Here is a 144,179-nt window from a genome sequence, read left to right as displayed (position 1 = left end):
CCTACGAACAACTCTTTAACCTGATGGTATGGGAGCACCTGTCGAACAACTGCTTCGTCGAGCTCAGGCAGCACCTCCTCGACAGTAAGCTGACTGACCCCCGGCAGCTCGCCGCCGAAGCTGACCGATGGGAAAGCACCCGAGTGGGCCGGAGGGGGCCACACGAACAGAACAGAAACAACCAAGGCCAGCACCGTCCTCGGGGAGGAGGAGGGGGCCAGGGGCGAGGGAGAGACGCCTTGCCCGCAACACCCGTGGCCAGCACCCCGGCTCCGGCCGGTCGGGGCAACCCCCCGTGGCGTCCTGGGGTCCGAGCCAACGTCACGTGCCACCGATGCCAGCGAGTCGGCCACTACGCCAATGACCCGAGCTGCCCGCAGAACCAAACACCCAAGCCCCGCCAGGTAGCTGCCGCCGCCCTGGGGGAAGAGCGATCATTGGAGGAACCAGAGGAGTATGAGCCGGCCCAGCAAGAGTGGGAACCGGCCGCCATGGTCCTGGCGTGCTTAGGGGGAAGAGACATGGTCCCGCGGGCTCCCCTACCCGCTAACACCAGGAAATACGGTCAGTGGGTGACCATTAATGGACAGCGAGCCGAGGCCTTGCGTGACACAGGCGCCAGTGTGACGGCCGTCCGCTGTCACCTGGTGAAGCCCGAGCAGATCCTGCCAAACATTCTCTGCCCCGTCCGCTCGGCAGACAACTCTGAAAGTATGTGTCAAATGGCCTGCGTCCCATTCGAATGGGGAGGGGTCTCCGGCCTGTTGAAGGTGACGGTCCGGGACGATGCCCCCGTGGACTGCCTCCTGGGGAATGACCTCGAGAGTTCCCCGTGGGCCACCGTTGAGAGAAGAGAGCACCTGGGGATGCTGGGCCTCCCGGACTGGGCCTGCATAAGCACCCGGTCCATGGCCGCCCGTGCCGTCCCTCGATCAGAAGAACCAGAATGGCCAGCACCTCCGCCCCCGGTCGCCCCAGTAGAAGACAACGACGAGGCCAGCCTCCCAGACCCGACGACCGAAGGGGACGTGCAACCCCAGGACCTTCCTGACCTGGCTCAGTGGCGTCAAGAAGGGGGGCCCACCCAAGAACAGTTCCGCCAGGAACAAAAGACCTGTCCCTCCCTCGAGGGACTCCGCCAACACGCCAGCGCCCAGAACGCAGGGGACTCCACCGGAACTCACTGGGTCTACTGGGATAACGACCTGCTATACAGCGAGCAAAGAATCGCCGAGCTGGGGGCCGGTCGAGTACTGGTGGTACCTCTCCGCTTCAGAGACTTTCTGCTCAACCTGGCCCACGATGTCCCCCTGGCTGGACACCTGGGCCAGGATAAAACGTACAACCGCCTAGTGACCCACTTTTTCTGGCCGAAAATGAGGAACGACGTCCTGAACCACTGCCGATCTTGCCCCACATGCCAAGCCAGCGGGAAGAGTGGTCGGAAGCTGAAAGCCCCTCTGCAACCCTTCCCTGTGGTCACCACCCCGTTCGAGAGGGTGGGGATAGACATCGTGGGGCCTCTGGACCCCCGCACGGCACAAGGACACAGGTTCATCTTAGTACTGGTGGACCATGCCACCCGCTACCCCGAGGCGGTGCCCCTACGGACCGTGACAGCTCCGGTGGTTGGCCGGGCCCTAATGGGGATCTTCTCCCGGGTAGGCTTCCCCCGAGAAGTCGTCAGCGACCGAGGCACGAACTTTATATCCAAATACATGAAGTCCCTCTGGCAACAATGCGGGGTCACCTACAGATTCACGACCCCCTATCACCCCCAAGGGAACGGACTAGTGGAGCGTTTTAACCGCACCCTCAAGGGGATGATTGGGGGATTGGAAGAGCCCCTCCGTCCCCAGTGGGATGTACTACTCCCGTGCCTCCTCTTCGCCTACCGAGAAGTTCCCCAGAAGTCCCTCGGTTTTAGCCCTTTCGAACTCCTGTACGGGCACCCTGTGCGAGGGCCCCTCAGCCTAGTAAAAGAAGGTTGGGAGATGGCCCCCCTGAAGACCCCTCCAGACGTCTTCAACTACATCCTGGCCCTACGCAATCAGACCCGGCACTTCAGAGGGATGGCCAAGGCGAACCTCGAGGCCAGCCAGGAGGACATGAAGAGGTGGTATGATCACAATGCCTCCTCCGTTGAGTTCGAGCCTGGGCAACAAGTATGGGTGATGTCCCCCACCGAACCATGTGCCTTGCAGGATAAGTGGACGGGGCCCTTCAAAGTGGTCGAGCGCAAAAGCCCCGTCACTTACCTCATCGACCTGGGGACCTCCCGGAACCCCCTCCGGGTCCTCCACACCAACCGACTCAAACCACACTTTGTGCGCTCAGAACTCAGCCTCCTGATGGCTACGGACAGTGGGGCAGAGGAAGACTCCGAACCCCTTCCGGATCTTCTGAAGACTCAGGAGAATGACGGCTCCGTGGACGGGGTCCGGCTATCTGACGCCCTCACTTCGGAGCAACGCCAGGGCTGCCGGAACCCTCCTGCTGCGGTTCGCTACACTGTTCTCCCTCACCCCCGGGGTCACCCCTTGGTGTTTGCACGACGTGGACACCGGGGACAGCCCCCCTGTCCGACACCGGGCCTACCGCGTACCAGATCGGGTACGGGCCTGCATACAGGAGGAAGTGGCCAAGATGCTCACAATCGGGGTCATCGAGCCCTCGGACAGTCCCTGGGCCAGTCCGGTGGTATTGGTTCCCAAAGCCGCTGCCCCCGGCACCGCACCTGAACTGAGATTCTGCGTCGACTACCGGGGCTTGAACGCTGTCACCCGGACCGACGCTCATCCGATTCCCCGAGCAGACGAGCTGATCGACCGGCTGGGGGCCGCCCGCTACCTTAGTATCTTCGACCTAACAGCGGGCTACTGGCAGATCGGCCTCACACCCAGGGCTCAGGAACGGTCAGCCTTCTCTACCCCCGATGGCCACTACCAATTCAAGGTCATGCCCTTCGGCATGAAAAATGCCCCGCCACGTTTCAACGCCTCGTGAACCAGGTCTTGGCGGGGCTCGAAGAGTTCAGCGCTGCCTATCTGGACGATATCGCTGTATACAGCCGCCACTGGCCCGACCACCTCCGTCACCTCCACGAGGTCCTACAGGCCCTCCAGCGGGCCGGCCTCACAATTAAGGCCGGCAAGTGCCAAATTGGCCAAGGGTCTGTGACCTACCTTGGGCACCAAGTGGGAAGCGGGCTGGTGGCCCCGCTACAACTTAAGATTGCTGCCATCCAGTCCTGGCAGCCCCCCGTCACCCAGACCGAGGTTCGAGCCTTCTTGGGGCTCACCGGCTACTACCGGCGGTTCGTGAAAGACTATGGCAGCATCGTGGGGCCCCTCACGGGTCTCACGTCCAAGAACCAGCCGAAGCGGATTAACTGGACCCCCGATTGTCAAGCGGCCTTCGAGAAACTGAAGGCCGCCCTGTGCACCGCCCCTGTGCTCCAGGCCCCCGATTACAGTCGGGAATTCGTAGTACAGACCGACGCCTCCGACCACGGCATCGGAGCCGTCCTTTCTCAGTTAAACCCCGAGGGTCATGACCAGCCGGTGGCCTTCATCAGTCGACGTCTCCTGGCCCGAGAACAGCGCTGGAGCACCATTGAGAGGGAGGCCTTCGCAGTGGTGTGTGCCCTCAAAAAGCTCCGGCCTTATCTCTTCGGTACCCACTTCCGGGTACAAACCGACCATCGACCCCTGCAGTGGCTGATGCAGATGCGGGGAGAGAACCCAAAATTCTTGCGCTGGTCCATTTCCCTGCAGGGAATGGACTTCACTGTGGAGCACCGGCCAGGCCAAGACCACGCCAACGCGGATGGCCTGTCCCGCTTTTTCCGCCTCGACGAAGAGAGTCCCCAAGGAGATGGGTGACTCTCCCCGCCTTCAGCTGGGGGGGACGCATGTTGGACAGGCCACACGAAGGGCTTGCTCCCTCCCCGCACGACAGGGCCCGAGCTCCGGCCCGCCAGGCATAACCCACGAAAAGCACCTGTACCCCGTCTCCCGACGGATCTTCTGCCCTCGGACCTCTACTCATCACGGGGCCCAGCCCCACCGGCTCCCCCGGCCGGTTCAAGCCGCCATCTTGGGCCCTGCACCACGAGGCCGCGTGGCCTCGCCCCGACCCTAACCCCGGGCCTGACCGGCCCCGACATCCCGGCACCACCATCCACCCGGGAGGTGAGCGGACCACTTGGCAGGTCAATGGGAGGACGAAGTGTCAAGAGCTCTTCCCCCGCCAGGTGCCGATCGCCTCCAGCTCCCCCAGGCGCTGGCTCCACCCCCTGCTGGGTGTCTGGACACCTTCATCCCGGGCCCTCCGACCTCCAAGTGCGAGGGTCCGGACATCAAAGAGCGCCTGCCCTATAACTGGGGCAGCTCCGGAGCAGGAAGGCAGTTGTATCCTGGAGTCGAGAGACACCGAGAGAACTCAGCCTTGACGGACTACTGGCGCTGCCGTAGCCCGCTCTTGTGAACCATCGTCCTGCCTGCTGGCGCTGCCGCGGCCTTCTACAACATCCATCCTCGTCGGGACCTGCTGGCGCTGCCGCGGCCCGTTGTAACGACCATCCTCACCGGGACCTGCTGGCGCTGCCGCGGACCGTACATCGACCATCTTTCCGGGACCTGCTGGTGCTACCGCGGACCGTGTACCGACCATCTCCACCGGGACCTGCTGGCGCTGCCGCGGCCCGTACCAACTAAGCTCGAGGATTGTGAGCTAATCATCATCTCATCCAAGCTACCTGACTGGTAGACAGACTGTCCCGCTACCCCTTACCCTGCCTTGAGAGACTTGAATCGAGGGGACCCCTGAGTCAAGACCTCCTTGTACCATTCAACCGTACCCTAAGAAGTGCTTATAAAGAACCCTGAACCTTATCCGTGTGTGGTATCCGTCTGTGGGGGGGAAAGTTACTTGTCTGTACGATCGCTGGAGACGGCTCTCCCCGGAGACCTCTCCCCCTGACCCCGGCCGACCCTCCCGGTCCGTCTATCCTTTCTAACAAGGGGTGGGTGCATATCACTACCAGCAGTGTCCAGACATATGAGGAGTGGGTGGATATCACTCCCAGCAGTGGACAGGCATATGGGGGTGGGTGCATATCACTACCAGCAGCGGACTGACATATGGGGGTGGGTGCATATCACTACCAGCAGTGGACAGACATATGGGGGTGGGTGCATATCACTACCAGCAGCGGACAGACATATGGGGGTGGGTGCATATCACTACCAGGAGTGTCCAGACATATGAGGGGTGGGTGCATATCACTACCAGCAGTGGACAGACATGTGAGGGGTGGGTGCATATGACTCTGAGCAGTGGACAGAGATATGGGGGTGGGTGCATATCACTACCAGCAGTGGACAGACATATGTGGGTGGGTGCATATCACTACAAGCAGTGTCCAGACATATGGGGGTGGGTGCATATCACTACCCGCAGTGTCCAGACATATGAGGGTTGGGTGCATATCACTCCCAGCAGTGTCCAGACATATGGGGGTGGGTGCATATCACTACCCGCAGTGTCCAGACATATGAGGGTTGGGTGCATATCACTACCAGCAGTGGACAGACATATGGGGGTGGGTGCATATCACTACCAGCAGTGGACAGACATATGGGGGTGGGTGCCTATCACTACCAGCAGTGTCCAGACATATGGGGGTAGGTGCATATCACTACCCGCAGTGTCCAGACATATGAGTGTTGGATGCATATCACAACCAGCAGTGGACAGACATATGGGGGTGGGTGCATATCACTACCAGCAGTGTCCAGACATATGAGGGGTGGGTGCAGAGGACTCCCAGCAGTGGACAGACAGATGGGGGTGGGTGCATATCACTACCAGCAGTGTCCAGACATATGAGGGGTGGGTGCATAAGACTCCCAGCAGTGTCCAGACATATGAGGGGTGGGTGCATATCACTACCCGCAGTGTCCAGACATATGAGGGTTGGGTGCATATCACTCCCAGCAGTGTCCAGACATATTGGGGTGGGTGCATATTACTACCAGCAGTATCCAGACATATGAGGGGTGGGTGCATATCACTACCAGCAGTGGACAGACAGATGGGGGGTGAGTGCATAGGACTCCCAGCAGTGGACAGAGATATGGGGGTGGGTGCATATCACTACCAGCAGTGGACAGACATATGGGGGTGGGTGCATATCACTACCAGCAGTGTCCAGACATATGAGGGGTGGGTGCATGTCACTACCAGCAGTGGACAGACATATGAGGGGTGGGTGCAGAGGACTCCCAGCAGTGGACAGACATATGGGGGTGGGTGCATATCACTACCAGCAGTGTACAGACATATGGGGGTGGGTGCATATCACTACCAGCAGTGTCCAGACATATGAGGGGTGGGTGCATGTCACTACCAGCAGTGGACAGACATATGAGGGGTGGGTGCAGAGGACTCCCAGCAGTGGACAGACATATGGGGGTGGGTGTATATCACTACCAGCAGTGTACAGACATATGAGGGGTGGGTGCATATCACTACCAGCAGTGGACAGACATATGGGGGTGGGTGCATATCACTACCAGCAGTGTCCAGACATATGAGGGGTGGGTGCATATGACTCCCATTAGTGTCCAGACATATGGGAGTGGGTACATATCACTACCAGCAGTGGACAGACATATGGGGGTGGGTGCATATGACTCCCAGCAGTGGACAGAGATATGAGGGGTGGGTGCATATCACTACCAGCAGTGGACAGACATATGGGGGTGGGTGCATATCACTACCAGCAGTGGACAGACAGATGGGGGTGGGTGCATATCACTACCAGCAGTGTCCAGACATATTAGGGGTGGGTGCATGACTCCCAGCAGTGTCCAGACATATGAGGGGTGGGTGCATATCACTACCAGCAGTGTCCAGACATATGAGGGGTGGGTGCATATCACTCCCAGCAGTGGACAGGCATATGGGGGTGGGTGCATATCACTACCAGCAGTGGACAGACATATGGGGGTGGGTGCATATCACTACCAGCAGGGGACAGACAGATGGGGGTGGGTGCATATCACTACCAGCAGCAGACAGACATATGGGGTGGGTGCATATCACTACCAGCAGTGTCCAGACATATGAGGGGTGGGTGCATATCACTACCAGCAGTGGACAGACATATGGGGGTGGGTGCATATCACTACCAGCAGTGGACAGACATATGGGGGTGGGTGCCTATCACTACCAGCAGTGTCCAGACATATGGGGGTAGGTGCATATCACTACCCGCAGTGTCCAGACATATGAGTGTTGGGTGCATATCACAACCAGCAGTGGACAGACATATGGGGGTGGGTGCATATCACTACCAGCAGTGGACAGACATATGTGGGTGGGTGCATATCACTACAAGCAGTGTCCAGACATATGGGGGTGGGTGCATATCACTACCCGCAGTGTCCAGACATATGAGGGTTGGGTGCATATCACTCCCAGCAGTGTCCAGACATATGGGGGTGGGTGCATATCACTACCCGCAGTGTCCAGACATATGAGGGTTGGGTGCATATAACTACCAGCAGTGGACAGATATATGGGGGTGGGTGCATATCACTACCAGCAGTGGACAGACATATGGGGGTGGGTGCCTATCACTACCAGCAGTGTCCAGACATATGGGGGTAGGTGCATATCACTACCCGCAGTGTCCAGACATATGAGGGGTGGGTGCATATCACTACCAGCAGTGGACAGACATATGAGGGGTGGGTGCATATGACTCCCAGCAGTGGACAGAGATATGGGGGTGGGTGCATATCACTACCAGTAGTGGACAGACGTATGAGGGGTGGGTGCATATGACTCCCAGCAGTGTCCAGACATCTGAGGGGTGGGTGCATATCACTACCAGCAGTGGACAGACATATGGGGGTGGGTGCATATCACTACCAACAGTGTCCAGACATATTGGGGTGGGTGCATATCACTACCAGCAGTATCCAGACATATGAGGGGTGGGTGCATATCACTACCAGCAGTGGACAGACAGATGGGGGTGGGTGCATATCACTACCAGCAGTGTCCAGACATATGAGGGGTGGGTGTATAAGACTCCCAGCAGTGTCCAGACATATGAGGGGTGGGTGCATATCACTACCAGCAGTGTCCAGACATATGAGGGATGGGTGCATATCACTCCCAGCAGTGGACAGGCATATGGGGGTGGGTGCATATCACTGCCAGCAGTGGACAGACATATGGGGGTGGGTGCATATCACTACCAGCAGTGGACAGACATATGGGGGTGGGTGCATATCACTACCAGCAGCGGGGAGACATATGGGGGTGGGTGCATATCACTACCAGCAGTGTCCAGACATATGAGGGGTGGGTGCATTTCACTGCCAGCAGTGGACAGACATGTGAGGGGGGTGCATATAACTCCGAGCAGTGGACAGAGATATGGGGGTGGGTGCATTTCACTACCTGCAGTGGACAGACATATGGGGGTGGGTGCATATCACTACCAGCAGTGTCCAGACATATGGGGGCGGGTGCATATCACTACCAGCAGTGTCCAGACATATGAGGGGTGGGTGCATATCACTACTAGCAGTGGACAGACATATGGGGGTGGGTGCATATCACTACCAGCAGTGTACAGACATATGAGGGGTTGGTGCATATGACTCCCTTTAGTGTCCAGACATATGGGGGTGGGTACATATCACTACCAGCAGTGGACAGACATATGGGGGTGGGTGCATATGACTCCCAGCAGTGGACAGACATATGAGGGGTGGGTGCATATCACTACCAGCAGTGGTCAGACAGATGGGGGTGGGTGCATATCACTACCAGCAGTGTCCAGACATATGAGGGGTGGGTGCATTAGACTCCCAGCAGTGTCCAGACATATGAGGGGTGGGTGCATATCACTACCAGCAGTGTCCAGACATATGAGTGGTGGGTGCATATCACTACCAGCAGTGGACAGACATATAGGGGTGGGTGCATATCACTACCAGCAGTGTCCAGACATATGAGGGGTGGGTGCATATCACTACCAGCAGTGGACAGACAGATGGGGGTGGGTGCATATCACTACCAGCAGTGTCCAGACATATGAGGGGTGGGTGCATAAGACTCCCAGCAGTGTCCAGACATATGGGGGTGGGTGCATATCACTACCCGCAGTGTCCAGACATATGAGGGTTGGGTGCATATCACTCCCAGCAGTGTCCAGACATATGGGGGTGGGTGCATATCACTACCCGCAGTGTCCAGACATATGAGGGTTGGGTGCATATCACTACCAGCAGTGGACAGACATATTGGGGTGGGTGCATATCACTACCAGCAGTGGACAGACATATGGGGGTGGGTGCCTATCACTACCAGCAGTGTCCAGACATATGAGGGGTGGGTGGATATCACTCCCAGCAGTGGACAGGCATATGGGGGTGGGTGCATATCACTACCAGCAGCGGACAGACATATGGGGGTGGGTGCATATCACTACCAGCAGTGGACAGACATATGGGGGTGGGTGCATATCACTACCAGCAGCGGACAGACATATGGGGGTGGGTGCATATCACTACCAGGAGTGTCCAGACATATGAGGGGTGGGTGCATATCACTACCAGCACTGGACAGACATGTGAGGGGTGGGTGCATATGACTCTGAGCAGTGGACAGAGATATGGGGGTGGGTGCATATCACTACCAGCAGTGGACAGACATATTTGGGTGGGTGCATATCACTACAAGCAGTGTCCAGACATATGGGGGTGGGTGCATATCACTACCCGCAGTGTCCAGACATATGAGGGTTGGGTGCATATCACTCCCAGCAGTGTCCAGACATATGGGGGTGGGTACATATCACTACCCGCAGTGTCCAGACATATGAGGGTTGCGTGCATATCACTACCCGCAGTGTCCAGACATATGAGTGTTGGGTGCATATCACAACCAGCAGTGGACAGACATATGGGGGTGAGTGCATATCACTACCAGCAGTGTCCAGACATATGAGGGGTGGGTGCAGAGGACTCCCAGCAGTGGACAGACATATGGGGGTGGGTGCATATCAATACCAGCAGTGTCCAGACATATGAAGGGTGGGTGCATATCACTACCAGAAGTGGACAGACATATGAGGGGTGGGTGCATATGACTCCCAGCAGTGGACAGAGATATGGGGGTGGGTGCATATCACTACCAGCAGTGGACAGACATATGGGGGTGGGTGCACATCACTACCAGCAGTGGACAGACATATGAGGGGTGGGTGCATATGACTCCCAGCAGTGTCCAGACATATGAGGGGTGGGTGCATATCACTACCAGCAGTGGACAGACATATGGGGGTGGGTGCATATCACTACCAGCAGTGTCCAGACATATGGGGGTGGGTGCATATCACTATCAGCAGTGTCCAGACATATGAGGGGTGGGTGCATATCACTACCAGCAGTGGACAGACATATGAGGGGTGGGTGAATAGGACTCCCAGCAGTGGACAGAGATATGGGGGTGGGTGCATATCACTACCAGCAGTGGACAGACATATGGGGGTGGGTGCATATCACTACCAGCAGTGTCCAGACGTATGAGGGGTGGGTGCATGTCACTACCAGCAGTGGACAGACATATGAGGGGTGGGTGCAGAGGACTCCCAGCAGTGGACAGACATATGGGGGTGGGTGCATATCACTACCAGCAGTGTACAGACATATGAGGGGTGGGTGCATATCACTACCAGCAGTGGACAGACATATGGGGGTGGGTGCATATCACTACCAGCAGTGTCCAGACATATGAGGGGTGGGTGCATATGACTCCCATTAGTGTCCAGACATATGGGGGTGGGTACATATCACTACCAGCAGTGGACAGACATATGGGGGTGGGTGCATATGACTCCCAGCATTGGACAGAGATATGAGGGGTGGGTGCATATCACTACCAGCAGTGGACAGACATATGGGGGTGGGTGCATATCACTACCAGCAGTGTCCAGACATATGAGGGGTGGGTGCATATGACTCCCATTAGTGTCCAGACATATGGGAGTGGGTACATATCACTACCAGCAGTGGACAGACATATGGGGGTGGGTGCATATGACTCCCAGCAGTGGACAGAGATATGAGGGGTGGGTGCATATCACTACCAGCAGTGGACAGACATATGGGGGTGGGTGCATATCACTACCAGCAGTGGACAGACAGATGGGGGTGGGTGCATATCACTACCAGCAGTGTCCAGACATATTAGGGGTGGGTGCATAAGACTCCCAGCAGTGTCCAGACATATGAGGGGTGGGTGCATATCACTACCAGCAGTGTCCAGACATATGAGGGGTGGGTGCATATCACTCCCAGCAGTGGACAGGCATATGGGGGTGGGTGCATATCACTACCAGCAGTGGACAGACATATGGGGGTGGGTGCACATCACTACCAGCAGGGGACAGACAGATGGGGGTGGGTGCATATCACTACCAGCAGCGGACAGACATATGGGGTGGGTGCATATCACTACCAGCAGTGTCCAGACATATGAGGGGTGGGTGCATATCACTACCAGCAGTGGACAGACATATGGGGGTGGGTGCATATCACTACCAGCAGTGGACAGACATATGGGGGTGGGTGCCTATCACTACCAGCAGTGTCCAGACATATGGGGGTAGGTGCATATCACTACCCGCAGTGTCCAGACATATGAGTGTTGGGTGCATATCACAACCAGCAGTGGACAGACATATGGGGGGGGTGCATATCACTACCAGCAGTTGACAGACATATGTGGGTGGGTGCATATCACTACAAGCAGTGTCCAGACATATGGGGGTGGGTGCATATCACTACCCGCAGTGTCCAGACATATGAGGGTTGGGTGCATATCACTCCCAGCAGTGTCCAGACATATGGGGGTGGGTGCATATCACTACCCGCAGTGTCCAGACATATGAGGGTTGGGTGCATATAACTACCAGCAGTGGACAGACATATGGGGGTGGGTGCATATCACTACCAGCAGTGGACAGACATATGGGGGTGGGTGCCTATCACTACCAGCAGTGTCCAGACATATGGGGGTAGGTGCATATCACTACCCGCAGTGTCCAGACATATGAGGGGTGGGTGCATATCACTACCAGCAGTGGACAGACATATGGGGGTGGGTGCATATCACTACCCGCAGTGTCCAGACATATGAGGGTTGGGTGCATATCACTCCCAGCAGTGTCCAGACATATGGGGGTGGGTGCATATCACTACCCGCAGTGTCCAGACATATGAGGGTTGGGTGCATATAACTACCAGCAGTGGACAGACATATGGGGGTGGGTGCATATCACTACCAGCAGTGGACAGACATATGGGGGTGGGTGCCTATCACTACCAGCAGTGTCCAGACATATGGGGGTAGGTGCATATCACTACCCGCAGTGTCCAGACATATGAGGGGTGGGTGCATATCACTACCAGCAGTGGACAGACATATGAGGGGTGGGTGCATATGACTCCCAGCAGTGGACAGAGATATGGGGGTGGGTGCATATCACTACCAGTAGTGGACAGACGTATGAGGGGTGGGTGCATATGACTCCCAGCAGTGTCCAGACATCTGAGGGGTGGGTGCATATCACTACCAGCAGTGGACAGACATATGGGGGTGGGTGCATATCACTACCAACAGTGTCCAGACATATTGGGGTGGGTGCATATCACTACCAGCAGTATCCAGACATATGAGGGGTGGGTGCATATCACTACCAGCAGTGGACAGACAGATGGGGGTGGGTGCATATCACTACCAGCAGTGTCCAGACATATGAGGGGTGGGTGTATAAGACTCCCAGCAGTGTCCAGACATATGAGGGGTGGGTGCATATCACTACCAGCAGTGTCCAGACATATGAGGGATGGGTGCATATCACTCCCAGCAGTGGACAGGCATATGGGGGTGGGTGCATATCACTGCCAGCAGTGGATAGACATATGGGGGTGGGTGCATATCACTACCAGCAGTGGACAGACATATGGGGGTGGGTGCATATCACTACCAGCAGCGGGGAGACATATGGGGGTGGGTGCATATCACTACCAGCAGTGTCCAGACATGTGAGGGGTGGGTGCATTTCACTGCCAGCAGTGGACAGACATGTGAGGGGGGTGCATATAACTCCGAGCAGTGGACAGAGATATGGGGGTGGGTGCATTTCACTACCTGCAGTGGACAGACATATGGGGGTGGGTGCATATCACTACCAGCAGTGTCCAGACATATGGGGGTGGGTGCATATCACTACCAGCAGTGTCCAGACATATGAGGGGTGGGTGCATATCACTACTAGCAGTGGACAGACATATGGGGGTGGGTGCATATCACTACCAGCAGTGTACAGACATATGAGGGGTTGGTGCATATGACTCCCTTTAGTGTCCAGACATATGGGGGTGGGTACATATCACTACCAGCAGTGGACAGACATATGGGGGTGGGTGCATATGACTCCCAGCAGTGGACAGACATATGAGGGGTGGGTGCATATCACTACCAGCAGTGGACAGACAGATGGGGGTGGGTGCATATCACTACCAGCAGTGTCCAGACATATGAGGGGTGGGTGCATTAGACTCCCAGCAGTGTCCAGACATATGAGGGGTGGGTGCATATCACTACCAGCAGTGTCCAGACATATGTGTGGTGGGTGCATATCACTACCAGCAGTGGACAGACATATAGGGGTGGGTGCATATCACTACCAGCAGTGTCCAGACATATGAGGGGTGGGTGCATATCACTACCAGCAGTGGACAGACAGATGGGGGTGGGTGCATATCACTACCAGCAGTGTCCAGACATATGAGGGGTGGGTGCATAAGACTCCCAGCAGTGTCCAGACATATGAGGGGTGGGTGCATATCACTACCAGCAGTGTCCAGACATATGAGGGGTGGGTGGATATCACTCCCAGCAGTGGACAGGCATATGGGGGTGGGTGCATATCACTACCAGCAGCGGACAGACATATGGGGGTGGGTGCATATCACTACCAGCAGTGAACAGACATATGGGGGTGGGTGCATATCACTACCAGCAGCGAACAGACATATGGGGGTGGGTGCATATCACTACCAGGAGTGTCCAGACATATGAGGGGTGGGTGCATATCACTACCAGCAGTGGACAGACATGTGAGGGGTGGGTGCATATGACTCTGAGCAGTGGACAGAGATATGGGGGTGGGTGCATATCACTACCAGCAGTGGACAGACATATGTGGGTGGGTGCATATCACCACAAGCAGTGTCCAGACATATGGGGGTGGGTGCATATCACTACCCGCAGTGTCCAGACATATGAGGGTTGGGTGCATATCACTCCCAGCAGTGTCCAGACATATGGGGGTGGGTACATATCACTACCCGCAGTGTCCAGACATATGAGGGTTGCGTGCATATCACTACCCGCAGTGTCCCGACATATGAGTGTTGGGTGCATATCACAACCAGCAGTGGACAGACATATGGGGGTGAGTGCATATCACTACCAGCAGTGTCCAGACATATGAGGGGTGGGTGCAGAGGACTCCCAGTAGTGGACAGACATATGGGGGTGGGTGCATATCAATACCAGCAGTGTCCAGACATATGAAGGGTGAGTGCATATCACTACCAGAAGTGGACAGACATATGAGGGGTGGGTGCATATGACTCCCAGCAGTGGACAGAGATATGGGGGTGGGTGCATATCACTACCAGCAGTGGACAGACATATGGGGGTGGGTGCACATCACTACCAGCAGTGGACAGACATATGAGGGGTGGATGCATATGACTCCCAGCAGTGTCCAGACATATGAGGGGTGGGTGCATATCACTACCAGCAGTGGACAGACATATGGGGGTGGGTGCATATCACTACCAGCAGTGTCCAGACATATGGGGGTGGGTGCATATCACTACCAGCAGTGTCCAGACATATGAGGGGTGGGTGCATATCACTACCAGCAGTGGACAGACATATGAGGGGTGGGTGCATAGGACTCCCAGCAGTGGACAGAGATATGGGGGTGGGTGCATATCACTACCAGCAGTGGACAGACATATGGGGGTGGGTGCATATCACTACCAGCAGTGTCCAGACGTATGAGGGGTGGGTGCATGTCACTACCAGCAGTGGACAGACATATGAGGGGTGGGTGCATATCACTACCAGCAGTGGACAGACATATGGGGGTGGGTGCATATCACTACCAGCAGTGTCCAGACATATGAGGGGTGGGTGCATATGACTCCCATTAGTGTCCAGACATATGGGGGTGGGTACATATCACTACCAGCAGTGGACAGACATAGGGGGGTGGGTGCATATGACTCCCAGCATTGGACAGAGATATGAGGGGTGGGTGCATATCACTACCAGCAGTGGACAGACATATAGGGGTGGGTGCATATCACTACCAGCAGTGTCCAGACATATGAGGGGTGGGTGCATATCACTACCAGCAGTGGACAGACAGATGGGGTGGGTGCATATCACTACCAGCAGTGTCCAGACATATTAGGGGTGGGTGTATAAGACTCCCAGCAGTGTCCAGACATATGAGGGGTGGGTGCATATCACTACCAGCAGTGTCCAGACATATGAGGGGTGGGTGCATATCACTCCCAGCAGTGGACAGGCATATGGGGGTGGGTGCATATCACTACCAGCAGTGGACAGACATATGGGGGTGGGTGCATATCACTACCAGCAGTGGACAGACAGATGGGGGTGGGTGCATATCACTACCAGCAGCGGACAGACATATGGGGGTGGGTGCATATCACTACCAGCAGTGTCCAGACATATGAGGGGTGGGTGCATATCACTACCAGCAGTGGACAGACACATGGGGGTGGGTGCATATCACTACCAGCAGTGGACAGACATATGAGGGGTGGGTGCATATGACTCCCAGCAGTGTCCAGACATATGAGGGGTGGGTGCATATCACTACCAGCAGTGGACAGACATATGGGGGTGGGTGCATATCACTACCAGCAGTGTCCAGACATATGGGGGTGGGTGCATATCACTACCAGCAGTGTCCAGACATATGAGGGGTGGGTGCATATCACTACCAGCAGTGGACAGACATATGAGGGGTGAGTGCATAGGACTCCCAGCAGTGGACAGAGATATGGGGGTGGGTGCATATCACTACCAGCAGTGGACAGACATATGGGGGTGGGTGCATATCACTACCAGCAGTGTCCAGACATGTGAGGGGTGGGTGCATGTCACTACCAGCAGTGGACAGACATATGAGGGGTGGGTGCAGAGGACTCCCAGCAGTGGACAGTTATATGGGGGTGGGTGCATATCACTACCAACAGTGTACAGACATATGAGGGGTGGGTGCATATCACTACCAGCAGTGGACAGACATATCGGGGTGGGTGCATATCACTACCAGCAGTGTCCAGACATATGAGGGGTGGGTGCATATGACTCCCATTAGTGTCCAGACATATGGGAGTGGGTACATATCACTACCAGCAGTGGACAGACATATGGGGGTGGGTGCATATGACTCCCAGCAGTGGACAGAGATATGAGGGGTGGGTGCATATCACTACCAGCAGTGGACAGACATATGGGGGTGGGTGCATATCACTACCAGCAGTGGACAGACAGATGGGGGTGGGTGCATATCACTACCAGCAGTGTCCAGACATATTAGGGGTGGGTGCATAAGACTCCCAGCAGTGTCCAGACATATGAGGGGTGGGTGCATATCACTACCAGCAGTGTCCAGACATATGAGGGGTGGGTGCATATCACTCCCAGCAGTGGACAGGCATATGGGGGTGGGTGCATATCACTACCAGCAGTGGACAGACATATGGGGGTGGGTGCATATCACTACCAGCAGGGGACAGACAGATGGGGGTGGGTGCATATCACTACCAGCAGCGGACAGACATATGGGGGTGGGTGCATATCACTACCAGCAGTGTCCAGACATATGAGGGGTGGGTGCATATCACTACCAGCAGTGGACAGACATATGGGGGTGGGTGCATATCACTACCAGCAGTGGACAGACATATGGGGGTGGGTGCCTATCACTACCAGCAGTGTCCAGACATATGGGGGTAGGTGCATATCACTACCCGCAGTGTCCAGACATATGAGTGTTGGGTGCATATCACAACCAGCAGTGGACAGACATATGGGGGTGGGTGCATATCACTACCAGCAGTGGACAGACATATGTGGGTGGGTGCATATCACTACAAGCAGTGTCCAGACATATGGGGGTGGGTGCATATCACTACCCGCAGTGTCCAGACATATGAGGGTTGGGTGCATATCACTCCCAGCAGTGTCCAGACATATGGGGGTGGGTGCATATCACTACCCGCAGTGTCCAGACATATGAGGGTTGGGTGCATATCACTACCAGCAGTGGACAGACATATGGGGGTGGGTGCATATCACTACCAGCAGTGGACAGACATATGGGGGTGGGTGCCTATCACTACCAGCAGTGTCCAGACATATGGGGGTAGGTGCATATCACTACCCGCAGTGTCCAGACATATGAGTGTTGGGTGCATATCACAACCAGTAGTGGACAGACATATGGGGGTGGGTGCATATCACTACCAGCAGTGTCCAGACATATGAGGGGTGGGTGCAGAGGACTCCCAGCAGTGGACAGACATATGGGGGTGGGTGCATATCACTACCAGCAGTGTCCAGACATATGAAGGGTGGGTGCATATCACTACCAGAAGTGGACAGACATATGAGGGGTGGGTGCATATGACTCCCAGCAGTGGACAGAGATATGGGGGTGGGTGCATATCACTACCAGCAGTGGACAGACATATGGGGGTAGGTGCATATCACTACCCGCAGTGTCCAGACATATGAGGGGTGGGTGCATATCACTACCAGCAGTGGACAGACATATGAGGGGTGGGTGCATATGACTCCCAGCAGTGGACAGAGATATGGGGGTGGGTGCATATCACTACCAGTAGTGGACAGACGTATGAGGGGTGGGTGCATATGACTCCCAGCAGTGTCCAGACATCTGAGGGGTGGGTGCATATCACTACCAGCAGTGGACAGACATATGGGGGTGGGTGCATATCACTACCAACAGTGTCCAGACATATTGGGGTGGGTGCATATCACTACCAGCAGTATCCAGACATATGAGGGGTGGGTGCATATCACTACCAGCAGTGGACAGACAGATGGGGGTGGGTGCATATCACTACCAGCAGTGTCCAGACATATGAGGGGTGGGTGTATAAGACTCCCAGCAGTGTCCAGACATATGAGGGGTGGGTGCATATCACTACCAGCAGTGTCCAGACATATGAGGGATGGGTGCATATCACTCCCAGCAGTGGACAGGCATATGGGGGTGGGTGCATATCACTGCCAGCAGTGGACAGACATATGGGGGTGGGTGCATATCACTACCAGCAGTGGACAGACATATGGGGGTGGGTGCATATCACTACCAGCAGCGGGGAGACATATGGGGGTGGGTGCATATCACTACCAGCAGTGTCCAGACATATGAGGGGTGGGTGCATTTCACTGCCAGCAGTGGACAGACATGTGAGGGGGGTGCATATAACTCCGAGCAGTGGACAGAGATATGGGGGTGGGTGCATTTCACTACCTGCAGTGGACAGACATATGGGGGTGGGTGCATATCACTACCAGCAGTGTCCAGACATATGGGGGCGGGTGCATATCACTACCAGCAGTGTCCAGACATATGAGGGGTGGGTGCATATCACTACTAGCAGTGGACAGACATATGGGGGTGGGTGCATATCACTACCAGCAGTGTACAGACATATGAGGGGTTGGTGCATATGACTCCCTTTAGTGTCCAGACATATGGGGGTGGGTACATATCACTACCAGCAGTGGACAGACATATGGGGGTGGGTGCATATGACTCCCAGCAGTGGACAGACATATGAGGGGTGGGTGCATATCACTACCAGCAGTGGTCAGACAGATGGGGGTGGGTGCATATCACTACCAGCAGTGTCCAGACATATGAGGGGTGGGTGCATTAGACTCCCAGCAGTGTCCAGACATATGAGGGGTGGGTGCATATCACTACCAGCAGTGTCCAGACATATGAGTGGTGGGTGCATATCACTACCAGCAGTGGACAGACATATAGGGGTGGGTGCATATCACTACCAGCAGTGTCCAGACATATGAGGGGTGGGTGCATATCACTACCAGCAGTGGACAGACAGATGGGGGTGGGTGCATATCACTACCAGCAGTGTCCAGACATATGAGGGGTGGGTGCATAAGACTCCCAGCAGTGTCCAGACATATGGGGGTGGGTGCATATCACTACCCGCAGTGTCCAGACATATGAGGGTTGGGTGCATATCACTCCCAGCAGTGTCCAGACATATGGGGGTGGGTGCATATCACTACCCGCAGTGTCCAGACATATGAGGGTTGGGTGCATATCACTACCAGCAGTGGACAGACATATGGGGGTGGGTGCATATCACTACCAGCAGTGGACAGACATATGGGGGTGGGTGCCTATCACTACCAGCAGTGTCCAGACATATGAGGGGTGGGTGGATATCACTCCCAGCAGTGGACAGGCATATGGGGGTGGGTGCATATCACTACCAGCAGCGGACAGACATATGGGGGTGGGTGCATATCACTACCAGCAGTGGACAGACATATGGGGGTGGGTGCATATCACTACCAGCAGCGGACAGACATATGGGGGTGGGTGCATATCACTACCAGGAGTGTCCAGACATATGAGGGGTGGGTGCATATCACTACCAGCAGTGGACAGACATGTGAGGGGTGGGTGCATATGACTCTGAGCAGTGGACAGAGATATGGGGTGGGTGCATATCACTACCAGCAGTGGACAGACATATTTGGGTGGGTGCATATCACTACAAGCAGTGTCCAGACATATGGGGGTGGGTGCATATCACTACCCGCAGTGTCCAGACATATGAGGGTTGGGTGCATATCACTCCCAGCAGTGTCCAGACATATGGGGGTGGGTACATATCACTACCCGCAGTGTCCAGACATATGAGGGTTGCGTGCATATCACTACCCGCAGTGTCCAGACATATGAGTGTTGGGTGCATATCACAACCAGCAGTGGACAGACATATGGGGGTGAGTGCATATCACTACCAGCAGTGTCCAGACATATGAGGGGTGGGTGCAGAGGACTCCCAGCAGTGGACAGACATATGGGGGTGGGTGCATATCAATACCAGCAGTGTCCAGACATATGAAGGGTGGGTGCATATCACTACCAGAAGTGGACAGACATATGAGGGGTGGGTGCATATGACTCCCAGCAGTGGACAGAGATATGGGGGTGGGTGCATATCACTACCAGCAGTGGACAGACATATGGGGGTGGGTGCACATCACTACCAGCAGTGGACAGACATATGAGGGGTGGGTGCATATGACTCCCAGCAGTGTCCAGACATATGAGGGGTGGGTGCATATCACTACCAGCAGTGGACAGACATATGGGGGTGGGTGCATATCACTACCAGCAGTGTCCAGACATATGGGGGTGGGTGCATATCACTACCAGCAGTGTCCAGACATATGAGGGGTGGGTGCATATCACTACCAGCAGTGGACAGACATATGAGGGGTGGGTGCATAGGACTCCCAGCAGTGGACAGAGATATGGGGGTGGGTGCATATCACTACCAGCAGTGGACAGACATATGGGGGTGGGTGCATATCACTACCAGCAGTGTCCAGACGTATGAGGGGTGGGTGCATGTCACTACCAGCAGTGGACAGACATATGAGGGGTGGGTGCAGAGGACTCCCAGCAGTGGACAGACATATGGGGGTGGGTGCATATCACTACCAGCAGTGTACAGACATATGAGGGGTGGGTGCATATCACTACCAGCAGTGGACAGACATATGGGGGTGGGTGCATATCACTACCAGCAGTGTCCAGACATATGAGGGGTGGGTGCATATGACTCCCATTAGTGTCCAGACATATGGGGGTGGGTACATATCACTACCAGCAGTGGACAGACATATGGGGGTGGGTGCATATGACTCCCAGCATTGGACAGAGATATGAGGGGTGGGTGCATATCACTACCAGCAGTGGACAGACATATGGGGGTGGGTGCATATCACTACCAGCAGTGTCCAGACATATGAGGGGTGGGTGCATATGACTCCCATTAGTGTCCAGACATATGGGAGTGGGTACATATCACTACCAGCAGTGGACAGACATATGGGGGTGGGTGCATATGACTCCCAGCAGTGGACAGAGATATGAGGGGTGGGTGCATATCACTACCAGCAGTGGACAGACATATGGGGGTGGGTGCATATCACTACCAGCAGTGGACAGACAGATGGGGGTGGGTGCATATCACTACCAGCAGTGTCCAGACATATTAGGGGTGGGTGCATAAGACTCCCAGCAGTGTCCAGACATATGAGGGGTGGGTGCATATCACTACCAGCAGTGTCCAGACATATGAGGGGTGGGTGCATATCACTCCCAGCAGTGGACAGGCATATGGGGGTGGGTGCATATCACTACCAGCAGTGGACAGACATATGGGGGTGGGTGCATATCACTACCAGCAGGGGACAGACAGATGGGGGTGGGTGCATATCACTACCAACAGCGGACAGACATATGGGGTGGGTGCATATCACTACCAGCAGTGTCCAGACATATGAGGGGTGGGTGCATATCACTACCAGCAGTGGACAGACATATGGGGGTGGGTGCATATCACTACCAGCAGTGGACAGACATATGGGGGTGGGTGCCTATCACTACCAGCAGTGTCCAGACATATGGGGGTAGGTGCATATCACTACCCGCAGTGTCCAGACATATGAGTGTTGGGTGCATATCACAACCAGCAGTGGACAGACATATGGGGGTGGGTGCATATCACTACCAGCAGTTGACAGACATATGTGGGTGGGTGCATATCACTACAAGCAGTGTCCAGACATATGGGGGTGGGTGCATATCACTACCCGCAGTGTCACGACATATGAGGGTTGGGTGCATATCACTCCCAGCAGTGTCCAGACATATGGGGGTGGGTGCATATCACTACCCGCAGTGTCCAGACATATGAGGGTTGGGTGCATATAACTACCAGCAGTGGACAGACATATGGGGGTGGGTGCATATCACTACCAGCAGTGGACAGACATATGGGGGTGGGTGCCTATCACTACCAGCAGTGTCCAGACATATGGGGGTAGGTGCATATCACTACCCGCAGTGTCCAGACATATGAGGGGTGGGTGCATATCACTACCAGCAGTGGACAGACATATGAGGGGTGGGTGCATATGACTCCCAGCAGTGGACAGAGATATGGGGGTGGGTGCATATCACTACCAGTAGTGGACAGACGTATGAGGGGTGGGTGCATATGACTCCCAGCAGTGTCCAGACATCTGAGGGGTGGGTGCATATCACTACCAGCAGTGGACAGACATATGGGGGTGGGTGCATATCACTACCAACAGTGTCCAGACATATTGGGGTGGGTGCATATCACTACCAGCAGTATCCAGACATATGAGGGGTGGGTGCATATCACTACCAGCAGTGGACAGACAGATGGGGGTGGGTGCATATCACTACCAGCAGTGTCCAGACATATGAGGGGTGGGTGTATAAGACTCCCAGCAGTGTCCAGACATATGAGGGGTGGGTGCATATCACTACCAGCAGTGTCCAGACATATGAGGGATGGGTGCATATCACTCCCAGCAGTGGACAGGCATATGGGGGTGGGTGCATATCACTGCCAGCAGTGGATAGACATATGGGGGTGGGTGCATATCACTACCAGCAGTGGACAGACATATGGGGGTGGGTGCATATCACTACCAGCAGCGGGGAGACATATGGGGGTGGGTGCATATCACTACCAGCAGTGTCCAGACATGTGAGGGGTGGGTGCATTTCACTGCCAGCAGTGGACAGACATGTGAGGGGGGTGCATATAACTCCGAGCAGTGGACAGAGATATGGGGGTGGGTGCATTTCACTACCTGCAGTGGACAGACATATGGGGGTGGGTGCATATCACTACCAGCAGTGTCCAGACATATGGGGGTGGGTGCATATCACTACCAGCAGTGTCCAGACATATGAGGGGTGGGTGCATATCACTACTAGCAGTGGACAGACATATGGGGGTGGGTGCATATCACTACCAGCAGTGTACAGACATATGAGGGGTTGGTGCATATGACTCCCTTTAGTGTCCAGACATATGGGGGTGGGTACATATCACTACCAGCAGTGGACAGACATATGGGGGTGGGTGCATATGACTCCCAGCAGTGGACAGACATATGAGGGGTGGGTGCATATCACTACCAGCAGTGGACAGACAGATGGGGGTGGGTGCATATCACTACCAGCAGTGTCCAGACATATGAGGGGTGGGTGCATTAGACTCCCAGCAGTGTCCAGACATATGAGGGGTGGGTGCATATCACTACCAGCAGTGTCCAGACATATGTGTGGTGGGTGCATATCACTACCAGCAGTGGACAGACATATAGGGGTGGGTGCATATCACTACCAGCAGTGTCCAGACATATGAGGGGTGGGTGCATATCACTACCAGCAGTGGACAGACAGATGGGGGTGGGTGCATATCACTACCAGCAGTGTCCAGACATATGAGGGGTGGGTGCATAAGACTCCCAGCAGTGTCCAGACATATGAGGGGTGGGTGCATATCACTACCAGCAGTGTCCAGACATATGAGGGGTGGGTGGATATCACTCCCAGCAGTGGACAGGCATATGGGGGTGGGTGCATATCACTACCAGCAGCGGACAGACATATGGGGGTGGGTGCATATCACTACCAGCAGTGGACAGACATATGGGGGTGGGTGCATATCACTACCAGCAGCGGACAGACATATGGGGGTGGGTGCATATCACTACCAGGAGTGTCCAGACATATGAGGGGTGGGTGCATATCACTACCAGCAGTGGACAGACATGTGAGGGGTGGGTGCATATGACTCTGAGCAGTGGACAGAGATATGGGGGTGGGTGCATATCACTACCAGCAGTGGACAGACATATGTGGGTGGGTGCATATCACCACAAGCAGTGTCCAGACATATGGGGGTGGGTGCATATCACTACCCGCAGTGTCCAGACATATGAGGGTTGGGTGCATATCACTCCCAGCAGTGTCCAGACATATGGGGGTGGGTACATATCACTACCCGCAGTGTCCAGACATATGAGGGTTGCGTGCATATCACTACCCGCAGTGTCCCGACATATGAGTGTTGGGTGCATATCACAACCAGCAGTGGACAGACATATGGGGGTGAGTGCATATCACTACCAGCAGTGTCCAGACATATGAGGGGTGGGTGCAGAGGACTCCCAGTAGTGGACAGACATATGGGGGTGGGTGCATATCAATACCAGCAGTGTCCAGACATATGAAGGGTGAGTGCATATCACTACCAGAAGTGGACAGACATATGAGGGGTGGGTGCATATGACTCCCAGCAGTGGACAGAGATATGGGGGTGGGTGCATATCACTACCAGCAGTGGACAGACATATGGGGGTGGGTGCACATCACTACCAGCAGTGGACAGACATATGAGGGGTGGATGCATATGACTCCCAGCAGTGTCCAGACATATGAGGGGTGGGTGCATATCACTACCAGCAGTGGACAGACATATGGGGGTGGGTGCATATCACTACCAGCAGTGTCCAGACATATGGGGGTGGGTGCATATCACTACCAGCAGTGTCCAGACATATGAGGGGTGGGTGCATATCACTACCAGCAGTGGACAGACATATGAGGGGTGGGTGCATAGGACTCCCAGCAGTGGACAGAGATATGGGGGTGGGTGCATATCACTACCAGCAGTGGACAGACATATGGGGGTGGGTGCATATCACTACCAGCAGTGTCCAGACGTATGAGGGGTGGGTGCATGTCACTACCAGCAGTGGACAGACATATGAGGGGTGGGTGCATATCACTACCAGCAGTGGACAGACATATGGGGGTGGGTGCATATCACTACCAGCAGTGTCCAGACATATGAGGGGTGGGTGCATATGACTCCCATTAGTGTCCAGACATATGGGGGTGGGTACATATCACTACCAGCAGTGGACAGACATAGGGGGGTGGGTGCATATGACTCCCAGCATTGGACAGAGATATGAGGGGTGGGTGCATATCACTACCAGCAGTGGACAGACATATAGGGGTGGGTGCATATCACTACCAGCAGTGTCCAGACATATGAGGGGTGGGTGCATATCACTACCAGCAGTGGACAGACAGATGGGGTGGGTGCATATCACTACCAGCAGTGTCCAGACATATTAGGGGTGGGTGCATAAGACTCCCAGCAGTGTCCAGACATATGAGGGGTGGGTGCATATCACTACCAGCAGTGTCCAGACATATGAGGGGTGGGTGCATATCACTCCCAGCAGTGGACAGGCATATGGGGGTGGGTGCATATCACTACCAGCAGTGGACAGACATATGGGGGTGGGTGCATATCACTACCAGCAGTGGACAGACAGATGGGGGTGGGTGCATATCACTACCAGCAGCGGACAGACATATGGGGGTGGGTGCATATCACTACCAGCAGTGTCCAGACATATGAGGGGTGGGTGCATATCACTACCAGCAGTGGACAGACACATGGGGGTGGGTGCATATCACTACCAGCAGTGGACAGACATATGAGGGGTGGGTGCATATGACTCCCAGCAGTGTCCAGACATATGAGGGGTGGGTGCATATCACTACCAGCAGTGGACAGACATATGGGGGTGGGTGCATATCACTACCAGCAGTGTCCAGACATATGGGGGTGGGTGCATATCACTACCAGCAGTGTCCAGACATATGAAGGGTGGGTGCATATCACTACCAGCAGTGGACAGACATATGAGGGGTGAGTGCATAGGACTCCCAGCAGTGGACAGAGATATGGGGGTGGGTGCATATCACTACCAGCAGTGGACAGACATATGGGGGTGGGTGCATATCACTACCAGCAGTGTCCAGACATGTGAGGGGTGGGTGCATGTCACTACCAGCAGTGGACAGACATATGAGGGGTGGGTGCAGAGGACTCCCAGCAGTGGACAGTTATATGGGGGTGGGTGCATATCACTACCAACAGTGTACAGACATATGAGGGGTGGGTGCATATCACTACCAGCAGTGGACAGACATATTGGGGTGGGTGCATATCACTACCAGCAGTGTCCAGACATATGAGGGGTGGGTGCATATGACTCCCATTAGTGTCCAGACATATGGGAGTGGGTACATATCACTACCAGCAGTGGACAGACATATGGGGGTGGGTGCATATGACTCCCAGCAGTGGACAGAGATATGAGGGGTGGGTGCATATCACTACCAGCAGTGGACAGACATATGGGGGTGGGTGCATATCACTACCAGCAGTGGACAGACAGATGGGGGTGGGTGCATATCACTACCAGCAGTGTCCAGACATATTAGGGGTGGGTGCATAAGACTCCCAGCAGTGTCCAGACATATGAGGGGTGGGTGCATATCACTACCAGCAGTGTCCAGGCATATGAGGGGTGGGTGCATATCACTCCCAGCAGTGGACAGGCATATGGGGGTGGGTGCATATCACTACCAGCAGTGGACAGACATATGGGGGTGGGTGCATATCACTACCAGCAGGGGACAGACAGATGGGGTGGGTGCATATCACTACCAGCAGCGGACAGACATATGGGGGTGGGTGCATATCACTACCAGCAGTGTCCAGACATATGAGGGGTGGGTGCATATCACTACCAGCAGTGGACAGACATATGGGGGTGGGTGCATATCACTACCAGCAGTGGACAGACATATGGGGGTGGGTGCCTATCACTACCAGCAGTGTCCAGACATATGGGGGTAGGTGCATATCACTACCCGCAGTGTCCAGACATATGAGTGTTGGGTGCATATCACAACCAGCAGTGGACAGACATATGGGGGTGGGTGCATATCACTACCAGCAGTGGACAGACATATGTGGGTGGGTGCATATCACTACAAGCAGTGTCCAGACATATGGGGGTGGGTGCATATCACTACCCGCAGTGTCCAGACATATGAGGGTTGGGTGCATATCACTCCCAGCAGTGTCCAGACATATGGGGGTGGGTGCATATCACTACCCGCAGTGTCCAGACATATGAGGGTTGGGTGCATATCACTACCAGCAGTGGACAGACATATGGGGGTGGGTGCATATCACTACCAGCAGTGGACAGACATATGGGGGTGGGTGCCTATCACTACCAGCAGTGTCCAGACATATGGGGGTAGGTGCATATCACTACCCGCAGTGTCCAGACATATGAGTGTTGGGTGCATATCACAACCAGTAGTGGACAGACATATGGGGGTGGGTGCATATCACTACCAGCAGTGTCCAGACATATGAGGGGTGGGTGCAGAGGACTCCCAGCAGTGGACAGACATATGGGGGTGGGTGCATATCACTACCAGCAGTGTCCAGACATATGAAGGGTGGGTGCATATCACTACCAGAAGTGGACAGACATATGAGGGGTGGGTGCATATGACTCCCAGCAGTGGACAGAGATATGGGGGTGGGTGCATATCACTACCAGCAGTGGACAGACATATGGGGGTGGGTGCACATCACTACCAGAAGTGGACAGACATATGAGGGGTGGGTGCATATGACTCCCAGCAGTGTCCAGACATATGAGGGGTGGGTGCATATCACTACCAGCAGTGGACAGACATATGGGGGTGGGTGCATATCACTACCAGCAGTGTCCAGACATATGGGGGTGGGTGCATATCACTACCAGCAGTGTCCAGACATATGAGGGGTGGGTGCATATCACTACCAGCAGTGGACAGACATATGAGGGGTGGGTGCATAGGACTCCCAGCAGTGGACAGAGATATGGGGGTGGGTGCATATCACTACCAGCAGTGGACAGACATATGGGGGTGGGTGCATATCACTACCAGCAGTGTCCAGACATATGAGGGGTGGGTGCATGTCACTACCAGCAGTGGACAGACATATGAGGGGTGGGTGCAGAGGACTCCCAGCAGTGGACAGACATATGGGGGTGGGTGCATATCACTGCCAGCAGTGTACAGACATATGAGGGGTGGGTGCATATCACTACCAGCAGTGTCCAGACATATGAGGGGTGGGTGCATATCACTCCCAGCAGTGGACAGGCATATGGGGGTGGGTGCATATCACTACCAGCAGTGGACAGACATATGGGGGTGGGTGCATATCACTACCAGCAGTGGACTGACAGATGGGGGTGGGTGCATATCACTACCAGCAGTGTCCAGACATATGAGGGGTGGGTGCATATCACTACCAGCAGTGGACAGACACATGGGGGTGGGTGCATATCACTACCAGCAGTGGACAGACATATGAGGGGTGGGTGCATATGACTCCCAGCAGTGTCCAGACATATGAGGGGTGGGTGCATATCACTACCAGCAGTGGACAGACATATGGGGGTGGGTGCATATCACTGCCAGCAGTGTCCAGACATATGGGGGTGGGTGCATATCACTACCAGCAGTGTCCAGACATATGAGGGGTGGGTGCATATCACTACCAGCAGTGGCCAGACATATGAGGGGTGGGTGCATAGGACTCCCAGCAGTGGACAGAGATATGGGGGTGGGTGCATATCACTACCAGCAGTGGACAGACATATGGGGGTGGGTGCATATCACTACCAGCAGTGTCCAGACATATGAGGGGTGGGTGCATGTCACTACCAGCAGTGGACAGACATATGAGGGGTGGGTGCAGAGGACTCCCAGCAGTGGACAGACATATGGGGGTGGGTGCATATCACTACCAGCAGTGTACAGACATATGAGGGGTGGGTACATATCCTTCCTGCTCTGGAGCTGCCCTAGTTATAGGTCTGGCGCCCTTTGATGTCCGGACCCTCGCACTTGGAGGTCGGGGGGTCCGGGATGAGGGAGTCCAGACACCCAGCAGGGGGGTGGAGCCAGCGCCCGGGGGAGCTGGAGGGCGATCGGCACCTGGCGGGGGAGAGCCATCGACACTTCTTTCTCCCATTGACCTGCCAAGTGGTCCGTTCACCTCCTGGGTGGATGGTGGTGCCGGGATGTCGGGGCCGGGCCAGGCCCAGGGTTAGGGTCGAGCTGAGGCCACTCGGCCTCGTGGTGCAGTGTCCAAGATGGCGGCTGAACCGGCCGGGGGAGCCGGTAGTGGTTCGGCCCCACGATACATGGATGTCCGGGGGCAGGAGTTCCGTCGGGAGACGGGGTGCGGGTGTCTCTTGTGGGTAACACCTGGGAGTCCGGGGCTTGGGCCCTGTCATGCGGGGAGGGAGCAAGCCCTTCATGTGGCCTGTCCAACATGCGTCCCCCCCAGCTGAAGGCGGGGAGAGTCACCCATCCTCTTGGGGACTCTCCTCGTCGAGGCGGAAAAAGCGTGACAGGCCATCTGCGTTGGCGTGGTCTTGGCCCGGTCGATGTTCCACAGTGAAGTCCATCCCCTGCAGGGAGATGGACCAGCGCAATAGTTTTGGGTTTTCCCCCCGCATCTGCATTAGCCACTGCAGGGGTCGATGATCGGTTTGCACCCGGAAGTGGGTACCGAAGAGATAGGGCCGGAGCTTTTTGAGGGCCAACACCACGGCGAAGGCCTCCCTCTCGATTATGCTCCAGCGCTGTTCTCGGGCCAGGAGGCGTCTGCTGATGAAGGCCACCGGCTGGTCAAGACCCTTGGGGTTCAGCTGGGAGAGAACCGCCCCGATGCCATGGTTGGAGGCATCCGTTTGCACAATGAATTCCCGACTGTAATCGGGGGCCTGGAGCACAGGGGCGGTGCACAGGGCGGCTTTCAGCTTCTCGAAAGGCCGCTTGACAGTCGGGGGTCCAGTTAATCTTCTTCGGGTGGTTTTTGGACGTGAGACCCGTGAGGGGCCCCACAATGCTGCCATAGTCCCTCACGAACCGCCGGTAGTAGCCGGTGAGTCCCAAGAAGGCTCGAACCTCGGTCTGCGTGACTGGGGGTTGCCAGGACTGGATGGCAGCGATTTTGAGTTGCAGAGGGGCCACCAGACCGCTTCCCACCTGGTGTCCGTGGTAGGTCACGGACCCCTGACCAATTTGGCACTTGCCGGCCTTGATTGTGAGGCCGGCCCGCTGGAGGGCTTGCAGGACCTCTCGGAGGTGGTGGAGTTGGTCGGACCAGTGGCGGCTGTACACAGCGATATCGTCCAGGTAGGCGGCGCTGAACTCTTCGAGCCCCGCCAAGACCTGGTTCACTAGTCGCTGAAAAGTAGCTGGGGCATTCTTCATGCCGAAGGGCATGACCTTGAAGTGGTAGTGGCCATCGGGGGTAGAAAAGGCGGACCGTTCTTGGGCTCGGGGTGTGAGACCGATCTGCCAGTAGCCCGCTGTCAGGTCGAAGATGCTGAGGTAGCGGGCAGCCCCCATGCGGTCGATCAATTCATCCGCTCGGGGGATGGGACGAGCGTCGGTCCTGGTGACAGCATTCAAGCCCCGATAGTCGACGCAGAATCGGAGTTCAGGAGTGGTGCCGGGGGCAGCGGCTTTGGGGACCAGCACGACCGGGCTGGCCCAGGGGCTGTCTGAGGGCTCGATGACCCCGAGCGTGAGCATCTTGGACACTTCCTCTTGGATGCAGGCCCGCACCCGATCTGGTACGCGGTATGCCCGGTGTCTGATAGGGGGACTGTCCCCAGTGTCCACGTCGTGCAAGCACCAGGGGGTGACCCCTGGGGTGAGGGAAAACAGAGTAGCAAACTGCAGCAGGAGGTCCCGGCAGCCTTGGCGCTGCTCTGGGGTGAGGGCATCGGAGAGCCGGACCCCGTCCACGGAACCGTCTTTCTCCTGAGTCTTCAGGAGATCAGGGAGAGGCTCGGAGTCTTCTTCCGCCCCACTGTCTGTAGCCATCAGGAGGCTGAGTTCCGAGCGCACAAAGTGGGGTTTGAGTCTGTTGGTGTGGAGGACCCGGAGGGGGTTCCGGGGAGACTCCATATCGATGAGATAGGTGACGGGGCTCCTGCGTTCGACCACTTTGAAGGGCCCCGTCCACTTGTCCTGCAAGGCACATGGTTCGGTGGGGGACATCACCCACACTTGTTGACCAGGTTCGAATTCGACGGAGGAGGCATTTTGATCGTACCATTTTTTCATGTCCTCCTGACTGGCCTCAAGATTCGCTTTTGCCATTTCCCTGAATCGCCGGGTCTGATTGCGTAGTGCCAGGAGGTACTTGAAGACGTCTGGAGGGGTCTTTAGGGGGGCCATCTCCCAACCTTCTTTGACTAGGCTGAGGGGCCCTCGCACAGGGTGCCCGTACAAGAGTTCAAAAGGGCTAAAACCGAGGGACTTCTGGGGAACTTCTCGATAGGCGAAGAGGAGGCACGGAAGTAGTACATCCCACTGGCGACGGAGGGGCTCTTCCAATCCCCCAATCATTCCCTTGAGCGTGCGGTTGAATCGCTCGACTAGTCCGTTTCCTTGAGGATGATAGGGGGTCGTGAATCGGTAGGTGACCCCGCACTGTTGCCAGAGGGACTTCATATATTTCGAGATAAAGTTTGTGCCTCGGTCGCTGACGACTTCTCGGGGGAAGCCCACCCGGGAGAAGATCCCCATTAAGGCCCGGCCGACCACCGGAGCTGTTACAGTTCGCAGGGGCACAGCCTCGGGGTAGCGGGTGGCGTGGTCCACCAGTACCAGGATGAACCGATGTCCTTGTGCTGTGCGGGGGTCCAGGGGCCCCACAATGTCTATTCCCACCCTCTCGAACGGGGTGGTGACAACTGGGAAGGGTTGCAGAGGTGCTTTGAGCTTGCGGCCGCTCTTGCCGCTGGCCTGGCACGTGGGGCAGGACCGGCAGTGGTTGAGGACGTCGTTTCGCATCCTCGGCCAGAAAAAGTGGGTCACCAGGCGACTGTAGGTTTTGTCCTGGCCCAGGTGTCCAGCCAGAGGGACATCGTGGGCCAAATTTAGCAGGAAGTCTCTGAAACGGAGGGGCACCACCAGCACTCGACTGGCCCCTAGCTCCGCGATTCTCTGTTCACTGTATAACAGGTCATTATCCCAATAGACCCAATGGGCTCCGGTGGAGTCCCCTGCGCTCTGGGCGATGGCTTGCTGGCGGAGTCCCTCGAGGGAGGGACAGGTCTTCTGCTCCTGGCGAAACTGTTCCTGGGTGGGCCCCCCTTCTTGACGCCACTGAGCCAGGCCGGGAAGGTCCTGGGGCTGGGCGACCCCTTCGGGGTTTTGCTCTGGGGGGTCGGTATAGTCGGTGTCCTCTACTGGAGCGATCGGGGGAGGAGGTGCAGGCCATTCTGGTTCTTCTGGTTGGGGGATGGCACGGGCGGCCATGGACCGGGTGGTTACGCACGCCCAGTCCGGGAGGCCCAGCATCCCCAGGTGCTCTCTTCTTTCGACGGCGGCCCACGGGGAACTCTCAAGATCATTCCCCAGGAGACAGTCCACGGGGGCATCATCCCGGACCGTCACCTTCAACATGCCGGAGACCCCTCCCCATTCGAAGGGGACGCAGGCCATCCGACATAGACTCTCGGAATTGTCGGCTGAGCGGACGGGGCAGAGAATGTTCGGCAGGATCTGCTCTGGTTTTACCAGGTGACAGCGGACGGCCGTCACACTGGCCCCTGTGTCACGTAGGGCTTCGGCCCGGCGCCCATTAATGTTCACCCACTGGCTATATTTTCTGGTGTTGGCGGGTAGGGGGGCCCGCGGGACCATGTCTTTTCCCCCTAGGCACGCTAGAACCATGGCGGCCGGTTCCCACTCTTGTTGTGCCTGCTCGTATTCTTCTTGTTCTTCGGAGATTTGTTCTCCCCCCAGGGCGGCGGCAGCTACCTGGCGGGGTTTTGGAGTTTGGTTCTGTGGACAGTTCGGGTCATTGGCGTAGTGGCCGACTCCCTGGCATCGGTGACACGTGACGTTGGCTCGGAACCCCGGGCGCATCGGGGGGTTCCCCCGGCTGGCCGGGGGCGGGGTGCTGGCAGCGGGAGCGGCCGGGACGGTGTCTCTCCCTCGCCCCTGGCCTCCTCCTCCTCCTCGGGGACGGTGCTGACCGTGGTTGTTCCGGTTCTGCTCGTGTGGCCCTCTCCGGCCCACTCGGGTGCTTTCCCACCGGTCAGCTTCGGCGTCGAGTTGCCGTGGGTCAGTCAATTTACTGTCGAGGAGGTGCTGCCTGAGCTCGACGAAGCAGTTGTTAGACAGGTGCTCCCACACCATGAGATTAAAAAGTTGCTCGTAGGTCGTTACGTGGCTTCCCTTGATCCAACCCTCGAAGGCTCGGCTGAAATAGTTGACATATTCCACCCACGTTGTACCCGGGATCCGGGTGCAGTCCCGAAACCTCTGGCGGTACATTTCGGGTGTGAGCCCATATCGGGTGAGGAGGGCAGCCTTCATGTGGTCATAGGATGACATCTGATGGTCTGGGAGCTGCAGTAGGGCATAGCGGCCTTCGTTGACGAACCTCCGCCATAGGCCGGCTCCCCAGTCACTTCGATCGATCCGGTGGGAGGTCATGGCGATCTCGTAGGCCTTGAACCACTGTTGTATGTCGTCCTCTCGGACATACTCTCGGACAACATCCTTGGGGATGTGGACTTTCTTTTCTGTCGCTCCCGGGGTGCGCGGTCGCTCGGGCACCTCCGGTTCTTTGTTCTGCTTCCGTAGTTCTATTTCTGCCAGTTTGCGCTCGTGTTCGTATGTTAGTCTTTTTTCTTCGAGCTCTCTCTGCCTCTGTTTTTCTTCCCGTTCTTCTCGGAGCCGCAGATGTTCTAGGTTCAGTTTTTGTTCGGCTAATTTTAGTTCACCGTCCATTTTGAGTCGTGCCATTTCTAACTCATGTACTCTGTTTTTTTCTCTTTCTTGGATCTCTTCCTGCGAGAGGCCCGTTCCTCGCTCCTCGGGAGCCGTGGCGTTTCTCTCCGATGCTGCACCATTTTGGTCTGGGGATCTGGCGACCCCGGTTTCTGCCCACGACTCAATGGCGTGCTTAAAATCGTCTTTGGTACTCAGGCCGGTGGTAGCAATGCCTAGTTCCATGCAGAATTGTTTCAATTCACGATGGCTATACTCTTCCAATTTATCCATCTGGAATTTCTCGGTGGATCCGCTCTCTTTGGTTGACATCGTGGTTTTGTCGTGGGGTGAGCTACTCTCTGTACGATTACGCATTGATTCGGATCGCGCCGCTGGCCACCAATGTTAGACGGGCCGGGAGGGTCGGCCGAGGACAAGGGGAGAGGTCTCCGGGGAGAGCCGTCTCCAGCGGTCGTACAGATGAGTAACTTCCCCCCCACAGATATACAACACACAAGGATAGGATTTAACGTTCTTTATAAGCGATTTCTTAAGGTACGATGGAATGGTACAAGGAGGTCTGGACTCAGGGGTCCCCTCGATTCTAGTCTCTTGGTTTGGGAAAGGGGGTAGCGGGACAGTCTGGTTACCAATCTGGTAGCTGAGAGGGTATGGTGGATAGCTCACAATCCTCGAACTCGGTGTTCTAGCTTGGACGGGCCGCGGCAGCGCCAGCAGGTCCCGGTGAAGGTGGTCGTTACACGGTCCGCGGCAGCGCCAGCAGGTCCCGGTGAAGGTGGTCGTTACACGGTCCGCGGCAGCGCCAGCAGGTCCCGATGAAGGTGTTGTTACAACGGTCCGCGGCAGCGCCAGCAGGTCCCGACGAGGATGGAGGATGCAGAAGGCCGCGGCAGCGCCAGCAGGCAGGACGATAGTTCACAAGGCAGGGCTACGGCAGCGCCGGTAGTCCGTCAAGGCTGAGTTCTTCTCGGTGTCTCTCGACTCCAGGATACAACTGCCTTCCTGCTCTGGAGCTGCCCTAGTTATAGGTCTGGCGCCCTTTGATGTCCGGACCCTCGCACTTGGAGGTCGGGGGGTCCGGGATGAGGGAGTCCAGACACCCAGCAGGGGGGTGGAGCCAGCACCCGGGGGAGCTGGAGGGCGATCGGCACCTGGCGGGGGAGAGCCATCGACACTTCTTTCTCCCATTGACCTGCCAAGTGGTCCGTTCACCTCCTGGGTGGATGGTGGTGCCGGGATGTCGGGGCCGGGCCAGGCCCAGGGTTAGGGTCGAGCTGAGGCCACTCGGCCTCGTGGTGCAGTGTCCAAGATGGCGGCTGAACCGGCCGGGGGAGCCGGTAGTGGTTCGGCCCCATGATACATGGATGTCCGGGGGCAGGAGTTCCGTCGGGAGACGGGGTGCGGGTTGCTCTTGTGGGTAACACCTGGGAGTCCGGGGCTTGGGCCCTGTCATGCGGGGAGGGAGCAAGCCCTTCATGTGGCCTGTCCAACAGTGCATATCACTACCAGCAGCGGACAGACATATGGGGGTGGGTGCATATCACTACCAGCAGTGTCCAGACATATGAGGGGTGGGTGCATATCACTACCAGCAGTGGACAGACACATAGGGGTGGGTGCATATCACTACCAGCAGTGGACAGACATATGAGGGGTGGGTGCATATGACTCCCAGCAGTGTCCAGGCATATGAGGGGTGGGTGCATATCACTACCAGCAGTGGACAGACATATGGGGGTGGGTGCATATCACTACCAGCAGTGTCCAGACATATGGGGGTGGGTGCATATCACTACCAGCAGTGTCCAGGCATATGAGGGTTGGGTGCATATCACTACCAGCAGTGGACAGACAAATGGGGGTGGGTGCATATCACTACCAGCAGTGTCCAGACATATGGGGGTAGGTGCATATCACTACCAGCAGTGTCCAGACATATGAGGGGTGCATGCATATCACTACCAGCAGTGGACAGACATATGGGGGTGGGTGCATATCACTACCAGCAGTGTCCAGACATATGAGGGGTGGGTGCATATGACTCCCATTAGTGTCCAGACATATGGGGGTGGGTACCCATCACTACCAGCAGTGGACAGACATATAGGGGTGGGTGCATATGACTCCCAGCAGTGGACAGAGATATGAGGGGTGGGTGCATATCACTACCAGCAGTGGACAGACATATGGGGGTGGGTGCATATCACTACCAGCAGTGTCCAGCCATATGGGGGTAGGTGCATATCACTACCAGCAGTGTCCAGACATATGAGGGGTGCGTGCATATCACTACCAGCAGTGGACAGACATATGGGGGTGGGTGCATATCACTACCAGCAGAGTCCAGACATATCAGGGGTGGGTGCATATGACTCCCATTAGTGTCCAGACATATGGGGGTGGGTACCTATCACTACCAGCAGTGGACAGACATATGGGGGTGGGTGCATATGACTCCCAGCAGTGGACACAGATATGAGGGGTGGGTGCATATCACTACCAGCAGTGGACAGGCATATGGGGGTGGGTGCATATCACTACCAGCAGTGGACAGACATATGGGGGTGGGTGCATATCACTACCAGCAGTGTCCAGACATATGGGGGTGGGTGCATATCACTACCAGCAGTGTCCAGACATATGAGGGTTGGATGTATATCACTACCAGCAGTGGACAGACATATGGTGGTGGGTGCATTTCACTACCAGCAGTGTCCAGACATATGAGGGGTGGGTGCAGAGGACTCCCAGCAGTGGACAGACATATGGGGTGGGTGCATATCACTACCAGCAGTGTCCAGACATATCAGGGGTGGGTGCATATCACTACCAGCAGTGGATAGACATATGAGGGGTGGGTGCATAGGACTCCCAGCAGTGGACAGAGATATGGGGGTGGGTGCATATCACTACCAGCAGTGGACAGACATATGGGGGTGGGTGCATATCACTACCAGCAGTATCCAGACATATGAGGGGTGGGTGCATGTCACTACCAGCAGTGGACAGACATTGGAGGGGTGGGAGCAGAAGACTCCCAGCAGTGGACAGACATATGGGGGTGGGTGCATTTCACTACCAGCAGTGTCCAGACATATGAGGGGTGGGTGCATGTCACTACCAGCAGTGGACAGACATATGAGGGGTGGGTGCATATGACTCCCAGCAGTAGACAGAAATATGGGGGTGGGTGCATATCACTACCAGCAGTGGACAGACATATGGGGGTGGGTGCACATCACTACCAGCAGTGGACAGACATATGAGGGGTGGGTGCATATGACTCCCAGCAGTGTCCAGACATATGAGGGGTGGGTGCATATCACTACCAGCAGTGGACAGACATATGGGTTTGGTGCATATCACTACCAGCAGTGGACAGACATATGAGGGTTGGGTGCATATCACTACCAGCAGTGGACAGACATATGGGGGTGGGTGCATATCACTACCAGCAGTGTCCAGACATATGAAGGGTGGGTGCAGAGGACTCCCAGCAGTGGACAGACATATGGGTGTGGGTGCATATCACTACCAGCAGTGTCCAGACATATGAGGGGTGGGTGCATATCACTACCAGCAGTGGACAGACATATGAGGGGTGGGTGCATATGACTCCCAACAGTGTCCAGACATATGAGGGGTGGGTGCATATCACTACCAGCAGTGGACAGACATATGGGTGTTGGTGCATATCACTACCAGCAGTGTCCAGACATATGAGGGATGGGTGCATATCACTCCCAGCAATGGACAGGCATATGGGGGTGGGTGCATATCACTACCAGCAGTGGACAGACATATGGGGGTGGGTGCATATCACTACCAGCAGTGGACAGACATATGGGGGTGGGTGCATATCACTACCAGCAGCGGAGAGACATATGGGGGTGGGTGCATATCACTACCAGCAGTGTCCAGACATATGAGGGGTGGGTGCATATCACTGCCAGCAGTGGACAGACATGTGAGGGGTGGGTGCATATGACTCCGAGCAGTGGACAGAGATATGGGGGTGGGTGCATTTCACTACCTGCAGTGGACAGACATATGGGGGTGGGTGCATATCACTACCAGCAGTGTCCAGACATATGGGGGTGGGTGCATATCACTACCAGCAGTGTCCAGACATATGAGGGGTGGGTGCATATCACTACTAGCAGTGGACAGACATATGGGGGTGGGTGCATATCACTACCAGCAGTGTCCAGACATATGAGGGGTTGGTGCATATGACTCCCATTAGTGTCCAGACATATGGGGGTGGGTACATATCACTACCAGCAGTGGACAGACATATGGGGGTGGGTGCATATGACTCCCAGCAGTGGACAGAGATATGGGGGTGGGTGCATATCACTATCAGCAGTGGACAGACATATGGGGGTGGATGCATATCACTACCAGCAGTGGACAGACATATGAGGGGTGGGTGCATATGACTCCCAGCAGTGTCCAGACATATGAGGGGTGGGTGCATGTCACTACCAGCAGTGGACAGACATATGAGGGGTGGGTGCATATGACTCCCAGCAGTGGACAGATATATGGGGGTTGGTGCATATCACTACCAGCAGTGGACAGACATATGGGGGTGGGTGCACATCACTACCAGCAGAGGACAGACATATGAGGGGTGGGTGCATATGACTCCCAGCAGTGTCCAGACATATGAGGGGTGGGTGCATATCACTACCAGCAGTGGACAGACATATGGGTTGGGTGCATATCACTACCAGCAGTGGACAGACATATGAGGGTTGGGTGCATATCACTACCAGCAGTGGACAGACATATGCAGGTGGGTGCATATCACTACCAGCAGTGTCCAGACATATGAGGGGTAGGTGCAGAGGACTCCCAGCAGTGGACAGACATATGGGTGTGGGTGCATATCACTACCAGCAGTGTCCAGACGTATGAGGGGTGGGTGCATATCACTACCAGCAGTGGACAGACACATGAGGGGTGGGTGCATATGACTCCCAGCAGTGGACAGAGATATGGGGGTGGGTGCATATCACTATCAGCAGTGGACAGACATATGGGGGTGGGTGCATATCACTACCAGCAGTGGACAGACATATGAGGGGTGGGTGCATATGACTCCCAGCAGTGTCCAGACATATGAGGGGCGGGTGCATATCACTACTAGCAGTTTCCAGACATATGAGGGGTGGGTGCATATAACTACCAGCAGTGTCCAGATATATGATGGGTGGGTACATATGACTCCCAGCAGTGTCCAGACATATGAGGGGTGGGTGCATATCACTTCCAGCAGTGTCCAGACATATGAGGGGTGGGTGCCTATCACTACCAGCAGTGGACAGACATATGAAGGGGTGGGTGCATATCACTACCAGCAGTGGACAGAGATATGGGGGTGGGTGCAGAGAACTCCCAGCAGTGGACAGAGATATGGGGGGGGTGCATATCACTACCAGCAGTGTCCAGACATATGAGGGGTGGATGCAGAGGACCCCCAGCAGTGGACAGACATATGGGGGTGGGTGCATATCAATACCAGCAGTATCCAGACATATGAGGGGTGGGTGCATATCACTACCAGCAGTGGACAGACATATGAGGGGTGGGTGCATATGACTCCCAGCAGTGGACAGAGATATGGGGGTGGGTGCATATCACTACCAGCAGTAGACAGATGTATGAGGGGTGGGTGCATATGATTCCCAGCGGTGTCCAGACATCTGAGGGGTGGGTGCATATCACTACCAGCAGTGGACAGACATATGGGGGTGGGTGCATATCACTACCAGCAGTGGACAGACATATGGGGGTGGGTGCATTTCACTACCAGCAGTGTCCAGACATATGAGGGGTGGGTGCATATCACTACCAGCAGTGGACAGACACATGGGGGTGGGTGCATATCACTACCAGCAGTGGACAGACATATGAGGGGTGGGTGCATATGACTCCCAGCAGTGTCCAGACATATGAGGGGTGGGTGCATATCACTACCAGCAGTGGACAGACATATGGGGGTGGGTGCATATCACTACCAGCAGTGTCCAGACATATGAGGGGTGGGTGCATGTCACTACCAGCAGTGGAAAGACATATGAGGGGTGGGTGCAGAGGACTCCCAGCAGTGGACAGACATATGGGGGTGGGTGCATATCACTACCAGCAGTGTACAGACATATGAGGGGTGGGTGCATATCACTACCAGCAGTGGACAGACATATGGGGGTGGGTGCATATCACTACCAGCAGTGTCCAGACATATGAGGGGTGGGTGCATATGACTCCCATTAGTGTCCAGACATATGGGGGTGGGTACATATCACTACCAGCAGTGGCCAGACATATGGGGGTGGGTGCATATGACTCCCAGCAGGGGACAGAGATATGAGGGGTGGGTGCATATCACTACCAGCAGTGGACAGACATATGGGGGTGGGTGCATATCACTACCAGCAGTGGACAAACAGATGGGGGTGGGTGCATATCACTACCAGCAGTGTCCAGACATATTATGGGTGGGTGCATAAGACTCCCAGCAGTGTCCAGACATATGAGGGGTGGGTGCATATCACTACCAGCAGTGCCCAGACATATGAGGGGTGGGTGCATATCACTCCCAGCAGTGGACAGGCATATGGGGGTGGGTGCATATCACTACCAGCAGTGGACAGACATATGGGGGTGAGTGCATATCACTACCAGCAGTGGACAGACAGATGGGGGTGGGTGCATATCACTACCAGCAGCGGACAGACATATGGGGGTGGGTGCATATCACTACCAGCAGTGTCCAGACATATGAGGGGTGGGTGCATATCACTACCAGCAGTGGACAGACACATGGGGGTGGGTGCATATCACTACCTGCAGTGGACAGACATATGAGGGATGGGTGCATATGACTCCCAGCAGTGTCCAGGCATATGGGGGTGGGTACCCATCACTACCAGCAGTGGACAGACATATGGGGGTGGGTGCATATGACTCCCAGCAGTGGACAGAGATATGAGGGGTGGGTGCATATCACTACCAGCAGTGGACAGACATATGGGGGTGGGTGCATATCACTACCAGCAGTGTTCAGCCATATGGGGGTAGGTGCATATCACTATCAGCAGTGTCCAGACATATGAGGGGTGCGTGCATATCACTACCAGCAGTGGACAGACATATGGGGGTGGGTGCATATCACTACCAGCAGTGTCCAGACATATGAGGGGTGGGTGCATATGACTCCCATTAGTGTCCAGACATATGGGGGTGGGTACCTATCACTACCAGCAGTGGACAGACATATGGGGGTGGGTGCATATGACTCCCAGCAGTGGACAGAGATATGAGGGGTGGGTGCATATCACTACCAGCAGTGGACAGGCATATGGGGGTGGGTGCATATCACTACCAGCAGTGGACAGACATATGGGGGTGGGTGCATATCACTACCAGCAGTGTCCAGACATATGGGGGTGGGTGCATATCACTACCAGCAGTGTCCAGACATATGAGGGTTGGGTGTATATCACTACCAGCAGTGGACAGACATATGGTGGTGGGTGCATTTCACTACCAGCAGTGTCCAGACATATGAGGGGTGGGTGCAGAGGACTCCCAGCAGTGGACAGACGTATGGGGGTGGGTGCATATCACTACCAGCAGTGTCCAGACATATGAGGGGTGGGTGCATATCACTACCAGCAGTGGATAGACATATGAGGGGTGGGTGCATCGGACTCCCAGCAGTGGACAGAGATATGGGGGGGGGTGCATATCTGTTAGACGGCGACCTCAGAGGAGCCCGGGAAGGGAGTCCTGACTACCCTGAGACCCACCCTCAAGTATCGTAGCCGGGCACTGGCGGGAGACTCCTCAGGAGGAGAAGTCTCGTAGCGAGGATCGTACTTCGGGCACCACACGACACAGAAACAACACACCGTGCGTTCTCAGGAACCAATCTTTATCAAATAGGTTAGCACTGCAAATATGTACAAGGAGAGCGCGGGCTCAATGAGTCTCGGAAGGGATAGGGGGTAGCGGGACAGTCTTTGGCACAAAAGTTCAAGGTAAGGATGTACCCGGCGCACAGCTCACAATCCTCGAGCTGGGGGGTAGGCTGGTTGTCGTGGGGTCCGGCGGGACCAGTGGAGTCTGTGGAAGCCGCGAGTCACTCAGCGGGCTCAGGTACAAGTTCGGAGGTCTTACGATCTTCAGGGAGCCGCGAGTCACTCAGCAGGGCTCAGGTACAAGTTCGGAGGTCTTACGATCTTCGGGGAGCCGCGAGTCACTCAGCAGGGCCAGGTACAAGTTCGGAGGTCTTACAATCTTCAGGGAGCCGCGAGTCACTCAGCAGGGCTCAGGTACAAGTTCGGAGGTCTTACGATCTTCGGGGAGCCGCGAGTCACTCAGCAGGGCTCAGGTAGTTCTAAGTTCCAGGAGCCGCGACCGCGTCAGCAGGCTCTCGTTGTTCCAGCGTCGAATCTCTCGGACAGTCCCAGAGCACCCCTGGTTATAGGTCGACCCCTCTTTGATGTCCGGAGTCTGTGCAGGCAGGGGTCTTGTCACCTGGGGGTCGCTTCTCGGGGGTTTCCTGCCATTGTCTTTTGATCCTTTCAGGGCCGGGTCGGGAGGAGTCCCAGACACCCAGCAGGCGTGGAGCCAGCCTTCAGGGAGGCCGGAGGGCCGATCGAAACCCATCGTCCCAGGGGAGTTCAGAGGTGCGATAGAAACTGCTCCTCCCTCTCTCACCCCTGGAAGCGTGATGTCCTCCAGCCGGAGTGGCGCCTCTAGGCCCGGGTCGCGCTGGGGCCGAGCGGCCATCTTGGTGCATGAAGTGGGCACGCGGGCCCGGGGTGGCCGAAAGGAGAGAGGCCATGGACGAGGGTGTCCGGGTTGAGTGCGTGTGTTCTGGTGGAAAGGCTTGGTGAGGCCGGGGGATTGGGGCCGCCGGCACCAGGTTAGGTGGTGTGGGGACCAGTAGAGCCATGTTACGAGGCCGGGTCCAACACGCGTCCCCCCCAGCTGAAAGCCGGAGAGAACTGCCCATCATCTTGGGGGGTTCTCTTCGCTGAGGCGGAAGAACCGGGAGAGGCCATCGGCGTTGGCGTGGTCCGTCCCAGGACGGTGTTCCACGGTGAAATCCATCCCCTGAAGGGAGATTGACCACCGCAGTAGCTTGGGGTTTTCTCCCCGCATCTGCATAAGCCATCGCAAGGGCCGATGATCGGTTTGGACTTTGAAATGGGTGCCGAACAGGTAAGGGCGTAGTTTCTTGAGTGCCCAGACCACGGCAAAGGCTTCGCGCTCAATGGTACTCCATCGCTGTTCTCTGGGTAACAGCCGCCGACTGAGGAAGGCGACGGGCTGGTCCAGGCCTTGGTCACTCATCTGGGACAGGACGGCCCCAATGCCATGCTCGGAGGCATCGGTCTGGACTACAAACTCCTTGGAGTAGTCGGGAGCCTGGAGGACGGGGGCCGTGCACATGGCCTTCTTTAGGGCATCGAACGCCTCCTGGCAGGCGGTTGTCCACTGAACCTTTTTTGGCTGTTTTTTGGATGTGAGTTCTGTGAGGGGGCCGACAAGGCTGCCATACCCCTTGATGAATCTGCGGTAGTAGCCAGTGAGGCCCAGAAAGGCTCGGACCTCCGTTTGGGTGGTGGGGGGTTCCCAGGCCACGATGGCGTCGATTTTTGGTTGTAGAGGGGCGACCTGGCCACTCCCGACCTGGTGCCCCAGGTAGACTACTGATCCTTGTCCAATTTGGCACTTGCTGGCTTTTACTGTCAGGCCTGCCTGGTGCAGGGCGGTTAGCACCCTCCGGAGGTGCTGGAGGTGGTCACTCCATCCGGAACTGAAAACGGCGATGTCGTCCAGATATGCCGCGCTGAACTGTTCTAGCCCGGCCAGGACTCTGTTTACCAGTCGCTGGAAGGTGGCCGGGGCATTTTTCATGCCGAAGGGCATTACGCGGAAGCGGTAATGCCCATCTGGGGTGGAGAAGGCAGACCGCTCCTTGGCCCCCTCGGTGAGCGCAATCTGCCAGTATCCGCAGGTGAGGTCGAAGGTGCTGAGGAACCGTGCTGCCCCGAGTCGGTCAATGAGCTCGTCGGCTCGTGGGATGGGGTGGGCATCGGCTCGGGTGACGTCATTGAGCCCCCGGTAGTCCACACAGAACCGGAGCTCGGGGGCGACACCGGGGGCCGCTGCCTTCGGGACCAGGACCACGGGGCTGGCCCAGGGACTGTCAGATGGCTCGATCACTCCCATGGTCAACATCTTTGAGACTTCAGCTTGAATGCAGGACCGGACCCGGTCGGGGACCCGGTAGGCTCGGTGTCTCACCGGCGGGCTGTCCCCGGTGTCCACGTCATGGACACACCAGTCGGTGACTCGGGGGATCAGGGAGAAGAGGTCGGCAAATTGTCCTAGTAGCTGGCGGCAGTCCTCTTGCTGCTGGGTAGTGAGAGCTGGGGAGAGATTCACTCCCTCCACGGAGCCATCCTGCTCCTTGACACACAGGAGGTCCGGGAGGGGATCGGACTCATCTTCGGCCCCGTCATCGGTGGCCAACAGGAGGCTTAGTTCTGTCCGCACAAAGTGAGGCTTGAGGCGGTTCACGTGAAGGACCCGGAGGGGATCCCGGGGCGACTGGACGTCCACCAAGTATGTGACTGGGCTCTTCCGCTCAATCACTTTGTAGGGCCCGGTCCACCTGTCCTGGAGGGCGCCTGGCTTCACGGGAGCCATGACCCATACTTGTTGGCCCGGCTGGAACTCGACCAGAGTGGCATTCTGGTCGTACCAGCGCTTCATCTCTTCTTGGCTTGTCTCTAGGTTGGCCTCGGCCAGTGCTCGGAACTTCCTGGTCTGGTTCCGGAGGGTCAGAACATAGTGGAACACATCTCGTGGGGTGGTCTGGGGTGCCGCCTCCCACCCTTCCTTAACCAAGCTGAGGGGACCCCGGACGGGGTGTCCATAGAGCAACTCAAACGGGCTGAACCCTAGGGACTTCTGGGGGACCTCTCGGTAAGCGAACAAGAGGCAGGGGAGCAGGACGTCCCACTTACGCCGGAGGGGCTCTTCTAGGCCGGTGATCATCCCTTTCAGAGTCCGGTTAAACCTCTCTACTAGGCCGTTCCCCTGGGGATGGTACGGGGTAGTGAATTTGTAGGACACTCCACATTGTTGCCACAGGGACGTCATGTACCTCGAGATAAAATTAGTGCCGCGATCGCTCACGACCTCGCGGGGGAACCCTACCCGGGAAAAGATCCCCATCAGGGCCCGGCCCACTACGGGGGCCGTGACGGTGCGTAGGGGGATCGCCTCAGGGTATCGGGTGGCGTGATCCACCAGGACCAGGATGAAACGGTGACCTTGGGAGGTGGGGGGGGTCCAGGGGCCCCACGATGTCGATCCCGACTCGTTCAAAGGGGGACTGACGACCGGGAAGGGTTGGAGGGGAGCCTTGCGCTTCCCCCCACTCTTCCCGCTAGCTTGGCACGTGGGACAGGACTTGCAGTGGGCTTCTACGGCTGCTCTCATCTTAGGCCAGTAAAAATGGGTCACGAGACGGCTGTAGGTCTTGTCTTGACCCAGGTGGCCGGCCAGTGGGACGTCGTGGGCTAAGCCCAGGAGGAAGTCTCGGAAGCGGAGGGGTACCACCAGCACCCGCCCGGATCCCAGCTCCACCGACTTCTGCTCACTATACAAAATGCTATTTTCCCAATAAATTCGGTGCGTGCCAGTTTGGTCGCCTGCGGCTTGGCCCTCGGCCTGGCGCCGCAGTCCGATCAGGGAAGGACAGGTGGCTTGCTCCCGGCAAAACTCCTCCCGGGTGGGTCCACCCTCGTGGCGCCATTGGGCCAACTCAGGTAGATCGCCTAACTCAGGGACCGGGGCGGTGTCGGACAGGGAGGGCTCGTCGCTGGCGACGGGCCCCTCCGATGGGGGGACGGGAGGACCCTCGGGGGTTACTGCTCTGACTTCTTCGGTCGGGGCGTCTTCGACTTCTCCCAGGGGGGTGAGTCGGGCTGACATAGATCGGGTGGTGGCGCACACCCACTCGGGGAGCCCCATCATCCCTAGGTGGGCCTTGCGTTCGACGTGCTTCCAGGGCGAACTCTCCAGGTCGTTCCCTAGGAGGCAGTCGACCGGCTGGGAGGTTCTTACGGCCACCCTCAGTTTACCTATTACTCCACCCCACTCAAACGGCACCAGAGCTACCTGACACATACTCTCTCTATTATCGGCGGAAATGACTGGGCAAAAGACGTTGGGGAGGATCTGCTCCTCGGGGACTAAGTGCCTGAGGACACCGGTGATGCTGGCCCCGGTGTCCCGCAGGGCCTCTATTTGGTGGCCATTGATCTTAACGAGCTGCCCGTATTTCTTCGTGTTGGAGGGCAGGAGGCTACCAGGGACCATCTCCCTATCTCCCAGGGATACTAGGGCCATGGCTGCGGGTTCCCATTCCCCGGCTTCCTCAACCTCCTCCCCCAGAGCTACGTTGGCTATCTGTCTTGCAGGGGTGTTTTGGGTGGCCATGGGGCACTCTGGGTCATTGGCGTAGTGCCCGGGCTTCTGGCAACGGAAACAAGTGACGGTTACCCTGTGTCCCCGTCTCCCGGGGGGTCCGGTTACTGGTGGGGGGGGCGCTGGGAAAGGTGGAGATTGGGTCTTCGGAGGACTAGGCTGGGACTCTCTCTGGCCTCCCTGGTTCCCCCCTCCTCTCTGGCGGGGTGGTCCCTGACTGGCTCGGGGGTATTCTCCTACCATGCCCCGGGTGACCCGGGTGTTGGTCCAGCGGTCTGCTTCCACCGCCAGCTTCCTGGGATCGGTGAGTTTGCTGTCGAGCAGATGCTGGCGTAGTTCCACAAAGCAGTTCGCAGCCAGGTGTTCCCACAATAGGAGGTCGGTGAGTTCCTCAAGAGTGGTGACTTTGCTGCCCTTGACCCACCCATCGAAGGCCCGACTAAAAAAGTTTACATATTCTACCCAGGTGGTGCCCGGGATTTTCCTGCAGTCCCGGAATCGTTGACGGTACATCTCGGGGGTGAGACCGTACCTTGTGAGTAGAGCCTCTTTCATGTGGCTGTAGGAGGTCTGCAGAGAGAGGGGTAGGTCGAGCAGGGTGTCTCTTCCTTCGCTCAGAAATCGTCCCCACAACCCTGCCCCCCAGTCCTTCTGCGGGACCCGATGGGAGGTCATGGCGACCTCGTAGGCCCTGAACCATTGCTGAATGTCATCGTTTTTATAATATTCCTTGACCACATCTTTGGGGATGTGGACCTTCTGCTCCGCTGGGGAGGTCGCCTCTCGGTTTCCCGGGGGCCTCCCTTCCTCACTTCTGGCCTTGAGTTCGATTTCCTTCAAGCTGCGTTCGTGCTCCAGTTGGAGCTTCCTTCCTTCGTGTTCCCGTTGGAGCTTCTTCTCTTCTAGCTCGCCTTGCACGCGCATTTGCTCTACTGCTAGCTTTTTCTCTGCTAACTTTAATTCGCCTTCGATTTTGAGCTTAGCTAACTCGAGTTTGTGATTGCGGCTTCTCTCTCTGTCCGCGAGTTCCTCCGGGGATAGGCCCCCTTCTGGTACGATGTTTCGCACCTGATTGTTGCTGCTTTCGCCTTGGGGAGGTTCGGCCTCGTCGGGGCGCTCCCCCGTGTTTTCCGGGCGGGAGGCCCCGGTATCCACCCAGGCTTTCAGTGCTTTCTGCAAATCTTCCTTGGTGTTGAGACCGGTGGTAGCGATTCTAAGTTCTTTGCAGAATTGCTTTAGTTCTTTGTGTGTGTATTCTTCTAGTTGTTCCACCTGGAACACCCTGTTGGCGTTTATTTCTGCGGGGATCACGGTGTTTCCTTCTGCCATCTTTGTTGGTAGTGCGTCCGTCGTTCACAGTACGATCTCTCGGTGATGGGCCCGAATCCCGTCGCTTGCCACCAATGTTAGACGGCGACCTCAGAGGAGCCCGGGAAGGGAGTCCTGACTACCCTGAGACCCACCCTCAAGTATCGTAGCCGGGCACTGGCGGGAGACTCCTCAGGAGGAGAAGTCTCGTAGCGAGGATCGTACTTCGGGCACCACATGACACAGAAACAACACACCGTGCGTTCTCAGGAACCAATCTTTATCAAATAGGTTAGCACTGCAAATATGTACAAGGAGAGCGCGGGCTCAATGAGTCTCGGAAGGGATAGGGGGTAGCGGGACAGTCTTTGGCACAAAAGTTCAAGGTAAGGATGTACCCGGCGCACAGCTCACAATCCTCGAGCTGGGGGGTAGGCTGGTTGTCGTGGGGTCCGGCGGGACCAGTGGAGTCTGTGGAAGCCGCGAGTCACTCAGCGGGCTCAGGTACAAGTTCGGAGGTCTTACGATCTTCAGGGAGCCGCGAGTCACTCAGCAGGGCTCAGGTACAAGTTCGGAGGTCTTACGATCTTCGGGGAGCCGCGAGTCACTCAGCAGGGCTCAGGTACAAGTTCGGAGGTCTTACAATCTTCAGGGAGCCGCGAGTCACTCAGCAGGGCTCAGGTACAAGTTCGGAGGTCTTACGATCTTCGGGGAGCCGCGAGTCACTCAGCAGGGCTCAGGTAGTTCTAAGTTCCAGGAGCCGCGACCGCGTCAGCAGGCTCTCGTTGTTCCAGCGTCGAATCTCTCGGACAGTCCCAGAGCACCCCTGGTTATAGGTCGACCCCTCTTTGATGTCCGGAGTCTGTGCAGGCAGGGGTCTTGTCACCTGGGGGTCGCTTCTCGGGGGTTTCCTGCCATTGTCTTTTGATCCTTTCAGGGCCGGGTCGGGAGGAGTCCCAGACACCCAGCAGGCGTGGAGCCAGCCTTCAGGGAGGCCGGAGGGCCGATCGAAACCCATCGTCCCAGGGGAGTTCAGAGGTGCGATAGAAACTGCTCCTCCCTCTCTCACCCCTGGAAGCGTGATGTCCTCCAGCCGGAGTGGCGCCTCTAGGCCCGGGTTGCGCTGGGGCCGGGCGGCCATCTTGGTGCATGAAGTGGGCACGCGGGCCCGGGGTGGCCGAAAGGAGAGAGGCCATGGACGAGGGTGTCCGGGTTGAGTGCGTGTGTTCTGGTGGAAAGGCTTGGTGAGGCCGGGGGATTGGGGCCGCCGGCACCAGGTTAGGTGGTGTGGGGACCAGTAGAGCCATGTTACGAGGCCGGGTCCAACAATATCACTACCAGCAGTGGACAGACATATGGGGGTGGGTGTATGTCACTACCAGCAGTGGACAGACATTTGAGGGGTGGGTGCAGAAGACTCCCAGCAGTGGACAGACATATTGGGGTGGGTGCATTTCACTACCAGCAGTGTCCAGACATATGAGGGGTGGGTGCATGTCACTACCAGCAGTGGACAGACATATGAGGGGTGGGTGCATATGACTCCCAGCAGTAGACAGAAATATGGGGGTGGGTGCATATCACTACCAGCAGTGGACAGACATATGGGGGTGGGTGCACATCACTACCAGCATTGGACAGACATATGAGGGGTGGGTGCATATGACTCCCAGCAGTGTCCAGACATATGAGGAGTGGGTGCATATCACTACCAGCAGTGGACAGACATATGGGTTGGGTGCATATCACTACCAGCAGTGGACAGACATATGAGGGTTGGGTGCATATCACTACCAGCAGTGGACAGACATATGGGGGTGGGTGCATATCACTACCAGCAGTGTCCAGACATATGAAGGGTGGGTGCATATGACTCCCAGCAGTGGACAGAGATATGGGGGTGGGTGCATATCACTATCAGCAGTGGACAGACATATGGGGGTGGGTGCATATGACTCCCAGCAGTGTCCAGACATATGAGGGGTGGGTGCATATCACTACCAGCAGTGGACAGACATATGGGGGTTGGTGCATATCACTACAAGCAGTGTCCAGACATATGAGGGATGGGTGCATATCACTCCTAGCAATGGACAGGCATATGGGGGTGGGTGCATATCACTACCAGCAGTGGACAGACATATGGGGGTGGGTGCATATCACTACCAGCAGTGGACAGACATATGGGGGTGGGTGCATATCACTACCAGCAGCGGAGAGACATATGGGGGTGGGTGCATATCACTACCAGCAGTGTCCAGACATATGAGGGGTGGGTGCATATCACTGCCAGCAGTGGACAGACATGTGAGGGGTGGGTGCATATGACTCCGAGCAGTGGACAGAGATATGGGGGTGGGTGCATTTCACTACCTGCAGTGGACAGACATATGGGGGTGGGTGCATATCACTACCAGCAGTGTCCAGACATATGGGGGTGGGTGCATATCACTACCAGCAGTGTCCAGACATATGAGGGGTGGGTGCATATCACTACTAGCAGTGGACAGACATATGGGGGTGGGTGCATATCACTACCAGCAGTGTCCAGACATATGAGGGGTTGGTGCATATGACTCCCATTAGTGTCCAGACATATGGGGGTGGGTACATAGCACTACCAGCAGTGGACAGACATATGGGGTGGGTGCATATGACTCCCAGCAGTGGACAGAGATATGGGGGTGGGTACCCATCACTACCAGCAGTGGACAGACATATGGGGGTGGGTGCATATGACCCCCAGCAGTGGACAGAGATATGAGGGGTGGGTGCATATCACTACCAGCAGTGGACAGACATATGGGGGTGGGTGCATATCACTACCAGCAGTGTCCAGCCATATGGGGGTAGGTGCATATCACTACCAGCAGTGTCCAGACATATGAGGGGTGCGTGCATATCACTACCAGCAGTGGACAGACATATGGGGGTGGGTGCATATGACTCCCAGCAGTGTCCAGACATATGAGGGGTGGGTGCATATGACTCCCATTAGTGTCCAGACATATGGGGGTGGGTACCTATCACTACCAGCAGTGGACAGACATATGGGGGTGGGTGCATATGACTACCAGCAGTGGACAGACGTATGGGGTGGGTGCATATTACTACCAGCAGTGTCCAGACATATGAGGGGTGGGTGCAGAGGACTCCCAGCAGTGGACAGACATATGGGTGTGGGTGCATATCACTACCAGCAGTGTCCAGACATATGAGGGGTGGGTGCATATCACTACCAGCAGTGGACAGACATATGAGGGGTGGGTGCATATGAATCCCAGCAGTGGACAGAGATATGGGGGTGGGTGCATATCACTATCAGCAGTGGACAGACATATGGGGGTGGGTGCATATCACTACCAGCAGTGGACAGACATATGAGGGGTGGGTGCATATGACTCCCAGCAGTGTCCAGACATATGAGGGGCGGGTGCATATCACTACTAGCAGTGTCCAGACATATGAGGGGTGGGTGCAAATCACTACCAGCAGCGGACAGACATATGGGGGTGGGTGCATATAACTACCAGCAGTGTCCAGATATATGATGGGTGGGTACATATGACTCCCAGCAGTGTCCAGACATATGAGGGGTGGGTGCATATCACTTCCAGCAGTGTCCAGACATATGAGGGGTGGGTGCATATCACTACCAGCAGTGGACAGACATATGAAGGGGTGGGTGCATATCACTACCAGCAGTGGACAGAGATATGGGGGTGGGTGCAGAGAACTCCCAGCAGTGGACAGAGATACGGGGGGGTGCATATCACTACCAGCAGTGTCCAGACATATGAGGGGTGGATGCAGAGGACCCCCAGCAGTGGACAGACATATGGGGGTGGGTGCATATCACTACCAGCAGTATCCAGACATATGAGGGGTGGGTGCCTATCACTACCAGCAGTGGACAGACATATGAGGGGTGGGTGCATATGACTCCCAGCAGTGGACAGAGATATGGGGGTGGGTGCATATCACTACCAGCAGTGGACAGACGTATGAGGGGTGGGTGCATATGATTCCCAGCGGTGTCCAGACATCTGAGGGGTGGGTGCATATCACTACCAGCAGTGGACAGACATATGGGGGTGGGTGCATATCACTACCAGCAGCGGACAGACATATGGGGGTGGGTGCATATCACTACCAGCAGTGTCCAGACATATGAGGGGTGGGTGCATATCACTACCAGCAGTGGACAGACACATGGGGGTGGGTGCATATCACTACCAGCAGTGGACAGACATATGAGGGGTGGGTGCATATGACTCCCAGCAGTGTCCAGACATATGAGGGGTGGGTGCATATCACTACCAGCAGTGGACAGACATATGGGGGTGGGTGCATATCACTACCAGCAGTGTCCAGACATATGAGGGGTGGGTGCATGTCACTACCAGCAGTGGACAGACATATGAGGGGTGGGTGCAGAGGACTCCCAGCAGTGGACAAACATATGGGGGTGGGTGCATATCACTACCAGCAGTGTACAGACATATGAGGGGTGGGTGCATATCACTACCAGCAGTGGACAGACATATGGGGGTGGGTGCATATCACTACCAGCAGTGTCCAGACATATGAGGGGTGGGTGCATATGACTCCCATTAGTGTCCAGACATATGGGGGTGGGTACATATCACTACCAGCAGTGGCCAGACATATGGGGGTGGGTGCATATGACTCCCAGCAGTGGACAGAGATATGAGGGGTGGGTGCATATCACTATCAGCAGTGGACAGACATATGGGGGTGGGTGCATATCACTACCAGCAGTGGACAGACAGATGGGGGTGGGTGCATATCACTACCAGCAGTGTCCAGACATATTAGGGGTGGGTGCATAAGACTCCCAGCAGTGTCCAGACATATGAGGGGTGGGTGCATATCACTACCAGCAGTGTCCAGACATATGAGGGGTGGGTGCATATCACTCCCAGCAGTGGACAGGCATATGGGGTGGGTGCATATGACTACCAGCTGTGGACAGACATATGGGGGTGGGTGCATATCACTACCAGCAGTGGACAGACAGATGGGGGTGGGTGCATATCACTACCAGCAGCGGACAGACATATGGGGGTGGGTGCATATCACTACCAGCAGTGTCCAGACATATGAGGGGTGGGTGCATATCACTACCAGCAGTGGACAGACACATGGGGGTGGGTGCATATCACTACCTGCAGTGGACAGACATATGAGGGGTGGGTGCATATGACTCCCAGCAATGTCCAGGCATATGAGGGGTGGGTGCATATCACTACCAGCAGTGGACAGACATATGGGGGTGGGTGCATATCACTACCAGCAGTGTCCAGACATATGGGGGTGGGTGCATATCACTACCAGCAGTGTCCAGGTATATGAGGGTTGGGTGCATATCACTACCAGCAGTGGACAGACATATGGGGGTGGGTGCATATCACTACCAGCAGTGTCCAGACATATGGGGGTAGGTGCATATCACTACCAGCAGTGTCCAGACATATGAGGGGTGCGTGCATATCACTACCAGCAGTGGACAGACATATGGGGGTGGGTGCATATCACTACCAGCAGTGTCCAGACATATGAGGGGTGGGTGCATATGACTCCCATTAGTGTCCAGACATATAGGGGTGGGTGCATATCACTACCAGCAGTGGACAGATATATTGGGGTGGGTGCATATGACTCCCAGCAGTGGACAGAGATATGAGGGGTGGGTGCATATCACTACCAGCAGTGGACAGACATATGGGGGTCGGTGCATATCACTACCAGCAGTGTCCAGCCATATGGGGGTAGGTGCATATCACTACCAGTAGTGTCCAGACATATGAGGGGTGCGTGCATATCACTACCAGCAATGGACAGACATATGGGGGTGGGTGCATATCACTACCAGCAGTGTCCAGACATATGAGGGGTGGGTGCATATGACTCCCATTAGTGTCCAGACATATGGGGGTGGGTACCTATCACTACCAGCAGTGGACAGACATATGGGGGTGGGTGCATATGACTCCCAGCAGTGGACAGAGATATGAGGGGTGGGTGCATATCACTACCAGCAGTGGACAGGCATATGGGGGTGGGTGCATATCACTACCAGCAGTGGACAGACATATGGGGGTGGGTGCATATCACTACCATCAGTGTCCAGACATATGGGGGTAGGTGCATATCACTACCAGCAGTGTCCAGACATATGAGGGTTGGGTGTATATCACTACCAGCAGTGGACAGACATATGGTGGTGGGTGCATTTCACTACCAGCAGTGTCCAGACATACGAGGGGTGGGTGCAGAGGACTCTCAGCAGTGGACAGACATATGGGGGTGGGTGCATATCACTACCAGCAGTGTCCAGACATATGAGGGGTGGGTGCATATCACTACCAGCAGTGGATAGACATATGAGGGGTGGGTGCATAGGACTCCCAGCAGTGAACAGAGATATGGGGGTGGGTGCATATCACTACCAGCAGTGGACAGACATATGGGGGTGGGTGCATATCACTACCAGCAGTGTCCAGACATATGAGGGGTGGGTGCATGTCACTACCAGCAGTGGACAGACATATGAGGGGTGGGTGCAGAAGACTCCCAGCAGTGGACAGACATATGGGGGTGGGTGCATTTCACTACCAGCAGTGTCCAGACATATGAGGGGTGGGTGCATGTCACTACCAGCAGTGGACAGACATATGAGGGGTGGGTGCATATGACTCCCAGCAGTGGACAGAGATATGGGGGTGGGTGCATATCACTACCAGCAGTGGACAGACGTATGAGGGGTGGGTGCATATGATTCCCAGCGGTGTCCAGACATATGAGGGGTGGGTGCATATCCCTACCAGCAGTGGACAGACATATGGGGGTGGGTGCATATCACTACCAGCAGCGGAGAGACATATGGGGGTGGGTGCATATCACTACCAGCAGTGTCCAGACATATGAGGGGTGGGTGCATATCACTACCAGAAGTGGACAGACACATGGGGGTGGGTGCATATCACTACCAGCAGTGGACAGACATATGAGGGGTGGGTGCATATGACTCCCAGCAGTGTCCAGACATATGAGGGGTGGGTGCATATCACTACCAGCAGTGGACAGACATATGGGGGTGGGTGCATATCACTACCAGCAGTGTCCAGACATATGAGGGGTGGGTGCATGTCACTACTAGCAGTGGACAGACATATGGGGGTGGGTGCATATCACTACCAGCAGTGTCCAGACATATGAGGGGTTGGTGCATATGACTCCCATTAGTGTCCAGACATGTGGGGGTGGGTACATATCACTACCAGCAGTGGACAGACATATGGGGGTGGGTGCATATGACTCCCAGCAGTGGACAGAGATATGGGGGTGGGTGCATATCACTATCAGCAGTGGACAGACATATGGGGGTGGGTGCATATCACTACCAGCAGTGGACAGACATATGAGGGGTGGGTGCATATGACTCCCAGCAGTGTCCAGACATATGAGGGGTGGGTGCATGTCACTACCAGCAGTGGACAGACATATGAGGGGTGGGTGCATATGACTCCCAGCAGTGGACAGAAATATGGGGGTTGGTGCATATCACTACCAGCAGTGGACAGACATATGGGGGTGGGTGCACATCACTACCAGCAGTGTCCAGACATATGAGGGGTGGGTGCATATCACTACCAGCAGTGGACAGACATATGGGTTGGGTGCATATCACTACCAGCAGTGGACAGACATATGAGGGTTGGGTGCATATCACTAACAGCAGTGGACAGACATATGGGGGTGGGTGCATATCACTACCAGCAGTGTCCATACATATGAGGGGTGGGTGCAGAGGACTCCCAGCAGTGGACAGACATATGGGTGTGGGTGCATATCACTACCAGCAGTGTCCAGACATATGAGGGGTGGGTGCATATCACTACCAGCAGTGGACTGACTTATGAGGGGTGGGTGCATATGACTCCCAGCAGTGGACAGAGATATGGGGGTGGGTGCATATCACTATCAGCAGTGGACAGACATATGGGGGTGGGTGCATATCACTACCAGCAGTGGACAGACATATGAGGGGTGGGTGCATATGACTCCCAGCAGTGTCCAGACATATGAGGGGTGGGTGCATATCACTACCAGCAGTGGACAGACATATGGGGGTGGGTGCATATCACTACCAGCAGTGTCCAGACATATGGGGTGGGTGCATATCACTACCAGTAGTGTCCAGACATATGAGGGTTGGTGCATATCACTACCAGCAGTGGACAGACATATAGGGGCGGGTGCATATCACTACAAGCAGTGTCCAGACAAATGAGGGGTGGGTGCATATCACTACCAGCAGCGGACAGACATATGGGGGTGGGTGCATATAACTACCAGCAGTGTCCAGATATATGATGGGTGGGTACATATGGCTCCCAGCAGTGTCCAGACATATGAGGGGTGGGTGCATATCACTTCCAGCAGTGTCCAGACATATGAGGGGTGGGTGCATATCACTACCAGCAGTGGACAGACATATGAAGGGGTGGGTGCATATCACTACCAGCAGTGGACAGAGATATGGGGGTGGGTGCAGAGAACTCCCAGCAGTGGACAAAGATATGGGGGGGTGCATATCACTACCAGCAGTGTCCAGACATATGAGGGGTGGATGCAGAGGACCCCCAGCAGTGGACAGACATATGGGGGTGGGTGCATATCACTACCAGCAGTGGACAGACGTATGAGGGGTGGGTGCATATGACTCCCAGCGGTGTCCAGACATCTGAGGGGTGGGTGCATATCACTACCAGCAGTGGACAGACATATGGGGGTGGGTGCATATCATTACCAACAGTGTCCAGACATATGGGGGTGGGTGCATATCACTACCAGCAGTATCCAGACATATGAGGGGTGGGTGCATATCACTACCAGCAGTGGGCAGACAGATGGGGGTGGGTGCATATCACTACCAGCAGTGTCCAGACATATGAGGGGTGGGTGTATAAGACTCCCAGCAGTGTCCAGACATATGAGGGGTGGGTGCATATCACTACCAGCAGTGTCCAGACATATGAGGGATGGGTGCATATCACTCCCAGCAGTGGACAGGCATATGGGGGTGGGTGCATATCACTACCAGCAGTGGACAGACATATGGGGGTGGGTGCATATTACTACCAGCTGTGGACAGACATATGGGGGTGGGTGCATATCACTACCAGCAGCGGAGAGACATATGGGGGTGGGTGCATATCACTACCAGCAGTGTCCAGACATATGAGGGGTGGGTGCATATCACTGCCAGCAGTGGACAGACATGTGAGGGGTGGGTGCATATGACTCCGAGCAGTGGACAGAGATATGGGGGTGGGTGCATTTCACTACCTGCAGTGGACAGACATATGGGGGTGGGTGCATATCACTACCAGCAGTGTCCAGACATATGGGGGTGGGTGCATATCACTACCAGCAGTGTCCAGACATATGAGGGGTGGGTGCATATCACTACTAGCAGTGGACAGACATATGGGGGTGGGTGCATATCACTACCAGCAGTGTCCAGACATATGAGGGGTTGGTGCATATGACTCCCATTAGTGTCCAGACATATGGGGGTGGGTACATATCACTACCAGCAGTGGACAGACATATGGGGGTGGGTGCATATGACTCCCAGCAGTGGACAGAGAAATGAGGGGTGGGTGCATATCACTACCAGCAGTGGACAGACATATAGGGGTGGGTGCATATCACTACCAGCAGTGTCCAGACATATGAGGGGTGGGTGCATATCACTACCAGCAGTGGACAGACAGATGGGGGTGGGTGCATATCACTACCAGCAGTGTCCAGACATATGAGGGGTGGGTGCATAAGACTCCCAGCAGTGTCCAGACATATGAGGGGTGGGTGCATATAACTACCAGCAGTGTCCAGACATATGAGGGGTGGGTGGATATCACTCCCAGCAGTGGACAGGCATATGGGGGTGGGTGCATATCACTACCAGCAGCGGACAGACATATGGGGGTGGGTGCATATCACTACCAGCAGTGGACAGACATATGGGGGTGGGTGCATATCACTACCAGCAGCGGACAAACATATGGGGGTGGGTGCATATCACTACCAGGAGTGTCCAGACATATGAGGGGTGGGTGCATATCACTACCAGCAGTGGACAGATATGTGAGGGGTCGGTGCATATGACTCTGAGCAGTGGACAGAGATATGGGGGTGGGTGCATATCACTACCAGCAGTGGACAGACATATGTGGGTGGGTGCATATCACTACAAGCAGTGTCCAGACATATGGGGGTGGGTGCATATCACTACCCGCAGTGTCCAGACATATGAGGGTTGGGTGCATATCACTCCCAGCAGCGTCCAGACATATGGGGGTGGGTGCATATCACTACCCGCAGTGTCCAGACATATGAGGGTTGGGTGCATATCACTACCAGCAGTGGACAGACATATGGGGGTGGGTGCATATCACTACCAGCAGTGGACAGACATATGGGGGTGGGTGCCTATCACTACCAGCAGTGTCCAGACATATGGGGGTAGGTGCATATCACTACCCGCAGTGTCCAGACATATGAGTGTTGGGTGCATATCACAACCAGCAGTGGACAGACATATGGGGGTGGGTGCATATCACTACCAGCAGTGTCCAGACATATGAGGGGTGGGTGCAGAGGACTCCCAGCAGTGGACAAACATATGGGGGTGGGTGCATATCACTACCAGCAGTGTCCAGACATATGAAGGGTGGGTGCATATCACTACCAGCAGTGGACAGACATATGAGGGGTGGGTGCATATGACTCCCAGCAGTGGACAGAGATATGGGGGTGGGTGCATATCACTACCAGCAGTGGACAGACATATGGGGGTGGGTGCACATCACTACCAGCAGTGGACAGACATATGAGGGGTGGGTGCATATGACTCCCAGCAGTGTCCAGACATATGAGGGGTGGGTGCATATCACTACCAGCAGTGGACAGACATATGGGGGTGGGTGCATATCACTACCAGCAGTGGACAGACATATGGGGGTGGGTGCATATCACTAACAGCAGTGGACAGACATATGGAGGTGGGTGCATATCACTACCAGCAGCGGAGAGACATATGGGGGTGGGTGCATATCACTACCAGCAGTGTCCAGACATATGAGGGGTGGGTGCATATCACTGCCAGCAGTGGACAGACATGTGAGGGGTGGGTGCATATGACTCCGAGCAGTGGACAGAGATATGGGGGTGGGTGCATTTCACTACCTGCAGTGGACAGACATATGGGGGTGGGTGCATATCACTACCAGCAGTGTCCAGACATATGGGGGTGGGTGCATATCACTACCAGCAGTGTCCAGACATATGAGGGGTGGGTGCATATCACTGCTAGCAGTGGACAGACATATGGGGATGGGTGCATATCACTACCAGCAGTGTCCAGACATATGAGGGGTTGGTGCATATGACTCCCAGCAGTGTCCAGACATGTGGGGGTGGGTACATATCACTACCAGCAGTGGACAGACATATGGGGGTGGGTGCATATGACTCCCAGCAGTGGACAGAGATATGGGGGTGGGTGCATATCACTATCAGCAGTGGACAGACATATGGGGGTGGGTGCATATCACTACCAGCAGTGGACAGACATATGAGGGGTGGGTGCATATGACTCCCAGCAGTGTCCAGACATATGAGGGGTGGGTGCATGTCACTACCAGCAGTGGACAGACATATGAGGGGTGGGTGCATATGACTCCCAGCAGTGGACAGAAATATGGGGGTTGGTGCATATCACTACCAGCAGTGGACAGACATATGGGGGTGGGTGCACATCACTACCAGCAGAGGACAGACATATGAGGGGTGGGTGCATATGACTCCCAGCAGTGTCCAGACATATGAGGGGTGGGTGCATATCACTACCAGCAGTGGACAGACATATGGGTTGGGTGCATATCACTACCAGCAGTGGACAGACATATGAGGGTTGGGTGCATATCACTAACAGCAGTGGACAGACATATGGGGGTGGGTGCATATCACTACCAGCAGTGTCCATACATATGAGGGGTGGGTGCAGAGGACTCCCAGCAGTGGACAGACATATGGGTGTGGGTGCATATCACTACCAGCAGTGTCCAGACATATGAGGGGTGGGTGCATATCACTACCAGCAGTGGACTGACATATGAGGGGTGGGTGCATATGACTCCCAGCAGTGGACAGAGATATGGGGGTGGGTGCATATCACTATCAGCAGTGGACAGACATATGGGGGTGGGTGCATATCACTACCAGCAGTGGACAGACATATGAGGGGTGGGTGCATATGACTCCCAGCAGTGTCCAGACATATGAGGGGTGGGTGCATATCACTACCAGCAGTGGACAGACATATGGGGGTGGGTGCATATCACTACCAGCAGTGTCCAGACATATGGGGTGGGTGCATATCACTACCAGTAGTGTCCAGACATATGAGGGTTGGTGCATATCACTACCAGCAGTGGACAGACATATGGGGGCGGGTGCATATCACTACAAGCAGTGTCCAGACATATGAGGGGTGGGTGCATATCACTACCAGCAGCGGACAGACATATGGGGGTGGGTGCATATAACTACCAGCAGTGTCCAGATATATGATGGGTGGGTACATATGGCTCCCAGCAGTGTCCAGACATATGAGGGGTGGGTGCATATCACTTCCAGCAGTGTCCAGACATATGAGGGGTGGGTGCATATCACTACCAGCAGTGGACAGACATATGAAGGGGTGGGTGCATATCACTACCAGCAGTGGACAGAGATATGGGGGTGGGTGCAGAGAACTCCCAGCAGTGGACAGAGATATGGGGGGGGTGCATATCACTACCAGCAGTGTCCAGACATATGAGGGGTGGATGCAGAGGACCCCCAGCAGTGGACAGACATATGGGGGTGGGTGCATATCACTACCAGCAGTGGACAGACGTATGAGGGGTGGGTGCATATGACTCCCAGCGGTGTCCAGACATCTGAGGGGTGGGTGCATATCACTACCAGCAGTGGACAGACATATGGGGGTGGGTGCATATCATTACCAACAGTGTCCAGACATATGGGGGTGGGGGCATATCACTACCAGCAGTATCCAGACATATGAGGGGTGGGTGCATATCACTACCAGCAGTGGGCAGACAGATGGGGGTGGGTGCATATCACTACCAGCAGTGTCCAGACATATGAGGGGTGGGTGTATAAGACTCCCAGCAGTGTCCAGACATATGAGGGGTGGGTGCATATCACTACCAGCAGTGTCCAGACATATGAGGGATGGGTGCATATCACTCCCAGCAGTGGACAGGCATATGGGGGTGGGTGCATATCACTACCAGCAGTGGACAGACATATGGGGGTGGGTGCATATTACTACCAGCAGTGGACAGACATATGGGGGTGGGTGCATATCACTACCAGCAGCGGAGAGACATATGGGGGTGGGTGCATATCACTACCAGCAGTGTCCAGACATATGAGGGGTGGGTGCATATCACTGCCAGCAGTGGACAGACATGTGAGGGGTGGGTGCATATGACTCCGAGCAGTGGACAGAGATATGGGGGTGGGTGCATTTCACTACCTGCAGTGGACAGACATATGGGGGTGGGTGCATATCACTACCAGCAGTGTCCAGACATATGGGGGTGGGTGCATATCACTACCAGCAGTGTCCAGACATATGAGGGGTGGGTGCATATCACTACTAGCAGTGGACAGACATATGGGGGTGGGTGCATATCACTACCAGCAGTGTCCAGACATATGAGGGGTTGGTGCATATGACTCCCATTAGTGTCCAGACATATGGGGGTGGGTACATATCACTACCAGCAGTGGACAGACATATGGGGATGGGTGCATATGACTCCCAGCAGTGGACAGAGAAATGAGGGGTGGGTGCATATCACTACCAGCAGTGGACAGACATATAGGGGTGGGTGCATATCACTACCAGCAGTGTCCAGACATATGAGGGGTGGGTGCATATCACTACCAGCAGTGTCCAGACATATGAGGGGTGGGTGCATAAGACTCCCAGCAGTGTCCAGACATATGAGGGGTGGGTGCATATCACTACCAGCAGTGTCCAGACATATGAGGGGTGGGTGGATATCACTCCCAGCAGTGGACAGGCATATGGGGGTGGGTGCATATCACTACCAGCAGCGGACAGACATATGGGGGTGGGTGCATATCACTACCAGCAGTGGACAGACATATGGGGGTGGGTGCATATCACTACCAGCAGCGGACAAACATATGGGGGTGGGTGCATATCACTACCAGGAGTGTCCAGACATATGAGGGGTGGGTGCATATCACTACCAGCAGTGGACAGATATGTGAGGGGTCGGTGCATATGACTCTGAGCAGTGGACAGAGATATGGGGGTGGGTGCATATCACTACCAGCAGTGGACAGACATATGTGGGTGGGTGCATATCACTACAAGCAGTGTCCAGACATATGGGGGTGGGTGCATATCACTACCCGCAGTGTCCAGACATATGAGGGTTGGGTGCATATCACTCCCAGCAGCGTCCAGACATATGAGGGTTGGGTGCATATCACTACCAGCAGTGGACAGACATATGGGGGTGGGTGCATATCACTACCAGCAGTGGACAGACATATGGGGGTGGGTGCCTATCACTACCAGCAGTGTCCAGACATATGGGGGTAGGTGCATATCACTACCCGCAGTGTCCAGACATATGAGTGTTGGGTGCATATCACAACCAGCAGTGGACAGACATATGGGGGTGGGTGCATATCACTACCAGCAGTGTCCAGACATATGAGGGGTGGGTGCAGAGGACTCCCAGCAGTGGACAAACATATGGGGGTGGGTGCATATCACTACCAGCAGTGTCCAGACATATGAAGGGTGGGTGCATATCACTACCAGCAGTGGACAGACATATGAGGGGTGGGTGCATATGACTCCCAGCAGTGGACAGAGATATGGGGGTGGGTGCATATCACTACCAGCAGTGGACAGACATATGGGGGTGGGTGCACATCACTACCAGCAGTGGACAGACATATGAGGGGTGGGTGCATATGACTCCCAGCAGTGTCCAGACATATGACGGGTGGGTGCATATCACTACCAGCAGTGGACAGACATATGGGGGTGGGTGCATATCACTACCAGCAGTGTCCAGACATATGGGGGTGGGTGCATATCACTACCAGCAGTGTCCAGACATATGAGGGGTGGGTGCATATCACTACCAGCAGTGGACAGACATATGAGGGGTGGGTGCATAGGACTCCCAGCAGTGGACAGAGATATGGGGGTGGGTCATATCACTACCAGCAGTGGACAGACATATGGGGGTGGGTGCATATCACTACCAGCAGTGTCCAGACAAATGAGGGGTGGGTGCATGTCACTACCAGCAGTGGACAGACATATGAGGAGTGGGTGCAGAGGACTCCCAGCAGTGGACAGACATATGGGGGTGGGTGCATATCACTACCAGCAGTGTACAGACATATGAGGGGTGGGTGCATATCACTACCAGCAGTGGACAGACATATGGGGGTGGGTGCATATCACTACCAGCAGTGTCCAGACATATGAGGGGTGGGTGCATATGACTCCCATTAGTGTCCAGACATATGGGGGTGGGTACATATCACTACCAGCAGCGGAGAGACATATGGGGGGTGGGTGCATATCACTACCAGCAGTGTCCAGACATATGAGGGGTGGGTGCATATCACTGCCAGCAGTGGACAGACATGTGAGGGGTGGGTGCATATGACTCCGAGCAGTGGACAGAGATATGGGGGTGGGTGCATTTCACTAACTGCAGTGGACAGACATATGGGGGTGGGTGCATATCACTACCAGCAGTGTCCAGACATATGGGGGTGGGTGCATATCACTACCAACAGTGTCCAGACATATGAGGGGTGGGTGCATATCACTACTAGCAGTGAACAGACATATGGGGGTGGGTGCATATCACTACCAGCAGTGTCCAGACATATGAGGGGTTGGTTCATATGACTCCCATTAGTGTCCAGACATATGGGGGTGGGTACATATCACTACCAGCAGTGGACAGACATATGGGGGTGGGTGCATATGACTCCCAGCAGTGGACAGAGAAATGAGGGGTGGGTGCATATCACTACCAGCAGTGGACAGACATATAGGGGTGGGTGCATATCACTACCAGCAGTGTCCAGACATATGAGGGGTGGGTGCATATCACTGCCAGCAGTGGACAGACAGATGGGGGTGGGTGCATATCACTACCAGCAGTGTCCAGACATATGAGGGGTGGGTGCATAAGACTCCCAGCAGTGTCCAGACATATGAGGGGTGGGTGCATATCACTACCAGCAGTGTCCAGACATATGAGGGGTGGGTGGATATCACTCCCAGCAGTGGACAGGCATATGGGGGTGGGTGCATATCACTACCAGCAGCAGACAGACATATGGGGGTGGGTGCATATCACTACCAGCAGTGGACAGACATATGGGGGTGGGTGCATATCACTACCAGCAGCGGACAGACATATGGGGGTGGGTGCATATCACTACCAGGAGTGTCCAGACATATGAGGGGTGGGTGCATATCACTACCAGCAGTGGACAGACATGTGAGGGGTGGGTGCATATGACTCTGAGCAGTGGACAGAGATATGGGGGTGGGTGCATATCACTACCAGCAGTGGACAGACATATGTGGGTGGGTGCATATCACTACAAGCAGTGTCCAGACATATGGGGGTGGGTGCATATCACTACCCGCAGTGTCCAGACATATGAGGGTTGGGTGCATATCACTCCCAGCAGCGTCCAGACATATGGGGGTGGGTGCATATCACTACCCGCAGTGTCCAGACATATGAGGGTTGGGTGCATATCACTACCAGCAGTGGACAGACATATGGGGGTGGGTGCATATCACTACCAGCAGTGGACAGACATATGGGGGTGGGTGCCTATCACTACCAGCAGTGTCCAGACATATGGGGGTAGGTGCATATCACTACCCGCAGTGTCCAGACATATGAGTGTTGGGTGCATATCACAACCAGCAGTGGACAGACATATGGGGTGGGTGCATCTCACTACCAGCAGTGTCCAGACATATGAGGGGTGGGTGCAGAGGACTCCCAGCAGTGGACAGACATATGGGGGTGGGTGCATATCACTACCAGCAGTGTCCAGACATATGAAGGGTGGGTGCATATCACTACCAGCAGTGGACAGACATATGAGGGGTAGGTGCATATGACTCCCAGCAGTGGACAGAGATATGGGGGTGGGTGCATATCACTACCAGCAGTGGACAGACATATGGGGGTGGGTGCACATCACTACCAGCAGTGGACAGACATATGAGGGTAGGTGCATATGACTCCCAGCAGTGTCCAGACATATGAGGGGTGGGTGCATATCACTACCAGCAGTGGACAGACATATGGGGGTGGGCGCATCTCACTACCAGCAGTGTCCAGACATATGGGGGTGGGTGCATATCACTACCAGCAGTGTCCAGACATATGAGGGGTGGGTGCATATCACTACCAGCAGTGGACAGACATATGAGGGGTGGGTGCATAGGACTCCCAGCAGTGGACAGAGATATGGGGGTGGGTGCATATCACTACCAGCAGTGGACAGACATATGGGGGTGGGTGCATATCACTACCAGCAGTGTCCAGACATATGAGGGGTGGGTGCATGTCACTACCAGCAGTGGACAGACATATGAGGGGTGGGTGCAGAGGACTCCCAGCAGTGGACAGACATATGGGGGTGGGTGCATATCACTACCAGCAGTGTACAGACATATGAGGGGTGGGTGCATATCACTACCAGCAGTGGTCAGACATATGGGGGTGGGTGCATATCACTACCAGCAGTGTCCAGACATATGAGGGGTGGGTGCATATGACTCCCATTAGTGTCCAGACATATGGGGGTGGGTACATATCACTACCAGCAGTGGACAGACATATGGGGGTGGGTGCATATGACTCCCAGCAGTGGACAGAGATATGAGGGGTGGGTGCATATCACTACCAGCAGTGGACAGACATATAGGGGTGGGTGCATATCACTACCAGCAGTGTCCAGACATATGAGGGGTGGGTGCATATCACTACCAGCAGTGGACAGACAGATGGGGGTGGGTGCATATCACTACCAGCAGTGTCCAGACATATTAGGGGTGGGTGCATAAGACTCCCAGCAGTGTCCAGACATATGAGGGGTGGGTGCTGTTGGACCCGGCCTCGTGGCATGGTCCTTACCCCCGTGGATTGTGCCCGTTCCCCGTCCCGGCCTTCACGGGCCACCCTTCTGAACTGCACCGAGGCCCTTTCCCCTGAGCGGCACGAGGTCGCATACCCCTCGTGGCTCCGCCATCTTGTTGGCACCCACGTGACTCTGTGCACCAGCCAGCGCGACCCCGCTCAACCCGGCCTCGACCCCAGCGAAGGCCCGACATCGAGGCACCACGAACTGGCCAGGGGGTGCCGCAGGAACCATTCATCTCCCCCGGCGGAGGACAGTATCAATGGGACCCCCAACTGTCCTCCCCTCTCGAGGTGTGATCGCCCTGCAACTCCCTTGGGCCTGGCGCCTCTCCTGCTGGGCGTCTGGCAACCTCCACCCGGCCTCTCCGCCCCCACCGGGCACCTGGGTCCGGACATCAAAGGGCTCCAGACCTATATCTGGGGCGACCCCGCCACAGATCGGCAGTTGTATCCCGGAGTCGAGAGCCCTGCTGATTGAATCGCGGCTGACCCTACGGAGAAGAACTCTTGTCGGAACCATCACGAGCCCTGCTGACTGCGTCGCGGCTCCTTCTTGTGAACACTTTGAAGCCACCTGGAACATCGGAGCCCTGCTGACGCTGTCGCGGCCCAACCTCGCTGAAACCTCCCTCGGAGCCCTGCTGACGACATCGCGGCTCGAGCTGATCAGAAACCATCTTGAGAGCCCTGCTGATTGGATCGCGGCTCTCCACGAACTGTCAGCTAGAGCCCTGCTGACGCCGTCGCGGCTCGACCCCTCCGAGATCCGGAGGTCCTCCAGCTTGAGGATAAGAACTGGGCCCCAGGTACCCTCGTACCGCACTCCTGCCGAGGACTGTCCCGCTACCCCTACCCTTCCAAAGAGACACTGAGACTTTTGGTGGATCCCTCGATCCCTTCATGTAAATATTGACCTCGTACCCTTTCTATTGCTGATAAAGAATTGCTTGTCTTGAGACAACCTCCTTGAGTCCTGTGTGGTGGTGTTACTGTGCTAGTACGTGATAGGAGAAGGATCTCTCAGGAGACTTCTCGGCAGCGCTCGGCTACTTCATACAGTGTGAGGGCCCCCCTTGGTGGTCTCGCCGACTCCTCGGGGTCCGCCTTCCAACATTTGGTGGCCAGCGACGGGATCCGAGCCGAACGCATTACGTACCAGCCAGTACCCACTAGCTACCCATCCAAACGTACAGTAATCATGAGCAGCCAGGAAAACAACGCGACAATGGAGTTCCAGCCCGAACGGCTGGAAGAATATACGCACAAAGAGTTAAAACAGTTCTGCAAAGACAAAGGCATTGCAACCACCGGCCTAAGTACCAAAGAGGACATGCAGAAAGCTCTGAGGACATGGCTGGAGGCCGGGGCAGGCCCCCCCCAGGAAGAAGGTCCCTTACCCCTGACTGAGACCTCATCAACCGCACGGACTCCGGCAACCGGAGGAAGAAAGAGCCTAGAAACCGGCCTCTCCGAAGAAGAAATACGAGAGCGGGAGAAGGTCCGGAACCACGAGCTAGAGCTCGCACGACTGCGGCTGGACGGCGAACTCCAGCTGGCGGAAAAGAAACTGGCCCTGGAACAGCTACGGCTTCAAGAGGAGATAGAGGAGAAGAGGCGACACCGGGAGTTGGAGGAAAAGAAACTGACCCTTGAGCACGAGCGCAGTCTCAAGGAGCTCGAAATCAAGGCCAAGAACGGAGGGACCAACGCCCCCAGTACTAGAGACACTCTACCGCCTGCCGAGACCAAGGTACATATCCCGAAAGAGGTCTCAAGGAGTACTACAAGAATGACGACATCCAACAATGGTTCAAGGCCTACGAGGTGGCCATGACCTCTCATCGAGTGCCCCGAAAAGACTGGGGCGCGGGCCTGTGGGGGCGGTTCCTGAGTGAGGGTCGAGACACACTGCTCCAGCTGCCGGAGGAGGTGATGACCTCCTACGATCACATGAAGGAGGCTCTGCTCACCCGCTACGGGCTAACCGCAGAAATGTACCGCCAGCGGTTCAGAGACTGCAAGAAAATCCCGGGCACCACCTGGGTGGAATATGTGGACTTTTTCAGTCGGGCCCTCGAAGGGTGGATCAGAGGTAGCAAAGTAACCACCTATGGGCAGCTGGTCGACCTCATCGTGTGGGAACATCTCTCCAACAATTGCTTCGTGGAACTGAGACAGCACCTCCTCGACAGCAAAATGACCGACCCGCGAAAACTCGCCGTCAATGCCGATCGATGGGTCAACTCCCGGGTCCCCCGGAACTCAATGGGGGAGTACCAGAGGAACCCCACCGGACCCCCCCGCCAACGCGGTGGAGGGGGAGGGCCGAACAGGAACCGAGACCCTCCCGCCGGGGCCCCCAGGAGTCCCCCTCGAGGGCCACCGCAGCAACAACTCTCCCCGAGCCTAGCCCGAAGGGGGGCGCCCCCGGTCAGATCCGGATAACGGCCACCAGTAACGTGCTACGGCTGCCAACAAATCGGACACTATGCCAGCGATCCGGTCTGCCCCCTGAACCGAAGGAACGGGGCCTGTCGGGCCCCCGCCCCGACAGCTGGCGGCTGCCGCCCTGGGAGAAGGAGAAGAGGAAGAGGAGACCCTCGACCGAGGGACCACTGAATGGGAGCCGGCAGCCATGTCCCTGGTCTGCCTGGGTAGCCGAGAAATGGTACCCTGCACCCCCATCCCAAGCAACACCCAGAAGTACCGGCAGCAGGTCACGGTCAATGGACAACGGGCCGAAGCCCTTCGTGACACCGGCGCCAGTGTCACCGCTGTCCGCTGCCACCTGGTGACCCCCGAACAGATCCTACCGAATGTGCTGTGTCCCGTCCGGACGGCCGACAACAGCGAAAGCCTGTGCCAGATGGCCCTGGTCCCCTTCGAGTGGGGAGGGGTGACGGGCCTGCTGAAGGTGACGGTACGCGACGACGCCCCCGTCGACTGCCTCCTGGGGAACGACTTGGAGAGTTCCCCCTGGGCTCAAGTAGAGCGACGAGAGCACCTCCGCATGCTGGGACTATCTGACTGTGCCATCACCCGGTCCATGACCGCCCGGGCCCCCCGCTCATCCTCGGCCTCCGGGGCCGCCCAGCCCGAGGGGCTCGCACCACCTCCCGCCAGCAGCGAGGGGGAGGCGGACACCGACCCTGGACCTAGTGAATCCTCCCCCGAAGAGATGGCTTCCCCGTGCGCCCTACCAGAGCTGACACAATGGCGACACGAAGGGGGCCCCACCCGGGAGCAGTTCCAACAAGAGCAGCAGTCCTGCCCCACTCTCGAAGGGGTCCGCCAACAAGCGTCCGCCCAAACCAACGGGGACCAGACCGGCACCCACTGGGTCTACTGGGCCGAGGGCCTGCTATACAGTGAGCAGAAAGTGGCAGAACTCGGGGCCAGCCGAGTGTTGGTGGTCCCCCTCCGCTTCCGGGAGTTCCTGCTCAACCTGGCACATGATGTGCCCCTCGCCGGACACTTGGGGCAAGACAAAACGTACAGCCGTTTGGTGACCCACTTCTACTGGCCTCGGATGCGGAGAGACGTGGACAACCACTGCCGGTCCTGCCAGATCTGCCAAGCCAGCGGGAAGACGGGGGGTCGGGTCAAGGCCCCCCTCCAACCCTTTCCAGCCGTCAGCACCCCGTTCGAACGGGTCGGAATCGATATCGTGGGGCCCCTGGACCCCCAGACCGCCCTGGGCCACCGCTTCATCCTGGTCCTCGTGGACCACGCCACCAGGTACCCGGAGGCGGTCCCGCTAAGAACTGTAACAGCCCCCGTGGTAGGCCGGGCCCTAAGGGGGATCTTCTCCCGAGTGGGATTTCCCCGCGAAGTGGTGAGCGACAGAGCCACGAACTTTATTTCCAGATACATGCGGTCCCTGTGGCAGCAGTGCGGGGTCACATACAAGTTCACGACCCCCTATCACCCTCAGGGGAATGGACTGGTTGAGCGGTTCAACAGAACATTAAAGGGAATGATCCAGGGCCTAGAAGAGCCCCTCAGGCGGAGATGGGATGTCCTGCTGCCGTGCCTCCTGTTTGCCTATCGGGAGGTCCCGCAGAAGTCCCTGGGGTTCAGCCCGTTTTAACTATTGTACGGACACCCGGTCCGCGGACCGCTCAGCCTGGTCAAAGAGAGCTGGGAGACGAAGCCCCAAGGCACCCCTCCTGACGTCTACCGATACCTCCTGACCCTCCGAAACCAGACCCGCAAGTTCCGAGCCCTGGCCGAAGCCAACCTCGAGGCCAGCCAGGAGGACATGAAGCGGTGGTACGATCGGAACTCCTCTACCATAGAATTCGAGCCAGGTCAGAAGGTATGGGTCATGGCCCCGGTTGAACCCGGCGCCCTCCAGGACAAGTGGACCGGGCCCTTCAAGGTAGTGGAGAAGAAAAGTCCCGTCACCTACCTGGTCGACCTGGAGTCCCCCCAGAACCCCCTCCGGGTCCTACATGCTAACAGGCTAAAACCCCACTTTGCCCGGACCGAACTGAGCCTGCTACTGGCGACCGACGAGGGGGGCGAGGACGACTCCGAGCCCCTGCCCGACCTCTTGCAGTCCAACGTCCATGATGGAACAATCGAGGGTGTCCAACTCGCCTCTTCCCTGACTCCGGAACAGCGCAACGACTGCCAGCAACTGCTGCAGGACTACGCAGCCCTCTTCTCCCTCACCCCGGGGGTGACCCACTGGTGCGTCCACGACGTCGACACCGGGGAGAGCCCCCCCGTGCGACACAGAGCCTACCGGGTACCCGACCGAGTGCGGGCATGCATCCAGGCCGAAGTAACGAAGATGCTGGCCCTGGGGGTCATCGAACCCTCCGACAGCCCGTGGGCCAGTCCTGTCGTCCTGGTGCCAAAGGCCGCAGCTCCCGGCCACCCCCCGGAGTTGCGATTCTGCGTGGAATACCGAGCCCTGAATGCACTGACCAAGACGGACGCCCACCCTATACCCAGGGCCGACGAACTCATTGACCGCTTAGGGGCCGCTCGCTACTTGAGCACGCTGGACCTCACCGCCGGGTACTGGCAGATCCAGCTCACCCCCGGCGCCCAAGAAAGGTCCGCCTTTTCGACCCCGGATGGGCATTACCACTTTCGGGTGATGCCCTTCGGAATGAAGAACGCCCCGGCCACTTTTCAAAGACTGGTGAACAAGGTTTTGGCCGGGCTTGAGGCCTTCAGCGCGGCCTACCTAGATGACATTGCCGTGTACAGCAACCACTGGGCAGAGCACCTCCTTCACATTAAAGCCGTCCTGGCCGCCCTCCAGCGGGCCGGGCTCACAATCAAGGCCAGCAAATGCCAGATCGGCCACGGATCCGTGACCTATCTGGGCCATCAAGTGGGGAGCGGGCAGGTGGCCCCTCTCCAACCGAAAATAGATGCCACCCAGGCCTGGGAACCCCCCACTACCCAGACCGCTGCCCGGGCCTTCCTGGGTCTCACCGGATACTACCGGCGGTGTTGGACAGGCCACACGAAGGGCTTGCTCCCTCCCCGCACGACAGGGCCCGAGCTCCGGCCCACCAGGCATAACCCACGAAAAGCACCTGTACCCCGTCTCACGACGGATCTTCTGCCCTCGGACCTCTACTCATCACGGGGCCCAGCCCCACCGGCTCCCCCGGCCGGTTCAATCCGCCATCTTGGGCCCTGCACCACGAGGCCGCGTGGCCTAGCCCCGACCCTAACCCCGGGCCTGGCCGGCCCCGACATCCCGGCACCACCATCCACCCGGGAGGTGAGCGGACCACTCGGCAGGTCAATGGGAGGACGAAGTGTCAAGAGCTCTTCCCCCGCCAGGTGCCGATCGCCTCCAGCTCCCCCAGGCGCTGGCTCCACCCCCTGCTGGGTGTCTGGACACCTTCATCCCGGGCCCTCCGACCTCCAAGTGCGAGGGTCCGGACATCAAAGGGCGGCTGCCCTATAACTGGGGCAACTCCGGAGCAGGAAGGCAGTTGTATCCTGGAGTCGAGAGACACCGAGAGAACTCAGCCTTGACGGACTACTGGCGCTGCTGTAGCCCGCTCTTGTGAACCATCGTCCTGCCTGCTGGCGCTGCCGCGGCCTTCTACAACATCCATCCTCGTCGGGACCTGCTGGCGCTGCCGCGGCCCGTTGTAACGACCATCCTCACCGGGACCTGCTGGCGCTGCCGCGGACCGTACCTCGACCATCTCCACTGGGACCTGCTGGCGCTGCCGCGGACCGTACCTCGACCATCTCCACTGGGACCTGCTGGCGCTGCCGCGGACCGTGTACCGACCATCTCCACCGGGACCTGCTGGCGCTGCCGCGGGCCGTACCAACTAAGCTCGAGGATTGTGAGCTAATCATCATCTCATCCAAACTACCTGACTGGTAGACAGACTGTCCCGCTACCCCTTACCCTGCTTTGAGAGACTTGAATCGAGGGGACCCCTGAGTCCAGACCTCCTTGTACCATTCAACCGTACCCTAAGAAGTGCTTATAAAGAACCCTGAACCTTATCCGTGTGTGGTATCTGTCTGTGGGGGGGGAAGTTACTTGTCTGTACGATCGCTGGAGACGGCTCTCCCTGGAGACCTCTCCTCCTGACCCCGGCCGACCCTCCCGGTCCGTCTTCCCTTTCTAACATTGGTGGCCAGCGGCGCGATCCGAATCAACGCGTAATCGTACAGAGAGTAGCTCACCCCACGACAAAAACACAATGTCAGCCAAAGATAGCAACTCCACCGAGAAATTCCAAATGGATAAAATAGAAGAATACAACCACCGCGAACTGAGACAATTCTGCATAGAACTTGGCATTGCTACCACCGGCCTGAGTACCAAGGATGATCTAAAACACGCCCTAGAGTCGTGGACAGAAACTGGGGTCGCCGGACCCTCCGACCAAAGCAGCATCACACCAGAGGGGAACGCCACGGCTCCCGAGGAGCGGGGAACGGGCCTCTCGCAGGAGGAGATCCGAGAAAGAGAAAGAACCAGATTGCACGAGTTGGAAATGGCACGACTCAAGATGGATGGGGAACTCAAGTTAGCTGAACAGAAACTCAACCTCGAGCACATGCGGCTCCGAGATGAACGAGAAGAGAAGCAGAGACAGAGAGAGCTGGAGGAGAAAAAAATAACGCTCGAGCACGAGCGCCAACTAGCGGAAATAGAACTTCGGAAACAGAATAAGGAACTGGGGGTGCCTGAGCGACCACACACCCCGGGGCCAATCGAGAAAAAAGTCCACATCCCCAAGGATGTTGTCCGCGAGTATGTCCGAGAAGGCGACATACAACAGTGGTTTAAAGCCTACGAGATCGCCATGACCTCCCACCGGATCGACCGGAGTGATTGGGGAGCCGGACTTTGGGGGAGGTTTATCAACGAGGGTCGCGATGCCCTACTGCAGCTCCCAGATCCCCAAATGTCGTCCTACGACCACATGAAGGCTGCCCTCCTCACCCGCTACGGCCTCACACCCGAGATGTACCGCCAGAGGTTCAGAGATTGCACCCGGATCCCAGGTACAACTTGGGTAGAATACGTGAACTATTTCAGCCGTGCCTTCGAGGGTTGGATAAAGGGGAGCCAGGTCACCACCTACGAACAACTCTTTAACCTGATGGTATGGGAGCACCTGTCAAACAACTGCTTCGTCGAGCTCAGGCAGCACCTCCTCGACAGTAAGCTGACTGACCCCCGGCAGCTCGCCGCCGAAGCTGACCGATGGGAAAGCACCCGAGTGGGCCGGAGGGGGCCACACGAACAGAACAGAAACAACCAAGGCCAGCACCGTCCTCGGGGAGGAGGAGGGGCCAGGGGCGAGGGAGAGACGCCTTGCCCGCAACACCCGTGGCCAGCACCCCGGCTCCGGCCGGTCGGGGCAACCCCCCGTGGCGTCCTGGGGTCCGAGCCAACGTCACGTGCCACCGATGCCAGCGAGTCGGCCACTACGCCAATGACCCGAGCTGCCCGCAGAACCAAACACCCAAGCCCCGTCAGGTAGCTGCCGCCGCCCTGGGGGAAGAGCGATCATTGGAGGAACCAGAGGAGTATGAGCCGGCCCAGCAAGAGTGGGAACCGGCCGCCATGGTCCTGGCGTGCTTAGGGGGAAGAGACATGGTCCCGCGGGCTCCCCTACCCGCTAACACCAGGAAATACGGTCAGTGGGTGACCATTAATGGACAACGAGCCGAGGCCTTGCGTGACACAGGCGCCAGTGTGACGGCCGTCCGCTGTCACCTGGTGAAGCCCGAGCAGATCCTGCCGAACATTCTCTGCCCCGTCCGCTCGGCAGACAACTCTGAAAGTATGTGTCAAATGGCCTGCGTCCCATTCGAATGGGGAGGGGTCTCCGGCCTGTTGAAGGTGACGGTCCGGGACGATGCCCCCGTGGACTGCCTCCTGGGGAATGACCTCGAGAGTTCCCCGTGGGCCACCGTTGAGAGAAGAGAGCACCTGGGGATGCTGGGCCTCCCGGACTGGGCCTGCATAACCACCCGGTCCATGGCCGCCCGTGCCGTCCCTCGAACAGAAGAACCAGAATGGCCAGCACCCCCGCCCCCAGTCGCCCCAGTAGAAGACAACGACGAGGCCAGCCTCCCAGACTCGACGACTGAAGGGGACACGCAACCCCAGGACCTTCCTGACCTGGCTCAGTGGCGTCAAGAAGGGGGGCCCACCCAAGAACAGTTCCGCCAGGAACAAAAGACCTGTCCCTCCCTCGAGGGACTCCGCCAACAAGCCAGCGCCCAGAACACAGGGGACTCCACCGGAACTCACTGGGTCTACTGGGATAACGACCTGCTATACAGCGAGCAAAGAATCGCCGAGCTGGGGACCGGTCGAGTACTGGTGGTACCTCTCCGCTTCAGAGACTTTCTGCTCAACCTGGCCCACGATGTCCCCCTGGCTGGACACCTGGGCCAGGATAAAACGTACAGCCGCCTAGTGACCCACTTTTTCTGGCCGAAAATGAGGAACGACGTCCTGAACCACTGCCGATCTTGCCCCACATGCCAAGCCAGCGGGAAGAGTGGTCGGAAGCTGAAAGCCCCTCTGCAACCCTTCCCTGTGGTCACCACCCCGTTCGAAAGGGTGGGGATAGACATCGTGGGGCCTCTGGACCCCCGCACGGCACAAGGACACAGGTTCATCTTAGTACTGGTGGACCATGCCACCCGCTACCCCGAGGCGGTGCCCCTACGGACCGTGACAGCTCCGGTGGTTGGCCGGGCCCTAATGGGGATCTTCTCCCGGGTAGGCTTCCCCCGAGAAGTCGTCAGCGACCGAGGCACGAACTTTATATCCAAATACATGAAGTCCCTCTGGCAACAATGCGGGGTCACCTACAGATTCACGACCCCCTATCACCCCCAAGGGAACGGACTAGTGGAGCGTTTTAACCGCACCCTCAAGGGGATGATTGGGGGATTGGAAGAGCCCCTCCGTCGCCAGTGGGATGTACTACTCCCGTGCCTCCTCTTCGCTTACCGAGAAGTTCCCCAGAAGTCCCTCGGTTTTAGCCCTTTCGAACTCCTGTACGGGCACCCTGTGCGAGGGCCCCTCAGCCTAGTAAAAGAAGGTTGGGAGATGGCCCCCCTAAAGACCCCTCCAGACGTCTTCAAATACCTCCTGGCCCTACGCAACCAGACCCGGCGCTTCAGAGAGATGGCCAAGGCGAACCTCGAGGCCAGCCAGGAGGACATGAAGAAGTGGTATGATCACAATGCCTCCTCCGTTGAGTTCGAGCCTGGACAACAAGTATGGGTGATGTCCCCCACCGAACCATGTGCCTTGCAAGATAAGTGGACGGGGCCCTTCAAAGTGGTCGAGCGCAAAAGCCCCGTCACTTACCTCATCGACCTGGGGACCTCCCGGAACCCCCTTCGGGTCCTCCACACCAACCGACTCAAACCACACTTTGTGCGCTCAGAACTCAGCCTCCTGATGGCTACGGACAGTGGGGCAGAGGAGGACTTCGAGCCCCTCCCGGATCTTCTGAAGACTCAGGAGAATGACGGCTCCGTGGACGGGGTCCGGCTCTCTGACACCCTCACTTCGGAGCAACGCCAGGGCTGCCGGAACCTCCTGCTGCAGTTTGCTACCCTGTTCTCCCTCACCCCCGGGGTCACCCCTTGGTGTTTGCACGACGTGGACACCGGGGACAGTCCCCCTGTCCGACACCGGGCCTAAAGCGTACCAGATCGGGTACGGGCCTGCATACAGGAGGAGGTGGCCAAGATGCTCACAATCGGGGTCATCGAGCCCTCGGACAGTCCCTGGGCCAGTCCGGTTGTATTGGTCCCCAAAGCCGCTGCCCCCGGCACCGCACCTGAACTGAGATTCTGCGTCGACTACCGGGGCTTGAACGCTGTCACCCGGACCGACGCTCATCCGATCCCCCGAGCAGACGAGCTGATCGACCGGCTGGGGGCCGCCCGCTACCTCAGTATCTTCGACCTAACGGCGGGCTACTGGCAGATCGGCCTCACACCCAGGGCTCAGGAACGGTCAGCCTTCTCTACCCCCGATGGCCACTACCAATTCAAGGTCATGCCCTTCGGCATGAAGAATGCCCCCGCCACGTTTCAACGCCTCGTGAACCAGGTCTTGGCGGGGCTCGAAGAGTTCAGCGCTGCCTACCTGGACGATATCGCTGTATACAGCCGCCACTGGCCCGACCACCTCCGTCACCTCCAAGAGGTCCTACAGGCCCTCCAGCGGGCCGGCCTCACAATTAAGGCCGGCAAGTGCCAAATTGGCCAAGGGTCTGTGACCTACCTTGGGCACCAAGTGGGAAGCGGGCTGGTGGCCCCGCTACAGCTTAAGATTGCTACCATCCAGTCCTGGCAGCCCCCCGTCACCCAGACCGAGGTCCGAGCCTTCTTGGGGCTCACCGGCTACTACCGGCGGTTCGTGAAGGACTACGGCAGCATCGTGGGGCCCCTCACGGGTCTCACGTCCAAGAACCAACCAAAGCGGATTAACTGGACCCCCGATTGTCAAGCGGCCTTCGAGAAGCTGAAGGCCGCCCTGTGCACCGCCCCTGTGCTCCAGGCCCCCGATTACAGTCGGGAATTCGTGGTACAGACCGACGCCTCCGACCACGGCATCGGAGCCGTTCTTTCTCAGTTAAACCCCGAAGGTCATGACCAGCCGGTGGCCTTCATCAGTCGACGTCTCCTGGCCCGAGAACAGCGCTGGAGCACCATCGAGAGGGAGGCCTTCGCAGTGGTGTGGGCCCTCAAAAAGCTCCGGCCCTATCTCTTCGGTACCCATTTCCGGGTACAAACCGACCATCGACCCCTGCAGTGGCTGATGCAGATGCGGGGGGAGAACCCAAAACTCTTGCGCTGGTCCATTTCCCTGCAGGGAATGGACTTCACTGTGGAGCACCGACCAGGCCAAGACCACGCCAACGCGGATGGCCTGTCCCGCTTTTTCCGCCTCGACGAAGAGAGTCCCCAAGGAGATGGGTGACTCTCCCCGCCTTCAGCTGGGGGGGACGCATGTTGGACAGGCCACACGAAGGGCTTGCTCCCTCCCCGCACGACAGGGCCCGAGCTCCGGCCCACCAGGCATAACCCACGAAAAGCACCTGTACCCCGTCTCACGACGGATCTTCTGCCCTCGGACCTCTACTCATCACGGGGCCCAGCCCCACCGGCTCCCCCGGCCGGTTCAAGCCGCCATCTTGGGCCCTGCACCACGAGGCCACGTGGCCTAGCCCCGACCCTAACCCCGGGCCTGGCCGGCCCCGACATCCCGGCACCACCATCCACCCGGGAGGTGAGCAGACCACTCGGCAGGTCAATGGGAGGACGAAGTGTCAAGAGCTCTTCCCCCGCCAGGTGCCGATCGCCTCCAGCTCCCCCAGGCGCTGGCTCCACCCCCTGCTGGGTGTCTGGACACCTTCATCCCGGGCCCTCCGACCTCCAAGTGCGAGGGTCCGGACATCAAAGGGCGGCTGCCCTATAACTGGGGCAACTCCGGAGCAGGAAGGCAGTTGTATCCTGGAGTCGAGAGACACCGAGAGAACTCAGCCTTGACGGACTACTGGCGCTGCCGTAGCCCGCTCTTGTGAACCATCGTCCTGCCTGCTGGCGCTGCCGCGGCCTTCTACAACATCCATCCTCGTCGGGACCTGCTGGCGCTGCCGCGGCCCGTTGTAACGACCATCCTCACCGGGACCTGCTGGCGCTGCCGCGGACCGTACCTCGACCATCTCCACTGGGACCTGCTGGCGCTGCCGCGGACCGTACCTCGACCATCTCCACTGGGACCTGCTGGCGCTGCCGCGGACCGTGTACCGACCATCTCCACCGGGACCTGCTGGCGCTGCCGCGGCCCGTACCAACTAAGCTCGAGGATTGTGAGCTAATCATCATCTCATCCAAACTACCTGACTGGTAGACAGACTGTCCCGCTACCCCTTACCCTGCTTTGAGAGACTTGAATCGAGGGGACCCCTGAGTCCAGACCTCCTTGTACCATTCAACCGTACCCTAAGAAGTGCTTATAAAGAACCCTGAACCTTATCCGTGTGTGGTATCTGTCTGTGGGGGGGGGAAGTTACTTGTCTGTACGATCGCTGGAGACGGCTCTCCCTGGAGACCTCTCCTCCTGACCCCGGCCGACCCTCCCGGTCCGTCTACCCTTTCTAACAGGCGGTTTATCCGGGACTATGGGAGCATTGTTGGCCCCCTCACAGAGCTAACGTCCAAAAAGCAGCCCAAGAAGGTGCACTGGACACCCCGCTGCCAAGCAGCCTTCGACACCCTAAAGACCGCAATGTGTACTGCCCCGGTGCTACAGGCCCCTGACTACAATAAGGAGTTCGTGGTGCAGACGGACGCCTCCGAGTATGGGATCGGGGCCGTCCTGTCCCAGGCCGATGAAAAGGGGCTCGACCGACCAGTCGCCTTCATCAGCCGACGGCTACTGCCCTGGGAGCAACGATGGAGCACCATCGAGCGCGAGGCCTTCGCTGTGGTGTGGGCCCTTAAGAAACTCCGGCCCTACCTCTTCGGTACCCACTTCCGGGTCCAGACCGACCACCGGCCCCTGCGGTGGTTAATGCAAATGCGGGGCGAGAACCCCAAGCTGCTGCGGTGGTCCATCTCGCTACAAGGGATGGACTTTGACGTTGAACACCGGCCCGGCAATGACCACGCCAACGCTGACGGCCTGTCCCGCTTCTTCCGCCTTGACGAGGAGAATCCCCAAGGAGATGGGTGACTCTCCATGCCTTCGGCTGGGGGGGACGCCTGTTGGACCCGGCCTCGTGGCATGGTCCTTACCCCCGTGGATTGTGCCCGTTCCCCGCCCCGGCCTTCACGGGCCACCCTTCTGAACTGCACCGAGGCCCTTTCCCCTGAGCGGCACGAGGTCGCATACCCCTCGTGGCTCCGCCATCTTGTTGGCACCCACGTGACTCTGTGCACCAGCCAGCGCGACCCCGCTCAACCCGGCCTCGACCCCAGCGAAGCCCCGACATCGAGGCACCACGAACTGGCCAGGGGGTGCCGCAGGAACCATTCATCGCCCCCGGCGGAGGACAGTATCGATGGGACCCCCAACTGTCCTCCCCTCTCGAGGTGTGATCGCCTTGCAACTCCCTTGGGCCTGGCGCCTCTCCTGCTGGGCGTCTGGCCACCTCCACCCGGCCTCTCCGCCCCCACCGGGTGCCTGGGTCCGGACATCAAAGGGCTCCAGACCTATATCTGGGGCGACCCCGCCACAGATCGGCAGTTGTATCCCGGAGTCGAGAGCCCTGCTGATTGAATCGCGGCTGACCCTACGGAGAAGAACTCTTGTCGGAACCATCACGAGCCCTGCTGACTGCATCGCGGCTCCTTCTTGTGAACACTTTGAAGCCACCTGGAACATCGGAGCCCTGCTGACGCTGTCGCGGCCCAACCTCGCTGAAACCTCCCTCGGAGCCCTGCTGACGACGTCGCGGCTCGAGCTGAGCAGAAACCATCTTGAGAGCCCTGCTGATTGGATCGCGGCTCTCCACGAACTGTCCGCCAGAGCCCTGCTGACGCCGTCGCGGCTCGACCCCTCCGAGATCCGGAGGTCCTCCAGCTTGAGGATAAGAACTGAGCCCCAGGTACCCTCGTACCGCACTCCTGCCGAGGACTGTCCCGCTACCCCTACCCTTCCAAAGAGACACTGAGACTTTTGGTGGATCCCTCGATCCCTTTGTGTAAATATTGACCTCGTACCCTTTCTATTGCTGATAAAGAATTGCTTGTCTTGAGACAACCTCCTTGAGTCCTGTGTGGTGGTGTTACTGTGCTAGTACGTGATAGGAGAAGGATCTCTCAGGAGACTTCTCGGCAGCGCTCGGCTACTTCATACAGTGTGAGGGCCCCCCTTGGTGGTCTCGCCAACTCCTCGGGGTCCGCCTTCCAACAGGTGCATATCACTACCAGCAGTGTCCAGACATATGAGGGGTGGGTGCATATCACTCCCAGCAGTGGACAGGCATATGGGGGTAGGTGCATATCACTACCAGCAGTGGACAGACATATGGGGGTGGGTGCATATCACTACCAGCAGTGGACAGACAGATGGGGGTGGGTGCATATCACTACCAGCAGCGGACAGACATATGGGGGTGGGTGCATATCACTACCAGCAGTGTCCAGACATATGAGGGGTGGGTGCATATCACTACCAGCAGTGGACAGACACATGGGGGTGGGTGCATATCACTACCAGCAGTGGACAGACATATGAGGGGTGGGTGCATATGACTCCCAGCAGTGTCCAGACATATGAGGGGTGGGTGCATATCACTACCAGCAGTGGACAGACATATGGGGGTGGGTGCATATCACTACCAGCAGTGTCCAGACATATGGGGGTGGGTGCATATCACTACCAGCAGTGTCCAGACATATGAGGGGTGGGTGCATATCACTACCAGCAGTGGACAGACATATAAGGGGTGGGTGCATAGGACTCCCAGCAGTGGACAGAGATATTGGGGTGGGTGCATATCACTACCAGCAGTGGACAGACATATGGGGGTGGGTGCATATCACTACCAGCAGTGTCCAGACATATGAGGGGTGGGTGCATGTCACTACCAGCAGTGGACAGACATATGAGGGGTGAGTGCAGAGGACTCCCAGCAGTGGACAGACATATGGGGGTGGGTGCATATCACTACCAGCAGTGTACAGACATATGAGGGGTGGGTGCATATCACTACCAGCAGTGGACTGACATGTGGGGGTGGGTGCATATCACTACCAGCAGTGTCCAGACATATGAGGGGTGGGTGCATATGACTCCCATTAGTGTCCAGACATATGGGGGTGGGTACATATCACTATCAGCAGTGGACAGACATATGGGGTGGGTGCATATGACTCCCAGCAGTGGACAGAGATATGAAGGGTGGGTGCATATCACTACCAGCAGTGGACAGACATATGGGGGTGGGTGCATATCACTACCAGCAGTGGACAGACAGATGGGGGTGGGTGCATATCACTACCAGCAGTGTCCAGACATATTAGGGGTGGGTGCATAAGACTCCCAGCAGTGTCCAGACATATGAGGGGTGGGTGCATATCACTACCAGCAGTGTCCAGACATATGAGGGGTGGGTGCATATCACTCCCAGCAGTGGACAGGCATATGGGGGTGGGTGCATATCACTACCAGCAGTGGACAGACATATGGGGGTGGGTGCATATCACTACCAGCAGTGGACAGACAGATGGGGGTGGGTGCATATCACTACCAGCAGCGGACAGACATATGGGGGTGGGTGCATATCACTACCAGCAGTGTCCAGACATATAAGGGGTGGGTGCATATCACCACCAGCAGTGGACAGACACATGGGGGTGGGTGCATATCACTACCAGCAGTGGACAGACATATGAGGGGTGGGTGCATATGACTCCCAGCAGTGTCCAGGCATATGAGGGGTGGGTGCATATCACTACCAGCAGTGGACAGACATATGGGGGTGGGTGCATATCACTACCAGCAGTGTCCAGACATATGGGGGTGGGTGCATATCACTACCAGCAGTGTCCAGGCATATGTGGGTTGGGTGCATATCACTACCAGCAGTGGACAGACATATGGGGGTGGGTGCATATCACTACCAGCAGTGTCCAGACATATGGGGGTAGGTGAATATCACTACCAGCAGTGTCCAGACATATGAGGGGTGCGTGCATATCACTACCAGCAGTGGACAGACATATGGGGGTGGGTGCATATCACTACCAGCAGTGTCCAGACATATGAGGGGTGGGTGCATATGACTCCCATTAGTGTCCAGACATATGGGGGTGGGTACCCATCACTACCAGCAGTGGACAGACATATGGGGGTGGGTGCATATGACTCCCAGCAGTGGACAGAGATATGAGGGGTGGGTGCATATCACTACCAGCAGTGGACAGACATATGCGGGTGGGTGCATATCACTACCAGCAGTGTCGAGCCATATGGGGGTAGGTGCATATCACTACCAGCAGTGTCCAGACATATGAGGGGTGCGTGCATATCACTACCAGCAGTGGACAGACATATGGGGGTGGGTGCATATAACTACCAGCAGTGTCCAGACATATGAGGGGTGGGTGCATATGACTCCCATTAGTGTCCAGACATATGGGGGTGGGTACCTATCACTACAAGCAGTGGACAGACATATGGGGGTGGGTGCATATGACTCCCAGCAGTGGACAGAGATATGAGGGGTGGGTGCATATCACTACCAGCAGTGGACAGGCATATGGGGGTGGGTGCATATCACTACCAGCAGTGGACAGACATATGGGGGTGGGTGCATATCACTACCAGCAGTGTCCAGACATATGGGGGTGGGTGCATATCACTACCAGCAGTGTCCAGACATATGAGGGTTGGGTGTATATCACTACCAGCAGTGGACAGACATATGGTGGTGGGTGCATTTCACTACCAGCAGTGTCCAGACATATGAGGGGTGGGTGCAGAGGACTCCCAGCAGTGGACAGACATATGGGGGTGGGTGCATATCACTACCAGCAGTGTCCAGACATATGACGGGTGGGTGCATATCACTACCAGCAGTGGATAGACATATGAGGGGTGGGTGCATGGGACTCCCAGCAGTGGACAGAGATATGGGGGTGGGTGCATATCAATACCAGCAGTGGACAGACATATGGGGGTGGGTGCATATCACTACCAGCAGTGTCCAGACATATGAGGGGTGGGTGCTTGTCACTACCAGCAGTGGACAGACATATGAGGGGTGGGTGCAGAAGACTCCCAGCAGTGGACAGACATATGGGGGTGGGTGCATTTCACTACCAGCAGTGTCCAGACATATGAGGGGTGGGTGCATGTCACTACCAGCAGTGGACAGACATATGAGGGGTGGGTGCATATGACTCCCAGCAGTGGACAGAAATATGGGGGTGGGTGCATATCACTACCAGCAGTGGACAGACATATGGGGGTGGGTGCACATCACTACCAGCAGTGGACAGACATATGAGGGGTGGGTGCATATGACTCCCAGCAGTGTCCAGACATATGAGGGGTGGGTGCATATCACTACCAGCAGTGGACAGACATATGGGTTGGGTGCATATCACTACCAGCAGTGGACAGACATATGAGGGTTGGGTGCATATCACTACCAGCAGTGGACAGACATATGGGGGTGGGTGCATATCACTACCAGCAGTGTCCAGACATATGAAGGGTGGGTGCAGAGGACTCCCAGCAGTGGACAGACATATGGGTGTGGGTGCATATCACTACCAGCAGTGTCCAGACATATGAGGGGTGGGTGCATATCACTACCAGCAGTGGACAGACATATGAGGGGTGGGTGCATATGACTCCCAGCAGTGGACAGAGATATGGGGGTGGGTGCATATCACTATCAGCAGTGGACAGACATCTGGGGGTGGGTGCATATCACTACCAGCAGTGGACAGACATATGAGGGGTGGGTGCATATGACTCCCAGCAGTGTCCAGACATATGAGGGGTGGGTGCATATCACTACCAGCAGTGGACAGACATATGGGGGTGGGTGCATATCACTACCAGCAGTGTCCAGACATATGGGGGTGGGTGCATATCACTACCAGTAGTGTCCAGACATATGAGGGTTGGTGCATATCACTACCAGCAGTGGACAGACATATGGGGGCGGGTGCATATCACTACTAGCAGTGTCCAGACATATGAGGGGTGGGTGCATATCACTACCAGCAGCGGACAGACATATGGGGGTGGGTGCATATAACTACCAGCAGTGTCCAGATATATGATGGGTGGGTACATATGACTCCCAGCAGTGTCCAGACATATGAGGGTGGGTGCATATCACTTCCAGCAGTGTCCAGACATATGAGGGGTGGGAGCAAATCACTACCAGCAGTGGACAGACATATGAAGGGATGGGTGCATATCCCTACCAGCAGTGGACAGAGATATGGGGGTGGGTGCAGAGAAGTCCCAGCAGTGGACAGAGATATGGGGGGGTGCATATCACTACCAGCAGTGTCCAGACATATGAGGGGTGGGTGCAGAGGACCCCCAGCAGTGGACAGACATATGGGGGTGGGTGCATATCACTACCAGCAGTATCCAGACATATGAGGGGTGGGTGCATATCACTACCAGCAGTGGACAGACATATGAGGGGTGGGTGCATATGACTCCCAGCAGTGGACAGAGATATGGGGGTGGGTGCATATTACTACCAGCAGTGGACAGACATATGAGGGGTGGGTGCATATGACTCCCAGCAGTGGACAGAGATATGGGGGTGGGTGCATATCACTACCAGCAGTGTCCAGACATATGAGGGGTGGGTGCAGAGGACTCCCAGCAGTGGACAGACATATGGGGGTGGGTGCATATCACTACCAGCAGTGTCGAGACATATGAGGGGTGGGTGCATATCACTACCAGCAGTGGACAGACATATGGGGGTGGGTGCATATCACTACCAGCAGTGTCCAGACATATGAGGGGTGGGTGCAGAGGACTCCCAGCAGTAGACAGACATATGGGTGTGGGTGCATATCACTACCAGCAGTGTCCAGACATATGAGGGGTGGGTGCATATGACTCCCAGCAGTGGACAGAGATATGGGGGTGGGTGCATATCACTACCAGCAGTGGACAGACATATGGGGGTGGGTGCACATCACTACCAGCAGTGGACAGACATATGAGGGGTGGGTGCATATGACTCCCAACAGTGTCCAGACATATGGGGGTGGGTGCATATCACAGCCAGCAGTGTCCAGACATATGAGGGTTGGGTGCATATCACTACCAGCAGTGGACAGACATATGGTGGTGGGTGCATATCACTACCAGCTGTGTCCAGACATATGAGGGGTGGGTGCAGAGGACTCCCAGCAGTGGACAGACATATGGGGGTGGGTGCATATCACTACAAGCAGTGTCCAGACATATGAGGGGTGGGTGCATATCACTAACAGCAGTGGACAGACATATGAGGGGTGGGTGCATAGGACTCCCAGCAGTGGACAGAGATATGGGGGTGGGTGCATATCACTACCAGCAGTGGACAGACATATGGGGGTGGGTGCATATCACTACCAGCAGTGTCCAGACATATGAGGGGTGGGTGCATATCACTACCAGCAGTGGACAGACATATGAGGGGTGGGTGCATATGACTCCCAGCATTGGACAGAGATATGGGGGTGGGTGCATATCACTACCAGCAGTGGACAGACATATGGGGGTGGGTGCACGGGTGCATATCACTACCAGCAGTGGACAGACATATGGGGGTGGGTGCATATCACTACAAGCAGTGTCCAGACATATGAGGGGTGGGTGCATATCACTAACAGCAGTGGACAGACATATGAGGGGTGGGTGCAGAGGACTCCCAGCAGTAGACAGACATATGGGTGTGGGTGCATATCACTACCAGCAGTGTCCAGACATATGAGGGGTGGGTGCATATCACTACCAGCAGTGGACAGACATATGAGGGGTGGGTGCATATGACTCCCAGCAGTGGACAGAGATATGGGGGTGGGTGCATATCACTACCAGCAGTGGACAGACATATGGGGGTGGGTGCACATCACTACCAGCAGTGGACAGACATATGAGGGGTGGGTGCATATGACTCCCAACAGTGTCCAGACATATGAGGGGTGGGTGCATATCACTACCAGCAGTGGACAGACATATGGGGGTGGGTGCATATCACTAACAGCAGTGTCCAGACATATGAGGGTTGGGTGCAGAGAACTCCCAGCAGTGGACAGAGATATGGGGGGTGCATATCACTACCAGCAGTGTCCAGACATATGAGGGGTGGGTTCAGAGGACTCCCAGCAGTGGACAGACATATGGGTGTGGGTGCATATCACTACCAGCAGTGGACAGACATATGGGGGTGGGTGCATATCACTACCAACAGTGTCTAGACATATGGGGGTGGGTTTATATCACTACCAGCAGTATCCAGACATATGAGGGGTGGGTGCATATCACTACCAGCAGTGGACAGACAGATGGGGGTGGGTGCATATCACTAACAGCAGTGTCCAGACATATGAGGGGTGGGTGTATAAGACTCCCAGCAGTGTCCAGACATATGGGGGTGGGTGCATATCACTACCAGTAGTGGACAGATGTTGGAAAGGTGCCCGCCGGAAGGGGGTTCGATACACGTCTTGCCCACCCCTTCGACCCACCTCTCCCAAGTAAGCCGAACCAGGCGCGCACACCCAGATCTGCACTGTGAACAGAGGGATACCACACGTATTCTTTGTAGGACGATAAGTTCTTTTATCGATGATTTCAGGGATCTTTATGACCCAAAAGGCAAATAGTACAGCAGTGGTACAACGTACCACGAATCAGTCGTGGGGAATGGGGGAAGCGGGACAGTCTTTCAAGATAGTGTCTCTGCGAAATACCCTGCGGAAGCTCACAATCCTCGAGCTGGAGGGTGTCGTGTCTCTGGGCGATCTCTTATCGAGTCGTCCTCAAGGGGAGCGCCGCGAGTCTCTCAGCAGGCACAGGTGGTCGGAGTTCAGGAGCCGCGATTCCGTCCGCAGGGCTCAGATGGTTCAATAGCTGGGGGGCCGCGAGTCACTCAGCAGGCCTAGGTGGATCAGTGTTCGGGAGCCGCGACCTCGTCCGCAGGGCTCAGATGGTTCAATAGCAAGAGGCCGCGAGTCACTCAGCAGGCCCAGGTGACTTCAGCGTTCAGGAGCCGCGACAGCGTCAGCAGGCTCAGATGGTTCCAGGTCTTCTCTGTCCTTCTTCCTCCGGCACCCCTTGTTATACTCCGCTGGTTCTTTGAAGTCCGGAGTGCTCGCAGGGGGGGGACTGGGGTGACGGAGGGGGGTCGGCGGGATTTCCTGCCGCTCACTTCTTTGGTCTTTTCAGGTGGGTCTGGGAGGGACCCCAGACGCTCGGTAGGGGAGGCGCCTGCTCCCCAGGGGCCTGGTGGCCGATTGAGTCCTCCCGGGGAAGGCGACCCGAGGTGTGACTGGGCTGGCGCCTCTGGGTCTGGCTCGAGGGTTCCCGCTCCCTCGGTTGGGCATGCGTGGTAGGATGTTGAGTCTGTCAGGTCTCTGGCCGGCCCGTGGATCGGGGGTGGCTGGGGCGGCCGGAGTCGGGGATGTCGTGTCTTGAGGGGGGTTGCAGGTTGGCGGGATGATGGAGAGGGCAACGCCATGAGGCCGGTCTCACACGCGTCCCCCCCAGCTGAAAGGCGTGGAGAACTACCCATCCACTGGGGGGTTCTCCTCGCCGAAGCGGAAGAACCGGGACAGGCCGTCGGCGTTGGCATGATCCGTCCCGAGGCGATGTTCGACAGTGAAATCCATCCCTTGGAGAGAGATGGACCATCGTAGTAGCTTGGGGTTCTCCCCCCTCATCCGCATTAGCCACTGCAAGGGCCGGTGGTCCGTCTGTACTCGAAAATGGGTTCCGAACAAGTAGGGCCGCAGTTTCTTGAGGGCCCAGACTACGGCAAAGGCCTCTCGCTCTATAGTGCTCCAACGCTGCTCTCTCGGCAGCAGCCTTCGGCTGATGAAGGCTATGGGCTGGTCAATGCCCTTGTCGTCGAACTGCGAGAGCACGGCCCCGATGCCATGTTCGGATGCGTCGGTCTGGACCACGAACTCTCAGGAGTAGTCGGGGGCATTGAGTACGGGAGCGGTGCACATGGCGGTTTTCAAGGCGTCGAACGCCTGCTGGCACTGGGGGGTCCACTGCACCTTCTGCGGAAGCTTTTTGGAGGTCAACTCTGTGAGGGGCCCTGCGATACTACCATAATTTTTAATGAACCTCCGGTAGTACCCCGTAAGGCCCAGGAAGGCCCGAACCTCTGTCTGCGTGGTGGGGGGCTCCCAGGACTTGATGGCATCGATCTTCGGCTGGAGAGGGGCGACCTGGCCGCTGCCCACCTGATGCCCCAGGTAGACCACGGAGCCTTGTCCGAGCTGGCATTTGCTGGCTTTCACTGTCAGGCCCGCTTGGCGCAGGGCCATTAGTACTTGTCGGAGGTGCTGGAGATGCTCGTGCCATTGAGAGCTGAATACGACGATGTCGTCAAGGTACGCTGCGCTGAACTCCTCGAGTCCGGCCAGGACCTTGTTCACCAACCGCTGGAACGTGGCTGGGGCGTTTTTCATCCCGAACGGCATGACCCTGAAGCGGTAGTGGCCATCTGGCGTGGAGAAGGCAGAGCGCTCCTTCGCCCCTTCCGTGAGAGCGATCTGCCAGTACCCGCAGGTCAGGTCGAAAGTGCTGAGGAACTGGGCGGCCCCCAGGCGGTCGATGAGCTCGTCGGCTCGGGGAATAGGGTGAGCGTCTGCGCGGGTGACCGCATTGAGCCCCCGATAGTCTACACAGAATCTTAGTTCGGGGGCGACCCCTGGGAGGCAGCCTTCGGGACCAGAACCACCGGGCTGGCCCAGGGGCTGTCGGAGGGCTCGATGACCCCTAGGTTGAGCATTTTCTGTACCTCGGTCTTGATGCAGGTGCGGACCCGGTCAGGCACCCGGTAGGCTCGGTGTCTCACAGGCGGGCAGTCGCCGGTGTCCACGTCGTGGACACACCAGCCGGTCACCCTTGGAATGAGGGAGAAAAGGTCTGCGAATTGTCCGAGCAGCTGGCGGCAGTCGTCGGTCTGCTGGGGAGTGAGGGTGTCCGACAGTTTCACACCCTCCACGGAACCGTCCAGTTCTTTTGTGCACAGGAGATCGGGCAGGGGTTCAGTGTCCTCCTCTGCCCCCTCATCGGTGGCCAGTAGCAAACTCAGTTCTGTCCTTACGAAGTGGGGCTTGAGACGGTTTACGTGGAGGACCCGGAGGGGGTTCCGTGGGGATTGTACGTCGACCAGATACGTGACTTGGCTCTTCCGTTCGACCACCTTGAATGGACCAGTCCATTTGTCTTGTAGGGCGCAGGGTCTCACCGGAGCCATGACCCAAACCTGCTGGCCCGGCTGGAACTCGACCAAGGTTGCGTTCTGGTCGTACCAGCGCTTCATTTCTTCTTGGATGGCCTCGAGGTTAGCCTCTGCAAGTTCCCTAAACTTCCTCGTCTGGTTGCGGAGCGCCAGGATGTAGCGGAACACATCTGGGGGTGTCCCCCGGGGGCTTGTCTCCCAGCCCTCTTTGACCAGGCTTAGGGGCCCTCGAACGGGATGTCCGTACAGCAGTTCAAAGGGGCTGAACCCCAGAGACTTTTGGGGAACCTCCCGGTACGCGAACAGGAGGCAAGGGAGGAGGACGTCCCATTTCCGGCGCAGGGGCTCTTCGAGGCCCAGGATCATTCCCTTCAGAGTTCGGTTGAAGCGTTCCACCAGGCCGTTGCCCTGGGGGTGGTAGGGGGTCGTGAATTTATACGTGACTCCGCACTGCTGCCACAGGGACTTCATGTAGCGGGATATAAAGTTTGTGCCGCGATCACTCACAACCTCGTGGGGAAATCCGACCCGGGAGAAGATCCCCATGAGAGCCCGGCCCACCACGGGAGCCGTCACGGTGCGGAGGGGGATGGCCTCGGGGTAGCGGGTGGCATGGTCCACCAGGACGAGGATGAATCTGTGGCCCTGGGCGGTCTTCGGATCCAGGGGTCCCACGATGTCGATGCCGACCCGCTCGAACGGGGTACTTACAACGGGGAACGGTTGTAAGGGAGCTTTGCGTTTTCCGCCACTCTTCCCACTGCCCTGGCACGTGAGGCAGGACTTGCAGTGTGTTTCTACATTCGCTCGCATCTTGGGCCAATAGAAGTGGGTCACCAATCGCTGGTATGTCTTGTCTTGGCCTAAGTGTCCTGCCAAGGGTACATCGTGGGCCAGGCCCAGGAGGAGGCTCCGGAACCGCAGGGGTACCACCAGTACTCATGCTGCGCCTAGCTCGGCGGACTTTTGCTCGCTGTAGAGGAGGCCATTGTCCCAATAAACCCAATGGGTTCCGGTTTGATCACCGGCGACCTGGGCTTCGGCTTGTTGTCTAAGTCCCTCGAGGGAGGGGCAAGTGGTCTGTTCCTGGCAGAACTCTTCGCGGGAGGGCCCCCCTTCGCAGTGCCACTGGGCCAACTCGGGCAGTTCTTCGGGTTCCATCGAGGCCTCTGGGGCGGAAGGTTCCGGTCCTTCCCCTGGGTTAGTGTCTCCTTCTTCCTCGGAAGGAGGGTTGTCTGCTTCTGGTAAGGGGTCCCTGGTCTCGGGGAAAGTGTTCGGTAAGAGGGCTTCACCGCCCTTGGAGGGGGCCACTCGTGCGGTCATGGAGCGTGTGGTGGCGCAGACCCATTCCGGTAGGCCCATCATCTCTAGGTGGGCTCTTCGTTCTACCTGCCCCCACGGGGAATTTTCCAGGTCGTTGCCCAGGAGGCAGTCTACGGGCTGCGAGGTCCGGACCGCTACCTTCAGTTTTCCGGAGACCCCTCCCCACTCGAAGGGCACCAGGGCCATCTGGCAGAGGCTCTCAGAATTGTCGGAGGATACGACCGGACAGAGGGCCCCGGCTAGGATCTGGTCTTCGGAAATTAGGCTGTGGTGGACCGCGGTGACACTCGCCCCGGTGTCGCGAAGGCCCTCGACTCGGTGGCCGTTGATAGTCACCTGCTGTCGGTATTTCTCTGTGTTGGCGGGCAAGGGTGTCCCGGGGACCATTTCTCGATCACCAAGGGAGACCAGGGCCATGGCCGCCGGTTCCCATTCCTCGGAGTCTTCCATTTCTTCCCCCAGAGCCACGGAGGCCATCTGCCGGGTCGTGGGGTTGGTCGTTGTGGTTCGCTGATACTGGGGACACTGGGGGTCATTGGCGTAGTGTCCGGGCTGCTGGCAGCGGAAGCAGGTGATCCTAGCTCGTGGACCTGGTCGTCCTGGGGCTCCGGTGCTGGCTGGAGACTGGGCCGAACCCGCCGCTGGTGGGTTGCTGGGGGGGCTGGTGGAGGACCCCCCGGCAAAGTCTCTTGGTCGGCCGTGGTTCCCTCCGCCCCTCTGGCGGGGGGGACCCTGACTGTTGCGGCCGTAGTCCCCCACGGGGCCCCGGATGGCCCGGGTGTTCACCCAACGATCAGCCTCAGCGGCCAGCTTCCGAGGGTCGGTGAGTTTACTGTCTAGGAGATGCTGGCGCAGTTCTATAAAGCAATTGGCCGCTAAATGTTCCCAGGCGATCAGATCGAACAGTTCTTCGAAGGTGGAGACCTTGCTGCCCTTGATCCACCCGTCCAGAGCTCGGCTGTAAAAGTTCACGTATTCGACCCACGTGGTGCCCGGTATCTTTTTGCAATCTCGGAACCGTTGTCGGTACATTTCGGGGGTGAGTCCGTACCGGCCCACGAGGGCTTCCTTCATGTGGCTGTAGGAGTTCATGACCGCGGAGGGCAGATCGAGCAGAGTGTCCCTTCCTTCGCTTAAGGACCGGCCCCATAGGCCAGCCCCCCAATCCTTCTGCGGGACTCGGTGAGAGGTCATGGCGACTTCGTAGGCTTTAAACCACTGCTGGATATCATCGTTCTTATAATACTCCTTGACCACATCCTTGGGGATGTGAACTTTGGTTTCCCCGGCGGGAGCGGGCTGGGGATTCCCGGGCGGCTGTGACTTTTCGTGTCTAGCCCGCCACTCAATTTCCTTCAGGCCGCGTTCATGTTCTAGCTGGAGTTTCTTTTCGTCGTGCTCCCTTTGGAGTCTCTTCTCTTCGAGTTCCCCTTGTAGCCGTAACTGCTCGACGGCTAACTTCTTCTCTGCCAGTTTTATCTCTCCCTCGATTTTTAGTTTTGCCAGTTCCAGTTCGTGGTTGCGGCTTCTCTCTCGGTCCGCTAGTTCCTCGGAGGACAGGTTCCCCTCTGGTCCGTTGTTTCTCGCCGGGGTGCTTGTTTGTTCATGGGTAGAGTCTCTTTCCGTTTGGGTCGGGGGCGCCCCCGTCTCGACCCAGGCTTTCAGTACTTTCTGGTAGTCTTCCTTTGTGCTCAGTCCGGTGGTAGCGATGCCAAGGTCTTTGCAAAACTGTTTTAGTTCTCTATGCGTGTAATAGTCCAATTGATCTTCTCGGAACGGTGAGCTTATTTCGGTACCTGTGGCACCCAGGGAGGTTTCTCCTTCCATTTCTGTTTGGTAGTGCGTCAGTCGTTTACTGCACGCTCTCCTTCGGTGTCGGCTCGGATCCCGTCGTCTGCCACCAAATGTTGGAAAGGCGCCCGCCGGAAGGGGGTTCGATACACGTCTTGCTCACCCCTTCGACCCACCTCTCCCAAGTAAGCCGAACCAGGCGCGCACACCCTGATCTGCACTGTGAACAGAGGGATACCACACGTATTCTTTGTAGGACGATAAGTTCTTTTATCGATGATTTCAGGGATCTTTATGACCCAAAAGGCAAATAGTACAGCAGTGGTACAACGTACCACGAATCAGTCGTGGGGAATGGGGGAAGCGGGACAGTCTTTCAAGATAGTGTCTCTGCGAAATACCCTGCGGAAGCTCACAATCCTCGAGCGGGAGGGTGACGTGTCTCTGGGCGATCTCTTATCGAGTCGTCCTCAAGGGGAGCGCCGCGAGTCTCTCAGCAGGCACAGGTGGTCGGAGTTCAGGAGCCGCGATTCCGTCCGCAGGGCTCAGATGGTTCAATAGCTGGGGGGCCGCGAGTCACTCAGCAGGCCTAGGTGGATCAGTGTTCGGGAGCCGCGACCTCGTCCGCAGGGCTCAGATGGTTCAATAGCAAGAGGCCGTGAGTCACTCAGCAGGCCCAGGTGACTTCAGCGTTCAGGAGCCGCGACAGCGTCAGCAGGCTCAGATGGTTCCAGGTCTTCTCTGTCCTTGTTCCTCCGGCACCCCTTGTTATACTCCGCTGGTTCTTTGAAGTCCGGAGTGCTCGCAGGGGAGGGACTGGGGTGACGGAGGGGGGTCGGCGGGATTTACTGCCGCTCACTTCTTTGGTCTTTTCAGGTGGGTCTGGGAGGGACCCCAGACGCTCGGTAGGGGAGGCGCCTGCTCCCCAGGGGCCTGGTGGCCGATTGAGTCCTCCCGGGGAAGGCGACCCGAGGTGTGACTGGGCTGGCGCCTCTGGGTCTGGCTCGAGGGTTCCCGCTCCCTCGGTTGGGCATGCGTGGTAGGATGTTGAGTCTGTCAGGTCTCTGGCCGGCCCGTGGATCGGGGGTGGCTGGGGCGGCCGGAGTCGGGGATGTCATGTCTTGAGGGGGGTTGCAGGTTGGCGGGATGATGGAGAGGGCAACGCCGTGAGGCCGGTCTCACAACAGACATATGGGGGTGGGTGCATATCACTACCAGCAGTGGACAGACATATGGGGGTGGGTGCATATCACTACCAGCAGCGGATAGACATATGGGGGTGGGTGCATATCACTACCAGCAGTGTCCAGACATATGAGGGGTGGGTGCATATCACTGCCAGCAGTGGACAGACATGTGAGGGGTGGGTGCATATGACTCCGAGCAGTGGACAGAGATATGGTGGTGGGTGCATTTCACTACCTGCAGTGGACAGACATATGGGGGTGGGTGCATATCACTACCAGCAGTGTCCAGACATATGGGGGTGGGTGCATATCACTACCAGCAGTGTCCAGACATATGAGGGGTGGGTGCATATCACTCCCAGCAGTGGACAGGCATATGGGGGTGGGTGCATATCACTACCAGCAGTGGACAGACATATGGGGGTGGGTGCATATCACTACCAGCAGTGGACAGACAGATGGGGGTGGGTGCATATCACTACCAGCAGCGGACAGACATATGGGGGTGGGTGCATATCACTACCAGCAGTGTCCAGACATATGAGGGGTGGGTGCATATCACTACCAGCAGTGGACAGACACATGGGGGTGGGTGCATATCACTACCAGCAGTGGACAGACATATGAGGGGTGGGTGCATATGACTCCCAGCAGTGTCCAGGCATATGAGGGGTGGGTGCATATCACTACCAGCAGTGGACAGACATATGGGGGTGGGTGCATATCACTACCAGCAGTGTCCAGACATATGGGGGTGGGTGCATATCACTACCAGCAGTGTCCAGGCATATGAGGGTTGGGTGCATATCACTACCAGCAGTGGACAGACATATGGGGGTGGGTGCATATCACTACCAGCAGTGTCCAGACATATGGGGGTAGGTGCATATCACTACCAGCAGTGTCCAGACATATGAGGGGTGTGTGCATATCACTACCAGCAGTGGACAGACATATGGGGGTGGGTGCATATCACTACCAGCAGTGTCCAGACATATGAGGGGTGGGTGCATATGACTCCCATTAGTGTCCAGACATATGGGGGTGGGTACCTATCACTACCAGCAGTGGACAGACATATGAGGGGTGTGTGCATATCACTACCAGCAGTGGACAGACATATGGGGGTGGGTGCATATCACTACCAGCAGTGTCCAGACATATGAGGGGTGGGTGCATATGACTCCCATTAGTGTCCAGACATATGGGGGTGGGTACCTATCACTACCAGCAGTGGACAGACATATGGGGGTGGGTGCATATGATTCCCAGCAGTGGACAGAGATATGAGGGGTGGGTGCATATCACTACCAGCAGTGGACAGACATATAAAGGGGTGGGTGCATATCACTACCAGCAGTGTCCAGACATATGAGGGGTGGGTGCATATCACTACCAGCAGTGGACAGACGGATGGGGGTGGGTGCATATCAGTACCAGCAGTGTCCAGACACATGAGGGGTGGGTGCATAAGACTCCCAGGAGTGTCCAGACATATGAGGGGTGGGTGCATATCACTACCAGCAGTGTCCACACATATGAGGGTTGGGTGCATATCTCTCACAGCAGTGGACAGGCATATGGGGGTGGGTGCATATCACTACCAGCAGTGGACAGACATATGGGGGTGGGTGCATATCACTACCAGCAGTGTCCAGACATATGGGGGTGGGTGCATATCACTACCAGCAGTGTCCAGACATATGAGGGTTGGGTGTATATCACTACCAGCAGTGGACAGACATATGGTGGTGGGTGCATATCACTACCAGCAGTGTCCAGACATATGAGGGATGGGTGCAGAGGACTCCCAGCAGTGGACAGAGATATGGGGGTGGGTGCATATCACTACCAGCAGTGTCCAGACATATGAGGGGTGGGTGCATATCACTACCAGCCTTGGATAGACATATGAGGGGTGGGTGCATAGGACTCCCAGCAGTGGACAGAGATATAGGGGTGGGTGCATATCACTACCAGCAGTGGGCAGACATATGGGGGTGGGTGCATATCACTACCAGCAGTGTCCAGACATATGAGGGGTGGGTGCATGTCACTACCAGCAGTGGACAGACATATGAGGGGTGGGTGCAGAAGACTCCCAGCAGTGGACAGACATATGGGGGTGGGTGCATTTCACTACCAGCAGTGTCCAGACATATGAGGGGTGGGTGCATGTCACTACCAGCAGTGGACAGACATATGATGGGTGGGTGCATATGACTCCCAGCAGTGGACAGAAATATGGGGGTGGGTGCATATCACTACCAGCAGTGGACAGACATATGGGGGTGGGTGCACACCACTACCAGCAGTGGACAGACATATGAGGGGTGGGTGCATATGACTCCCAGCAGTGTCCAGACAAATGAGGGGTGGGTGCATATCACTACCAGCAGTGGACAGACATATGGGTTGGGTGCATATCTGTTAGACGGACCGGGAGGGTCGGCCGAGGACAAGGGGAGAGGTCTCCGGGGAGAGCCGTCTCCAGCGATCGTACAGATGAATAACTTCCCCCCCACAGATATACACCACACAAGGATAAGATTTAGCGTTCTTTATAGGTGATTTCTTAAGGTACGATGAAAAGGTACAAGGAGGTCTGGACTCAGGGGTCCCCTCGATTCGAGTCTCTTGGTTTGGGGAAAGGGGGTAGCGGGACAGTCTGGTTACCAGTCTGGTAGCTGAGATGGTATGGTGGATAGCTCACAATCCTCGAGCTCGGTGTTCTAGCTTGGACGGGCCGCGGCAGCGCCAGCAGGTCCCGGTGAAGATGGTCGTTACACGGTCCGCGGCAGCGCCAGCAGGTCCCGGTGAAGATGGTCGTTACACGGTCCGCGGCAGCGCCAGCAGGTCCCGATGAAGGTGGTCGTTACAACGGTCCGCGGCAGCGCCAGCAGGTCCCGACGAGGATGGATGTTGCAGAAGGCCGCAGCAGCGCCAGCAGGCAGGACGATGGTTCACAAGGCAGGGCTACGGCAGCGCCAGTAGTCCGTCAAGGATGAGTTCTCTCGGTGTCTCTCGACTCCAGGATACAACTGCCTTCCTGCTCTGGAGCTGCCCTAGTTATAGGTCTGGCGCCCTTTGATGTCCGGACCCTCGCACTTGGAGGTCGGGGGGTCCGGGATGAGGGAGTCCAGACACCCAGCAGGGGGTGGAGCCAGCGCCTGGGGGAGCTGGAGGGTGATCGGCACCTGGCGGGGGAGAGCCCTCGACGCTTCTTTCTCCCATTGACCTGCCAAGTGGTCCGTTCACCTCCTGGGTGGATGGTGGTGCCGGGATGTCGGGGCCGGCCAGGCCCAGGGTTAGGGTCGGGCTGAGGCCGCGCGGCCTCGTGGCGCAGTGTCCAAGATGGCGGCTGATCCGGCCGGGGGAGCCGGTAGTGGTTCGGCCCCATGATACATGGATGTCCGAGGGCAGGAGTTCCGTTGGGAGACGGGGTGCGGGTTGCCCTTGGGGGTAACACCTGGGAGTCCGGGGTTTGGGCCCTGTTGTGCGGGGAGGGAGCAAGCCCTTCATGTGGCCTGTCCAACATGCGTCCCCCCCAGCTGAAGGCGGGGAGAGTCACCCATCCTCTTGGGGACTCTCCTCGTCGAGGCGGAAAAAGCGTGACAGGCCATCTGCGTTGGCGTGGTCTTGGCCCGGTCGATGTTCCACAGTGAAGTCCATTCCCTGCAGGGAGATGGACCAGCGCAATAGTTTTGGGTTTTACCCCCGCATCTGCATTAGCCACTGCAGGGGTCGATGATCGGTTTGCACCCGGAAGTGGGTACCGAAGAGATAGGGCCGGAGCTTTTTGAGGGCCCACACCACTGCGAAGGCCTCCCTCTCGATTGTGCTCCAGCGCTATTCTCGGGCCAGGAGGCGTCTGCTGATGAAGGCCACCGGCTGGTCAAGACCCTCGGGGTTCAGCTGGGAAAGAACCGCCCCGATGCCGTGGTCGGAGGCGTCCGTTTGTACAATGAATTCCCGACTGTAATCGGGGGCCTGGAGCACAGGGGCGGTGCACATGGCGGCCTTCAGCTTCTCGAAGGCCGCTTGACAGTCGGGGGTCCAGTTAATCTTCTTCGGGGGGTTTTTGGACGTGAGACCCGTGAGGGGCCCCACAATGCTGCCATAGTCCCTCACGAACCGCCGGTAGTAGCCGGTGAGTCCCAAGAAGGCTCGGACCTCGGTCTGCGTGACGGGGGGTTGCCAGGACTGGATGGCAGCAATTTTGAGTTGCAGAGGGGCCACCAGACCGCTTCCCACCTGGTGTCCGAGGTAGGTCACGGACCCTTGACCAATTTGGCACTTGCCGGCCTTAATCGTGAGGCCGGCCCGCTGGAGGGCCTGCAGGACCTCTTGGAGGTGGTGGAGGTGGTCGGACCAGTGGCGGCTGTACACAGCGATATCGTCCAGGTAGGCGGCGCTGAACTCTTCGAGCCCCGCCAAGACCTGGTTCACTAGACGTTGAAAAGTAGCTGGGGCATTCTTCATGCCGAAGGGCATGACCTTGAAGTGGTAGTGGCCATCGGGGGTAGAAAAGGCGGACCGTTCCTGGGCCCGGGGTGTGAGACCGATCTGCCAGTAGCCCGCTGTCAGGTCGAAGATGCTGAGGTAGCGGGCGGCCCCCAGGCGGTCGATCAATTCATCCGCTCGGGGGATAGGATGAGCGTCGGTCCGGGTGACAGCGTTCAAGCCCCGATAGTCGATGCAGAATCGGAGTTCAGGAGTGGTGCCGGGGGCAGCGGCTTTGGGGACCAGCACGACCGGGCTGGCCAAGGGGCTGTCCGAGGGTTCGATGACCCCGAGCGTGAGCATCTTGGATACTTCCTCTTGGATGCAGGCCCGCACCCGATCTGGTACGCGGTAGGCCCGGTGCCGGATAGGGGGACTGTCCCCGGTGTCCACGTCGTGCAAGCACCAAGGGGTGATCCCTGGGGTGAGGGAAAACAGTGTAGCAAACTGCAGCAGGAGGTCCCGGCAGCCCTGGCGTTGCTCTGGGGTGAGGGCATCGGAGAGCCGGACCCCGTCCACGGAACCGTCGTTCTCCTGGGTCTTCAGGAGATCAGGGAGGGGCTCGGAGTCTTCTTCCGCCCCACTGTCTGTAGCCATCAGGAGGCTGAGTTCCGATCGCACAAAGTGGGGTTTGAGTCTGTTGGTGTGGAGGACCCGGAGGGGGTTCCGGGGGGACTCCATGTCGATGAGGTAGGTGACGGGGCTCTTGCGTTCGACCACTTTGAAGGGCCCCGTCCACTTATCTTGCAAGGCACATGGTTCGGTGGGGGACATCACCCACACTTGTTGACCAGGTTCGAATTCGACGGAGGAGGCATTCTGATCGTACCATTTTTTCATGTCCTCCTGACTGGCCTCGAGGTTCGCTTTTGCCATTTCCCTGAAGCGCCGGGTCTGATTGCGTAGTGCCAGGAGGTACTTGAAGACGTCTGGGGGGGTCTTTAGGGGGGCCATCTCCCAACCTTCTTTGACTAGGCTGAGGGGCCCTCGCACAGGGTGCCCATACAGGAGTTCGAAAGGGCTAAAGCCGAGGGACTTCTGGGGAACTTCTCGATAGGCGAAGAGGAGGCACGGGAGTAGTACATCCCACTGGCGACGGAGGGGCTCTTCCAATCCCCCAATCATTCCCTTGAGTGTGCGGTTGAATCGCTCAACTAGTCCGTTCCCTTGAGGGTGATAGGGGGTCGTGAATCGGTAGGTGACCCCGCACTGTTGCCAGAGGGACTTCATATATTTCGAGATAAAGTTTGTGCCTCGGTCGCTGACGACTTCTCGGGGGAAGCCCACCCGGGAGAAGATCCCCATTAGGGCCCGGCCGACCACCGGAGCTGTTACAGTTCGCAGGGGCACAGCCTCGGGGTAGCGGGTGGCGTGGTCCACCAGTACCAGGATGAACCGATGTCCTTGTGCTGTGCGGGGGTCCAGGGGCCCCACAATGTCTATTCCTACCCTCTCGAACGGGGTGGTGACCACTGGGAAGGGTTGCAGAGGGGCTTTGAGCTTACGGCCGCTCTTCCCGCTGGCCTGGCACGTGGGGCAGGACCGGCAGTGGTTGAGGACGTCGTTCCGCATCTTCGGCCAGAAAAAGTGGGTCACCAGGCGACTGTAGGTTTTGTCCTGGCCCAGGTGTCCAGCCAGGGGAACATCGTGGGCCAAAGTTAGTAGGAAGTCTCTGAAACGGAGGGGCACCACCAGCACTCGACTGGCCCCTAACTCCACGATTCTTTGTTCACTGTATAGCAGGTCGTTATCCCAATAGACCCAATGGGTTCCGGTGGAGTCCCCTGCGCTCTGGGCGCTGGCTTGCTGGCGGAGTCCCTCGAGGGAGGGGCAGGTCTTCTGTTCCTGGCGAAACTGTTCCTGGGTGGGCCCCCCTTCTTGACGCCACTGAGCCAGGCCGGGAAGGTCCTGGGGCTGGGCGACCCCTTCGGGCGTTGGCTCTGGGGGGTCGGTATAGCCGTTGTCCTCTACTGGAGCGACCGGGGGAGGAGGTGCTGGCCATTCTGGTTCTTCTGGTCGGGGGACGGCACGGGCGGCCATGGACCGGGTGGTTACGCAGGCCCAGTCCGGGAGGCCCAGCATCCCCAGGTGCTCTCTTCTTTCGACGGCAGCCCACGGGGAACTCTCAAGGTCATTCCCCAGGAGACAGTCCACGGGGGCATCATCCCGGACCGTCACCTTCAACATGCCGGAGACCCCTCCCCATTCGAAGGGGACGCAGGCCATCCGACACAGACTTTCGGAATTGTCGGCTGAGCGGACGGGGCAGAGAATGTTCGGCAGGATCTGCTCTGGTTTCACCAGGTGACAGCGGACGGCCGTCACACTGGCCCCTGTGTCACGTAGGGCTTCGGCCCGGCGCCCATTAATGTTCACCCACTGGCCATATTTCCGGGTGTTGGCGGGTAGGGGAGCCCGCGGGACCATGTCTTTTCCCCCTAGGCACGCTAGAACCATGGCGGCCGGTTCCCACTCTTGTTGTGCCTGCTCATATTCTTCCTGTTCCTCGGAGATTTGTTCTCCCCCCAGGGCGGCGGCAGCTACCTGGCGGGGCTTTGGCGTTTGGTTCTGCGGGCAGCTCGGGTCATTGGCGTAGTGGCCGACTCGCTGGCATCGGTGACACGTGACGTTGGCTCGGAACCCCGGGCGCATCGGGGGGTTGCCCCGGCCGGCCGGGGGCGGGGTGCTGGCCGCGGGAGTGGCCGGGATGGTGTCTCTCCCTCGCCCCTGGCCTCCTCCTGATCCTCGGGGACGGTGCTGACCCTGGTGGTTTTGGTTTTGCTCGTGTGGCCCTCTCCGGCCCACTCGGGTGCTTTCCCACCGGTCAGCTTCGGCGGCGAGTTGCCGTGGGTCAGTCAATTTACTGTCGAGGAGGTGCTGCCTGAGCTCGACGAAGCAGTTGTTAGACAGGTGCTCCCACACCATAAGATTAAAGAGCTGCTCGTAGGTCGTTACGTGGCTTCCCTTGATCCAACCCTCGAAGGCTCGGCTGAAATAGTTAACGTATTCCACCCAAGTTGTACCCGGGATCCGGGTGCAGTCTCGGAACCTCTGGCGGTACATTTCGGGTGTGAGCCCATATCGGGTGAGGAGGGCAGCCTTCATGTGGTCATAGGATGACATCTGATGATCTGGGAGCTGTAGTAGGGCATCGCGGCCTTCGTTGACGAACCTCCCCCATAGGCCGGCTTCCCAGTCACTCCGATCGATCCGGTGGGAGGTCATGGCGATCTCGTAGGCTTTGAACCACTGTTGTATGTCGTCCTCTCGGACATACTCTCGGACAACATCCTTGGGGATGTGGACTTTCTTCTCGGTTGCTCCCGGGGTGTGCGGTCGCTCAGCCACCCCCGGTTCTTTATTCTGTTTCCGAAGTTCTATTTCCGCCAGTTTGCGCTCGTGTTCGAATGTTAGTCTTTTTTCTTCGAGCTCTCTCTGCCTCTGTTTTTCTTCCCGTTCTTCTCGGAGCCGCAGATGTTCTAGATTTAGTTTTTGCTCGGCTAACTTTAGTTCACCGTCCATCTTGAGTCGTGCCATTTCCAACTCATGTAATCTGGTTCTTTCTCTTTCTTGGATCTCTCCCTGCGAGAGGCCCGTTCCTCGCTCCTCGGGAGCTGTGGCGTTCCCCTCTGGTGCTACACCGTTTTGGTCGGGGGATCCGGCGACCCCGGTTTCCGCCCACGACTCAAGGGCGTGCTTCAAATCGTCTTTGGTACTCAGGCCGGTGGTAGCAATGCCTAGTTCCATGCAGAATTGTTTAAGTTCGCGATGGCTTTACTCTTCCAATTTATCCATCTGCAATTTCTCGGTGGAACCGCTCTCTTTGGTTGACATCGTGGTTTTGTCGTGGGGTGAGCTACTCTCTGTACGATTACGCGTTGATTCGGATCGCGCCGCTGGCCACCAATGTTAGACGGACCGGGAGGGTCGGCCGAGGACAAGGGGAGAGGTCTCCGGGAAGAGCCGTCTCCAGCGATCGTACAGATGAATAACTTCCCCCCCACAGATATACACCACACAAGGATAAGATTTAGCGTTCTTTATAGGTGATTTCTTAACGTACGATGAAATGGTACAAGGAGGTCTGGACTCAGGGGTCCCCTCGATTCGAGTCTCTTGGCTTGGGGAAAGGGGGTAGCGGGACAGTCTGGTTACCAGTCTGGTAGCTGAGATGGTATGGTGGATAGCTCACAATCCTCGAGCTCGGTGTTCTAGCTTGGACGGGCCGCGGCAGCGCCAGCAGGTCCCGGTGAAGATGGTCGTTACACGGTCCGCGGCAGCGCCAGCAGGTCCACGTGAAGATGGTCGTTACACGGTCCGCGGCAGCGCCAGCAGGTCCCGATGAAGGTGGTCGTTACAACGGTCCGCGGCAGCGCCAGCAGGTCCCGACGAGGATGGATGTTGCAGAAGGCCGCGGCAGCGCCAGCAGGCAGGACGATGGTTCACAAGGCAGGGCTACGGCAGCGCCAGTAGTCCGTCAAGGATGAGTTCTCTCGGTGTCTCTCGACTCCAGGATACAACTGCCTTCCTGCTCTGGAGCTGCCCTAGTTATAGGTCTGGTGCCCTTTGATGTCCGGACCCTCGCACTTGGAGGTCGGGGGGTCCGGGATGAGGGAGTCCAGACACCCAGCAGGGGGTGGAGCCAGCGCCTGGGGGAGCTGGAGGGTGATCGGCACCTGGCGGGGGAGAGCCCTCGACGCTTCTTTCTCCCATTGACCTGCCAAGTGGTCCGTTCACCTCCTGGGTGGATAGTGGTGCCGGGATGTCGGGGCCGGCCAGGCCCAGGGTTAGGGTCGGGCTGAGGCCGCGCGGCCTCGTGGCGCAGTGTCCAAGATGGCGGCTGATCCGGCCGGGGGAGCCGGTAGTGGTTCGGCCCCATGATACATGGATGTCCGAGGGCAGGAGTTCCGTTGGGAGACGGGGTGCAGGTTGCCCTTGGGGGTAACACCTGGGAGTCCGGGGTTTGGGCCCTGTCGTGCGGGGAGGGAGCAAGCCCTTCATGTGGCCTGTCCAACAATATCACTACCAGCAGTGGACAGACATATGAGGGTTGGGTGCATATCACTTCCAGCAGTGGACAGACATATGGGGGTGGGTGCATATTACTACCAGCAGTGTCCAGGCATATGAGGGGTGGGTGCAGAGGACCCCCAGCAGTGGACAGACATATGGGGGTGGGTGCATATCACTACCAGCAGTATCCAGACATATGAGGGGTGGGTGCATATCACTACCAGCAGTGGACAGACATATGAGGGGTGGGTGCATATGACTCCCAGCAGTGGACAGAGATATGGGGGTGGGTGCATATCACTACCAGCAGTGGACAGACGTATGAGGGGTGGGTGCATATGACTCCCAGCAGTGTCCAGACATCTGAGGGGTGGGTGCATATCACTACCAGCAGTGGACAGACATATGGGGGTGGGTGCATATCACTACCAACAGTGTCCAGACATATGGGGGTGGGTGCATATCACTACCAGCAGTATCCAGACATATGAGGGGTGGGTGCATATCACTACCAGCAGTGGACAGACAGATGGGGGTGGGTGCATATCACTACCAGCAGTGTCCAGACATATGAGGGGTGGGTGTATAAGACTCCCAGCAGTGTCCAGACATATGAGGGGTGGGTGCATATCACTACCAGCAGTGTCCAGACATATGAGGGATGGGTGCATATCACTCCCAGCAGTGGACAGGCATATGGGGGTGGGTGCATATCACTACCAGCAGTGGACAGACATATGGGGGTGGGTGCATATCACTACCAGCAGTGGACAGACATATGGGGGTGGGTGCATATCACTACCAGCAGCGGAGAGACATATGGGGGTGGGTGCATATCACTACCAGCAGTGTCCAGACATATGAGGGGTGGGTGCATATCACTGCCCGCAGTGGACAGACATGTGAGGGGTGGGTGCATATGACTCCGAGCAGTGGACAGAGATATGGGGGTGGGTGCATTTCACTACCTGCAGTGGACAGACATATGGGGGTGGGTGCATATCACTACCAGCAGTGGACAGACATATGGGGGTGGGTGCATATCACTACCAGCAGTGGACAGACATATGAGGGGTGGGTGCATATCACTACTAGCAGTGGACAGACATATGGCGGTGGGTGCATATCACTACCAGCAGTGTTCAGACATATGAGGGGTTGGTGCATATGACTCCCATTAGTGTCCAGACATATGGGGTTGGGTACATATCACTACCAGCAGTGGACAGACATATGGGGGTGGGTGCATATGACTCCCAGCAGTGGACAGAGATATGGGGGTGGGTGCATATCACTATCAGCAGTGGACAGACATATGGGGGTGGGTGCATATCACTACCAGCAGTGGACAGACATATGAGGGGTGGGTGCATATGACTCCCAGCAGTATCCAGACATATGAGGGGTGGGTGCATGTCACTACCAGCAGTGGACAGACATATGAGGGGTGGGTGCATATGACTCCCAGCAGTGGACAGAAATATGGGGGTGGGTGCATATCACTACCCGCAGTGGACAGACATATGGGGCTGGGTGCACATCACTACCAGCAGAGGACAGACATATGAGGGGTGGGTGCATATGACTCCCAGCAGTGTCCAGACATATGAGGGGTGGGTGCATATCACTACCAGCAGTGGACAGACTTATGAGGGTTGGGTGTATATCACTACCAGCAGTGGACAGACATATGGGGGTGGGTGCATATCACTACCAGCAGTGTCCAGACATATGAGGGGTGGGTGCAGAGGACTCCCAGCAGTGGACAGACATATGGGTGTGGGTGCATATCACTACCAGCAGTGTCGAGACATATGAGGGGTGGGTGCATATCACTACCAGAAGTGGACAGACATATGAGGGGTGGGTGCATATGACTCCCAGCAGTGGACAGAGATATGGGGGTGGGTGCATATCACTATCAGCAGTGGACAGACATATGGGGGTGGGTGCATATCACTACCAGCAGTGGACAGACATATGAGGGGTGGGTGCATATGACTCCCAGCAGTGTCCAGACATATGAGGGTTGGGTGCATATCACTACCAGCAGTGGACAGACATATGGGGGTGGGTGCATATCACTACCAGCAGTGTCCAGACATATGGGGGTGGGTGCATATCACTACCAGTAGTGTCCAGACATATGAGGGTTGGTGCATATCACTACCAGCAGTGGACAGACATATGGGGGCGGGTGCATATCACTACTAGCAGTGTCCAGACATATGAGGGGTGGGTGCATATCACTACCAGCACCGGACAGACATATGGGGGTGGGTGCATATAACTACCAGCAGTGTCCAGATATATGATGGGTGGGTACATATGACTCCCAGCAGTGTCCAGACATATAAGGGGTGGGTGCATATCACTTTCAGCAGTGTCCAGACATATGAGGGGTGGGTGCATATCACTACCAGCAGTGGACAGACATATGAAGGGGTGGGTGCATATCACTACCAGCAGTGGACAGAGATATGGGGGTGGGTGCAGAGAACTCCCAGCAGTGGACAGAGATATGGGGGGGTGCATATCACTACCAGCAGTGTCCAGACATATGAGTGGTGGGTGCAGAGGACCCCCAGCAGTGGACAGACATATGGGGTGGGTGCATATCACTACCAGCAGTATCCAGACATATGAGGGTTGGGTGCATATCACTACCAGCAGTGGACAGACATATGAGGGGTGGGTGCATATGACTCCCAGCAGTGGACAGAGATATGGGGGTGGGTGCATATCACTACCAGCAGTGGACAGATGTATGAGGGGTGGGTGCATATGACTCCCAGCAGTGTCCAGACATCTGAGGGGTGGGTGCATATCACTACCAGCAGTGGACAGACATATGGGGGTGGGTGCATATCACTACCAACAGTGTCCAGACATATGGGGGTGGGTGCATATCACTACCAGCAGTATCCAGACATATGAGGGGTGGGTGCATATCACTACCAGCAGTGGACAGACAGATGGGGGTGGGTGCATATCACTACCAGCAGTGTCCAGACATATGAGGGGTGGGTGTATAAGACTCCCAGCAGTGTCCAGACATATGAGGGGTGGGTGCATATCACTACCAGCAGTGTCCAGACATATGAGGGATGGGTGCATATCACTCCCAGCAGTGGACAGGCATATGGGGGTGGGTGCATATCACTACCAGCAGTGGACAGACATATGGGGGTGGGTGCATATCACTACCAGCAGTGGACAGACATATGGGGGTGGGTGCATATCACTACCAGCAGCGGAGAGACATATGGGGGTGGGTGCATATCACTACCAGCAGTGTCCAGACATATGAGGGGTGGGTGCATATCACTGCCCGCAGTGGACAGACATGTGAGGGGTGGGTGCATATGACTCCGAGCAGTGGACAGAGATATGGGGGTGGGTGCATTTCACTACCTGCAGTGGACAGACATATGGGGGTGGGTGCATATCACTACCAGCAGTGGACAGACATATGAGGGGTGGGTGCATATGACTCCCAGCAGTATCCAGACATATGAGGGGTGGGTGCATGTCACTACCAGCAGTGGACAGACATATGAGGGGTGGGTGCGTATGACTCCCAGCAGTGGACAGAAATATGGGGGTGAGTGCATATCACTACCCGCAGTGGACAGACATATGGGGCTGGGTGCACATCACTACCAGCAGAGGACAGACATATGAGGGGTGGGTGCATATGACTCCCAGCAGTGTCCAGACATATGAGGGGTGGGTGCATATCACTACCAGCAGTGGACAGACTTATGAGGGTTGGGTGTATATCACTACCAGCAGTGGACAGACATATGGGGGTGGGTGCATATCACTACCAGCAGTGTCCAGACATATGAGGGGTGGGTGCAGAGGACTCCCAGCAGTGGACAGACATATGGGTGTGGGTGCATATCACTACCAGCAGTGTCGAGACATATGAGGGGTGGGTGCATATCACTACCAGAAGTGGACAGACATATGAGGGGTGGGTGCATATGACTCCCAGCAGTGGACAGAGATATGGGGGTGGGTGCATATCACTATCAGCAGTGGACAGACATATGGGGGTGGGTGCATATCACTACCAGCAGTGGACAGACATATGAGGGGTGGGTGCATATGACTCCCAGCAGTGTCCAGACATATGAGGGTTGGGTGCATATCACTACCAGCAGTGGACAGACATATGGGGGTGGGTGCATATCACTACCAGCAGTGTCCAGACATATGGGGGTGGGTGCATATCACTACCAGTAGTGTCCAGACATATGAGGGTTGGTGCATATCACTACCAGCAGTGGACAGACATATGGGGGCGGGTGCATATCACTACTAGCAGTGTCCAGACATATGAGGGGTGGGTGCATATCACTACCAGCACCGGACAGACATATGGGGGTGGGTGCATATAACTACCAGCAGTGTCCAGATATATGATGGGTGGGTACATATGACTCCCAGCAGTGTCCAGACATATAAGGGGTGGGTGCATATCACTTTCAGCAGTGTCCAGACATATGAGGGGTGGGTGCATATCACTACCAGCAGTGGACAGACATATGAAGGGGTGGGTGCATATCACTACCAGCAGTGGACAGAGATATGGGGGTGGGTGCAGAGAACTCCCAGCAGTGGACAGAGATATGGGGGGGTGCATATCACTACCAGCAGTGTCCAGACATATGAGTGGTGGGTGCAGAGGACCCCCAGCAGTGGACAGACATATGGGGTGGGTGCATATCACTACCAGCAGTATCCAGACATATGAGGGTTGGGTGCATATCACTACCAGCAGTGGACAGACATATGAGGGGTGGGTGCATATGACTCCCAGCAGTGGACAGAGATATGGGGGTGGGTGCATATCACTACCAGCAGGGGACAGATGTATGAGGGGTGGGTGCATATGACTCCCAGCAGTGTCCAGACATCTGAGGGGTGGGTGCATATCACTACCAGCAGTGGACAGACATATTGGGGTGGGTGCATATCACTACCAACAGTGTCCAGACATATGGGGGTGGGTGCATATCACTACCAGCAGTATGCAGACATATGAGGGGTGGGTGCATATCACTACCAGCAGTGGACAGACAGATGGGGGTGGGTGCATATCACTACCAGCAGTGTCCAGACATATGAGGGGTCGGTGTATAAGACTCCCAGCAGTGTCCAGACATATGAGGGGTGGGTGCATATCACTACCAGCAGTGTCCAGACTTATGAGAGATGGGTGCATATCACTCCCAGCAGTGGACAGGCATATGGGGGTGGGTGCATATCACTACCAGCAGTGGACAGACATATGAGGGGTGGGTGCATATGACTCCCAGCAGTGTCCAGACATATGAGGGGTGGGTGCATGTCACTACCAGCAGTGGACAGACATATGAGGGGTGGGTGCATATGACTCCCAGCAGTGGACAGAAATATGGGGGTGGGTGCATATCACTACCCGCAGTGGACAGACATATGGGGCTGGGTGCACATCACTACCAGCAGAGGACAGACATATGAGGGGTGGGTGCATATGACTCCCAGCAGTGTCCAGACATATGAGGGGTGGGTGCATATCACTACCAGCAGTGGACAGACATATGAGGGTTGGGTGCATATCACTACCAGCAGTGGACAGACATATGGGGGTGGGTGCATATCACTACCAGCAGTGTCCAGACATATGAGGGGTGGGTGCAGAGGACTCCCAGCAGTGGACAGACATATGGGTGTGGGTGCATATCACTACCAGCAGTGTCGAGACATATGAGGGGTGGGTGCATATCACTACCAGAAGTGGACAGACATATGAGGGGTGGGTGCATATGACTCCCAGCAGTGGACAGAGATATGGGGGTGGGTGCATATCACTATCAGCAGTGGACAGACATATGGGGGTGGGTGCATATCACTACCAGCAGTGGACAGACATATGAGGGGTGGGTGCATATGACTCCCAGCAGTGTCCAGACATATGAGGGTTGGGTGCATATCACTACCAGCAGTGGACAGACATATGGGGGTGGGTGCATATCACTACCAGCAGTGTCCAGACATATGGGGGTGGGTGCATATCACTACCAGTAGTGTCCAGACATATGAGGGTTGGTGCATATCACTACCAGCAGTGGACAGACATATGGGGGTGGGTGCATATCACTACTAGCAGTGTCCAGACATATGAGGGGTGGGTGCATATCACTACCAGCACCGGACAGACATATGGGGGTGGGTGCATATAACTACCAGCAGTGTCCAGATATATGATGGGTGGGTACATATGACTCCCAGCAGTGTCCAGACATATGAGGGGTGGGTGCATATCACTTTCAGCAGTGTCCAGACATATGAGGGGTGGGTGCATATCACTACCAGCAGTGGACAGACATATGAAGGGGTGGGTGCATATCACTACCAGCAGTGGACAGAGATATGGGGGTGGGTGCAGAGAACTCCCAGCAGTGGACAGAGATATGGGGGGTGCATATCACTACCAGCAGTGTCCAGACATATGAGTGGTGGGTGCAGAGGACCCCCAGCAGTGGACAGACATATGGGGTGGGTGCATATCACTACCAGCAGTATCCAGACATATGAGGGTTGGGTGCATATCACTACCAGCAGTGGACAGACATATGAGGGGTGGGTGCATATGACTCCCAGCAGTGGACAGAGATATGGGGGTGGGTGCATATCACTACCAGCAGTGGACAGACGTATGAGGGGTGGGTGCATATGACTCCCAGCAGTGTCCAGACATCTGAGGGGTGGGTGCATATCACTACCAGCAGTGGACAGACATATTGGGGTGGGTGCATATCACTACCAACAGTGTCCAGACATATGGGGGTGGGTGCATATCACTACCAGCAGTATGCAGACATATGAGGGGTGGGTGCATATCACTACCAGCAGTGGACAGACAGATGGGGGTGGGTGCATATCACTACCAGCAGTGTCCAGACATATGAGGGGTCGGTGTATAAGACTCCCAGCAGTGTCCAGACATATGAGGGGTGGGTGCATACCACTACCAGCAGTGTCCAGACATATGAGAGATGGGTGCATATCACTCCCAGCAGTGGACAGGCATATGGGGGTGGGTGCATATCACTACCAGCAGTGGACAGACATATGGGGGTGGGTGCATATCACTACCAGCAGCGGACTGACATATGGGGGTGGGTGCATATCACTACCAGGAGTGTCCAGACATATGAGGGGTGGGTGCATATCACTACCAGCAGTGGACAGACATGAGAGGGGTGGGTGCATATGACTCTGAGCAGTGGACAGAGATATGGGGGTGGGTGCATTTCACTACCTGCAGTGGACAGACATATGGGGGTGGGTGCATATCACTACCAGCAGTGTCCAGACATATGGGGGTGGGTGCATATCACTACCAGCAGTGTCCAGACATATGAGGGGTGGGTGCATATCACTACTAGCAGTGGACAGACATATGGGGGTGGGTGCATATCACTACCAGCAGTGTCCAGACATATGAGGGGTTGATGCATATGACTCCCATTAGTGTCCAGACATATGGGGGTGGGTACATATCACTACCAGCAGTGGACAGACATATGGGGGTGGGTGCATATGACTCCCAGCAGTGGACAGAGAAATGAGGGGTGGGTGCATATCACTACCAGCAGTGGACAGACATATAGGGGTGGGTGCATATCACTACCAGCAGTGTCCAGACATATCAGGGGTGGGTGCATATCACTACCAGCAGTGGACAGACAGATGGGGGTGGGTGCATATCACTACCAGCAGTGTCCAGACATATGAGGGGTGGGTGCATATCACTCCCAGCAGTGGACAGGCATATGGGGGTGGGTGCATATCACTCAAAGCAGTGGACAGGCATATGGGGGTGGGTGCATATCACTACCAGCAGCGGACAGACATATGGGGGTGGGTGCATATCACTTCCAGCAGTGGACAGACATATGGGGGTGGGTGCATATCACTACCAGCAGCGGACTGACATATGGGGGTGGGTGCATATCACTAGCAGGAGTGTCCAGACATATGAGGGGTGGATGCATATCACTACCAGCAGTGGACAGACATGTGAGGGGTGGGTGCATATGACTCTGAGCAGTGGACAGAGATATGGGGGTGGGTGCATATCACTACCAGCAGTGGACAGACATATGTGGGTGCGTGCATATCACTACAAGCAGTGTCCAGACATATGGGGGTGGGTGCATATCACTACCCGCAGTGTCCAGACATATGAGGGTTGGGTGCATATCACTCCCAGCAGTGTCCAGACATATGGGGGTGGGTGCATATCACTACCCGCAGTGTCCAGACATATGAGGGTTGGGTGCATATCACTACCAGCAGTGGACAGACATATGGGGGTGGGTGCATATCACTACCAGCAGCGGACAGACATATGGGGGTGGGTGCCTATCACTACCAGCAGTGTCCAGACATATGGGGGTAGGTGCATATCACTACCCGCAGTGTCCAGACATATGAGTGTTGGGTGCATATCACAACCAGCAGTGGACAGACATATGGGGGTGGGTGCATATCACTACCAGCAGTGTCCAGACATATGAGGGGTGGGTGCAGAGGACTCCCAGCAGTGGACAGACATATGGGGTGGGTGCATATCACTACCAGCAGTGTCCAGACATATGAGGGGTGGGTGCATATCACTACCAGCAGTGGACAGACATATGAGGGGTGGGTGCATATGACTCCCAGCAGTGGACAGAGATATGGGGGTGGGTGCATATCACTACCAGCAGTGGACAGACATATGGGGTTGGGTGCACATCACTACCAGCAGTGGACAGACATATGAGGGGTGGGTGCATATGACTCCCAGCAGTGTCCAGGCATATGATGGGTGGGTGCATATCACTACCAGCAGTGGACAGACATATGGGGGTGGGTGCATATCACTACCAGCAGTGTCCAGACATATGGGGGTGGGTGCATATCACTACCAGCAGTGTCCAGACATATGAGGGTTTGGTGCATATCACTACCAGCAGTGGACAGACATATGGTGGTGGGTGCATATCACTACCAGCAGTGTCCAGACATATGAGGGGTGGGTGCAGAGGACTCCCAGCAGTGGACAGACATATGGGGATGGGTGAATATCACTACCAGCAGTGTCCAGACATATGAGGGGTGGGTGCATATCACTACCAGCAGTGGACAGACATATGAGGGGTGGGTGCATAGGACTCCCAGCAGTGGACAGAGATATGGGGGTGGGTGCATATCACTACCAGCAGTGGACAGACATATGGGGGTGGGTGCATATCACTACCAGCAGTGTCCAGACATATGGGGGTGGGTGCATATCACTACCAGTAGTGTCCAGACATATGAGGGTTGGTGCATATCACTACCAGCAGTGGACAGACATATGGGGGCGGGTGCATATCACTACTAGCAGTGTCCAGACATATGAGGGGTGGGTGCATATCACTACCAGCACCGGACAGACATATGGGGGTGGGTGCATATAACTACCAGCAGTGTCCAGATATATGATGGGTGGGTACATATGACTCCCAGCAGTGTCCAGACATATAAGGGGTGGGTGCATATCACTTTCAGCAGTGTCCAGACATATGAGGGGTGGGTGCATATCACTACCAGCAGTGGACAGACATATGAAGGGGTGGGTGCATATCACTACCAGCAGTGGACAGAGATATGGGGGTGGGTGCAGAGAACTCCCAGCAGTGGACAGAGATATGGGGGGGTGCATATCACTACCAGCAGTGTCCAGACATATGAGTGGTGGGTGCAGAGGACCCCCAGCAGTGGACAGACATATGGGGTGGGTGCATATCACTACCAGCAGTATCCAGACATATGAGGGTTGGGTGCATATCACTACCAGCAGTGGACAGACATATGAGGGGTGGGTGCATATGACTCCCAGCAGTGGACAGAGATATGGGGGTGGGTGCATATCACTACCAGCAGTGGACAGATGTATGAGGGGTGGGTGCATATGACTCCCAGCAGTGTCCAGACATCTGAGGGGTGGGTGCATATCACTACCAGCAGTGGACAGACATATGGGGGTGGGTGCATATCACTACCAACAGTGTCCAGACATATGGGGGTGGGTGCATATCACTACCAGCAGTATCCAGACATATGAGGGGTGGGTGCATATCACTACCAGCAGTGGACAGACAGATGGGGGTGGGTGCATATCACTACCAGCAGTGTCCAGACATATGAGGGGTGGGTGTATAAGACTCCCAGCAGTGTCCAGACATATGAGGGGTGGGTGCATATCACTACCAGCAGTGTCCAGACATATGAGGGATGGGTGCATATCACTCCCAGCAGTGGACAGGCATATGGGGGTGGGTGCATATCACTACCAGCAGTGGACAGACATATGGGGGTGGGTGCATATCACTACCAGCAGTGGACAGACATATGGGGGTGGGTGCATATCACTACCAGCAGCGGAGAGACATATGGGGGTGGGTGCATATCACTACCAGCAGTGTCCAGACATATGAGGGGTGGGTGCATATCACTGCCCGCAGTGGACAGACATGTGAGGGGTGGGTGCATATGACTCCGAGCAGTGGACAGAGATATGGGGGTGGGTGCATTTCACTACCTGCAGTGGACAGACATATGGGGGTGGGTGCATATCACTACCAGCAGTGGACAGACATATGGGGGTGGGTGCATATCACTACCAGCAGTGGACAGACATATGAGGGGTGGGTGCATATCACTACTAGCAGTGGACAGACATATGGCGGTGGGTGCATATCACTACCAGCAGTGTTCAGACATATGAGGGGTTGGTGCATATGACTCCCATTAGTGTCCAGACATATGGGGGTGGGTACATATCACTACCAGCAGTGGACAGACATATGGGGGTGGGTGCATATGACTCCCAGCAGTGGACAGAGATATGGGGGTGGGTGCATATCACTATCAGCAGTGGACAGACATATGGGGGTGGGTGCATATCACTACCAGCAGTGGACAGACATATGAGGGGTGGGTGCATATGACTCCCAGCAGTATCCAGACATATGAGGGGTGGGTGCATGTCACTACCAGCAGTGGACAGACATATGAGGGGTGGGTGCGTATGACTCCCAGCAGTGGACAGAAATATGGGGGTGAGTGCATATCACTACCCGCAGTGGACAGACATATGGGGCTGGGTGCACATCACTACCAGCAGAGGACAGACATATGAGGGGTGGGTGCATATGACTCCCAGCAGTGTCCAGACATATGAGGGGTGGGTGCATATCACTACCAGCAGTGGACAGACTTATGAGGGTTGGGTGTATATCACTACCAGCAGTGGACAGACATATGGGGGTGGGTGCATATCACTACCAGCAGTGTCCAGACATATGAGGGGTGGGTGCAGAGGACTCCCAGCAGTGGACAGACATATGGGTGTGGGTGCATATCACTACCAGCAGTGTCGAGACATATGAGGGGTGGGTGCATATCACTACCAGAAGTGGACAGACATATGAGGGGTGGGTGCATATGACTCCCAGCAGTGGACAGAGATATGGGGGTGGGTGCATATCACTATCAGCAGTGGACAGACATATGGGGGTGGGTGCATATCACTACCAGCAGTGGACAGACATATGAGGGGTGGGTGCATATGACTCCCAGCAGTGTCCAGACATATGAGGGTTGGGTGCATATCACTACCAGCAGTGGACAGACATATGGGGGTGGGTGCATATCACTACCAGCAGTGTCCAGACATATGGGGGTGGGTGCATATCACTACCAGTAGTGTCCAGACATATGAGGGTTGGTGCATATCACTACCAGCAGTGGACAGACATATGGGGGCGGGTGCATATCACTACTAGCAGTGTCCAGACATATGAGGGGTGGGTGCATATCACTACCAGCACCGGACAGACATATGGGGGTGGGTGCATATAACTACCAGCAGTGTCCAGATATATGATGGGTGGGTACATATGACTCCCAGCAGTGTCCAGACATATAAGGGGTGGGTGCATATCACTTTCAGCAGTGTCCAGACATATGAGGGGTGGGTGCATATCACTACCAGCAGTGGACAGACATATGAAGGGGTGGGTGCATATCACTACCAGCAGTGGACAGAGATATGGGGGTGGGTGCAGAGAACTCCCAGCAGTGGACAGAGATATGGGGGGGTGCATATCACTACCAGCAGTGTCCAGACATATGAGTGGTGGGTGCAGAGGACCCCCAGCAGTGGACAGACATATGGGGTGGGTGCATATCACTACCAGCAGTATCCAGACATATGAGGGTTGGGTGCATATCACTACCAGCAGTGGACAGACATATGAGGGGTGGGTGCATATGACTCCCAGCAGTGGACAGAGATATGGGGGTGGGTGCATATCACTACCAGCAGTGGACAGATGTATGAGGGGTGGGTGCATATGACTCCCAGCAGTGTCCAGACATCTGAGGGGTGGGTGCATATCACTACCAGCAGTGGACAGACATATTGGGGTGGGTGCATATCACTACCAACAGTGTCCAGACATATGGGGGTGGGTGCATATCACTACCAGCAGTATGCAGACATATGAGGGGTGGGTGCATATCACTACCAGCAGTGGACAGACAGATGGGGGTGGGTGCATATCACTACCAGCAGTGTCCAGACATATGAGGGGTCGGTGTATAAGACTCCCAGCAGTGTCCAGACATATGAGGGGTGGGTGCATATCACTACCAGCAGTGTCCAGACTTATGAGAGATGGGTGCATATCACTCCCAGCAGTGGACAGGCATATGGGGGTGGGTGCATATCACTACCAGCAGTGGACAGACATATGAGGGGTGGGTGCATATGACTCCCAGCAGTGTCCAGACATATGAGGGGTGGGTGCATGTCACTACCAGCAGTGGACAGACATATGAGGGGTGGGTGCATATGACTCCCAGCAGTGGACAGAAATATGGGGGTGGGTGCATATCACTACCCGCAGTGGACAGACATATGGGGCTGGGTGCACATCACTACCAGCAGAGGACAGACATATGAGGGGTGGGTGCATATGACTCCCAGCAGTGTCCAGACATATGAGGGGTGGGTGCATATCACTACCAGCAGTGGACAGACATATGAGGGTTGGGTGCATATCACTACCAGCAGTGGACAGACATATGGGGGTGGGTGCATATCACTACCAGCAGTGTCCAGACATATGAGGGGTGGGTGCAGAGGACTCCCAGCAGTGGACAGACATATGGGTGTGGGTGCATATCACTACCAGCAGTGTCGAGACATATGAGGGGTGGGTGCATATCACTACCAGAAGTGGACAGACATATGAGGGGTGGGTGCATATGACTCCCAGCAGTGGACAGAGATATGGGGGTGGGTGCATATCACTATCAGCAGTGGACAGACATATGGGGGTGGGTGCATATCACTACCAGCAGTGGACAGACATATGAGGGGTGGGTGCATATGACTCCCAGCAGTGTCCAGACATATGAGGGTTGGGTGCATATCACTACCAGCAGTGGACAGACATATGGGGGTGGGTGCATATCACTACCAGCAGTGTCCAGACATATGGGGGTGGGTGCATATCACTACCAGTAGTGTCCAGACATATGAGGGTTGGTGCATATCACTACCAGCAGTGGACAGACATATGGGGGTGGGTGCATATCACTACTAGCAGTGTCCAGACATATGAGGGGTGGGTGCATATCACTACCAGCACCGGACAGACATATGGGGGTGGGTGCATATAACTACCAGCAGTGTCCAGATATATGATGGGTGGGTACATATGACTCCCAGCAGTGTCCAGACATATGAGGGGTGGGTGCATATCACTTTCAGCAGTGTCCAGACATATGAGGGGTGGGTGCATATCACTACCAGCAGTGGACAGACATATGAAGGGGTGGGTGCATATCACTACCAGCAGTGGACAGAGATATGGGGGTGGGTGCAGAGAACTCCCAGCAGTGGACAGAGATATGGGGGGTGCATATCACTACCAGCAGTGTCCAGACATATGAGTGGTGGGTGCAGAGGACCCCCAGCAGTGGACAGACATATGGGGTGGGTGCATATCACTACCAGCAGTATCCAGACATATGAGGGTTGGGTGCATATCACTACCAGCAGTGGACAGACATATGAGGGGTGGGTGCATATGACTCCCAGCAGTGGACAGAGATATGGGGGTGGGTGCATATCACTACCAGCAGTGGACAGACGTATGAGGGGTGGGTGCATATGACTCCCAGCAGTGTCCAGACATCTGAGGGGTGGGTGCATATCACTACCAGCAGTGGACAGACATATTGGGGTGGGTGCATATCACTACCAACAGTGTCCAGACATATGGGGGTGGGTGCATATCACTACCAGCAGTATGCAGACATATGAGGGGTGGGTGCATATCACTACCAGCAGTGGACAGACAGATGGGGGTGGGTGCATATCACTACCAGCAGTGTCCAGACATATGAGGGGTCGGTGTATAAGACTCCCAGCAGTGTCCAGACATATGAGGGGTGGGTGCATACCACTACCAGCAGTGTCCAGACATATGAGAGATGGGTGCATATCACTCCCAGCAGTGGACAGGCATATGGGGGTGGGTGCATATCACTACCAGCAGTGGACAGACATATGGGGGTGGGTGCATATCACTACCAGCAGCGGACTGACATATGGGGGTGGGTGCATATCACTACCAGGAGTGTCCAGACATATGAGGGGTGGGTGCATATCACTACCAGCAGTGGACAGACATGAGAGGGGTGGGTGCATATGACTCTGAGCAGTGGACAGAGATATGGGGGTGGGTGCATTTCACTACCTGCAGTGGACAGACATATGGGGGTGGGTGCATATCACTACCAGCAGTGTCCAGACATATGGGGGTGGGTGCATATCACTACCAGCAGTGTCCAGACATATGAGGGGTGGGTGCATATCACTACTAGCAGTGGACAGACATATGGGGGTGGGTGCATATCACTACCAGCAGTGTCCAGACATATGAGGGGTTGATGCATATGACTCCCATTAGTGTCCAGACATATGGGGGTGGGTACATATCACTACCAGCAGTGGACAGACATATGGGGGTGGGTGCATATGACTCCCAGCAGTGGACAGAGAAATGAGGGGTGGGTGCATATCACTACCAGCAGTGGACAGACATATAGGGGTGGGTGCATATCACTACCAGCAGTGTCCAGACATATCAGGGGTGGGTGCATATCACTACCAGCAGTGGACAGACAGATGGGGGTGGGTGCATATCACTACCAGCAGTGTCCAGACATATGAGGGGTGGGTGCATATCACTCCCAGCAGTGGACAGGCATATGGGGGTGGGTGCATATCACTCAAAGCAGTGGACAGGCATATGGGGTGGGTGCATATCACTACCAGCAGCGGACAGACATATGGGGGTGGGTGCATATCACTTCCAGCAGTGGACAGACATATGGGGGTGGGTGCATATCACTACCAGCAGCGGACTGACATATGGGGGTGGGTGCATATCACTAGCAGGAGTGTCCAGACATATGAGGGGTGGATGCATATCACTACCAGCAGTGGACAGACATGTGAGGGGTGGGTGCATATGACTCTGAGCAGTGGACAGAGATATGGGGGTGGGTGCATATCACTACCAGCAGTGGACAGACATATGTGGGTGCGTGCATATCACTACAAGCAGTGTCCAGACATATGGGGGTGGGTGCATATCACTACCCGCAGTGTCCAGACATATGAGGGTTGGGTGCATATCACTCCCAGCAGTGTCCAGACATATGGGGGTGGGTGCATATCACTACCCGCAGTGTCCAGACATATGAGGGTTGGGTGCATATCACTACCAGCAGTGGACAGACATATGGGGGTGGGTGCATATCACTACCAGCAGCGGACAGACATATGGGGGTGGGTGCCTATCACCACCAGCAGTGTCCAGACATATGGGGGTAGGTGCATATCACTACCCGCAGTGTCCAGACATATGAGTGTTGGGTGCATATCACAACCAGCAGTGGACAGACATATGGGGGTGGGTGCATATCACTACCAGCAGTGTCCAGACATATGAGGGGTGGGTGCAGAGGACTCCCAGCAGTGGACAGACATATGGGGTGGGTGCATATCACTACCAGCAGTGTCCAGACATATGAGGGGTGGGTGCATATCACTACCAGCAGTGGACAGACATATGAGGGGTGGGTGCATATGACTCCCAGCAGTGGACAGAGATATGGGGGTGGGTGCATATCACTACCAGCAGTGGACAGACATATGGGGTTGGGTGCACATCACTACCAGCAGTGGACAGACATATGAGGGGTGGGTGCATATGACTCCCAGCAGTGTCCAGGCATATGATGGGTGGGTGCATATCACTACCAGCAGTGGACAGACATATGGGGGTGGGTGCATATCACTACCAGCAGTGTCCAGACATATGGGGGTGGGTGCATATCACTACCAGCAGTGTCCAGACATATGAGGGTTTGGTGCATATCACTACCAGCAGTGGACAGACATATGGTGGTGGGTGCATATCACTACCAGCAGTGTCCAGACATATGAGGGGTGGGTGCAGAGGACTCCCAGCAGTGGACAGACATATGGGGATGGGTGAATATCACTACCAGCAGTGTCCAGACATATGAGGGGTGGGTGCATATCACTACCAGCAGTGGACAGACATATGAGGGGTGGGTGCATAGGACTCCCAGCAGTGGACAGAGATATGGGGGTGGGTGCATATCACTACCAGCAGTGGACAGACATATGGGGGTGGGTGCATATCACTACCAGCAGTGTCCAGACATATGAGGGGTGGGTGCATGTCACTACCAGCAGTGGACAGACATATGAGGGGTGGGTGCAGAGGACTCCCAGCAGTGGACAGACATATGGGGGTGGGTGCATATCACTACCAGCAGTGTCCAGACATATGAGGGGTGGGTGCATGTCACTACCAGCAGTGGACAGACATATGAGGGGTGGTTGCATATGACTCCCAGCAGTGGACAGAGATATGGGGGTGGGTGCATATCACTACCAGCAGTGGACAGACATATGGGGGTGGGTGCACATCACTACCAGCAGTGGACAGACATATGAGGGGTGGGTGCATATGACTCCCAGCAGTGTCCAGACATATGAGGGGTGGGTGCATATCACTACCAGCAGTGGACAGACATATGGGGGTGGGTGCATATCACTACCAGCAGTGTCCAGACATATGGGGTTGGGTGCGTATCACTACCAGCAGTGGACAGACATATGGGGGTGGGTGCATATCACTACCAGCAGTGTCCAGACATATGAGGGGTGTGTGCAGAGGACTCCCAGCAGTGGACAGACATATGGGTGTGGGTGCATATCACTAACAGCAGTGTCCAGACATATGAGGGGTGGGTGCATATCACAACCAGCAGTGGACAGACATATGAGGGTTGGGTGCATATGACTCCCAGCAGTGGACAGAGATATGGGGGTGGGTGCATATCACTATCAGCGGTGGACAGACATATGGGGGTGGGAGCATATCACTACCACCAGTGGGCAGACATATGAGGGGTGGGTGCACATGACTCCCAGCAGTGTCCAGACATATGAGGGGTGGGTGCATATCACTACCAGCAGTGGACAGACATATGGGAGTGGGTGCATATCACTACCAGCAGTGTACAGACATATAGGGGTGGGTGCATATAACTACCAGCAGTGTCCAGACATATGATGGGTGGGTACATATGACTCCCAGCAGTGTCCAGACATATGAGGGGTGGGTGCATATCACAACCAGCAGTGTCCAGATATATGAGGGGTGGGTGCATATCCCTACCAGCAGTGGACAGACATATGAAGGGGTGGGTGCATATCACTACCAGCAGTGGACAGAGATATGGGGGTGGGTGCAGAGGACTCCGAGCAGTGGACAGAGATATGGGGGGGGGTGCATATCCCTACCAGCAGTGTCCAGACATATGAGGGGTGGGTGCAGAGGACCCCCAGCAGTGGACAGACATATGGGGGTGGGTGCATATCACTACCAGCAGTATCCAGACATATGAGGGGTGTGTGCATATCACTACCAGCAGTGGACAGACATATGAGGGGTGGGTGCATATGACTCCCAGCAGTGGACAGAGATATGGGGGTGGGTGCATATCACTACCAGCAGTGGACAGACATATGAGGGGTGGGTGCATATGACTCCCAGCAGTGTCCAGACATCTGAGGGGTGGGTGCATATCACTACCTGCGGTGGACAGACATATGGGGGTGGGTGCATGTCACTACCAGCAGTGTCCAGACATTTGGGGGTGGGTGCATATCACTACCAGCAGTGGACAGACATATGGGGGTGGGTGCATATCACTACCAGCAGTGTCCAGACATATGAGGGGTGGGTGCAGAGGACTCCCAGCAGTGGACAGACATATGGGTGTGGGTGCATATCACTACCAGCAGTGTCGAGACATATGAGGGGTGGGTGCATATCACTACCAGAAGTGGACAGACATATGAGGGGTGGGTGCATATGACTCCCAGTAGTGGACAGAGATATGGGGGTGGGTGCATATCACTATCAGCAGTGGACAGACATATGGGGGTGGGTGCATATCACTACCAGCAGTGGACAGACATATGAGGGGTGGGTGCATATGACTCCCAGCAGTGTCCAGACATATGAGGGTTGGGTGCATACCACTACCAGCAGTGGACAGACATATGGGGGTGGGTGCATATCACTACCAGCAGTGTCCAGACATATGGGGGTGGGTGCATATCACTACCAGTAGTGTCCAGACATATGAGGGTTGGTGCATATCACTACCAGCAGTGGACAGACATATGGGGGCGGGTGCATATCACTACTAGCAGTGTCCAGACATATGAGGGGTGGGTGCATATCACTACCAGCACCGGACAGACATATGGGGGTGGGTGCATATAACTACCAGCAGTGTCCAGATATATGATGGGTGGGTACATATGACTCCCAGCAGTGTCCAGACATATGAGGGGTGGGTGCATATCACTTTCAGCAGTGTCCAGACATATGAGGGGTGGGTGCATATCACTACCAGCAGTGGACAGACATATGAAGGGGTGGGTGCATATCACTACCAGCAGTGGACAGAGATATGGGGGTGGGTGCAGAGAACTCCCAGCAGTGGACAGAGATATGGGGGGTGCATATCACTACCAGCAGTGTCCAGACATATGAGTGGTGGGTGCAGAGGACCCCCAGCAGTGGACAGACATATGGGGTGGGTGCATATCACTACCAGCAGTATCCAGACATATGAGGGTTGGGTGCATATCACTACCAGCAGTGGACAGACATATGAGGGGTGGGTGCATATGACTCCCAGCAGTGGACAGAGATATGGGGGTGGGTGCATATCACTACCAGCAGTGGACAGACGTATGAGGGGTGGGTGCATATGACTCCCAGCAGTGTCCAGACATCTGAGGGGTGGGTGCATATCACTACCAGCAGTGGACAGACATATTGGGGTGGGTGCATATCACTACCAACAGTGTCCAGACATATGGGGGTGGGTGCATATCACTACCAGCAGTATGCAGACATATGAGGGGTGGGTGCATATCACTACCAGCAGTGGACAGACAGATGGGGGTGGGTGCATATCACTACCAGCAGTGTCCAGACATATGAGGGGTCGGTGTATAAGACTCCCAGCAGTGTCCAGACATATGAGGGGTGGGTGCATACCACTACCAGCAGTGTCCAGACATATGAGAGATGGGTGCATATCACTCCCAGCAGTGGACAGGCATATGGGGGTGGGTGCATATCACTACCAGCAGTGGACAGACATATGGGGGTGGGTGCATATCACTACCAGCAGCGGACTGACATATGGGGGTGGGTGCATATCACTACCAGGAGTGTCCAGACATATGAGGGGTGGGTGCATATCACTACCAGCAGTGGACAGACATGTGAGGGGTGGGTGCATATGACTCTGAGCAGTGGACAGAGATATGGGGGTGGGTGCATTTCACTACCTGCAGTGGACAGACATATGGGGGTGGGTGCATATCACTACCAGCAGTGTCCAGACATATGGGGGTGGGTGCATATCACTACCAGCAGTGTCCAGACATATGAGGGGTGGGTGCATATCACTACTAGCAGTGGACAGACATATGGGGGTGGGTGCATATCACTACCAGCAGTGTCCAGACATATGAGGGGTTGGTGCATATGACTCCCATTAGTGTCCAGACATATGGGGGTGGGTACATATCACTACCAGCAGTGGACAGACATATGGGGGTGGGTGCATATGACTCCCAGCAGTGGACAGAGAAATGAGGGGTGGGTGCATATCACTACCAGCAGTGGACAGACATATAGGGGTGGGTGCATATCACTACCAACAGTGTCCAGACATATCAGGGGTGGGTGCATATCACTACCAGCAGTGGACAGACAGATGGGGGTGGGTGCATATCACTACCAGCAGTGTCCAGACATATGAGGGGTGGGTGCATATCACTCCCAGCAGTGGACAGGCATATGGGGGTGGGTGCATATCACTGAAAGCAGTGGACAGGCATATGGGGGTGGGTGCATATCACTACCAGCAGCGGACAGACATATGGGGGTGGGTGCATATCACTTCCAGCAGTGGACAGACATATGGGGGTGGGTGCATATCACTACCAGCAGCGGACTGACATATGGGGGTGGGTGCATATCACTAGCAGGAGTGTCCAGACATATGAGGGGTGGGTGCATATCACTACCAGCAGTGGACAGACATGTGAGGGGTGGGTGCATATGACTCTGAGCAGTGGACAGAGATATGGGGGTGGGTGCATATCACTACCAGCAGTGGACAGACATATGTGGGTGCGTGCATATCACTACAAGCAGTGTCCAGACATATGGGGGTGGGTGCATATCACTACCCGCAGTGTCCAGACATATGAGGGTTGGGTGCATATCACTCCCAGCAGTGTCCAGACATATGGGGGTGGGTGCATATCACTACCCGCAGTGTCCAGACATATGAGGGTTGGGTGCATATCACTACCAGCAGTGGACAGACATATGGGGGTGGGTGCATATCACTACCAGCAGCGGACAGACATATGGGGGTGGGTGCCTATCACTACCAGCAGTGTCCAGACATATGGGGGTAGGTGCATATCACTACCCGCAGTGTCCAGACATATGAGTGTTGGGTGCATATCACAACCAGCAGTGGACAGACATATGGGGGTGGGTGCATATCACTACCAGCAGTGTCCAGACATATGAGGGGTGGGTGCAGAGGACTCCCAGCAGTGGACAGACATATGGGGGTGGGTGCATATCACTACCAGCAGTGTCCAGACATATGAGGGGTGGGTGCATATCACTACCAGCAGTGGACAGACATATGAGGGGTGGGTGCATATGACTCCCAGCAGTGGACAGAGATATGGGGATGGGTGCATATCACTACCAGCAGTGGACAGACATATGGGGGTGGGTGCACATCACTACCAGCAGTGGACAGACATATGAGGGGTGGGTGCATATGACTCCCAGCAGTGTCCAGGCATATGATGGGTGGGTGCATATCACTACCAGCAGTGGACAGACATATGGGGGTGGGTGCATATCACTACCAGCAGTGTCCAGACATATGGGGGTGGGTGCATATCACTACCAGCTGTGTCCAGACATATGAGGGTTTGGTGCATATCACTACCAGCAGTGGACAGACATATGGTGGTGGGTGCATATCACTACCAGCAGTGTCCAGACATATGAGGGGTGGGTGCAGAGGACTCCCAGCAGTGGACAGACATATGGGGATGGGTGAATATCACTACCAGCAGTGTCCAGACATATGAGGGGTGGGTGCATATCACTACCAGCAGTGGACAGACATATGAGGGGTGGGTGCATAGGACTCCCAGCAGTGGACAGGCATATGGGGGTGGGTGCATATCACTGAAAGCAGTGGACAGGCATATGGGGGTGGGTGCATATCACTACCAGCAGCGGACAGACATATGGGGGTGGGTGCATATCACTTCCAGCAGTGGACAGACATATGGGGGTGGGTGCATATCACTACCAGCAGCGGACTGACATATGGGGGTGGGTGCATATCACTAGCAGGAGTGTCCAGACATATGAGGGGTGGGTGCATATCACTACCAGCAGTGGACAGACATGTGAGGGGTGGGTGCATATGACTCTGAGCAGTGGACAGAGATATGGGGGTGGGTGCATATCACTACCAGCAGTGGACAGACATATGTGGGTGCGTGCATATCACTACAAGCAGTGTCCAGACATATGGGGGTGGGTGCATATCACTACCCGCAGTGTCCAGACATATGAGGGTTGGGTGCATATCACTCCCAGCAGTGTCCAGACATATGGGGGTGGGTGCATATCACTACCCGCAGTGTCCAGACATATGAGGGTTGGGTGCATATCACTACCAGCAGTGGACAGACATATGGGGGTGGGTGCATATCACTACCAGCAGCGGACAGACATATGGGGGTGGGTGCCTATCACTACCAGCAGTGTCCAGACATATGGGGGTAGGTGCATATCACTACCCGCAGTGTCCAGACATATGAGTGTTGGGTGCATATCACAACCAGCAGTGGACAGACATATGGGGGTGGGTGCATATCACTACCAGCAGTGTCCAGACATATGAGGGGTGGGTGCAGAGGACTCCCAGCAGTGGACAGACATATGGGGGTGGGTGCATATCACTACCAGCAGTGTCCAGACATATGAGGGGTGGGTGCATATCACTACCAGCAGTGGACAGACATATGAGGGGTGGGTGCATATGACTCCCAGCAGTGGACAGAGATATGGGGGTGGGTGCATATCACTACCAGCAGTGGACAGACATATGGGGGTGGGTGCACATCACTACCAGCAGTGGACAGACATATGAGGGGTGGGTGCATATGACTCCCAGCAGTGTCCAGGCATATGATGGGTGGGTGCATATCACTACCAGCAGTGGACAGACATATGGGGGTGGGTGCATATCACTACCAGCAGTGTCCAGACATATGGGGGTGGGTGCATATCACTACCAGCTGTGTCCAGACATATGAGGGTTTGGTGCATATCACTACCAGCAGTGGACAGACATATGGTGGTGGGTGCATATCACTACCAGCAGTGTCCAGACATATGAGGGGTGGGTGCAGAGGACTCCCAGCAGTGGACAGACATATGGGGATGGGTGAATATCACTACCAGCAGTGTCCAGACATATGAGGGGTGGGTGCATATCACTACCAGCAGTGGACAGACATATGAGGGGTGGGTGCATAGGACTCCCAGCAGTGGACAGAGATATGGGGGTGGGTGCATATCACTACCAGCAGTGGACAGACATATGGGGGTGGGTGCATATCACTACCAGCAGTGTCCAGACATATGAGGGGTGGGTGCATGTCACTACCAGCAGTGGACAGACATATGAGGGGTGGGTGCAGAGGACTCCCAGCAGTGGACAGACATATGGGGGTGGGTGCATATCACTACCAGCAGTGTCCAGACATATGAGGGGTGGGTGCATGTCACTACCAGCAGTGGACAGACATATGAGGGGTGGTTGCATATGACTCCCAGCAGTGGACAGAGATATGGGGGTGGGTGAATATCACTACCAGCAGTGGACAGACAGATGGGGGTGGGTGCATATCACTACCAGCAGTGTCCAGACATATTAGGGGTGGGTGCATAAGACTCCCAGCAGTGTCCAGACATATGAGGGGTGGGTGCATATCACTACCAGCAGTGTCCAGACATATGAGGGGTGGGTGCATATCACTCCCAGCAGTGGACAGGCACATGGGGGTGGATGCATATCACTACCAGCAGTGGACAGACATATGGGGGTGGGTGCATATCGCTACCAGCAGTGGACAGACATATGGGGTGGGTGCATATGACTCCCAGCAGTGAACAGAGATATGGGGGTGGGTGCATACCACTACCAGCAGTGGACAGACATATGGGGGTGGGTGCACGGGTGCATATCACTACCAGCAGTGTCCAGACATATGAGGGTTGGGTGCATATCACTACCAGCAGTGGACAGACATATGAGGGGTGGGTGCACATCACTCCCAGCAGTGGACAGGCACATGGGGTGGATGCATATCACTACCAGCATTGGACAGACATATGGGGGTAGGTGCATATCACTACCAGCAGTGGACAGACATATGGGGGTGGGTGCACATCACTACCAGCAGTGGACAGACATATGAGGGGTGGGTGCATATGACTCCCAGCAGTGTCCAGACATATGAGGAGTGGGTGCATATCACTACTAGCAGTGGACAGACATATGGCGGTGGGTGCATATCACTTCCAGCAGTGTTCAGACATATGGGGGTGGGTGCATATCACTACCCGCAGTGTCCAGACATATGAGGGTTGGGTGCATATCACTACCAGCAGTGGACAGACATATGGGGGTGGGTGCATATCACTACCAGCAGTGTCCAGATATATGAGGGGTGGGTGCAGAGGACTCCCAGCAGTGGACAGACATATGGAGGGGGGGTGCATATCACTACCAGCAGTGTCCAGACATATGAGGGGTGGGTGCATATCACTACCAGCAGTGGACAGACATATGGGGGTGGGTGCACATCACCACCAGCAGTGGACAGACATATGAGGGGTGGGTGCATATGACTCCCAGCAGTGTCCAGACATATGAGGGGTGGGTGCATATCACTACCAGCAGTGGACAGACATATGGGGGTGGGTGCATATCACTACCAACAGTGTCCAGACATATGGGGGTGGGTGCATATCACTACCAGCAGTGTCCAGACATATGAGGGTTGGGTGCTGTGAGAAGTTTGCCTGGTATATGATGCTCACTAGTTAAAGTGATCACCTTGTACCATGCCAAGCAACCCTTATGGTGTGGTTGTAAGTCAACCTTTTCGGACTAGCTGCCCTAGTGGTAGCGTAGGCTAAGCAGTCTTTGAGGCTAAACTCGTGAAGCGTGTTAAGCCAGCTGTTTTACCAAATGCAACCCCCTTTTATACCAATGAAAGGACACCACACAGATATATATTCAAAATATATATGGATTTATTTCTCAAAGTAACCCCTAGTCTCTTTATGAGCACAGGAGCACAAATCGTCAAACAAGATTACAGTAGAATACACAGAAGTTGCACTTTATATGGATAGGCCCTGGTGGCCGCTCGAACCATATACTAAAATAGTGGTATAAGTACCACGAACAGAAAAGGGAAAAGGCCTAGGGCCTCTAGAATCGCTGGGCCTACAAGGAGATAACTTCAGTTAGTGACCAGGAGGTCCACGGGTTTCAATGGGTGCGTAAAAAGTACAAAGTTACTGCAAAGAGGAGCTTCCGGATGGACTAGGAACTCAAGGTTTGGAACACAGGCACTAGAGATGTAATACTACACTTGGGCACAGGTGTGCCAGCTTTACCTCACCCACAGGAAGCGGGTGCATAGGCCTCGAAGTGCGTCGGGTTTCTTCTATCTGTTCCGTGGAGCCTGAAGACAAAGATGCTGCAAGTGGTCGGTCCGGGAGAGATGCGGTGGATCCAAGAGTGGATCGGAGATGTTGAAGACCTGTAAGCAGAGGGGACAGTGTTCACAGTCACTAGCCAGTGACCAGCGTGGCACCAGGTGGGCACCAGGCAATGTCGGGTGCAAACAGGGAGAAAGGTGTAGCTTGTCTCTGCAGCCACGTGGTCCCTGGAGGTCGACGACGTCCAGGAGTCGGTTCACGAGCTGTACCACGCAGGCTCTCGCTGTCGGCGGTGTCGGCGACTTGATCGAAGCAAACAAGCCTTGGCAAAAGCAATTGTTGTAGGAGATGAAATAAGCTGATGGTTCTGACCCGCAAGGTCAGAGGGACTGCTCCTTTGGAGGGGAGCAAGGGCCAGTCTGGAGCAACCAGACCAGCGGTGTATTACGTAAAGTTCGTCGCCAAGATGGCTACTAGCCAGCGGCCAGCAACCGGTTAGGCGCGTCGAGTGGCAAAATGCAGAAGGGCCCCACGCAGATCGTGGAGATGCTGGAGGGCTCACCTTTGGTGCAGATGCTGCTCGAGGGTTGGGCTTCTCAGATCCCAAAGCACAACTTGGAGGGAGCCTCGGTTGTTGCACTTGTCAGCTTGTCGTGGTCGTTTCAAGATGGCTGGCTCCACGTGTCTCGGTGCCTCCACGGGTCTTCTCTTTTCAGGGACTGTGGATCGGGCGGTGAGAGGTCTGGAGGTCCAGGTCTTGTCAGTCTCTGGGCTCGGGCTCCGGCGGGAGGCGGCGGCAAATCAGACATTGATTCGCTGGATGGTGCTTGCGTTAGCAAGGTGGTCACTCCCTGACCACAGGGGAGATTTCCTTCAGTCTTCTGTGCAGCAGAATGTCGAAGTTCCCGTCTTCTTCCTAGTTTCAAGATGATTCCAGGATGTCTGAAGTCTTAGGACACAGCTCCTACCTTTAAGCGGATTCTAGGGGCCGGACTACCTGCTAGGTCCCTCCCTATGGGTGGGACCAGGAAGGGGGGTGGTTACACCCCCAATCCTTTGTCCAGCTCGCCCCAGGCCCGGGACTGGTGTGCCCCAGGACCGGTTTGAACTGGCATATGCACCGAGGCTCCTTGTGAGCCACAGGCATGTCTGGTTTCTTTCAAGCCCTACCTGACCAATACACAAAATCCTGTCTGGGGTGGTGCATGCACCTCCCCTGGCAGGAAACCCTTTGTCCACACCTCCCAAGCTGGAAGGACTCCCAGCAGCAGGAGGGCAGACTTGTGTCTGTGGTGGCAGCATCCATTTTGTGGAGCTGAGGCTATGTCTGATTTTACCCGGGTTTCAGGTACTGTACATGTCGTGTCCCTCTAGAAGGGTGGAATGCTAACCCCGTCGCCAGAATTGGCGAGGGGTTAGTATTCCAATTCGTATGACACCTTACTCGACATGTTTTGATAAAGCCAAACCAAAGATAGCATTTAACCGCGAGGTTCATAATGCACTTAAGAGTATATGGTATGACGATATCTGGAAACAGTAGAAGGAAGTTGTTCCGACCACTGCATTACAACAAACAAATGATGGACGGAATGCTGACAATGCAGACATTCTCCCCCAGTCAAGAGATCTGGGTTAAATCCATCGTTCTTTTGCCCACTACGCCACCCCAGTTCAGACATGGCCATATGCAAATCAGTCTTGACCCTGTGCCTCATGGGAACAGTCCAGCCCGAACTGCCAAGCCATGTCTTCCCTGGACCGGAATCAAGCATCCTAGGACCGGTTTCTGGCTATCAGCCGTCATCAGCCAGGATAGCTTGACTCCAGTGGCGTAGTGAGCACGGGTCCCACGTCTGGGAATACCCATCCCACTTAGGGCGAAAAGCGTTACAGCAAACAAATGATGGACGGAATGCTGACAATGCAGACATTCTCCCCCAGTCAAGAGATCTGGGTTAAATCCATCGTTCTTTTGCCCACTACGCCACCCCAGTTCAGACATGGCCGTATGCAAATCAGTCTTGACCCTGTGCCTCATGGGAACAGTCCAGCCCGAACTGCCAAGCCATGTCTTCCCTGGACCGGAATCAAGCATCCTAGGACCGGTTTCTGGCTATCAGCCGTCATCAGCCAGGATAGCTTGACTCCAGTGGCGTAGTGAGCACGGGTCCCACGTCTGGGAATACCCATCCCACTTAGGGCGAAAAGCGTTACAACAAACAAATGATGGACGGAATGCTGACAATGCAGACATTCTCCCCCAGTCAGGATTTTGCTTTGTTTGCCATAAGTTGGCAGGGTATGCTCAGACATGAGTCCCTTGCTCACTTTGCCACTGGATTACAGCAAGCCTGGCTGAAGACGGCTGAAATGCCATAAACCAGTCCTAGGAAGTTTGATTCCGGTCCAGAGAAGACATGGCTTGGCAGTTCGGTCTGGACTGTTCTCATGAGGCACAGGGTCAAGACTGATTTGCATATGGCCATGTCTAAACTGGGGTGGTGTAGTGGGCAAAAGAACGATGGATTTAACCCAGATCTCTTGACTGGGGGAGAATGTCTGCATTGTCAGCATTCCGTCCATCATTTGTTTGTTGTAACGCTTTTCGCCCTAAGTGGGATGGGTATTCCCAGACGTGGGACCCGTGCTCACTACGCCACTGGAGTCAAGCTATCCGGGCTGATGACGGCTGATAGCCAGAAACCGGTCCTAGGATGCTTGATTCCGGTCCAGGGAAGACATGGCTTGGCAGTTCGGGCTGGACTGTTCCCATGAGGCACAGGGTCAAGACTGATTTGCATATGGCCATGTCTAAACTGGGGTGGTGTAGTGGGCAAAAGAACGATGGATTTAACCCAGATCTCTTGACTGGGGGAGAATGTCTGCATTGTCAGCATTCCGTCCATCATTTGTTTGTTGTAACGCTTTTCGCCCTAAGTGGGATGGGTATTCCCAGACGTGGGACCCGTGCTCACTACGCCACTGGAGTCAAGCTATCCTGGCTGATGACGGCTGATAGCCAGAAACCGGTCCTAGGATGCTTGATTCCGGTCCAGGGAAGACATGGCTTGGCAGTTCGGGCTGGACTGTTCCCATGAGGCACAGGGTCAAGACTGATTTGCATATGGCCATGTCTAAACTGGGGTGGTGTAGTGGGCAAAAGAACGATGGATTTAACCCAGATCTCTTGACTGGGGGAGAATGTCTGCATTGTCAGCATTCCGTCCATCATTTGTTTGTTGTAACGCGTTCCGACCACTGCAGACAGGCTCAGCTCATGCCAGAGCACCATCTCACATGGAACCAAGCACTCTGCCTTCAGGATTGTTAAGGCCTGCCATAGGAGTGACTTATAGGTTAACATGGGTCCCATTTAAGGTTAGGTATAGGTATACTACACCTAAGTAAGAGGTGATTACACCAACTTACCCCAGCTGAGTGAACAGCCAGTTGTGTCAAATTGTTAGGCCAGGCCAGGGGTGGCACAATACATGCTTCAGCCCCTGGCAGGCCTTGGGTACACCAATGCCCTGGGTACCTAGTGTACACTGGTACAGGGGCTGACAGGGTGATCCACTTCCAATTGGTTATGCACCTAGGGTGCATAGTTTTAATTCAGTAGAGAGAACAGCAGGCTGGGGGTCTGATTGGCAGGCCCACAGCCTCAATATGTCAAAAACCAGTGCAGCAAAAAGCAAAAATTTGGGGTGACCATAGGATAGCAGACCCTACTCTCCTACACAACCCCCCCCAAACGCTGGGACATTAAACTAGCCTTGACCAGTCTCGTCTTCATGTCCTAAGTGGAAGTACCTGGAGAGACCATCTGCATTCCCATGGTCAGTACCTGGCCGGTGCTCCACTGTAAAGTCCATCCCCTGTAGGGAAATGGACCACCTAAGCAGTTTGGGGTTTTCACCCTTCATCTGATTTAGCCACAAGAGGGGCTTATGGTCGGTCTGAATCTTGAAGTGAGTGCCAAACAAGTATGGCCTCAGTTTCTTCAGGGCCCACACCACAGCAAAGGCCTCCCTCTCAATAGCTGACCAATTCTTCTCTCTGGGGGTCAACCTTCTGCTAATAAAAGCAATGGGTTGGTCTTGACCATCTACATTAAGTTGTGACAGCACAGCTCCCACACCCAACTCAGAAGCATCTGTTTGCACAATAAACTCTTTGGAGTAGTCAGGACTTTTCAGGATAGGTGCAGAGCACATGGCCTCCTTCAGGTCATCAAATGCCTTTTGACAGCTTACTGTCCACTGAACCTTTTTGGGCATCTTCTTGGATGTCAGATCATTAAGAGGAGTCACAATGGACCCATAGTTCTTAACAAACTTCCTGTAGTACCCAGTCAAGCCCAAGAAAGCTCGAACTTGAGTCTGGGTGGTTGGAGGAGACCAGTCCTTGATGGATCGTATCTTACTCTCCAGTGGTTGAACTTGGCCTCCACCTACAAGGTGGCCCAAATATACAACCTTACTCTGCCCTATCTGGCACTTAGTAGCCTTGATAGTGAGGCCTGCCCTTTGCAGAGCCTCAAGAGCCTTCTTCAGGTGGATCAGGTGATCCTCCCAGGTGGAGCTAAAGACAGCAATGTCATCAAGATATGCTGCGCAAAAGTCATCCAACCCAGTAAGGACTTGGTTCACCAGCCTTTGGAAGGTGGCAGGTGCATTCTTCAGACCAAAGGGCATCACCACAAACTGGTAGTGCCCACCTGGGGTTGAGAATGCTGTTTTGGCCTTAGACTCCTCAGCTAATCTGATTTGCCAATAGCCAGCTGTTAAGTCAAATGTGCTCAAAAACTTTGCAGAAGCTAGTTTGTCTATGAGCTCATCTGCCCTTGGAATAGGGTGTGCATCTGTCCTGGTGACAGCATTGAGTCCTCTGTAATCCACACAGAACCTCATCTCTCTCTTGCCATCTTTGGTGTGAGGTTTGGGGACCAGAACCATTGGGCTAGCCCAGGGGCTCTCTGAGGGTTCAATGACACCTAATTCCAGCATTTTATGTACCTCAGCCTTTATACAGTCCCTGACGTGGTCAGGTTGTCTGTAAAGCTTGTTCTTTACAGGCAGACTGTCACCAGTGTCCACCACATGGGTACACCAGTCAGTTTGACTAGGTGTTAGACGGACCGGGAGGGTCGGCCGAGGACAAGGGGAGAGGTCTCCGGGGAGAGCCGTCTCCAGCGATCGTACAGACAAATAACTTCCCCCCCACAGACAGATACCACACAAGGAGATGAGTTAGCGTTCTTTATAAGCACTTCTTAAGGTACGATGAAAAGGTACAAGGAGGTCTGGACTCAGGGGTCCCCTCGATTCAAGTCTCTCAAGATGGGAAAGGGGAGGTGGTATGGTGGGTAGCTCACAATCCTCGAGCTTAGGTGGTCTAGCTGGTACGGGCCGCGGCTGCGCCAGCAGGTCCCAGTGAAGATGGTCGATACACGGGCCGCGGCAGCGCCAGCAGGTCCCAGAGACGATGGTCGATGTACGGTCCGCGGCAGCGCCAGCAGGTCCCGGTGAAGATGGTCGTTACAACGGGCCGCGGCAGCGCCAGCAGGTCCCGACGAGGATGGATGTTGCAGAAGGCCGCGGCAGCGCCAGCAGGCAGGACGATGGATCACAAGATAGGGCTACGGCAGCGCCAGTAGTCCGTCAAGGCTGAGTTCTCTCGGTGTCTCTCGACTCCAGGATACAACTGCCTTCCTGCTCCGCAGCTGCTCCAGTTATAGGGCAGGTGCCCTTTGATGTCCGGACCCTCGCACTTGGGGGTCGGAGGGTCCGGGATGAAGGTGTCCAGACACCCAGCGGGGGGGTGGAGCCGGTGCCTGGGGGAGCTGGAGGCGATCGTCACCTGGCGGGGGAGAGTCCTTGGCACTTCGTCCTCCCATTGACCTGCCAAGTGATCCGCTCACCTCCTGGGTGGATGGTGGTGCCGGGATGTCGGGCCGGCCAGGCCCAGGGTTAGAGTCGGGGGGAGGCCACGCGGCCTCGTGGCGCAGGGCCCAAGATGGCGGCTTGACCCGGCCGAGGGAGCCGGTGGTGGCTTGGGCCCGTGCTACAGGGAGGTCCGAGGGCAGGAGTTCCGTCGGGAGACGGGGTGCGGGTGATTCTCGTGGGCCGCGCCTGGGAGGCCGGGGCTTGGGCCCTGTCATGCGGGGAGGGCGCAAGCCCTTCGTGTGGCCTGTCCAACATGCGTCCCCCCCAGCTGAAGGCGGGGAGAGTCACCCATCTCCTTGGGGACTCTCTTCGTCGAGGCGGAAGAAGCGGGACAGGCCATCTGCGTTGGCGTGGTCTTGGCCTGGTCGGTGCTCCACGGTGAAGTCCATTCCCTGCAGGGAGATGGACCAGCGCAATAGTTTTGGGTTTTCCCCCCGCATCTGCATCCGCCACTGCAGGGGTCTATGGTCGGTTTGTACCCGGAAGTGGGTACCGAAGAGATAGGGCCGGAGCTTTTTGAGGGCCCACACCACTGCGAAGGCCTCCCTCTCGATGGTGCTCCAGCGCTGTTCTCGGCCCAGGAGACGTCGGCTGATGAAGGCCACCGGCTGGTCATGACCCTCGGGGTTCACTTGGGAAAGAACCGCTCCGATGCCGTGGTCGGAGGCGTCTGTCTGTACTACGAATTCCCGACTGTAATCGGGGGCCTGGAGCACAGGGGCGGTGCACAGGGCGGCCTTCAGTTTTTCGAAGGCCGCTTGACAATCGGGGGTCCAGTTAATCCGCTTTGGTTGGTTCTTGGACGTGAGACCCGTGAGGGGCCCCACAATGCTGCCGTAGTCCCTCACGAACCGCCGGTAGTAGCCGGTGAGCCCCAAGAAGGCTCGGACTTCGGTCTGAGTGACGGGGGGCTGCCAGGACTGGATGGCAGCAATCTTAAGTTACAGTGGGGCCACCAGCCCGCTCCCCACCTGGTGCCCCAGGTAGGTCACGGACCCTTGACCAATTTGGCATTTGCCGGCCTTAATCGTGAGGCCGGCCCGCTGGAGGGTCTGTAGGACCTCCTGGAGGTGGAGGAGGTGGTCGGACCAGTGGCGGCTGTATACAGCGATATCGTCCAGGTAGGCAGCGCTGAACTCTTCGAGCCCCGCCAGGACCTGGTTCACAAGACGTTGAAATGTAGCGGGGGCGTTCTTCATGCCAAAGGGCATGACCTTGAAGTGGTAGTGGCCATCGGGGGTAGAGAAGGCGGATCGTTCTTGAGCTCGGGGTGTGAGACCGATCTGCCAGTAGCCCGCTGTTAGGTCGAAGATACTGAGGTAGCGGGCGGCCCCCAGCCGGTCGATCAATTCATCCGCTCTGGGGATAGGATGAGCGTCGGTTCGGGTGACAGCGTTCAAGCCCCGGTAGTCGACGCAGAATCTCAGTTCAGGTGTGGTGCCGGGGGCAGCGGCTTTGGGGACCAGTACAACTGGACTGGCCCAGGGACTGTCCGAGGGCTCGATGACCCCGATCGTGAGCATTTTGGCCACTTCCTCTTGTATGCAGGCCCGTACCCGATCTGGTACGCGGTAGGCCCGGTGCCGGACAGGGGGACTGTCCCCGGTGTCTACGTCGTGCAAGCACCAAGGGGTGACCCCGGGAGTGAGGGAGAACAGTGAAGCGAACCGCAGCAGGAGGTCCCGGCAGCCCTGGCGTTGCTCTGGGGTGAGGGCATCGGAGAGCCGGACCCCGTCCACGGAACCGTCTTTCTCCTGAGTCTTCAGGAGATCCGGGAGAGGCTCGGAGTCTTCTTCCGCCCCACTGTCTGTAGCCATCAGGAGGCTGAGTTCTGAGCGCACAAAGTGTGGTTTGAGTCTGTTGGTGTGGAGGACCCGAAGGGGGTTCCGGGTGGTCCCCATGTCGATGAGGTAAGTGACGGGGCTTTTGCGCTCGACCACCTTGAAGGGCCCCGTCCACTTATCTTGCAAGGCACATGGTTCGGTGGGGGACATCACCCACACTTGTTGTCCAGGTTCGAACTCGACGGAGGAGGCATTGTGATCATACCATCTCTTCATGTCTTCCTGGCTGGCCTCGAGGTTCGCCTTGGCCATCTCCCTGAAGCGCCGGGTCTGATTACGTAGGGCCAGGAGGTACTTGAAGACGTCTGGAGGGGTCTTTAGGGGGGGCCACCTCCCAACCTTCTTTGACTAGGCTGAGGGGCCCTCGCACAGGGTGCCCGTACAGGAGTTTGAAGGGGCTAAAACCGAGGGACTTCTGGGGAACTTCCCGGTAGGCGAAGAGGAGGCACGGGAGTAGTACATCCCACTGGCGACGGAGGGGCTCTTCCAATCCCCCAATCATCCCTTTGAGAGTGCGGTTGAATCGCTCCACTAGTCCGTTCCCTTGGGGGTGATAGGGGGTCGTGAATCGGTAGGTGACCCCGCACTGTTGCCAGAGGGACTTCATGTATTTGGAGATGAAGTTCGTGCCTCGGTCGCTGACGACTTCTCGGGGGAAGCCCACCCGGGAGAAGATCCCCATTAGGGCCCGGCCAACCACCGGAGCTGTTACTGTTCGTAGAGGCACCGCCTCGGGGTAGCGGGTGGCGTGATCCACCAGTACTAGGATGAACCTATGTCCTTGTGCCGTGCGGGGGTCCAGGGGCCCCACAATGTCTATTCCTACCCTCTCGAACGGGGTGGTGACCACCGGGAAGGGTTGTAGAGGGGCCTTCAGCTTACGGCCACTCTTCCCGCTGGCCTGGCACGTGGGGCAGGACCGGCAGTGGTTCAGGACGTCGTTCCGCATCTTCGGCCAGAAAAAGTGGGTCACTAGGCGACTGTAAGTTTTGCCTTGGCCCAGGTGTCCAGCCAGGGGGACATCGTGGGCCAGATTGAGCAAGAAGTTTCTGAAGCGGAGAGGTACCACCAGTACTCGACCGGCCCCTAGCTCTGCGATCCTCTGTTCGCTGTATAGCAGGTCGTTCTCCCAGTAGACCCAGTGAGTTCCGGTGGAGTCCCCTGCGCTCTGGGCGCTGGCTTGTTGGCGGAGTCCCTCGAGGGAGGGGCAAGTCTTTTGCTCCTGGCGGAACTGTTCTTGGGTGGGCCCCCCTTCTTGACGCCACTGAGCCAGGCCGGGGACGTCCTGGAGGTGCGCGTCCCCTTCGGTCGTTGGCTCCGGGGGGTTGGTCTCATCGTTGTCTTCTACTGGGGCGACCGGGGGCGGAGGTGCTGGCCATTCCGGTTCTTCTGGTCGGGGAACGGCACGGGCTGCCCTGGACCGGGTGGTTACGCAGGCCCAGTCCGGGAGGCCCAGCATCCCCAGGTGCTCTCTTCTCTCGACGGTGGCCCATTGGGAACTCTCAAGGTCATTCCCCAGGAGGCAGTCCACGGGGGCATCATCCCGGACCGTCACTTTCAGCAGGCCGGAGACCCCTCCCCATTCGAAGGGGACGCAGGCCATTTGACACAGACTTTCGGAATTGTCAGCTGAGCGGACGGGGCAGAGAAAGTTCGGCAGGATCTGCTCGGGTTTCACCAGGTGACAGCGGACGGCCGTCACACTGGCGCCTGTGTCACGTAAGGCCTCGGCCCGATGCCCATTAATGGTCACCCACTGACCGTATTTCCTGGTGTTGGCGGGTAGGGGAGCCCGCGGGACTATGTCTTTTCCCCCTAGGCACGCTAGAACCATGGCGGCCGGTTCCCACTCTTGCTGGGCCGGCTCATACTCTTCCTGTTCCTCTGACAGTCGTTCTTCCCCCAGGGCGGCGGCAGCTACCTGGCGGGGCTTGGGCGTTTGGTTCTGCGGGCAGCTCGGGTCATTGGCGTAATGGCCGACTCGCTGGCATCGGTGGCACGTGACATTGGCTCGGAACCCTGGACGCATCGGGGGGTTTCCCCGGCCGGCCGAGGGCGGGGTGCTGGCCACGGGTGTTGCCGGGAGGGTGTCTCTCCCTCGCCCCTGGCCTCCTCCTCCTCCCCGAGGACGGTGCTGGCCTTGGTTGCTTCGGGTCTGCTCGTGCGGTCCTCTCCGGCCCACTCGGGTGCTCTCCCATCGGTCAGCTTCAGCGGCGAGCTGCCGGGGGTCGGTCAATTTACTGTCGAGGAGGTGCTGCCTGAGCTCGACGAAGCAGTTGTTCGACAGGTGTTCCCATACCATGAGGTTAAAGAGTTGTTCGTAGGTCGTTACATGGCTCCCCTTGATCCACCCCTCGAAGGCTCTGCTGAAATAGTTTACGTACTCCACCCAAGTTGTACCCGGGATCCGGGTGCAATCTCTGAACCTCTGGCGGTACATCTCGGGTGTGAGGCCGTAGCGGGTGAGGAGGGCAGCCTTCATGTGGTCGTAGGACGACATTTGGTGATCTGGGAGCTGCAACAGGGCATCGCGACCTTCGTTGACGAACCTCCCCCATAGTCCAGCTCCCCAATCACTCCGGTCGATCCGGTGGGAGGTCATGGCGATCTCGTAGGCTTTGAACCACTGTTGTATGTCGTCTTCTCGGACATACTCTCGGACAACATCCTTGGGGATGTGGACTTTTTTCTCGGTTGCCCCTGGGGTGTGCGGTCGCTCAGGCACCCCCGTCTCTTTATTCTGTTTCCGCAGTTCTATTTCCGCCAGTTTGCGTTCGTGTTCGAGTGTTATTCTTTTTTCCTCAAGCTCTCTCTGTCTCTGTTTTTCTTCTCGCTCCTCTCGGAGCCGCAGATGCTCTAGATTTAGTTTCTGCTCGGCTAACTTTAGTTCACCGTCCATCTTGAGTCGTGCCATTTCCAACTCGTGTAATCTGGTCCTTTCTCTTTCCTGGATCTCCTCCTGCGAGAGGCCCGTTCCCCTCTCCTCGGGAGCCGTGGCGTTCCCCTGTGGTGCGACACTGTTTTGGTCGGAGGATCCGGTGATCCCCGTTTCTGCCCACGACTCAAGGGCGCGCTTCAAATCCTCTTTGGTACTCAGGCCGGTGGTAGCAATGCCTAGTTCCATGCAGAATTGTTTAAGTTCGCGGTGGTTATACTCTTCCAACTTATCCATTTGGAACTTTTCAGTGGAACCGCTATCTTTAGCTGACATCGTGGTTTTGTCGTGGGGTGAGCTACTCTCTGTACGATTACGCGTTGATTCGGATCGCGCCGCTGGCCACCAATGTTAGACGGACCGGGAGGGTCGGCCGAGGACAAGGGGAGAGGTCTCCGGGGAGAGCCGTCTCCAGCGATCGTACAGACAAATAACTTCCCCCCCACAGACAGATACCACACAAGGAGATGAGTTAGCGTTCTTTATAAGCACTTCTTAAGGTACGATGAAAAGGTACAAGGAGGTCTGGACTCAGGGGTCCCCTCGATTCAAGTCTCTCAAGATGGGAAAGGGGAGGTGGTATGGTGGGTAGCTCACAATCCTCGAGCTTAGGTGGTCTAGCTGGTACGGGCCGCGGCAGCGCCAGCAGGTCCCAGTGAAGATGGTCGATACACGGGCCGCGGCAGCGCCAGCAGGTCCCAGAGACGATGGTCGATGTACGGTCCGCGGCAGCGCCAGCAGGTCCCGGTGAAGATGGTCGTTACAACGGGCCGCGGCAGCGCCAGCAGGTCCTGACGAGGATGGATGTTGCAGAAGGCCGCGGCAGCGCCAGCAGGCAGGACGATGGATCACAAGATAGGGCTACGGCAGCGCCAGTAGTCCGTCAAGGCTGAGTTCTCTCGGTGTCTCTCGACTCCAGGATACAACTGCCTTCCTGCTCCGCAGCTGCTCCAGTTATAGGGCAGGTGCCCTTTGATGTCCGGACCCTCGCACTTGGGGGTCGGAGGGTCCGGGATGAAGGTGTCCAGACACCCAGCGGGGGGGTGGAGCCGGTGCCTGGGGGAGCTGGAGGCGATCGTCACCTGGCGGGGGAGAGTCCTTGGCACTTCGTCCTCCCATTGACCTGCCAAGTGATCCGCTCACCTCCTGGGTGGATGGTGGTGCCGGGATGTCGGGGCCGGCCAGGCCCAGGGTTAGAGTCGGGGGGAGGCCACGCGGCCTCGTGGCGCAGGGCCCAAGATGGCGGCTTGACCCGGCCGAGGGAGCCGGTGGTGGCTTGGGCCCGTGCTACAGGGAGGTCCGAGGGCAGGAGTTCCGTCGGGAGACGGGGTGCGGGTGATTCTCGTGGGCCGCGCCTGGGAGACCGGGGCTTGGGCCCTGTCATGCGGGGAGGGCGCAAGCCCTTCGTGTGGCCTGTCCAACACTAGGTATCAAGGAAAACATATGTGAAAATGATTGTAGAACCTGTCTACATTCAGTCTGCTGATGGGCAGTGAGGTTGCCTCCAAGGGTCACTCCTTCAACTGAGCCATCTTCAGGGTTCTGAGACAACAGGTCTGGGAGAGGGTCACTCTCTTCCTCCTGTCCCTCATCTGTAGCCATTAGCAAGCCCATGTCTGCCCTGTCAACATATGCTTTAAGCCTGTTAAAATGGAGTACCCTGTGGGGACTCCTGGGAGTTCCTAGGTCTACCAAGTAGGTGACCTCTCCCTTCTTTTCCAGGATTGTATGGGGTCCAGACCATTTGTCTTGGAGTGCTGCTGGGGCCACTGGCTCCAACACCCATACCTTCTGTCCTGGCTGAAACTCAACCAAGACAGCCTTTTGGTCATGCCAAGCTTTCTGTAAGGCCTGGCTTGCCTCAAGGTTTTTGGATGCCTTCTCCATATACTCAGCCATCCTGGAGCGGAGACCAAGTACATAGTCCACTATGTCTTGCTTAGGCTTTTTGAGAGGTAACTCCCATCCTTCCTTCACCAAACACAGTGGGCCTCTTACAGGGTGCCCAAACAACAATTCAAAGGGGCTGTAGCCAACTCCTTTTTGTGGGACCTCTCTGTAAGCAAACAGAAGGCAGGGTAGAAGGATGTCCCATCTTCGCCTGAGCTTTTCAGGTAATCCTTTGATCATACCCTTTAGGGTCTTGTTGAATCTCTCAACAATCCCATTGCATTGTGGGTGATAAGGGGTGGTGAACTTGTAGTTGACACCACATTCCTTCCACATAGCTGTCAAGTATCCTGACATAAAGTTGGTACCTCTGTCAGATACTACCTCCTTAGGAAACCCCACTCTGGAGAATACTCCCAGCAGGGCCCTGGCCACAACAGGTGCTGTAGTGTTCCTAAGGGGAATTGCCTCTGGATACCTGGTGGCATGATCCACTACCACCAGTATAAATCTGTGCCCAGATGCAGTGGGAGGATCCATGGGACCCACTATATCTATTCCCACTCTTTCAAAGGGGACCCCAACCACAGGTAGTGGTATCAGGGGGGCCTTTATTGTGCCACCTGATTTGCCACTGGCTTGGCAGGTCACACAGGAGCGACAAAACTCCTTTGTATCTTCATTCATATGAGGCCAGTGAAAGTGAGGGACAAGCCTGTCCCAAGTCTTGTTCTGGCCTAAGTGTCCTGCTAAAGGAATATCATGGGCCAAGGTAAGAAAGAAGCCCCTAAATTGCAGAGGTATAACCAACCTCCTGGTAGCACCAGGCTTGGGGTCTCTAGCCTCTGAATAAAGGAGCCCTTCATCCCAATACACTTTATGGGTACCTTGAGCATTCCCAGCAGCCTCAGCAGCAGCCAGCTGTCTGAGGGGTTCAAGAGAGGGACAGGATAACTGAGCCTGCCTCAAGTCAGCCCTTGAAGGTCCCCCTGTCCCCAGAAACTCAACCTGATCAGGTTCAAGCTCTTCAGGGACAGTTCCTTCAGGGTCCTCTAGATCAGCTTCCTGGGAAGGCTGATCATCACTCTGAGGCAGGGGGGAAGGCACAGCCTTGACCCTCCTGTTCTTCTTCTTGGTAGGTGCTTGGTCCATTGTTCCAGGATCCAAGACCTGAGGTTCAGTGAGGCACTTTTTGGCCTGTGACCTGGTCACAGCAAGGACATGTGATGATATACCTAACATCTCTGCATGAGTCCTGTACTCCACTTCTGACCATAGAGAACTCTCTAGGTCATTGCCCAACAAACATTCTACTGGGAGGTCTGCACTAACCACAACCCTTTTGAGGCCAGTTACCCCTCCCCATGAGAAGTTAACAACTGCCACACTATGTGAAGTAGTGGCATTGCTGGCATTGGTCACCAGGTAGTTCTCACCTGGTATGTACTGTCCAGGGTCCACAAAGCCTGGTGTCACCATAGTGACACTGGCACATGTGTCCCTGTAGGCTTGAGCCACTTTTTCGTTAATTAAAGGAGTCTGTCTGTACTTGCCCAGGTTACTGGGGCTCACAGTCAGGGACAAATCAATGTCCCCATCACAGATCAAGACTGCCTGTGTCAGGGTTCTGTCTAAGTCAGAATCTCCTTCAGTTCCCATAGTGATTCCCACTACACCCTTTGTCTGGGGACCAACACTGCTAACAGTAGTACTGGGAGCAGGTGCCTTAGGGGCAACAGTGTTGGGGGCTCCACCCTTCTTACAATCACTGGTCCAGTGAGTTGTATTCTTGCAATGATTGCACCAGGGTTTCTTTTGACCTTCTTTCTTCTTTCCCTTAGTTTGTTGTTGGGACCCACCCTCCTTAGCAGTAGTTTGGGGCCCTGTTGAAGACTTCTGGTCTTTAGATTTCTGATCTCCACCCTTTTGGTCTGTTTTCTTCTGATCATCCCCTTGGCCCTGGTTCTGGTTCTTTTGCTTAACCCTGGTTCTGACCCATTTGTCTGCCTTCTTTCCCAATTCTTGGGGAGAGGTCAGATCAGAGTCAACCAAGTGTTGATGCAGTTGCTGGTTTTGACAGTTATTTAAAATCTGTTCTCTCATCATCAAATTATACAATCCTGTAAAATCAGACACCTTACTTCCCAGCAACCAACCCTCCAAAGCCTTAGTGGCACATTCAATGTATTCAGACCAGTCCTGAGTCTGTGTCTTTTGGGTGTCTCTGAACATTAACCTGTACTGTTCAGTGGTTAAGCCTAACCCATCAACTAGAACACTCTTCAGGACTCTGTAATTTCTGACATCCTCTTCTCTAACAGTGAGGAGTCTGTCTCTGCCTCTTCCTTCAAAGGAGAGCCAGAGGATTGCTGCCCACTGGTCTTCAGGAACCTGCTGTACTTTGCAGGCTCTCTCAAGAGCAGTTATCCATTTGTGGATGTCATCCCCACTTTTGTAGGGGGGCACAACCTTAGA

The sequence above is a fragment of the Triturus cristatus genome, chromosome 1_1 (assembly GCF_964204655.1).
Source record: "Triturus cristatus chromosome 1_1, aTriCri1.1, whole genome shotgun sequence".
Lineage (NCBI taxonomy): Eukaryota > Metazoa > Chordata > Amphibia > Caudata > Salamandridae > Triturus > Triturus cristatus.
Note: the sequence above shows the minus strand (reverse complement) of the source record.